At 39.1% G+C, this 144,179-nt stretch overlaps 1 protein-coding gene across 3 annotated transcripts; it reads right to left on the bottom strand.

Annotated features, from left to right (window-relative positions):
* Positions 1–34,697: 34,697 nt before the first annotated feature.
* Positions 34,698–82,345, bottom strand: LOC137283591 (allatostatin-A receptor-like). Of its 3 annotated transcripts, none has more exons than XM_067815176.1 (2): positions 82,151–82,345; positions 34,698–36,908 (listed from the first exon to the last, which is right to left on the bottom strand). In XM_067815176.1, the coding sequence occupies exon 2, from the start codon at positions 36,863–36,865 to the stop codon at positions 35,738–35,740; it is 1,128 nt and encodes a 375-aa protein (XP_067671277.1). In that variant the 5' UTR covers positions 36,866–36,908; positions 82,151–82,345; the 3' UTR covers positions 34,698–35,737. The 3 variants fall into 3 exon arrangements, with proteins under 3 accessions (XP_067671277.1, XP_067671278.1, XP_067671279.1); XM_067815177.1 differs by lacking the exon at positions 82,151–82,345 and adding an exon at positions 53,864–54,237; XM_067815178.1 differs by lacking the exon at positions 82,151–82,345 and adding an exon at positions 53,876–54,237.
* Between the last annotated feature and the right edge of the window lie 61,834 nt (positions 82,346–144,179).

Below are 144,179 nucleotides of genomic sequence, written 5' to 3'. Positions count from 1 at the left end.
ATTCTATATTTGAGATGACTTTGAAATATAAAGCACGCGTTTTCTCTGGATGTATCCACCCGGGGCAAGGAAACGCATGTTTCCACATATATATAACACGGATGCTATACTACATGACTTCTGAAAGCAACGGGGGAACCGTTTAGAGGTTACTACGACAACACTCTGACTGTTTCCAGATGGTACCTGGTGGCATGTTATAGGAAGTACAGGTTAGTATAGGCAAAAGGATCGTCATTAGTGACAGCCAAGGAACAGGTACAAAACATGTCATAAGGTAACTGATTCTTTTTTCTGTTTGCGTTTTATTATGAGTACATGTATGTTTCCTTGACAACGAAACAATATGTGTGTTTTGTTGAAAAGGTATTTACTGTCTCAGGATACGGTATACTAGGGCTATTAATGTTGAAATGTAAAGCCAGTGTTTTTGTTTATTATATTCCAGACATATTACTGAAACATGTGCATTCAGAACCGAGCCAAAGGTGACGGCAAATATTTGCAATTTGGTATTCTGAGTGTAGTGTTCTATTACAGTTATGATCCGCAATATTATGTACCCGCGATAGTGTGTAATGCACAACTGTGCCTGTCCAGTCTCATTGTTGTGTACATAATTATAGTATGCGCATCACGTTGATTTGCAAACACCTTTCTATTTCATCATAATTTGCGCGCAGAATAAAAATACGCGTTCCATATTTTATCAGGATGATTATGAATACAATAGCTTGTTGTGTTTTGCGTAAAGATTCTGTAAGCATTTTATATTCGATCCTTAATATGACATTTGGATTTCAGGAAAACAGAAAAAAAAAACTTTTTCGAGATCACATTGTAGAAAAATAAAAATAGGATATTGAGCTTACCTAAAACAAATGTTCCTGACTATCCCCATTTTGGTAACAGTGAAAATAAATGTAAAAGGTTATGGAAGATAAATATAGCATGTGACCTTTAGGAACGCTCCTGTAATAACCAGCTTCCGGCAAACAGATTCCGACCAAAGTCATTTGAACTAACTCTAAGGTTCCTGTCCTTATACGGCAGCTGAGGAGACAGAATTAAAAGACGCTGTGTTCACGTTTTTTTGGTAAATCTATTAAAGCCGCTTATACATCATCTATTAGGTCACGTTCTTTAGACATCCAATTCACTTCCCAATAGCAATCTTTTCTTTTTTTCATTGGGCTTCCCTTGATTGTTCCACTGACCGAAAAAAACATTTATTTGTTGTCCATCTTTGGAACGGCTGTTTAACTTGCATCTCTGAGGGGAGAGGCCGACCTTTGGGATTTTCTTCAATTATCTGTGTACATTTATAACCGAATAGCATGGCCAGCAGACATTCCAATTGATTGTAGAAGCCGGAAACTATACTTTTTTCATTAGTAAGAATCCTGAATGACAAGTTACGGTTACACTGTGTCGCTTTCACCGCAGTTCATCACATATCTCGAAAGAAAAGATCCAGCAGGTCTCTTAAACGTGTCTTGTCCGCATGTTATATGAAGACATGAAACAGCCATTAATCCAGATAGTCACTCTGGTCGTAGATGTCAGTGACGGTACTTGTCTCATCACTGCCACCACAAGACCACTGACAAGGCAGAAACCATTTAACCCCAAACCAGCTTTAGAGGATCTTTGATGCTGCTACATTATGTTGTTATTATTATGTATAAACGTATACCCTTTGTTCATAAATGTAAAGATTAAATCTACCAAGTACGTTGAGTAGTTGCGTTGATCCGCACCCACCAATATCCAAGCAAGATGTCGGCGGTCTGTATATAGTCGACTCCGGACGAGACAATCCGGTGATCAGCAGCATGAGCAATTGGGACACGATGACATGTGTCTACCAAATAAGCGAGCCTTGACCACCCGATCCTGTTAGTCGTCTGCTCCGACAAGCATGGGCTGCAGATGATCAATGCTAACTCGGCCAAATGGTGGTGCGACGGCTACTTCATTTAGTATTTCAAACCACGTAAATACTACAGGTTAAATGTAAATACGAAGTCGTGATTTTGGTAGGCCTTATGACCTGTTATTAACTTGTTGTTTCTACACTCAGCAACGCTCAAATCTTTTTTGCAAATCGGGACAATCCTGAAATTATCAACGATCTAAATATTTGTATTTATTTAGCTAATCCTGATCCTTGTCACCGTTTTCGACAACCATTCGTTTTTTGAAACTGATCCAACTCGGATCTTAACATGAAAACCAACAACCTAGAATTGATATGATTTGACAAATGAAGGGTCGTAAACCGTGGAAAAGCGTGAACCGTGTACATAAACCGTCGCTGCATTTGATTAAGGCAGAGTAATGTTTCCACTGGAATAAAGATAAATGTAACGTATAACATTGAAAAACATTACGTATCCATAAAAGTAAAGTTTCAAAAGCATTTTTACGATTATCGAAATAGCATTAATGGATGCGTGTATAGATTAAATGGGTATTTGAAATCGCAGTTTTCTTCTTAAAACAAGAACATGTACACATTAATCACATGTCATTAGTAATCAGTTGATCTGTGACATCATGCCAAGTTATTGTCAAGATACCAGCCACAATTACGGTGTTGTGTGTGATCGGATCACGTGCTTAAAGGTAGGCGACGAAATCCGGAAACTGTTAAGTATTTTCACTAAACATCACGTGTTTTTACAAAGATTTATTTGAGCTTCGCAAAAAAGATCCCTGCACGTAACTAGCAAATGCAAATATTTCAACACGCTCTCCAACTGAAGATCAAAGACAGGTAAATTTGCTCTGAAGCGAATAAGCATGTGGTTTGCAGAGACAATATTATACTTAACTAACCAATGTGAAAACCACAATTTGCGAGAGTCGTCCTTAATGGAATCAATGCTTTTTAAAATGTTCAAATATCTTAATGCGTTCCCAGGGTGAATAAAAGCACGTACGTAAACACTGTAGAGTTATCCAGAGACCCGATGCATTGGATTTAAGTATGGCGTAAATCATATATCTAGGTAAGTAGGGAGATAATTCTATAAATGCCCCCTTTTTCTATAATCATGTAAACCCCATCATCACTTCATCAGAATTATGAACTGAGAACAGTCATATAACTTCCCGTCCACAGTGACAGACGGGCTAGAAAGTTACTAATATCAGCGGTCGATTTCGCTTATTTGAGCTCAATATCCCTGCCTTGTCATACACATCAATGCAAATTCACTTGTGGCGTTCTCTCAAGTTCCCTAAATAGATTATTCTTTACCCGCACGGGGACAGAAATCACGAAGGGTCCATTATTTCTACCAAATAGAATTAGCAAAATAAGTGAGAGAAATTTAGAGCCCATATCACGTCCTCGTGCTATTTTGATTCGTGCGGCACGGGTGGCTTGTCGCCCCTGTTGTGAAAATTCTCATTCGTATTCGTGCAGGGAACAATAGTCTGGTTCGAATCCCAGAATTGCCTTCATTCTGTTTGTCTGTATGCAACGTACTCGCCATATACAGCAATAACATGGACCCGTGATGTAACTGAAATATGCCATGCTTGGGCTATTCGCTTGGAACTGCATACAATAACACGTGGCCAGTTCATTTAACCAGAATGCAGAATAACAATGAACCAAACGCAAATTGAATTATTCTATTATAAATGTATAGTTGCATTCGGTCACTAATTATATCGAAAGGATGACAAAAGCGTCATTCAAGACGTCAGACATTAAAATAAAAGCAACAGTGTTGTCACTTCGATCGATCTCGGGCCTCCCTTGTTTAATGATTATTGCTTTGGACTTAAGATTTGCCGTATTTTGTGTGCTATCTGGACTTCCACACCACGTTCGTATTTGGGATTCCACCACAGTGGTACTAAATATGTTTGTATTTTATACGCAGTCGAGACACGGTTAGCTCATGTCAACTCATGTTTAAAACATTGTATTTATGCCCTATACTGCGCAATATAACTTATACCAGCCTCTTCGCTAGATTAGTACTTTATTGCATATCTACCGTTGGGATGTCTGGTAAATTATTCAAACATGCGCCCGATCATTTTTCTTAAGAATACGAAGTGTGTAAATTATCACCTTTTACTGAAAAACATTATCCCTCGTCAGTATTAATCCAGCATCTGATGACTCCTTTGACGTTAGTGTTTCCTCGCTCCTGTTTCGCATTCTAATTCACTCAGATTCACTCAACGTGGATTTTGAGCAAAACCCATTGACATGCGTCATTGTCGCTTCCATTGCATTCGAATCCGTATGTCAGTGTGATATTCAGCAAGTGCTGAAATAATGGTCAGGAGGACCTGTCTCCTGGCATGACAGTGGTCACAGATAAATGCGCGTTGAAACGACAAATATGGTCACCCAATCACACTTGTGTTTAATGACAAGCAATCGGCTTGTATTTGATCAATGTGAACATTTCTGAACAAACTCCATTTTCAGTAGTAACAGTGAATGTCTGTCAAGATGTGGAAATATTGTTCGGTTGTCCCAAAGATACCGTTGGCAGCAATTTTAGTGATAAGCCCTGAAAGTGGTTGAACCATGTGAATACAGATCAGAGATTTAATGTCTTTACGGAGACGGTATTTGCCATGCCGAAAGCAGTAAAAAATTTGTATCGATATTACTAGAAACGGAAACATGAGTTTGCCATAAAACCATTTTGAAAGTGAATATAAAGACATTAGTTACCTACGAAAACATGTCCTCTTTATTAAGCCACGTCTAGCTAATTAGTCATTTAGCTTTGAACTTCTCTTTCTTCTGTTCTGGCACCGTCAGACTTACAGAATTCTTCGCTCTATTATTGTACACCCCAGCTTCTCAAATGTCGCTCAAGGATCTTGCCATTACAGTCCACTATTTTCTTAAAATTAGTAAAAATGTACGGATATAGATAGGGAATTATGTCGACAATGGGATACTTTTTAAGTGATGTGAATGGTTTCTATGTAAGGCTCAAGATTTAGCAATCTCATCTTTCATTCCCTCACAGTATCAATATTTTCACTGTATTGATCCAGAAATACTTGTACGGTCTGTTCTTTGTAATAACCAGAAATGTTTTTTGACCAAATACTTTCATCTCTGACTGCTCTTTATGACACCAGCTTTAGCTGTTGAGGTATAAAAGTTCATAAGTATATATAAGAACTGCATATAGCATTGATCAGTGCACCACCACTTTACAGACGCCTTTAGAGAATCGGAACGATCTCAGAACGCACGATCTCTTAGACGGTTGATTTCGGAGACAATGTCTCGTCTTCCCATCTATCTCTATCAACATTTGTGGAATCGATTTGCTTCCATTGTACTTGACCTCACAATATGGACCTTTGCTTGCGTCATTTTTATTTCTGGAGTGAACAATCAAAGTCAATGGCAGTATGTTTCATGATATGACAGGACTAACTCTTTGTGCAATACCGCCGTTATGCCTTGGTATTCAGGTCATATCTAGTTATAGGTTTGAACACGCGAGTTCTGGTTGTTTGTGTTTTCACAGTTAGCAATCGTGATGAACAAACATGATCACCAGATTATGAAACATGATCTCAAGAACATGAAAATGTTCTCGAAAAATGAGGATCACAAACAGGATCACAAAGACATGAAACATTATCTCAAGAATATGAAACATGATCTTAATAACATGAATCATAATCTCAAGAACACGAACCATGACCTCAAGAATAATTATGAAACATGGTCTCAAGAATAGGAAGCATTCTACCGCATGACAGGATCCTCCGAACTCTGCACTTTAATGCAACATTTACTCACTCACTCCTGCGAACCGCCCTGATAATGATCCTGCATCATGCTTCAGACATTGAAGCGCGGAAGAGCCTTTCGAGAAAATGTGCTGAAATTAAGAACGACAAAGCCGTTTTCTTAACATTTATACTAAAACCCGTTAGTCCTTAGTACGATTCCGACTGAGAGTATACCATAACCATGAATTTGTGAAACGGTATCAGTTAGTGATGATGCAAGGGTACCGTTTCACAAAGCGATCGTGGTGCTAAGAATGTCGAAAGTCTATGTTAAAGTATGGGAGTTACGATCATCTTCGCGCTACGACTGTCGTAAGTCTATGTTAAAGTATGGGAGTTACGATCATCTTCGCGCTACGACTGTCGTAGGTCTATGTAAAAGTATGGGAGTTACGACCATCTTAGCGCTACGACTGTCGAAAGTCTATGTTAAAGTATGGGAGTTACGATCATCTTCGCGCTACGACTGTCGTAAGTCTGTGTTAAAGTATGGCAGTTACCATCACCTTAGAGCTACGATCGCTTTGTGAAATGTCTCCAAGGTGTCTGTGAAAAGGCTAGGAGCTCACCTTACAATTACAAGGTGGCGCTCAGTCAGTCCCAATCCTGCTCAAACGGTTTGCATACTATTATCGATGTATATATTGATACCAGAAGTCATATGTGGACGTCCGTCTGTTTTCATTATGTGCTTTCCCCAATTATATTGTACCATATGGTGTGATATTGTATTATCCCATCAATCCATCACATGTTACGCATGCATGCATGCATGCGCAGCCATGCGACAGACCAGTGCTATCAGAATAATTCATTAATTCTTTTTTCGTATGTCATTAAAGTCATTACTGATGTCGGTGCTAAGTATCTTTTAAAAGGAAGTTTTCTGATTTTTTTTTTTGTAGTTAACGATCTGCAAGCAAACCACGCAAGCAGCTAAAACATGAATTATTAAGCACCGAGTATTCAATATTTCGATATTTCATGTTTAAAAATGTTTCAAGAAATAACCCCAGTAATGTTTTAAATAAGATCAGTTGTCAGACAATACAGATTGTTCAGAATAAACAACTGCTACCTTCACACAGCATGTGAACCAACCCCTTCCAGTGCACTCTAGAGTGATTCTGTTCTGAACAGAATCTCTCCGGAGTGATCTGATTCTAGAATTGACTCATACTGAAAGAAATAGTCTTTGCATGATATCAAACCACAGTGAAGATGCATGTTAAGGCAACCCAAAAGGCGACGAACTGGATCGGGTCCTCAGGTTCGCTGACTTGTTGACACATTGTCATCGCTTCCCAATTGCATAGTTCGATTGTTCTGCTTTTGATCACTGGATCCGTTGACAGGCTCGATTATTTACGGACCACCACTGGAACCCTGGAGTGCAGCATTAAACAGTAGACAATAAAGTCTAACTAAAACATCATTTAAAAGTCACCCCACAACGAAATACAAAACAGACACTGAATCATTCATTCACACATTCATTAATTCCAGGTACTTAAACTCCAAGCAAATACATAGCCTAGTGGTTACTGTGTTCACTCGTCACGCCGATGCTCCACGCGGGTACATCTGATATTGCTTGAATGTTGCTAAAAGGGACATGAAACTCACTCAAAGGGAGTACCGCAGTGCGCATCAGCAGGATTACAACTGCATTGATTGTGTGCACATTGTGTGGTTGTGAGTGTTATCACAATACAGTAAATGATAACTGTTATCAGAAAACCATAGTTCAAGGAGTAATGCACGCACCTGTAAATTACTATTAGAAGCCGGTCGGTGCCACTGATACATTCGTCACACTTTAGTCTTGTAAGACCACTCTCAAACTCAAAGTATGTGAAAAATACATGTCCATATATACCGGTATCATCCTATGGTTACAGGTATCCTTACCTTCGAATACCTTAAAACACCGAGTCGTTATTTGATACTATATTGAAGTATGTACTTTTATTATTTGCATAGTAATGTTACAAGAAAATGAAGCCCAACATGTTTCATGCCCAGAATAGCGCACAGGTAAAGTATTCTACCTAGATTATATGCATAATTTTGTATTGGTGCACAGATATGCTTGTACAGAAAGTAACATATTTTTCCATAAAATGATGTTCTTGGGCTGATATGCTTCTACTGCATTGGTAAAAAAACAGGGAAGGCATAACCCAGTCACATTTTCTCAGTTACCAGAAGCCTTAGAACAAAGTTTGAGACTAATGAATTAATATACATTTGCATTTAATTTAAATACGTTTAAACATTATCTTTGATAATCCTTTAAGGTATTCACAAGACAATACATGTAGTTTGGTTTCTTTTCCCATATCTACTTTGTTGTGTCATCAACAGTGATTACGTTATTCAAGTCATATTGTTACTTAAAGGTAGAATGACGTCACAAATTATGAACTCCAGAAGCTGCCAAATACTCAATAACATACGGAATTTGGCCAACACATGATGTGTATCTCCTAAATGACACTGTTTACATCAACGGCATGTTCTGGTGTTTGCGGGAATAATAGCTAGGAATAGAATGTATGAGACAACGTTTAATATGTTAGGCACAAGTGATGTGTTTATTTGTTGACCTGATTTTCAATATCTAAACGTCTGCCATTGTGACATTAATATTGCCATCTGCCATTGTATTCCCTTAAAAGAACTACCATCTACGTTCCGATTCTCTCGTGACTTGACTATTGCAACACCTTCAGGGTTACAGCTTCACAAGAGTCCATACAAAAGCTTCAACGATCCCAGAACAGCTTCTCTCCAACCCAAACACTTCCGCATCACTCCCGGCCTGGTGTCTCTTTACTGGTTGCCTATTGGAGATCGCATTGACTATAAGACCCTTACACTTACTTATCAGTCCATTCATAGACCTGTGTATCTTCAGGAACTCCTCTCGCCTTACATGCCACCAAGAACTCTCCGTTCATCCTCGTCGAATTTGTTATGTGTATCAATGTGGAACCTGAAATCATTTGGCTACAAGTCCCACCACAATATGGCATCTGTCAAGTAGGATTCCCTCCCCGATGAACTTAGGCTGTCTTCATCCCTTGAAAACTTCAAGCATCATCTCATAACCTTTCTCTTTAAAAAATTATATAAATGGACTTCAATGATGCCTTATTGTTAGGGCTGTGAGCATACCTGGTGTGGAGTTAAACCTTGCATAAATGGACACATTATTACATCTATTCGAAAGCAATAAAAAAGTCAGTTATTAGTTTGGCAAACTGTTCATTATATTAAAGGGAAGGGATGTGTTAAAAAAATATAGCAATTTGGTCATATTCTACGTAAAATAACTTTTCTGTGCACGCGACTTGGAGTGACATTTCATTTTACACTATGGAGCATAACTGTTAGAAACCATTTCTCATTTGTTAACTGTGTCATCAGCGGGTGTCTGAGAACGAAAACAAATGTGGAGAGTTACTTTATGTATACAGCTCAAAGTATTTCAACTATGCATTTAACATGCATGCTTCTGAAACTCGAAAATGCTTTGCCTTTGTTAACCGGTAACGCTCAATAGGTGTACAATACTTTCATAATAGCCGAAACGAGTGTGCTTCGACTGTCCACACCTGAGTAAGTTCATCAGAGGATTCTGCATATAATCTTCAAAACATGCAAATGCCATGAAAACAAATGCAATTGAAATATTCAGTGAATGTACGAATTTGCTCTAATTCAAACGTAGCATTCTACTAACCTCTGAATGCCGACAATTTTCAGAGATTGTTGAAGTTCACGAGTGTATAGAGTTACCATACACTACATACCATCTAGATATGTTGATATTGGGCCCACTGTACTAATGACAATCTGTAGAGAAAGGATGCTGATGAAGAATGTGACTTGGCTCACAAGCGATGAAAATTGCTGAATTGTGTACAAATGAATAGTTTATAAATTAATAGTTGCAGTGGATTTCTGTGTTGAGTGACACATTGCTCAAAGACACCATCTACAATATGAGTTGATAACCACTGGCATGTGTAGATCAATAGTGCGCTTTACTGACGTCAACGTGTTTAAGTCTGCGACTAGTAGCAAAGGGCCTCCATGCTGAAATATGGTTTCAGAGTTTAGTAACTTTGAACGATGGAGCTTGGTTCACGGATATTTTTAACAGTATTTCAGATCAATTCCAGCATGTCAGTTGAACGCTAGAATCAAATTTCAATGTGAGACGAGTTTTTGCTTCTTTTTTTTTTTGAGATGAGACAAACACGGCGTGTCATCTGCTAGCTCAAAACAGATACATCTTGTACTTTCAATGTATGATATTGCATCGGCCATCACTGATGCTTCGAAACTGTTGATGCTAAGGTTGTGTGTGGTCAAGTGCACAGACCTCAGGCCACTAATCATGTAAAGTTAGGCAACATGTGGCTCAGAGAGTTCTTGGATGGGTAACACTGTTTGCCGGCTTGACTCTTGAGAGTTTCTAGGACTTCAGTTCTGCCACACAGGTGAAGATGTGGTTTCATCGTGTACAAGTGAGTTTGTTCACAACTGCCTCTGTTTACCCAACAGAAAAAAGATATCCGTTGAGATAAAGTCATGTGTCTAAACCTCTCAACGCCACGGAGGCATATTGAGTTGTCAAGGGTAATAATTGTTAGCGCTATGAACATATCTGGTGTGGAGTTTGAAGCTATACGAATTGATAGATTATTATTACTGTAAGAACACGAATATACGTGTCATCACACCCAGGTATGGTAGGACAGACTGACCATCATTTCACAAACTGGTAGGTAATACCATATCACACCAGGCACACTAACACAAATATACATTCAAACACCATTAAGTGGACCTTTCAATGAACCATAGGTGTGTCTGACTTTCGTTTGCCTTGAAATAAAAGTTGATCCATGTTCATTCATCATTTAGTCGTTATTTTGCGGTTGGGCGAACCCCGGATAACCCGAAGGATCAATTTGGGGCCTTTCATCTTCAACACAACGCATCTTCTCTGCACTTGACTATTTGATATGTACCCTAATAAGAGATCTTCCGAGGAAGAGACAAATATGAGAAATGTATTCAGCGTCCGGTATCTGCTCGACTAAAGATAAGAAAGTATCGAAAGTTACAACGTCGGAATACTCATGTACACGCGAAACCACAATGGCTTCCAAATAACAGATCTGGAGTCTGATATCGGTTTTTTTTAACACTGGGCAATGTTCCAAACCGTCTGATCGTTGACAGTAAGTCATCTCGCCTGAACCCCCAGTTTAAATTAGCCGCCTCATTGGGAAATGCATAATAGGTCATGTGAGTTATTTTAACCCAGGTTTCCACAGGGCACAACCATGTTAGTATTGATGTTATAAATTCATTTAGCATGGTTCTTGTTAACCGCAGGTCGTGTCCACCATATGCAAGTGCAAGTTACAGTAAGGTAGCTATTAATTCGAAATGCATGTAAATCTCTTCCTGGTAAATAAACAGATGCAGGTTTAACATTTACTTCCACATCAGAGAACCAGTGCCGATTGTGATAACGTTCAGCACACATTTTTTCACAAACATATTGATTCTAAGCTGCAGATATATTTTTTAAGAATATGTAGTTTTAGCCCATCTCTGACAGTTCTACAGAAAATGTCATAAAGTATGACTTCAGAGTAATTACGTAACCTGGTCACATGTCGCCATAAGCGTTTGTTGCAGTTTCCTCCTCGAATGTGGTTGGAAGATGGTACAAATGTGAATTCTGTGATTTGTTTTCCTTCAGAGTGTATTAATTTTCCAATAATGCTGTCTGGATTATGTTACAGTTTGAAGCTATCATCTGTCAGCCTCGTGGAGATCTGTACTGCTGAGACTAGTGGAGATCCAAGTGGGAAGCCAATGGAAATGTGTGACCTGGAAAGCTCCAACTTTACAGGCGTCATTGTATGCTGCGACACAGTTTAACTGACTAGCAAATAAAACATTGATCCTCGTTAGATACTTTTTCACGCAGTGAGCGAACGTCCTTTGTTATCTAAGGAAAGTGAAAAAAGGTACATGCACCATCAAAGGTTCGCGAACGTGTATGTATGTATGTATGTATGTATGTATGTATGTATGTATGTATGTATGTATGTATGTATGTATGTATGTATGTATATGTGTGTGTGTGTGTGTGTGTGTGTGTGTGTGTGTGTGTGTTAAACATATTTGCATTTTCGAGAAGGGCAGAGGATGAATAACTCTGATACTTAGGACAAACAGATGATATATGATACTCGTCTTCAGTGTCATGCGCATAAAAGGGACATTTCCTATCAGCAAATGGTAGTTTGGGTACAATCTATCGACCTTTCTCAATCAGAAGCATGTGGGAACTGAAAGGAAATGGTGTCGTGGCAAATCTGTACTTTTTAACGTACATACATACATACATACATACATACATACACACACACACACACACACACACACACACACACACACACACACACACACACACACACACACACACACACACACACACACACATACATACATACATACATACATACATACATACATACATACATACATACATACATACATACATACATACATACATACATACATACATGCATGCATACATACATACATACCCTTGATGTCCATCACAACGGCACATCGTGTTTTCAATCTCAGCTCCCTGGGGATCATACAGCTCTTGCTGCCTACTATGGTATTACAAAACATGCGTGTTATAATTTATCAAACACCATATTAGCACATTTGGATGGAACGTGTTTGCAAGAAAAGACATCTTTAAGTTGGCGTTATAATTTAATTTCTTATCCTTTTCATGAACATTTGAATCTACCTCTTAACCTCTTAACTGACGTTACCTCGACCAGAAAATAAGTGGGCGCAAGGTATGCAGTACACAGGGACACGAAAAACACAATCCTAAAACAAAGCAAATCAGGATCTTTGACATAAAACAGCTTCTATTTTAATGATATTATTTTAACAATAAATGTAAATAGTTTTATTTAATAGCCATTTTGCAAGACTGTATAACTATTTTAAGATAAAGTGGGGAGTGCATAATTTTTTTAGTAAAATATTTCAAGTAAGATATGTACACTACTGATCACTGGTACTTAAACCGTCTTATTAGAATTTTCCGTGCCGCTATAGTGGCACCAATGGTAATTCTGCAAGCACATCCTGGTTAATCCAAATCTACCAATCCTCTGCGGATAATTCCATAATTAATGTGCAAAATCAAGTGAAGCGTTTCGGGAATACACCACTGCATTTCGGTCAGTAGTTGTTCGCATGTGGATAATGGTTTTCTTCAAGACGTTCTGAGATACACTTTCAAAGAGTAGCGTGTCATGAACAGGTATCGGATGTTTCTATAACAGTCGCTGAGTGTATATGTCACCCGGCGATATGTCTAGCAGCAATACAGACTCAAGTCAGTAAATCCTGGAAGGTCAAAACTCCCAATTTGATCATTGCAGGCGAAAGTTATGTATCTAACTAATACATAACATAGGTATCGTCTAATACTTGTCCTTGGCTCTGCAATCTGATTCCCCTACAGATACGCATACTCGAAGTTACTTTTATGTTTTGTTCTGCCTTGTGACTTACAATCTTTAGTGGAAGGTAATATATTTCATATTGTTAAGATAAGCAGACAGTGGCTCATAGCGATTTAGACCGCAAATTCACTTAAGAAGCAACTCCATTGCTAAAATGCCCAGAAAGCATGGATTCTGCTGCTTTAACTCATGTATGACACAACATGCCAGAGGTATCATATCTTCCCATGCTGTATTGATTTATCCCGAAGCTGTATCCATAAGTTAATATCAACCACCAATAATTAATCTATAAAAATATCATATCGGATCGAAAATAACAGAACTTATTACCACCCCGAAGCAAAGTCTATCAATGCGGATTCTCTAGGCATGATTAAATAAGGCTGTGCGCATTCAGTTCCTAAAAGCTTCCGGTTTGAGCCGTATTCTTTTCAAAACCTGAGAGGGGATACCGCCTGCCTAACGAGTGTCATATTTGGTTATCATAAGCGAAAGATGTTTTGCTGTAAACAGACCGATTGTGTTCCTTTCTAGCTGACTCTAAGCGCCATGTATAATTATCTGTGCATTGATGCGTCCGTCCTGCGGTGAGTGTTATAGATACGGGGAAGACCGAAACGACACACCCTCCGAGCGCTTTACTTTTGATCCAAATTAAGATGTTATTCAACGTTAGTTTGTTACGGGCTGGACACACCCTTATGTAATTTGGTATTTATTTAACTAATATTCCTTGTACATAAAAACGTTTCTAAAAAGGGAAAATGATATATTCAAAAGGCGATGTATAGAGGAAAAAGGACAAGAAAGTAGGGACTCGTGGTATTAAAATGGTGTGTTTATTTCTCATCAACAGGTACAGGTTTTTGCATGTATGCTTCAAAAATCTGAACATGTCGAGGAGACTCATGTTGGAATGTCACTTCTTTACAAATGTTGGAATGTCGCTGGTTCAAATCCACAGTGGACCGCCTCTACAAAATTGCACTCATTCGTATTATGTACGGGGTCAAGAATCACGCTCCCATCCAGAATTCGTTGGAAAGAGCAATTTTCCTTTGACATCCTGCCCAGGTGGTGCTGATTTTGTACTCTGAAAAAGTTGCTGCTGACAGTTGAAATAGATGCATGTTCCATAAGTTCATGGTTTCTATTTTCCATGACGGTTTTTGGTGGTTTCGACATTTGGTCATAGTTTTAATTTGTTCTTAACAAAGTGCTTCGTAAGGCCACACATTCAGCGCCCGTACAAAAGCGCCATGAAAGAAGTAACTTTAAAAGATAATGACGGTAAAAACGATAAATAGTTAGTTTCGTTGAATGAAAGGTCAAAGAGTTGTCTCTGTGGCCCAATCGATCCAATTCAAGCGTTTCACAAATTTGCCAGCGGACTCATCAATAATGAAAACCAGCTCTTGCCAATTATGCTGTATTGGGAGAAAACGATTCTAAAAAGTACGAATAATCAAGCAATGAATACGTAATCGGTTACATGTTGTGCATTAAGTAGGTTCCGTTTGATCTTTCAAAAAATATCTTGATCATAATTTACGTGTTGGTGGCCAGTACTATGATATATCATGCTGATCCCGCATTATCATGTATGCGCACACCTATATTGCATCATTTGAGCCTTTAACTTATCGAAGATTGTGCACGAACCTCAAAATGTTTTTTCAATTTATAATACTGATACATTCAGTTGGATATGTATGTAACACGTGGATTCTGACCTTGCTGAACGACCTTGACTTTGCCCCCTACGCTGCATTTCTCGAGTGTGAGGACGTTGCTATGCTGTCCACTTTAGGCGTTGAGTAGAATTTTCGTTATCTCTTGACATGGCAAAGGACTTGGACAGGTACCGATGGACAAGTGCATGGAGAAAAGCTGTAAGTTTTCCTGAGATAAGTCAGTGACGTTCTCTTTTGTGGAATGCTCATTCTTGAAAAGAAAAAAAAACTGTAATAATTTAAACACAAAGACTGTTGGACTGTCATTACAAAACAGGTTATATGTAGCCATAGATCCAGTATGCTATCTGTGGAATTGATCGCCAACATCCACGCCACAATCGCGCATTAATATTCTTATTTCTCTGTATTTGGGGGATTACAAAGCTTCTTAACCACCCGTTCAAAGCAACCACAGAATGTACCACCAAATCCCAGTCTCAAAGAGTATGTATGTTTCCTAAAGACATGACGGTCCTAACAGTCACAGACAGAATCAATAAAAGTCAATTCGGCAAACCCAGTTCCTTTTTGGACTTTGTACATCGATATCAGACACTATGAGCTGAAGTCATTACGCCATGGGAGGTCTGTGGCAGAAGTTTGAGAGTGAGTGAGTTTAGGTTTACGCTGCACTCAACAATATTCCAGTTACAAGGCGGCGGCTGTCTGTAAATAACCGAATCTGGACAAGAGAACCCAGTGGTCAACTGCATGAACATCGATCTGCGCAACTGGGACTCTATGACGTGCCAACCAAGTCAGCGAACCTGACCACCCGATCCCGTTAGTCGCCTTTTATGGCAAGCATGGGTTGCTGGAAGCCTATTCTACCCCGGATCCGGACATTCACGGTTGTGAAGGTTGTGACTACAGTTCGTCGGTATTTTGTAAGTTTCAGGATACTTTCGTATCAACAGAAATAGGTATCATCTAGAGAGCACTGAGGAAACAATATGTGATATACTCAACTCACTCATAACATCAATTCTGAGATATCAATGAGAAGAAATAGACTTGAGGCATTCCTCTGGACACCAAGTCTGATACTCTCACTCTTAGGTTCGACCCTTGAAGATCTGGGTTAGTATTGATCTTCAGCAAAGCATGACGGCATCGGGTAGTCGGGTTCGCTGACTTGGTTGACACATCGTATCCCATAGTTCATCACTGGATTGTCTGGTCCAGACTCGATTATGTACTGACCGCCTCCACATAGCTGGAACATTGCTGAGTGTGGCGTAATACTAACCTCACGCACTCGTATAGATTCTGTTGGCTTGACATTTACACATCCACAAGAGTTAATCACCCAAAGCATGACAAATGTTCCTATATCCAAGTTTATGAGAGCAATCGCCAATCCTTTGGTCTCTGTATCACACAACTGATCCGCTACAGTCAAGCAATGGTCGTCAAACAGTTAATACTGTAAGTTGTTTGATTAGTGTTTACAGCACTTAACACCCCAGTAAGACTTTCAGAATGTTAGATGACAGACATGTGGGCGACGTTTGTACATTTCATGCACCATGCAATTCCGTATCTTGACTCGTAACAATATATTTCCATGTTTATCCCATACAACATTTACCTTGTCTTTGTGAACGGTGTTTTCGGCAATGCAAGTCTATGATACACACTTTCAATGGAGGTTGCATAAATGGAGGTTGCAATTCCACGCAGCATTTGTATTCTGCACGAAACTAAGCAGTTTTTTATTTACTTTCTGGATGTCATTTCACAGACGCATCTCTTTTTTCATATTCTAGACGGCGCTCTCGTGGTTTTTTATTCGACAACAGAGTAGGCCGTTTGGATCCTATCATGTAAACTGTTAAATCTTATATAACCACGAATGGATATATTATTTCTTGAAAGGTTTTTGAATTGGTTTGGATATTTCAGCAACAGAGCATCATAAGGGAGGACCCGATACCAAATACTGTTCCAGTGTTGCAAGTAACTGCTTTGACATGGAGGCAAGTAGTTCTGAAAGGAAATCTAAGCTGGTATCAAAAGAATCGCAGGCAAATCAGGCAAATTAAAGATCTGTGGTGCTACTCCAAAGATTACAATGACATCACATGCACACGATATCGTTTTGTCTCGGATAATAAGATTCAGAGCAATCATAGCTAGTGGATTAAAATATAATACATACTAATGTTTAAACCATAAAAATGATAGATTCCTAATTCTGCATGATAATTGGTTCAACTAACAACGATAAATTTCACGGCGCGTAACATACCTTAGTCGCGATTAGAATCGCAAAGTTCTTTGTTCTAGAAACACATCAATTCTTCACGCCTCGTTGCAGTTGTTATTCTGTTTGAACAAACAGATGTGCCTGTTACAATCATCCCCAAAACCAAAACCGGAAACATGCAAATTCAATACTTCAAAGCTAATTTTCCAAGAGGAGATTTTTCCTATGGCGCCCGTAATATATATCACCAATTACAAATGGCAGCGCAGGCATGTGCATGACAAAGATTCTCCCCTCCAATTATTTCTGCATAAATACTACATACACAATTGACTTACCATTACTCCCGTGTGATCAAAGAAACAATCTAATATAATTAATTGCTACAAAGGCCTAACCTCGGCGAATTTATGAGCGGGTTCAGCATAGGGGATCAATTATTTCACCACAAAGGCACAAAGCATCAGCAGGTTTAGAATGGGGGCCGCTCAGTACTGCAATCAGAAGCGGGCATGACTCAATACCCACCCAATTCAAAGGTGAAGATGTAACCTCGTACCTTTTGGGTGTTTTTGTACAACAATGGATCGTTGGTTCGTTGTTTAACGCCCTACACAGCAATATATGGTGGCGATCAGGAAATAATCGAGTCTGGACAAGACAATCCAGTTATCAACATCATGAACATCGATCTACTCAATTGCGAGACCATGACATGAAGACCAGTTCTAACCCAGATCTTCACGGATTACAACTAAACAGCCACTGTAATGTATACCACCTATACCACGATTCCACTACAGGTACACGTCGTAAAGAAAACATCCGTGTTTACACTGAACAAAGGGCATAGATACATGCATATATTGCTCTAGTATGTACATATTGTGAAATATTCATTCCCTCCTAGCAATGACGCCTGATATATTATTGTTGAAGTTGCCATCGTGTAATTAATCAATTTTAACAATGTCATTCGACGAGGTGTATATAATAACACTGCAAACAAATCTGAGACGATATTTTATACACATCTGTTGTAAGAGCGTAGGCGAATTGCAGTGAAATGTATAAGAACAATTACCATTTTAAAGCCCTCAGCTCTTGTCTTCTTCAGAAGAAATATTGGTATACAATGTCTGGCAACAAAGTAACCGACCAGACCTTGACGGCACTGTCACCGACAGCGTTGTAGTGCATAGGCGATCTCTGAATTAGACCACTTGCCTAGTGGCCAATTGTGCGTTCACCTCCTGGAGGATGTAGGGGATTTATTTCATAGAACAGTATGTCTGCCAGCTGCATAAGATCACTCTTAACTATCAGCTCATCAATAGTCTCCTGAAGCATCGTTTATGCAATAACATTAATATTACAGAGAGATTTGAGTCCTAGTTTCTCAGCCCATCACTAGGCACGAATAACGGGTATGTATTGAACACATTAATGTTTAATGTCACATCGTCAATATCTCCGCAATATCCACATTAAGAACATGGCGGGGTATTAATTAATCACAATTACAATAATATAAATAATAAACTTGCATGGCCCTTAGTATCCATCTGTCTAGATGCTAACTGGATGCTGTAATCACAATCTGATTAAATTTCCCCGGATAACTCAAGCTGCCTCTGAGACACAAGAAGATTAACAGTCATATATGGCTTATCCCACCGGGTACCCATTTTCAGATGGGTGATGAGACGCAATCGTTAACTCTCTTTCTTAATCTAAGGCCATATGTATCGCATGTACCACGATTCCTGTTCATTTGTCCACTTTTAAACGTGTTGAACACCACCATGCCTTTCATGCAATATGTGCCAATTTTCAGTGTAGGTTTAGTTTACCGACCGGTAGAGTATTACTGTGCTGCGTCAGGCAATAGATTAGAGCGGGAAAGCTTTGGCACAGAAATATCTAAAGGCACAGAAGATTGTATGATTTCTAGTATAGTTTGAGAGAGTGTTTGAATCGCTATGAAATCGATATGATACCAGTAGGTTTCGAAGAAGTACCTGTGTCCTACGTAGTAGCAGCAATTACAAACGCACACAAGAGCCTTCCCACCTTAAGGTATTGCACAGGTAGAACTGGCGTGGGGAATGCTGTAGAAAATTTGTTTAAATCAAATTTGAGCAAGATGTGAAAACTAAGCGCCACATGCTGGTGGCGGTTCGACTGTTGCTCAGTATGAAAGGAAAGTTTTCAGTTTCTAGCATTGCTGCATAGATTCTCATGTGTTGCCTAAAGTGTAATAAGTAAGCGTCAGCGAGATATTCCCTTATTTGCATTTTGCATATCCGAGTAGAAATTCCTCTTCGTAAACAAAACCAAACTCATAAACGTTGTCCACAAGGACGCTAACGGTTTGTCTCGATATTTTTTCACTTATGTCCATCTCTTAACATCTCAGTAAAGTTCAGCTAGATCACATTTGCTTTCATTTTGCAAAAACAAAATGACAAAAGTAAGTGCGTGTAAAATCACAAATGCATCAGTAATCAAAGAATAAAGCTTGTTCCAACGTATGTCGCGTATGATAGTAGTTTTCTGCGAACACTCAAATGTGTGCCAGCTGCAAATCGAACTTCTCTCTTGTCACGAAGCTACATTTATTCAAGCTACTCCTATGAGATTTTCGAACTCGGATGGTATTAGTTCCACATGTCTGTATTAATTCGTTCTTTGAATATGTATCTTGTAATCGGGATGATCATTTTATGTCCAACGACTAACCTACACTCTGTAGTTTTCAACGTTGATGGTGTAGCACTATACATGCACTGAGTAATACTCACATGGAAACTGATTTCCTGTGTATATCATATATCACTGCTCAGTATGCGATGTAATGGCCCCTTCTTCAGTCTCAGTGTAATACGAGGGGGCTTTCAATTATTCAATAGTCACACGGGAGTGATTGAATGGCGGTTTCATGCCGTTTATAGCACTAGAGCAGCAATATTGTGACGGCGGACACAGACAATGGGCTTCACAAGCAGTGTTGTTACACCTGTTGTTGGGCTGCCGTCTATTTCAGTCCCAGTCACGCCCATCCTGACCTAGTCCCGACACTGTATTTTCAAATATCTCCGACAACCCGGGCTCAGTTGAACCACAAGAACTGGACACAGAGTGAGTGAGTTTATTTTCATGCCGCTAATGTCCAGATATATGACTGTAAATAATCGAGTCTGGACCAGATAATTCAATGATCAACAGCATGAGCATCGATCTATACAAATGGTATACGATACCATGTGGCAACTATGTCAGCGAGTCTGACCGTCCGGTCCTGATTGTCGCCTCTAACGACAAGCATGGGTTATTGAAGATCAGTTATAACCAGAGTCTTCACGGTCTCTGGACACAGAAACTAAGGTAGCTAAGACCTATAGTGCAAATGCACTAGATCGTATCTGTGATGCATTTATCGTTTATTGCAACCAGAGGTCCCGATGTTCATTATATCGTTCCTATGTCATTACTTAACGCGATCTATAAGACTATAATCTCAGCCTGTACGTGTTTAGGCCTTGTTCTTCGGAAGCAGTTGTTGATATCGATGTCATGAGCAATGTACGGTGACATAATAATTCTAAATTACTTAAAATGTTGGTGTTCAAACCGTACGTGTTGAAGTGAACAATGTCGTAAACGACGCAGTTTCAAATACATTTCACTCACTCACTTATTTACTCACTCACATAACCTAATTTCCTGTTCTTTTTACGCCTGTTCTAAGCTTTGTTAAAGTTTGCATTACAATTACCGAAGCGCCAAGTCTGCCCGCAGATAAGGGTCCTCGTGACTCATATTGGATACTGTGGCGTTATGTTCCCTGTGGTTCGATGTATTACAATAATAGAATAATAAAACCATTTGTAATACTGAGGCAAAATTCATGATCACACCGTGGAGACTACACAAGGCAAGATGCCATAACTTGCATCAGCAATTTCATTCACATAACGATCTCATCTTACTGCATACCAAGACACAGCGGAGTGAAGGGAACCATATTTTGGGCAAGGTCTCTCAGCGAACGTGACCCCCAAGGACCTATGGCCTTTGCGTTCAATGTGGGACAGAATAGAAGCCCCAGATACCCGAAAGGGTCATGATCGCCTTTCGAAACACTTTCATTGATGAATATTGGTTGCCTGATTTCAGACCTTTGAGCAGTGCACAGGAACAAATCAAATCAGTATACAATATATTGTAGTTTTCTGAACCTAATCTTGGCATCTTAGTTTTGGGTATCTAGCACCTGTATATATCGATATACCAGACCTAAATATACCAGTCCTAACTGATGTATGACGTCGACCTTTACTAAAGAACTGACGAATACACATTTGCATGAAACCTTTTTTGAAAATTCCCCATATGCGCGTGCTACTCAAAGTTTATTATGGATGAAACTTTGGCGGTTTACAAAAGTCATCCCACAATTAAGAAATAGTTTACCACTTTGGGACATCAACATTGCGGCCAGCGTAGAAGCCTCAAAGCATGTGCACTATGGCCTTAGGTTCTAAAATCTCTGTGTTTGGTTTTACCCTGACAGAATCGTTGCATTACCAGCGACCACGACAACATTTGCTAAGGAGGACTGTAAAAACTCGATGCGTTCGCATAGAGTCACATTGCATCAAGGAATTTTACACTTAACGGGGCACTACTCTTAAATGGCACTTATTAGAGCACGACGGACTCAGGCAATAATCACAGCTCGTGGATCACGTGCTACCGAAACATTTGTTTTTGACAAACAATTTTCTTTTGTCATTTGTTTTCGTTTCGTGTTCGGTTAAATGTGATCTGACATGTAGGTCGAATACTGTTTGTTGGCATTGACAACTGACCTTATTGTTTCCAGACGATATTGTCGTTCGATTATGCCAACAAATATACACAATTTCATCCTTTTTGCGAATACATTGTGTTACGACTGCGTTCCACTAGTCAATTGGTATGATATTCATCACAGTTTACCAATGGTATATGTTGCTATCAGACACTGGACATTCTTTGTTTGGTTTCGATAATCGTTGTCATTAGTGACTGAATTAATTATATATCAGGGCCATTCAATATTTAGTCTTTGTGGCTAGTTAAACAAGCTGATACTGTATGAACAATAATTATCAGTGGAATGCAGTTGCCATCATGTTGATATCTCATGTCATGGATGACTGTAAAGATTTCTAATTGCTTGATTGGCATTCTAGAAGTTGGTGAATAAATAAGGGAACATTCTATTTTTATTTGGTTTGATAACGGTGAAAGCATCTGCATCGAAATGGCGCTCTATCCAGTGAGAAGAAGTTGCTAATCCATAAAGTCGTTGTCTTCGTTATCTTAAGATTTCTACTGTAGCCGACAGCTCACAGTCATTAGATCATAAGGCAGTTTTACAATCAAAATTGACGGGTTGTTAATACCCCATCAATCGGTATTGGTAGGGATATGCAAACTTCAAACGCAAGCTATTGGTCTTGTAATCAGTACAAAACCAGAATGGAAATACTGATCGATACATGAACTCGCTCTAGTATTGTTTTAATTCGCCACCGAGAAGACGTTCCTTAAAGCATAACAGACAAATACTTACATTGGCTACTATATTATCTGACTGATATATCCCTACATATAGACATAGCTTCGTGTGAAATGGACACAGAGCGGGTTGTTCACCCTGAAGATATGACGGATTAAATAACAGTAATCAGCCGGTGACAATGGAACATTCGCTCAACGCCATGATCAAAGTCGTCATTGTGAGATTTCATGACAAAACCTTCGCTTTACAGTCGATGCTTGTAATTGGTATGCTGGCATCAAAGAAGGCTGTTGGAACAGCCAGTTACACAATGCTGGTTTCGGTCATCGGTTTCCATGTCAGCCAGAAGCCCTTTGTGTTCAATTATTTCTGATTTTTGCTGCGACACGTATAAGAATTGGCTTTATTGTACGGTTCTTTGTTTCTTCGCATTGGCGTCCGTTGCGACATATTTCTCATCATATAGATACATCCTGTCACTCACTTCTGTAAATCTAATCTGTATTTCCAATTAAAATGTTCTACTTGCAATTTCATTAGCGTTGTTTTCAGAACGGGATTTATAATTTTCATGTTACAACATATGATATCTTTTTGTGAATTATCTGACGATCTGGATAAAAAATGATCTTCAGCAACCAATGCTTGTTGGAGACGACTATCAGATGATCAGGCTGGCGGACTTGGCTTATGCAGTTCATCACATCCCATCTGCGTAGATCAAGGCTTCCGGTGACTTACTTATCGGCTGTAACATAGCGGCGTTTCACAGCAGAAGACAAACGCGTTAATGTAGTTACTATCACCCTAATGTAACTTTGTCAAACAGAATCCTCGGGATTAAAGTGAAAATTGAAGGTATTTAGATTCAAAACGACATGTGACATCAATCACAGACCTCAGTAGCGTAAACAGGGTTGGGCAGCTGACAGAACAATGAGAAATCTTCCCTCTCATAGGTTCGGAAAAATATATTCAACTAACTTGTCGCCACCATCAAAAGTAGACACCAATTTCCTCACATAGTTGCGCTCTGTGATTTCCAACCTCACACTTAATAATTACTCACGTAAAATATATTTCATTCAGCATTTTAAGCGCCACTCCTGGTATATCAAATTGTTGGACAAATAATGAATGAATCTGTGCAGTCTTAATTAAGGTGCCTAAGGCGATAGGGACCCCTAGTGCCCTTTCACTTCCTTTGAAACACATTTTGAAACTGATTTCTTTGATTGAATAAACTCAACATGTCTTTGAATTGGCAGTAACGTCATAAACCGGGCAGAAACTATTCCAACATTGTTGTATAAAACGGCTCGGCTGAGTCTCAACCTGCGGACAAGTCGGTACGCTTTTCCATTACCCACAAGACGTTAGAACCAACATGCTTTTGTGTACATGTCACCGCAAGGAAAGTAAAGGTCTCCAACATAGTACTGCCTGACGCAATAACTTCATTATTTGCTTGAATGTTTGCTGCTATTTATCACCGCAGACACCAATATCTAATCGAGCCTTTACCAGACAATACAGTGATCAACATCACAAGCATTGATCTATGCAGTTGGGAAACGACAACATGTAATGAGGTGGCGCTATTACCTGTCAGGATACATAAACATAATAAATACAACTGAACAAAATCATTTCAATCCACATACGCAGTATCTTAAGCGACAACCTTGTGTTTGGACAATTTTCAGACCTGCGACGGTCGGGAGAAACGTGTACACTGACCTTATGGAACATTTTGGATGACTTACTTGTATGGGTTTGTTTTCTTTTGAATTGCGGGAGTATTCTGGAACGTGGATAAGGTGCATTATGTCCAGAAAGACTGGCTGATGACGGTAACCAGGCCGTCCAACTAACCACCTTCAGCCAAACTGACATACTTCGAGCAGATACAATTGAAGTCATCTCTATAATAACAACACACATAATAACATTCGCCACCTGTGGTGTGTGTAGAGTAGGCAAGTGCCCTGAATTGATGATGAGCCTTACGGGTTTGACCCTTTCTGATCACATGGTCCCTCTCTGGTGGATTTTCATCTTAATCTGTAATTCCACATCTATTTTAAGCGTGCCAAGGTTGTAGGACACAATCTGAAATTTGAGGTTGATTTTGTCGATGGTGATGTACTGCTGGATGGTACAGCGATGGGAGTAAACAAGGTGAAGTCCTTCACCAAGTCTGCTGGGAGTCAGTCCTTTGTGGAGAAGCTGTCTGAGAAGCCATTGCATCGTGTATACATGCAGTGTGTGTAACAGAACAGTAATCCAACCGACTGTTTCTACTGGACGATGTTGGCTGGTCTCAAATGTGACCAGTCAAGGCTACTCACTTCCCAATCGGAATCGCCAGAATGTGATTTATAAGCAAAAGGCCCATCCATGGTACGACCCTGTCCAGAGCGTCATGGAAAATGATTCCTATTCTGGAATAGGCCAATATACAGCCTCAGAAGAATTCCAAACACCAACCCTGATCTTGTCCTTTTTATAAAGCCAAAGAATGTATTTATATCATTGAATTTTCTGTCTCTTTTGACAGTAACGAAATGGATTCAGGAAAGAGCACGCTAAATATGCGGACCACGTCTTTGAAATGTCTCGCTTACATCCCAAGTACACAGTCGTGAGACTCCCCATTCTTCTCGGTGTCCCTTGTTTGGTACCTTCTGAGCTTTTGTTGCAAATCAGGAGAGTGCCTTGAATCTCCACCTTGAGCACAGCCCTTCTGACAAACTGGGTAATGCAGAAGACTGCAGCGTTGGGGAGCCTTCGTACTCTTCGGAACGTTCTTGGTGGTTTCGACTAGGCAGTCTCAATCGCTTTCTGGGCTGCGAGTACAGGGGGCAAGGGCCCCGAGCCGATGTGAGCTTTACCAGTCTGACTGTTCCAGGACCTCCCGAACCCACTCTGCTGCACCTATATCTTAATCTGTAAAATAATAAGCTACATTTCCATCTTAATCTGTAAACATTATGACAAGCAATAACAGTGAATGAGACTACCCTACCATGTCAACAATTAGCTTTTATCTTATAGTAGGGCCGTCTTCCCGATTCATATAAATCGGTATTACATAGACATGATACAAGGTGTCCGGGGAAACTGGAGAGTATCCTGCACCACATAATACATCGCTCAACTGCGCTGACATAAAAGCAAACGTAATCTCGACTTCCTCCGGAACACCTGGCACGCCATGACGCGTATATACTTTAAAACCAGCATTGAATGTCAGTACCAACCCCTTCTTCCACATGACTGAGGTCTGAGATCAGCATACATTTGCCACAAATACAAGAGAACATAACCAGTGTTTATGTCATTCAAAAAATAAACTTAACCTGAAATTAATCTGACTGTTCAGCTGGAACACGTTACACTGGAAAAGACCCAAATGAAACGTAGTCTGTTTTCATGCTGGATTACCACTACAGTATTTGCTGTATATTAGGCGTACATTGGAAATTAATTGTCCACGTACCATTTCCATGTGATTTAATGCTAAAATCCTTCATGTTATTGTTAAATACAGAAGATATAGCGTTTATTGACGTATATCACAATTTTATCATGATTGATGACGTTTTCTGCTGTTATTGTCTGGGATTCCTGGAGCAAACTTAATGGTAATGATGTGAGCAGTAGATCCCTGCTCCCATTACCGCTATAAAACCAGCGTGTGTATAAATCGATGTGCGTGATGGTGTCACGGCGGCCTGAAATATTTCAACATGGATATGTTTAAATCACTTCTGAAATTGGAACTGGTGCTTGAGAAGTTAAGCTGCTGCCGTTCGCAATATGGGCAAGTGCTTGGAAACATAAGTAGCTGCTTTAAACGATAAGTTAACGCTCAGCAACATTGGTGTTCAAAGATGTTTGCTCATGGTGCCGAGTAAATGGTTATTACCTTAAGTAACGCTAAAAGCATCAACCAGGCAGCTGCATCATAACATGACATATGTCTCTAGAGATGTATGTTTAGGTTGTATTAGGTTGGCTCATACATTCATGCCAATGACACAGAAATAGCGATTGTATGGGTGGTCCAGATGCAACTGTTGGCACTCGTTGTGGGTTTGAATCCCAGCTTAGCCGTAGTTATGGTTCCAGACATGTTTCCTAAAGCTTACCAAAGAAAATTTTGAAACCCTGTATCACTTCTGCCCGTTCTTCCCACATCAGCGTTGACACTGCTTGCCCTATCGTCCCAGGCGCTACAATTCTTTGTCTAGAGCTGTGTCCCTTGAGTCTGTGTTTTTGAGGTTTGCCAGCAGTATTGGTGTTTATGGTTTTCCCAAAGTGTCACTCGTCTAGTGGCCTCACAACTTCAGGATATCTCCACATCAGCTTACATGAATGTGATACAAGAGGCGTTGAACATAACTCACCCAAAAATAACTTCGTTTTCGGACACCGGAAACCTAACAGAAACATCTGACTTGCACGTAGGGTTATTTTAAATAGTAAAATAATGGTACCATCAAAATACATGAGAATTCAAACATTTTGCATTCCGGCATGAATGTAAAGTCACTCAATGACTTACAAGGGTGCAGGTGACCCACCACCATTTTTGATTCATTGGATTCCTGCAATAATCACAATAGGCCCATTGATTTATTGTCGTTCGTGTGTTGACAGGGCGTCTATATTGTGTACGGGTTTGTTGTAAACTGATCATGTGAAAGGTAGTTATGTGTCTTATCGAAAACATGAATTTATGACACCAGAAAATTCTCGTCTTTTTATCTGTTCTGATTCGGCCTCAATCAAATGCCGGCCCCAAGTTCATCTTTGCTGACATAACCAAAAATAGGTCAGTGTCGCAAAATGAGAAACTGAATCACTGCGATACATAAGTAAATATACACTTTGTGTAATTACAAACGAATGGTTCCAATGTAAATAGAAGATGAGTGATATGAGTATGAATCATGATGTTGAACACTGATTAAATGTGAACATTTTCTAACGCCAACCTATTGGTCTTTGACTATAGCGTCATGGATATGCCGTGCTTCTGTATCGTTCCCAACACTGATGTTGTATGCCGTTCATTGCTTGAAATCAAGGTACAGTCCAAAAGTTCCATGTGAACAGTTTTTGTCCTGTATGAAGGGAAACATATCTGTTTGCACGATTTTAAAGGTGTAACAGTTACTATAATCGTCTTGCTGAAGATAAACTGTTCCGTAAATAACAACAGATCAAAATAGCATATGATACAAGATGATCGTTCCACCTCCTAAACCTGCCTTGTTGCTCACTCTTCACCAACACCAAGGCTGTGATTCATGAAGTTATGCTCATAACACAACCAGAAACCTGCAGTGGATTTTGCAGAATTGACGTTGCTTTTAGCAGAAACCTTCCCTGAGATATTGCTCGATGTTACCTTTTATATTATAATCTGGAATGTTTTGATCACTCTTGTGGATTGAGCGATATTATCAGCAACACCCTTGACTATGCGTTCATATACTGTCCCCAAAAAGAAACGGAGAGGTTGTATGTTGAAAAACACTGCCTCTTGTGTTGAAACAATAGTCACAATCTTTGATAAAAATGTTGATAGCATGATTTTACACAACAGCACAAGTATAAAAATCAGTTTTACCTGAACATGTTGATTTTCATGAGATATTCTCCTAGCTGAAACTGTGCAGAATAAAGCATGCTCTGCCTGGCAAATCCAGATTACTTTCGGATATTGGCATTATTTTTTATGGAGTTTCAAGGTCAAATTACTACACCGTCTTGACTCTGCTACACGGAACATCGTCATTGAAAGAACGCATGCTGGAGATTACCAATCCAGCGTCTGAATGTCTGAGCAAGATGACACTGCTTGCAGCTCGTTGCAACCAATCATTCATAAGAAATGACCGTTCCCGAGCATTGAGACCTCGAGTTACCACTGCAGCCCAAGATCGCTACAGCCGGGCACTACAGTTGCGTGATCGTACTGTCACGGTTGAGAGCACAGCAGCCAAGGTACCGTTACTTCAAAGGATATCCGTTCAAACTGTACGAAACAGGTTGAAAGGGATTAGTCTGAGAGCCCGGAGACCCGACGTTGGGGCCGTGCTACGTCGTCACCATCGCGCTCAACGTCGCCGTTTTCTATCAACTTGGTATCAACTTTCGTCTAAACTGATGTGAAAAAAAATCATTGCAATAAGCATCAAAACAAGCAAAACGAGACAAAATTAACCAAAGCGCGACACACGACAACGCGAAAATTCGCGCATTTGTCACATTGTCGCTATGTTGCATTGTCACGTTTTGGTTAATATTTTTCGATTCATCCAAAGGGCGACTATATTAATGATAAAGTTCGCTCTGGCGCCACGTCCAAGGTGCCAATAGAGCGCGACAAAGCGACAATGTCCATTTTAAGATTCCATATGATCTAGCATCTTAACTGGAAAAATACGAAAATGTGACCTTCCTTCCGTCTGTGTGTGGGTGTTTTCAACTCAAACATTTATCAGTTTTATATTGCACAAGTATTTCACCCTACTTGGTTGAGTTTGTAAGCATTTTAACCATCGATTCCCCAAGGTTATAACCTGCCTATTTTGAGATTGCTTGAAGAGCTACCATGCTTCTTAATGTCGTTATCAACAAATTACCATTTCCTTGGAGACTTCCCGTTTTTGATACGTGCACAGTATTTTCGATGGTTAACTGAACAGCGACTTTTAACTTTTTAAGCTGTCCATGCAATGTGGTCGTACTGTTGGCCACGGACATGCAGAATATGCCAGTTGTCAATGCGTGTTTTAAGTATATATCGTCGTTGTGTTTCTTTACAAGGCCAGGTTTCTGCGTGAGAGTGCTTGGTGTTGACTGTACGGAAATAATTGACGCCATTTCAGTTATGTCACGTCGTGTCAGGCTAAGGTAGTCTTGGGTTTGGATCTGTGCCATTTTGGAACGACCCCACAACCGGGCTGGTGATGATAATGGGAGAGAATCAATTATATGGACATACCACCGATACCAGAATGAATGAGTCTAGTAACTGAGTCAGCAATACTCAAACTATACCGTTGTGGCCTGTAAATAATCGAGACTAAACCAGACAATCCAATCATCAATAGCATGAACATCGATCTACGCAACTGCGATACGATGACATGTGTCCACATGAGTCAGCGAGAGTGAACACCAGATCCCGTTAGTCGCCTGTTATGACAATTCCAGAACAAACGCAATTATATTGCCACTGAAATTTGGACATCGCCTTCATCTGAAAGAATGAGATGTATCCCACACTGTCTTTAGATTGCCATGTGTATGGTATGAAATTTGGACATCGCCTTCATCTGAAAGAATGAGCTGTATCCCACACTGTCTTTAGATTGCCATGTGTATGGTATGAAATTTGGACATCGCCTTCATCTGAAAGAATGAGATGTATCCCACACTGTCTTTAGATTGCCATGTGTATGGTATGAAATTTGGACATCGCCTTCATCTGAAAGAATGAGCTGTATCCCACACTGTCTTTAGATTGCCATGTGTATGGTATGATTTCAGCCGATTCCCAGTAATGACTTAATTATAAAAGGCATCCCAGCCTTGTGACTGCTAGAGGTATTTTTAATCCAACAGTTACGTCTGTGCCTTTCGACTGGTTGTTAAGATCCATGACACGTGTGAGAAGCGTCAGTTTAAAAAACACACTCAGGAATCCTTATGTAATCATGCGCTAGCCTTGTGGTTGAAGCACGTGCTCGTCATGTGCATCGACTCGCTTTCGATTCCGCCGTGATATTTAAGAAATATTGCTAAAAGCGGCGTAAACCCAAAGTCACTCACTCACTTATTTAACCATGGGAATTAAATGGTTAGTTTTATACCTGAATGATGGACATAAGCCGCTTTGCCACAGCCACATTCTCAACACTTTTGAATTTTCGTCAGATACCGCCAAAGTCTAAGTAAATGAACGATACCAGCGCAAAGGTCCAAAGGTCCAAACTGTTCCATCGTCAGCTGTTATTTCTCAACAGTTTTGTATAACGTCTCCATACAAGTAACCTGTAATCAACAGTCAACAGTATAAAAATCAGGAATATTATACATGTAAACTAAAAGGTTCGTTTAGTGGTTTGTTTCATGGCAAAATTAAAGTGGGCAAATCAATGCTTTCAGCTCTCAGTGTTAAACACGTTGATCGAAATAGACCTATTATAAAGCACTGTTTAGACACACTTATTTTAAAATAAAAATGGAGTCGTTGGACATGTCTTCCAAAAAAATATGTCTGTTGGCAGCTACACTATTTAAGCAATGGCGACAAAAATTGTGTTCTATTTGTGATGTCGAACAATTATAGTTTTTTGCTGTGTAATATGGGTACAAATGAAATAGCGGGACATGCAAAAGCACTTTCGTCCAACCAATCCCTGTTTTTCAATAGGACAAGACATTTCAATAGGTCTTATTTTCAATGAAAGAGAACACGTCAGTCACAAAAGACCAGATGAATACTTTAAGCAAAAACAAACAACGCATCAGTAACTAATTTTATTTTAACGGAGATGTCGTGTACCTACTACGAAGATGTATTGCTTTTGTAATCAACCTGATCCCCGTATCGTTCAAATTAATTATTTGACAGCACATGGCAATCAGACTCCCGCTGTGGGACAACTGAATGTAAAGTTTACATTGACATGCTCCTGTTTCAGGGCGTAATCTCGTTTTAGAATTGGAATAAACTTAATAGAAGCTGTAACGTAGAAATCTTTACATAATTCCTGTCATGGAAATATAATTCAGTGCTGAAAAATGAATTATTCAAAATCCGTCCGTGAATAATGAAAATATCGTGAAATAAACACGTTTTTCGAACTGTCTGTAAAATAACCTCAACGGAATATTCCTGTTGTTGCAAGCCAAATTTTGGTATATATTAAATGTATTGGAGATGTTACTCCATGTGAAGTGGGGTACGATGCATCCTTGTGATTAACGCTTTGTCTCGTCTCATCGAAGGCCCGGCTCGATTCCCCAAACGAGTACTACGCTTAGAGTTAATGTGTCTTGAACTGTTTCTTAAAGCGTCGAAAATCCCTTGGGACTCATAATTCAATTACTTATAAGAATTCGCGTGCGATGTGATGACATCAGATAGGCAAAGAATGAAGAATTTGAACTATATGATATGTCTGATGAAGCGTGTATTGTAATATACGATTTTACCATCCAGTGATCAAAAGACTTTTCAGAGTCTGGTACAAATACATTTAGCAAAACATTTACAATTGGGAAAACGTTAACGTTTCCTCAATATCTATTAATCATAAATCAATATCTACTAATCATAGTCTAATATAGACATGCCTCAGTAGACAGTCGATATGTTCGTATGTCTTGCACAGTACATATGAACCGTATACACGAACCAGAGAGACATGAACGATGTATGCCAGACTAGATTGTGCAATACTTTCCGAGCGTTTAATCAATGTATATAAATACAAACTCCTCTCCAGACATACGCCAGATAAATAAGGACGCCGTGGCATTCGCATCGTATCAATTCTGTAAAGATTGCATGCAGGTGATTCAGGTTTGTTCTGAAAACAAAAAAAGGGAGACACAAGTAAGCAAAATACTAAGTGATCTTGAATCTTTAAACATGTCCTCCAATCAATACTGGAGACGCATGTTAAAGGGGCATGGACTATACATATATGCTAGTTTTCGACAAATACACGCTTTCTCGATAATTGTCTGTTAATTCGTATCCTTCTTTGACATCACAAAGACTTTCCCTTTGGTAATGCGACAGGAGAACACACTGTGGCATTATAGAATAGCCCCAAGATGGGAGCGGAATGGACTCTATGGGACAGTGCTGCTTCAAACACCCGTTGTGTCAATCTCTGTGTTTCAGGAAGTTGTAATGTATCCGAACGGGTAGCATTGGATCTTGCAATCTGACGTATCATTGTATTCACGGCATGTGCGTTAACATTTGACTCATCAGCGTCCAATGCTGTCTTATTCCCATTATTTTCTTCAAGTAAAGAATCGTATAGTTTTTATTGACCTACCACTGGATGTGCTTGAGATGATTGCCTCTAATGGGGTAGGATACGCCGTCCATTTGGCGAACATCTTGTATAATAGTGATGGCTAGTCACATAGCCTAGTTGTCTCTGCTATTGCACGCAGTTCACTTTGTCTGCAGACAGATGTTTTGTCGCTTTTCATTTACACGAATATGAGTGGGCGCTAAAATCGTGTTGACGCAATGTATGGAGCTTTTAGACTTGTGGCATTTTAGAAAACGACGTTAAACTAGGTAAAATGAATTGCATATCATGACAGTCTGGAACAGAATTACCGTTATACCATCTCATGCATATCAGATTAACTTAAAATCCAAGGCTGAATCAGCAATTCTATTATATGCTCAAAGTTTCCCTTATCTGTAACACTTAATCTATTTTTGACACATATCTTAGTCATTCTCTTGTTATTGTCTTGCAGAAGTGTCTGACAAATCGACATGGGCAATACCACTTACAGCGCCCCTGTTCTCTATCATTTAGACAAACGCTAATGCTACCTATTGTTTAGCAATTAATGACCAGCATGAACGTCGTCAGTCGACGAGATATCGAAAGATGGTAGGTGGATGAACAAAGAATAACTTTGGTGCCCAATTTACTTGTAAGACAAAGTTGCACTACAAGGCAGGTCGTATATCGACTCGATCTGATCAACGACTGATACCCTGATCACTTTATACTTACTTAACGACTGATGTCAGGGACCGGTGTATGGATAATATGCAGTCATAGAGAATCAAACCCTGCCTTTTCACACTCATTCAAAAATCTGCGTCCTAAACCCGGACTTGTATTGTCGATCTTGGTTGCCATGCATATCTGTCTTCATATAGATAGGTTCAACCTCTTCAATGTCACTGATAAGTCAGCATAATATCCCCTGTCCCCAAACACACAGTAACATCCTAATGTGATGGTTTTTCATGAACACATGCACACGGAGTCAGAATATACCTTGTCCATTATTATCTCGTGGTTGGTTAGGCTATTGTTGGTGGTTAATGACTACAGAACCTGAAACAACCGAAACTGGAAAGCACCTTCTTTATCGTAGGCTTCCAAGGTTTGACCGTCCTTCCAGTTTGTAATTGTTCGATCTAATGAGGCATGGAATGCGACAAACTATGACATGTTAGTCTCAGTACATTGATTGTTTGTTCAAAAGAAAATTAGTACAAGTGACTTATCACCTAATGCCATGAGGTCATTGTTAATTGATAAAGGATAAAGAAGTCTGCTAATTTGTGGCTCGCCTCCAAGACCAGTGTACCTGTTCCCAATATGATCCAAAAACCAAAACAAGATATGTTCCTTAGTCCAGCATAAGCACCATCATGTCCCATTCTCTGTAACATTGAATGCAAGCAAGGAAGAAGCCCCAAAACAGCATGTATCAAAAGAAGATTTGTCAATAGCGAAAGCGGATATTAAGTGTACTTTAATGAAAACATGTGAAGTGTATGACGCCCTCAGTTTTAGGAAAATCTGTTAAGTAAGAAGTAGGCATTACCAAGGTTACCACGTGTATGCGAGATAGCACAATGGAATATGCTTTTGGAGAAATCTCTAATAAGGAGGTGTATTTATTTACTAAAAGTTTCCACTCCACACACAAAATTCGGTTGGCTGGGCTGTAATAATCCTACATAATAACAACTCATCGTGAAAAATCTGTAGTTTTATTTCCAAACAACAATAAGCCCAAAGTTGCAACTTGAGAAGAACACAATTTTGTGATGAAAATATATTTCTACAATTTTTGGAATCAAAACAATAAGACGGCAGGTACGTCCGATCACTTAAAATATACAATCATTTACATATGTCCACGGAATATACCAAGGATGATGGTACAAATGTTAGTATGTGATTCTACTGACTATGAAAGCGAACGAGTATAACAAGACTGCTCTATAATGATGATCTGTTTACAAATAAATTGCAGATTTGGTTATGTGTACAATATAGGCGAAGAGCAAATACGACTTTACATAATTTACCGGGCACAGAACATTGTACGCAATAAACCACACACCCTTTTATTTTCATAATACATATTAATCGTCTACACTGCATAACGTCTCTGCTTAGTAACAAACTGATCAGAGATCACTGCACATCTGAATGCCACGAAGCGCTAAAAGGGGTCAGTTTGGGCGCTCAGTGTCAATCAGTTGTAGGAATGGTCCCAGAACAATAATAGTGTATGTACCCGAAACACACTGTGAAAAACAGTCCAGTGTTGACTCACCATTGCCACATGAATCACTAAACATTTAAATATCCCACTGCAAAAAAAAAAATGAAAGACATACCATAGTACAAGTACAATCATATGACCAGTCTTTAGAGGGATAGACAGAATGTGCAGTTGTCTCACTGAAGTTATCGTGTTCTGTCGACACTGATCTGTCCATCACGTGATTTAGTCACATGTTAATCACGTGAGTATGGTCACGTGTCAGTCGCACGGTACTTTAGGTGTATAACATCAACCAGCTGCATCAGCGATAAGCAGCTATGAATGGACGGCGAATCTTAAGTTTGACACTCGCAGCGTTCACGCGCGTGTCCGAAGCAGTTTTAGACACAAGATAATATTTTTATCCGGACTTTTGCATGAAATTTTACGGGTACACAAACCTACGTATGAAATCATACGTATGTCTGAGTTGCATATAGAAGTCACATCCAGCTATGTATTGTCACACGTTATTCAAAGTTGTCCTTGTGATGCAAGTGCTTTTGGAATCCTTTTCACTTCGGATGTTTGTCCTTTCGTAATCCATTAGCCGCGTTACCGAGAAACAACAGATAAACTTTCGAAAACTTCTTTTAAAGTTTTCAGACAAAAATGCGTAAAGAAATGGGTTTACACAGCTGTTCATGTAAGCCAGACAGTTGGCAGCCATTTGTAGTCCTACGAACCCCATGTCTCCTGGGTAATGGCCAAATGCACGGATATTAAGAATAATCTGAATTGGTAGCCAGCAGAGTGCGAAAGAGACAACAACGATAATAACCATTCTAGTAACTCGCTTCTTAGCCCGGATACTCTCCGCAGATTGGTTGCCGCCAGGAACAACCCCATACAGAAGTCGCTTTAGCATAAGGCCATACATGAGACAGACTGCGCCGAGAGGAATCACGTATCCGAAGGCAAGGAAACAGGAAAAGAAGATCTTGCCAACTTGAGGATCATCTACATTTGCCACGTTGATGCATGCGGATCTGTTTTCAAAATCGTGTCGGTAAGCATATTCACCAAACTGGAACAGGATTGGAATGTTGCCTAAGAGAATCCCTCCCCAGGTTAGTGCAACGGCGAGCCACGTGTTCCTCTCGGTCCTGTATCGCATTGACCTGATGGCATGGACTACTGCTAGGTACCTATCAAGAGACATGAGGACAAGAGTGTAGACGCTGGCGGTGGCACAAACGTAAGCCATGAACTGTGTCAGCTTGCACCACGCGTTTCCAAATGGCCAGACAGGCATGGCATATCCCGCTGCTGTAAATGGCACACAGAAGATGATGAAGAAGAGATCAGCAAAAGCCAAACTGAGGATGAGAATATTGGTTGTATTCCTCATTTTTTTGTCGGACACGACCACTAGGATGACCATGAGGTTTCCAATTAGTCCCAGGATGAATACTACCCCAAATATAGTTGGTACGATGATGCTAACCAGCCTTTCAAATTCGTACATATCTGGTAATCCGGTATTGTTGCAACCAACTCCCACACAGGAAGAATTCTGACTGACGTTGGACGGGGTGACTGTTGTCAGCTCCAAGAGTTCAATCTCTAGCTCAGCCTGACCTCTAGACATGATGTTTCTTGTTTGGTCCCAGCAGGTACACTACACAATCATTCTGAAATGAAACAGGAATAGTTTAGTGCACTATAAATATCGTTCATGACCAATTTACTGACGATATCAACATCACACATAGCAACCTAAAGCACACATGATGTTCTTTCGCAACACTCCTGACAAACGACACTATCGGGGAGACGGGAGCTTTTATTGGAAGCACCAACGTCAACGCAGTTAGGTTTATTGTAGCAGCCAACGGGTTAAATTACATCCGTATCTATTTCTTCATATTGCAAAGGTATCAAAGAATATTATATACTATTCGTTGACGAAGTCCGCACTGATATACAATAAACCAACGTTTTGTTACCATAAATCTGATTCAGTATCAAGGGTAATGTTTCTTATCATACATTTAGTCTGGATGTGACCAGTAGTAAGATCAAATAAATGCACAAGGGGATGGATGATACTGTTTTGTTACAATGGAATTTATTAGCCATATTTCCCAAATGACCGACACAGCTGTGTCCGACGTTGATTGTGTTTGTAATTAGTTGCGTGAAATATAGTTCGAACATATTTCACCAATTCAAGTCGATGCTTGTCCTGAGCACATACTGTCAGACATTTGTGGGTATCTCTTGTAAAGTCTGGCACATAACCTTTCCGGACATTGCACACCAGGAACTAGAATTATCACACAGTTAAACCGTTCATAATGCGATAACCAAAGGGAAGAAGATACCGTTCCATTTTTGTAGATCTAATTCATTCACACGCCGTTGCAAGATCGCGGAAATATATATCAAAACGCCAGTATAAAAGACACCGTTTGTTAAAAACCATCACCAGTCTATAACACCACCCCGAGGATATGGCTGAAAACCTGACAAAGATTGGCTTTTGTTATCGGCCTTCCTCCCATCCCAGCGTGCTCACTACATTCAATTAATGCGGGGAAAATAAGCGCAAAGTAAACATTTTATACAGAGGGTGCAAATACCGCTTTCAGGCCTCTTTTATGGGCAGGCAAGGACTGGACGCGTCAGTAAGTGACAAAATGAGAAAGGGGCTAAGTAAGTTAGGTCCGGTGTAAAAGCAGTGAAAATCATATTATTGTTTCAAATGGGTGTCCGGCCTTGTAGGGTGGTTCCTGGACAAGCAGTGGACCTGGATCGATGCGAAGCTGTCCGGCCACCTGATGGACACAATTAGGCACTGTTCATTGGTCAAGGCTTCGCGCTGAAACTAGTCTTTAATGTTACCCAGACTGTCCTTATCTGCTTTAGCTGTCGAGCACCAGTAATATCTTGGGGGTTAGTCAAAGGATTAGGTATTTAATGCGGAGCAGTACACTCGACACTAAGTGGAGCAGTGCTGTAGATGACACTATACAAGTGCCGGAGGTGAAACTAACATGGTAATAACAATTTGGGTGTAAAATGTTGGTTTCTTGATTCCCGGGGCAGAATCGTTGATTATGACTCGCGGACCAGATCATATTCCAGATGACATAATTGGAATTCAGGCAAAGAACAACCCAAATCCAATCCTTAAATATAAACTGTACCTGGATATTTAAAAAAAAGTAAGTAACAACATATGTGCCTTGTTAGTATATGTAAATGTAACGGTCGGTTTATTACCACAGAATACTACATAATTTTCATGAGAAATACCGGGTGTTCGATATTTCTATTGCATGTATAAACCAGTTCAGAGGACAATCAAAACTAATATTTTATCCTCTTAAGGTAGAAGTGGTATCTTCTTGAATTATTGTAATACATTAATAAGTGTATTATTTTATAAATTAAAGACCAATGAACTGTCATACATGACGACTATCATGTCATACAAATTCATTAACCATCATGGACGACATTAACAATCGTTTCCACGTGACTGAAAACAAAACATAATGCTCAGTCGGTTGAAAAATATAATTACAACTGGCGCGTTATCCCTTATTGTTGAATATTGTTAATGGCCTTTAGCAAACTGAAATGTACATTCGACGAGTGGCATGCTTCATCACACATTGCATGTATTAGTTAAACGTTTTATATTTGGCAATTTATCTGACAGCTACATGTTCGATTACCGATATCTATGTGGATGATGTCGAACAAACGCCTCCAGATGGGATTTCAGAGGAACTGGATCAGTGGTGACCGTATGACAAGGCGTTCCTTTGATGGCAGGATTCGGTGTGTGTGTGTGTGAGGATGCCCTCTGGTCATAACAGTTCTATCTGCTGTCGTGGGCTTAATTAAATAGTAAATTTTGAGTATGCACTTGTGAACATGGTTGCCGACACGAAAATATCAAATATCGGTGTATATTAACACGAGGACGAGATGATGGTTGTATTGTTGGTTGGTTGGCTGGTCAGTTCTTTAACGTCGCACTTAGCAACATTCCAGCTATATGGCAGGGTCTGTATATGATCGAGTTTAGGCTAGAAATACGGTGTGAGGATCCTTTTTCTGAATTAGGATAGGATGACATAAACATTTGAAGGTTTGCATGTTGTCTTGTTCACCTCGAAACTACATACTGTAAGTTCATATGTTCCATACACAGTATTCGCAAATACTTCCATGTATTGTTTCTTTCTCTTAACCCCGCCTGTTATCAGTACCTAAACTATACGTATATTTTGGCACCTCATAACTTAGTCATAGGAAACTTTAGGTATATACGGATAGCAGGATATGATATCTGACTTAGTTTTAATTCAAGTTCCTGATAAGTGAATTCAATAACATGTAAGTTCAAAGCAACCAACAATTTATCCGGTAAGTGATTTTCATCAGACATATCCATTTCTGTCTAATTCCCCGATTTGTTTTGTTAAAAGGTTTTCAATTTTCCATAACATACCTTTAATTCTTTTGAACCATAAAACATGCGCAGTGTTGAGGGAAACGTGATATTGCCCTGTGAGCAACGTCTTAGCAGAAGGGGTGAAAGCGCTTAAAGTTACATCAAATCCATAGCTAGCATTGGTGCCGACACTCTCAGTATAGTATTTGGATCTGGTCTATCGATGAGAGGTTCTTCTCACATTTACAGGACGCAGCAGATTGAAGTACTGTGAAATATGATAGTTTGCTCGCTCAGTGGATGTAATGATTCACACCAACTTGACATATTTGTGTGTCTCGTAAGGTATGTCTCATGGGACTTTGTTTAAATTTGTCTTCAATGATATCCGCTTGTCTTCAATGTTATCTCTGGCTTTGAATCCGAATGGGATGGTGCCGTCGGGCAAACACACACGCACATGCGCATGCTCACGCACACACACACCACCTTCCCGATTACGATGGTAGCAGTATCTGTGAGGCAATGGGAAAATATACTTCTAAAGTTGGATGTGACCAGAGAAGTACGAACCTTCTTAGGCTTAAAAGATACCATTAGACTATCCTTGATACGTTTTAATTTCATCTATGATATACGTATCGAACACATCAGCATTGCATAACCATTTCTGCCAGTTTCAGTTTCAACCATCTTCATACAAATAGTACATGCATTTATATAGCTCGCTAGTTTATCAGTCGGTTACATGTGCCAATGCACATGGCTCTCATGGATCTACATCATCTGTGTTAAATAAAATCTCTTGACAGGCTGTCTTATGATACTAAAACTACCCCTAATGGTAGAGCATAATATTATGAGTGGTTTGGATGTGGTGAAGTTTGGTGAAGTGTTGTTTCAAATAAATGCCAGCGTTGGTATGTAGGAAGGAAGTTAAACAGTTAGCGTCTCCAACAATCGAGACATCCCCGGCCAGTCAAACCTGGGATCAAGGATTCAAACCCAAAATCAGCAGATCATTCTAAATCTAGGGGACGTAACTATGCATGATTTCTTCCGACGTGCCTCCTTGATATACCCCATCTCAAAATCAGCAAAGGAGGTTACATTCCTAAAGTTCCCGGTGACCTCACCTCGTCTGAAATGACCTTCACAAACTCTATTGTGTTGATTTCACTGCCTCGGTTTGGCGGTTGTAGTAGCTTCTCAAGTGATCACACTGATTTCTCTTTTCCAAAACGCTAATGAAAGGAAATAAGCTCAGCTGATTCATCGAGAAAAATGAATGACATTCAGTCCTCAGCTGCGACATCAACGGCAGCGGCTGTTTTTTAAGGACTACAGCAGTCTCCAGCAGAAAAACAACTATGCTTGTTAATTACCAACAGTTAAAGGGATGCTCAAAGCTGTTCTGGGTTGATAGAGCCATGTTTACACACACCAACTAACAGGAAAACTTTAATTTATTGAAGCTAGGGTAGGGGATATAATGATTGATGGAACTACCGACGCATTGCAATTATCACTGGCTCAAGGGCAATGCGTTGAAGTATCAGTAATTACAGCCATGTAGCACTACATCATCGTGCATAAGATGTAAGTGAAACAAAACGTAAACGGACAGCCAGCAGTCCTTCATACAAACTAATGCTCCCTATTTCGATTTTGGGGATAGTAAGTTAGGTAAAATTTTAAAACACTAAAAGTCTTTTTTCGGAGTAAAAGGCCGATTCACGGAGTAAAGTAACTGTAGAATATTAGTCTCCTTCTTATATTGGATTCTTTGCAAATGATACTTGGGTTGAAGTAAATATAGATTAATAGTTATTAGGCACCATCTTGTTATACACGGAAACGAACGGTAATTGGCGTTGAGTAAACAGAATGTCAGACCTACTTTTGTTATATGCCACATCGTAGGCCAGTTGGCGTGACGTAATAAGGAACTATTGAACCCATTCTTTTTAACAAACGCCCCACACGGTACATGGTATAAAACTATTAGAAACTAAACAAACTCCACATGAGACGGTAGTTGGTATCAAGTGCAGGGTGAGTACTGCACGTCTTGTTGAATAATAACCAAACTGTACTTGACCTTGAAGTAAACGTGGCATGTTGACTTTGTTTATGATAGATACCATGCCCAAACACTTAGATGTTGCTGGTCTCGGCGTAAAGCTAAACTCACTAACACAGTAAACACTGAGCAAACACAACTCACTGCTTGTAGCTGGATGTCACACCAATACAGGTGTGTACGAATTGTATACAGTGTCCAACCCTTGAGATACCATCTGATGCAAATGTTTGTTTGTTTGTTTGTTTGTTTGTTTGTACCCACAATGTGCTCACGTTGATCCACTGCTAAAGGGATCTAAAGGAAACGCTACATCTCATTTGCGAAATTATTGGCTACTACACCTACTAGATCCAGTGAACATTAATTCCGCAGAGCAACTGTTACCTCATGTAGCGTGCACTGGTTCCTAACTTTGATCGCGTCACAGTACAAGAACATGTTTATCAGGTCTAAATATTTCCTCCGTGGTGTTACTAAATGTGTTATTTCCAATTTCCTTCACACGAATTCCTGTGTTATGGGATGGTTTTAATTATTCTGGAACAAGAATCAAACGACTTGTACCATATGGGCTGAAAGACGAGTGATGAACGGCCTACATGTTGAAATGTGTCTGCGTTAAGGCGAAAACAAGTTGTCATACGAAGGCAGCCGCGTGTGCCATAATCCTGTGTAAAATAATACCAAAAATAAACGAAGATTGAAAATATTGGCCAAAACAGCCGACTGACTATGACGTTAAGTAGGACACCTCAAAGACCCTCCAGAATGTATTTGGTTAAAATAAACGTCAAAGCAGTCTAGCTCCCGTGGGCACCATCTTAAATCAGTCTCATTACTGCGAGTTTATTTGCCAGAGAATATTTCAAAGGACCATATCACTCACATGGCCGAAGACATACATATATCTTGTCTCGGCTTCGGTCGAGCGAAATGATTTCATCTGGTGCCGTCGGAAAGTAGTCATCCCATGTGACTCATAAAAGAGGTAACCCAAGAGTTGGCAGAAAATAGATGCACTTCATAATATGAATCCACTACAACACAGCGGTGGACCCTGTGTTTAGAGACAACTCCAGTTTGAGATTATTATCAGTATATCATAAAATACGATGATATGGTGCAGGTATTCGGGAAAGGATGCAACGTGGTGTAAAATTGTCTGTGACTGAAATAACGAGATATGCTCAAATCAATAGCTGGTGAAAACAAAAGACATTTTAAGCCGTTCACCCGTTGTCTAATCTCAGTGTCATTTGACAACGTCTCCCAATGATGGAACTTTTGACTCTAAAAAACTCCTATGTCTTTGTGAGCTAAACAGTTACGAGATTGACTGAGGGACGAAATGGTCTACATAATCACGAACTGTTCTTGAGATATTCGCCATTGTTTCTCACAGTCAGTTCGGTCTGGAATCAGACATCATTGAAACATATTTCTCCAGCTATACAAATAGCACTTATCCCAAGATCATATTCAGGGAAAAGCCTTTTGAATCCGATACAAGCATGTAAGTGATAGATTTATTATGGTAGTCTGTTAATGAAAGGTACAGTAGTGGTATGAATTTATCCAATATTCACACAGTAAGGTGCAAATCTTCACCACGATATGAAAACAATATTCATTCATGCATGCAAGTTAGAGAAAAGGGTGAACTTGGTAGTGATCGTTCTCGACTCTATATCCACATAACAGCCACAGAAACATTATTATCTATGGCCATTAGAAATTTCTCTTGAAAGCAGAATCCAACATTCTTACTATATCGTGAGTTTATGACCCGTCATTAGATAATGCCGACAACACGTGTTACCATAAAGATGAATATATTCTCTCCCATTAATGACATCGTTATATACACAGATGTGGTTGTGCATATTTGACATGTTGAAATTACAAGTCGAAAAAGGTCCCCATTTTACCTTGCTTTTCTGCTTGGCCATGATATCGACAGCGTGAATCGCTACTGGCTCTATCAGCCGATGGATGGGCCAGATTCGATCATTCTGCGGTCACTTTTTGAGATAATCGTGGTATGTTGTGCCTTTGCCTTATACCGATCGCTGCCAATAAATCCACATGTGCCCTAGCCACCTAATAACATTTAATACAGGAACTTAGAGCCGCCGCACTGGAAATGCGCCTCCGTGAATTGAACGGGGTATACAGGGTTGGATTCTACATGATGAAAGACTACCAAGGCAAATGAACCATAAAATGAACATATGGCACATAGTAATACATTTATAGTTATTTCAGATATGCACTTACCGTAGTGTGACTGAGTGACCCAGTTTTCAAATCGCATTACCACTTTGAACTTCAACCTTCTGTTAGGCATATTAAAGACATTACATAGATTTATCTCATTTTAGGATATTTGACACTAAAATTATGCCTGTTTACTTTATGAGTAAGATGGTTAGATAGTGTAACAAATACAGAAACCATTCATGTTTTTAGATAAAACGGTGTACAGAGTGCGTGAAGAGGATACCTACTATTTTTAATCTGAAATATATATTCCTATATTCTTCACGAATATAGATCACTGCCAATCAGTCCTGACATGTCCTGGAGACCTAGTACTATTTAGTATTGGAACTTTCAACCTGTGTACTGGGAACACCTTTTGGTGTACTGAACAATTATACGTCATCTGTTTCCGCATGACGAACTACCTGCGGCATTGAAACACAAAAACGAATAAATTAAATGTAGTAAGTAATTTATTGTTATTTCAGTTCTGCACGTATCGCAGCGTGATTATGTGAAGCATGCTTCTCAAATCGCATTACCACCTCCAACTTCAGAAGGAGCAACAGATAACCAAATATGGCAGTAATTGTTATCAATTAACGTCCTGTAACCTGCCTTTGCTACAATCGGTGTTAATACCGTTTGTTTTGTATGCCCACCTTAGTGATACATGTTATTTATTGCTTCACGTGCCAAGTCGAATAGTGGATTTCACACTTTCTCCACATTCTGTAATCCAGTCGAGTACGGAGTGAATTAGACAGGTGAGTTTCATTATACTCTGAACGATGTGTCGAAAATATAAAAGATTCATGTGCTTAAAATCATAGACGACTTGGAAAGACGCATGATCATTGCACTACAAAACCTGAGTATAAATGTGTTATCATGATAGAATTCAAGAACAGAATAGTTTACCCCAGATACATGTACAAGAAGGAACATTGATGTTTCTTGTGTCCATTGAAGGCATAGCTCGTCGCTTTGCTAAACAAAATCAAGGTGGACAGCTACTGCAATGGTGACAGCCACTACAGGATTGTAGATTGCCCAGTAAATATCCACAAAGCATAACTTGTGGGAAATATAGACTAGTAATGTTTTGATATCTGGATCTATTGTACACTCGGTTCCTGACAATCATATCTGCGAAACCGACACCTCCAGTCTTGTGGTAATTACAACCAATGGTGTATTCAAGCATGTCCCAGATAAACGTGGAATTAGTATCATTGTACTGTAGTTTGAGATTTCATGTTTTTCTCATCAACCGAACTGTTCACAGAACTGTTTTGATACACTATGTGACATCTGGGATACACAGACATACGGGATAGGTCAGGGGAAGATTACAGTGTTACATGATGCCACGTGTTCCCGTGATAAAAGGAATCAATCCATTTCTAAAATCTAAACTTGGATATTCACGGCATCCGCATAGACCATGACGGCACAGCTTACACATTTGCATTGCAATGGGACAGCGTAGTGGTTGAAGTGTGCACTAATCACTCCGAAAAACCGGGTCCAGTGCCTACATGGGTGCAATACGTGAAGCCCATTCTTGATGTTCTCCACCGTATCGCTGGAATATTGCTAAATGCGACATAAAACCTTACGCGTTTGCGTAACAACATGGACCAGTAGCACGGTGTTCCATTTACTGAATTTAGTTTTAAAATAACATTTTTTAAATATGAAAGCACGTGAAAACGTTAACTATCATGTGCTTTTGGAATTGAGGCAGATTTAATCCCTGTGAATGTGTTTTTAGTTAACAAGCAGAAAAAACATAACGTCATGAAAACTGATCAGTTTCGAATATCTGCAGACACATATTCCATTCTGCTAGAGAAACTAGTACTGATATTTTATGACTGGGTTACTGAAAAAAGTCAGGACAAAGTGCAAACACATCCTGCTCTCGTGGAATCACTCATCAAGCATACAATTCTCATGCAAAATATATTAAAATATTATCCTTTATTACCTAGCAATGCCCTTCAGTAGCCCAGTCATATGACGTCGTTCAGTAAGCAATCGAGTTTGGACCGTCCCAGAGCCATGAAAGTCCTGTTATTTATTTTTTTATTCTGATATTCTGATGCTAACGAGTAAGGGAAACACTTAAGAAGCATGCGTTGACAAGAGAACTTCTTAAAATGTTCTTTGTTTTCGCAGAAATGCATTCAGCACATCATGATCTGTGTCTGTATTTCAGCCACAGACAATCAATCACAACATGTGTTTCCACTTGACTAGCCAACGTCAACTATACCAGCTTAACCATTGTATTTTACCGGGCGACCACGACAGACATTTGATTGAATAATGTGCCACTGCTGGCGTCATATCGAATGTCAAAGTTACTTCACAAACAGAAAATTTAATGCCAAACATATCTTTACGTTTCATTTTATACACGTTCTCACACACGTCTACTCAAAACGTGTTATAGAGGCCTGTCATGTTTACTTCCTTTGATATATTCAGTTCGTAAAATATATTCAACTGCAGAAATCTGTAGGAGTATGATACTTAACACATGCAATGCCACATGTAGTTTATGTTAGGTGTATTTGTAGCCATTGTGTTTCGAGCAGTGAATCACTTTTATTATCTGATTCAACATTTATCATCACTTTCTACAGCGATTCATATACCAACGGTCATGGTAAAGACGATACAGTACAATCGACGCTATTTTAGGCAAACATTTCGTGAGGATGTAGATTTTTTGTGTCTGAAAACGTCATTCACAGTAAAAACTTGATCATCCCGAAATTCTGTTCTTCCAAGCGAATTTGCTGAAAAGGTCTTCACAAAAGGCCCTTCGTTATGTTAAAAACATTTTGGAATATTTTAGAAGCACTTGAAATGGAATTCACCTATGAAGCTACCATTGATGTCTTTTGTTGATACATTAGGACTGGAAACATTTGCCTTGTCTGTGAAGTCTGCAACCCTGACCATTACCCTTTTGTATTGACTTTCATAGATCAAATATGGTGCAACGAGTTCCACTGAGAAGCACTTCTGTCCAAATGTATGTATTTGTACTTTACTGGCCCCTTGACAAAATGTAGACCTTAACACTTTGTTCCATGGGGCATTTGTCGCTAAACACGTGACAATAGATATATCTACCATAATCAAGTGTTCAGAGCAGTTTGTCAAACATTTAAGCACTGGCATCTGTGGTTTTCTGCGATTACATTTTGTGGAGCTTAGGTTTCTCACAGATAAGCTGGCATACCCATATGGTCCTGTTATTATGTTCAGACTACCTTGTTGGTCCAACGGAAGGTGCGTCTGCCCGGAAAACAGGCGGTACATACCTTGTCACGTGATACCAACGTGTTTTAGAAAATACTACTAACAAAATATACCATCAAATTTGATAGTCATGTATAAACTAAACCGTGGTGGGGTCATAAAACTCTAAGATAAATGCAACGTTTTGTGTGCTGAATGGGGACTTGTTAGAACATACAGCGATGCAACTGATTCAATATTCCTTGAGCTGAGTGCAATGAAACATTGTCAAAAACAGCGAAAAGCAAGGGTGCTGAAACATATCAGCACCATGCTTGATTCAAACGTCCAAACATAACAGTCTAGTGCATGATGAAGACAGACTTCCCCTGCAGCTTGTGGGTACGTTTCCCTTAAAAGAAGTTATTGACTATATTGGAGCCTCACAACTTCTTCACCATTCCACAACGCAGACCGTTAAGCGCCCACAAAAGAAGCAGAGCCATTGCATGGTTACAGGATGGTGGACCCGTGAAGATCCGGGGTAGACTAGAGCTTCAGCAAACCCATGCCTGCCATAAAAGGCGATTTTGCTTGTCGTAAGAGGCAACTAACGGGATCAGGTGGTTGATATATGTCATCAGTTCCCAACTGGACAGATCGATGCTCCTGCTGTTGATCTCTGGATTGTATCGTCCAGACTCGATTATGTACAGACCGTCGCCATATAGCTGGAATGTTGCTGAGTGCGGCGTAAAACTAAACTCAATTCACTCACAACAGGATGTTGAATCCGAAAACAAATGTTGCTCACCGTCTTCATGTGTCTCCCTCTGTCATTCACAGACTAAGGGACTCATTCCTGGCCACTGGTACAGCTGTATTTACCCCAGAAAATAAATGCCCTCAACACGTTTCAGTGTATATATGACTATCAACAATATTAGTGTGTTCCCATGCGTTTTGTTTGCAGTATATCATACCCCGCGTTGCAGTTTTTGCGCCATGCATTAACAAGAGGAGTGCTAGACATCATTAAAAATAATTGTCCTCGAGACAGATCAATATGACTTACCTCAGCATTTACTTGATGGTGCCATCGGTGGGACAATGAACCATTAATGGAAGACATCGTATATTTGCTACCTGTTAGCGGTTTATACACATTTGTGCTGAATTTTCAGAGCCGTGCTACGAACCGTGTATGATTTTGTTTTTGTTGAGAATTTCCAAACGACAACCTTGTACTCCATGATAGTAATTTGAGTGCATTCATATATATCAGTGCTTTGATACCAAGACCTTTCGTTACTGTGGAAAATAATAGTAAATTGCAATATTGTCGGTGGTACTCTTAGAGAACGTAGGCACTATTCCCGTTATACCATGCGTTCGTCAATGAACTGCCTATCTTAAAATATCATGGGCCTCCTTATATCGGTATATGGATATAACATCACCTGTTTTGAACAGTTATAATGGTAATTATGTGAACTGCATTGCTCGAAATAAATGAAAGAGTCTAGATCCGACATCATAGGAACAGCACAATAACATACTGAAAACAAATCCTAGTACAGAGTCTGCAATATACGGCAAGCTAACCCTTACTTCCAAGCATCTGTTTTCAGTGTAATCAACCCAGGACCATTGTGAAAAACACGTCTGATATATAAAGTATTATATATATAAAGACGTGATTGTGGTTTCCAAACTGTATTATTTCTATTACACACATTTGTACATCTTTAACCTTGTATGCATTTTAAACCGTTTGTTGAAATTGAAAAAAAAGATTAAATGTCCTATCGTCAGTCCAATAAACAGCAGATGCATGTGAAGTAGTTGGAGAAAACGATGTATGTTTAACTACGCCTTTCATGGCCTGCAAATATTATAGGTTGATCAGTGCCACACATATGCGTCATCAGTCCAATATACAGCAGATGCATGTGAAGCAGCTGTAGAAAACGATGTATGTTTAACTACGCCATTTCATGGCCTCCAAATATTATAGGTTGATCAGTGCCACACATAAGCGTCAGTCCAGTAATACAGCAGACGTATGTGAAGTAGTTGGAGAAAACGATGTATGTTTAACTACGCCATTTCATGGCCTGCAAATATTATAGGTTGATCAGTGTCACACATATGCGTCGTCAGTCCAATAATACAGCAGATGCATCTGAAGTAGTTGGAGAAAACGATGTATGTTTAACTACGCTATTTCATAGCCTGCAGTTGAGGTTGATCAGTGCCACGGTATGCCATATTACCATATCAATGTGACTTGTGCTAACGTATCATGCATTTAACCTGATCTGTGAAAACCCCTTGCTAAATAATGCATATAATGGGGAACCTAAATCTGCTTCAATGCCCCTTTTATGATCCATTCCCTCCAACATGGACACAAGCGTAACAGTATCAGATAAACAGTATTCAGATGTAAAGGCAGTAACGACAGGTGATGAAGCAAAGTAATGTTAGTTTCTCGGTATTCCAAGGAGCCCGTCGATCCCAACGAGTCCCTTTAATTACAGCGAAGGGACGAACATTGACCAGTAGTGTAATAAATGCTCGTCTTTCTTGCTTATCCGGGAACATTAAGGTGGGACACTTCCAGGCCCCCTTCGATGTTTGATATTAGCGTTTCCATAAAATCATGAATAAAATGCGTACGGATAATCAATATTAAGTGGTTAGCACCAGCTATTCTTCCGACCCATTAATGAGGCATAGGAACGTATATTTGTATGACGTTGTTTCATATATTTACACTAACTGTCGATGTACGCAACACTAAGTGTTGATTTTAAACGAAGGGGATATATGTGTGTTCATCTAAACACACCGTTTGTGTGTTTCTGTTCTATTCCCATGAGAGGGTGGAAGAGAGAATAGGAGAGAAAGCTATTGAGGGCTGAGAAAGGTTGGGAATTTAAGAGTGAGGTTGAGCGATTAGAGTGGGTGAACGAGTAAGCAAGAGAGGTTGAGCTGTTGTGAATGTGTGTGTGAGACAGGTTGAGGGGTTTTAAGCTGATGAGAGGGAGACGTTGGGGTTGAGAGTGGTTGAGAGTGACAGAGAGGGTGAGCCCTTAAGAGTGGATGAAAGAGCGAGGAAGAGACAGTATGAGAGGGAGGCATTGGGGCTGATAGTGGTTGAGGAGTGACAGAAAGGTTGGGCTTAAACATTGTCTACTGAGTGGTTGAAACAGCGAGGAAGAAATGCCGAGGAGCTGAGAGTGTGTGTGAGAGTAGATGGGGGCTGAAAGTGGTTCAGAGTGCCAGAGTGAGAAAGAAAAAGAGGTTGACAGAGTGAGAAAGGAAAAGAAGTTGAGAGAGTGAGAAAGGAAAAGAGGTTGAGCAAAAGAGGTTAGAGCTGAAGAGTGACAAGTGGAGGGGTTATATGCAGTTGAGAGTGAGAGGACAGAGGATGAATGGATGGTTGTGACTGAGGGTGAGAAAGAGAGAGGTTTGAGGGGAGTGGTTTAGGGAGAGGCTTGGGAAAAGACAGTTTGAGGGATTGTATTCGGTTGAGAGAGAAAGAGAGAGAGAGAGAGATTGAAAGGATGGGTTTAAAGTGGTTTAGTGAGAGAGAGAGAGGGGGGGGTTGTTGGGGGGATTGGGTGTGTCCCATAGAGCCTTCGTGGGTTTATAGCCTTTCGGGTTTAGGTTGTTTCGCGATGATATCAGTGTTTGGACAGACAGTCGCTTGTAAGCTCGGCGCTACTTTTCATGAGAACAAGGGCCTCACTAGTGTCGTTATACACTAAACCAAATGTACGATTTGGACACGTAGTCAGCACTGACCAAGACCGCTGAGAGAGAGAGAGAGAGAGAGAGAGAGAGAGAGAGAGTGAAGGAGACAATTCATTTTTTACCCTTCATTCCGAGCGCAAGGGAACAACAAATATTGTATTTTAACCCATATTGCTATGACGTGGCAGCGGCATCTCAAATCTGACATTCCACTAACTGGACGGGCGGGCTATCCACTAAACTACATTGTTCAAGTCCATTTTGCATTTTCGCGATACTGATTCATATTAATATGTTTCAATGCATATATTAAGTATCATATTTCTATGGATACACACATAATCACGTTACTGTAACCACAATTCAGGAACACGTGTTTCGTAACGATCTGTATGTCATGTGTTTGTGTTAAAACATGGTTAAAGAAACCCCCACTGTGACGCATGAAACCCAGTATAACCGATAAAGAAGTGAAATTAACATCCGATATCGGATACAGTTGTTGAGTTACATGTTGCATCAAAGCGTTAAGAGAACAACAGATGGCGTAGATAGTAACAATGCAAACTATTGTATTTTAAATATGTACGTAGATATTACACCTCGTTTAGATGTCACACAGCCATTCAGAACATTCATTCGGTACACTTACCGAAGACAAACTAGGAAGACCGACTTTTAATGACGATGATATAATTCGGTTTTTTTTTCAGGAATACTGCGTTTTTCTTGTAAATGTACGTTTTTGAAAAACATTGTCTATTGTTTATTTAACACTCTGCCAATACTCATGCCATGGAATGCGGTTGAGACATTAAAAGAAGACACGTATGTTTGTCATATTGTGATATATACTATATTCCATGTACTAGTATACTGGTTTACACCAATCCATCACTGACATGATGAACCGGTTCATCATATAAAGCGTATGTGCACATTGGTATTAGTACTGTTTTCAACTCTAATGAAATACTGTGGTGGTTTTATGAACACTTTCATTTTAGAGTATCGGGTTCAGCCTATGTGAAGTGAAATAGCGTACCGGTTATGAATAATGTGTGACTCTATTTATTGTTATTTCTGATCATGCACCTCACTAAAGGAGTGCAATAGATACATCCGAGACCTGTATCAATTCGGACTTTGTCCGTGATGAACTGAAATAGTGTTGAAAACCAACTGAATGACCTTACTCAGTCACATACTATCAAAAGATCAGACTATTTGGTTTTGTAAGATCATTCAAACTTTGGCAATTAGCTGTACCAATTTCCTTACAAATTTGGGAAGAATCGTTTTCGACAGAATCCGTATCAGAATCAGAGTATCCGTTATAATTATATGATCCTGCATTCCTAATACGTTCCACAGACAGGGAGGTAATATTACAAGTGGATTTACCACATACAGATAACTGAACCCAATCCTCCTACTCTCAACAACATATTACATTTTCTCACAATGCGGTATATTGATTTTGCACTTGTAGTTAAAAAGGCCGTTGTTGCAACTTTTGGATTAATGAAATGTGTAATTTGATATTACCATAACAATGGCATAGATCAATTATGTACTGCTTCCCGAATTTTTTCAAGGCAGCAGTAGGTAATAATATACATTATTGTCTGAACTACCTAGCAATGGATCTGCTGGAGCAAATTAAGACCAGACTGTTCCAGTGTCCTTAACTGAAACGATAGCATTAATGTCTGGATTTTTAACCAATGTCGCCTTGTTAGACTTCAGTGACATACGAGCAATGGGTAATGAAAAGGGGGTTTGGTAAAAGTGTGGCTGATCATTGTACACGCTGGTATCGCCCAGTTCCACCTATGCACTATGTTCTCTGACTATCGGCAGTATTTTGCCTTCTTCTCTGTATCTGGTAACACACTGTATAGATTCCATTGGCAATTTCCTGCAGCGTTACCGTCGGGTTCACATTTCTATTGCACTTCCAGTTTTGGAAGTTGACTGTAAGCCTTGGGTGAGAAACCTCAACTCGATACTAGACTTATTCCCAAGAAGGCTATCGGTCGAACTGAGGTCTGCACCGAGGATATTCCTCGGTGTCTTAGAGACACCCTGAGCTGTTAGTGTAACGCTTTCATAGCACAAAGTGCTTCACTTACAGAATAAACAATAAGGACATAAGTATGGAAATTAAATCTACATTTAATTGTACACAAGCATGGCTTGTTAAGATATTTTACTGTCTTTTTGTAATCAATTCTATCATGTAGAACAGCAGTTGGATAAAACCTTCACACAGCATCTTCTACGGAATTGTATGGCTGGATAAAGAGGTATTTCTCTGAAGGTTTCTGTGTTATATTCTACCACGAATATCAAGTATTGGTACACAGTGGAAACTACTGTAAGCAACACGATATGTCCACTGTTCCCGATACAACATAGCACGATACACAATGCTGAATTTAACGTTGGTAACTTCAGTACAAAAAAGCTATGCCTCCCATGTACATATGCTGCACTATTGCATTGCTTGCCATACAAGTACATGTCGATCTTTACATAGCTGATATTAAATCTTTGCTAGAAAACTGCTCGTATATAATTCTTTATATACGCGAGCCCCATAAAGAGACAATTCCTATAGTTTCCTTTCAAGCACAACTGAAACTCGAAGGTTTCGTTAAGCTCAATATAGCGGTACACATAAGGATGCTATAAGTTCAATAAGAACTGATTAACGTGAACAAGATAAATAAAATAAATCTGTGCTTACCGACAGCTCGGTACTGAGAGATACCAACTTAAATGAAAAATGTGAGAAACCTTCCTACCTGTCCACACACCTGTTTTAGGAAAGGTCCCAGTTCCTCAACAGATCGTGACTACTGCCACGAACAGCACTGAGAGATGGTCGTCTCCTCTCCCACCGCTGACAACCAATGAACGACAGCTAGTGTGTCGACGCTAATCCATATCCTCCGCACTCACGACAAATCAGCAAAATTATCATACAGAATGAGATTAGGAAAGCTCCCTTGGAAGATCTAGCCTCGGGCTCTTCCGAACCGCATAGGAACCAAACCTAATTCGAGGGTGAAAATTGGGCTGGTAAGAAATTACAGTACTACTTGAGCAGTCCGAACTAATATAAAGGTATTACTGGCGATCTCGAGCTCGACTGCATGGCTGGAACGCGTACTTCCTCAGTGTGCGTGAAAAAATCAATGACTTTTGTTAGCTGATCCTTCCTAAGAGCACTGATGACAGCTGAATGGTAACTTAAGTTTAAAATTTAGTTCTGACTGTTTGATTGGCCATAATGTCAAAATACTGCTGGGTGAAGAACCAGCCTGTTGCCTCTTAATAGATTGATACCTGACGGTTGGTCTAGGCGAGTGCTGCTGCATTGCTGTCAGTGGGAACGTTTCATTCCCAACCGCTGCAGCGCAGGGACACAGTACAGCCTGTGTATCGTTCTGAACTATTGAGCTACAGTACTGACGGATCGGTTGTGAGTGGGTGTTCCTGTGTGTGTTTGTGTATTTGTCTGTGTGTGTTCGCTTGTGTGTGAGAGTGTCTCCCTCTCTATGTACGTGCGTGTTTGAGTGTGTTTGTCTCTCTGTGTGTGACTGCCTCTGTGTGTGCAAAATGTGTATATCAATGTCTGTGTGTTGTCTGAGACATCTCGCACGTGTGTGTGTCCGACTCGTGTATGCACGTGTTCCTGAGTGTCTGTTCATGTTTGTGTGTGTCCGTCTCTGAGTGTATGATTGTCTGCCTGTGTATGTGTGTCCGTCTCTGTGTGTACGAGTGTTTGTCTCTGTGTGTTCACCTCTGTGTGTATGAGTGTTTGTCTCTGTGTTCTGACGCGCATGTGTTTGTTTGTTCACGCGTGTGTTCATGTCTGCATGTTCGTGTTTTTACGTGTGTGTGTGTCTGTGTGTATACCTGCGTGTGCCTTCGCATATGCTGTGCAAGGTGTGAGGGGGTTGAGGATGAGTAATGTGGGCGGAGTAATGTTTATTTGGTAGCGGAATAGATGTAAATGGATGTTTCTGAATGTGAAATAGGGGGTACATTCAGTCCTTTTGTGTTATGTTTGAACATTGGATCAAGGATGTACAGGAATCTGACACGTTATGACCATGTGATACGATGCATCTACCATTCTGCCAATGCTTGTTTACATACTCATGTGTTTGTTTGCTCTGAAACAACATATATTAAACTACGCAGTACATATGGTAGAAGTATAACACCAATAGTCAATAACAAAATTAAAAGAAGGCCTACGTTGATAAAAATATCTTTCTAAATATTCCCTTCTATCCTCACAAGTTAACTCAACCTGTTGCCTCTAGTCTTTCCTTCGTCCACTCCTGTACCATTCCATCGCCTCACATTCAAACGTGCTATGTGTTGTTCCCTAACTGGCGCTATGCCGAAAGGTACTGGGGTAGTGCTCCTTGTTAAGAGTTGATCACCGAGTTAGGGCATTCTACTAGTATCCTATGTGTATGCAAGTCAACCGTATTTCACCGCTAAAGCTTCCTGTCGAATTTGGTATTTGTAATACCGGCTGAAGGAAAGCTGTTCAGCGTATCAGTCAGCAGCGTGGGGACAAGCAAACCACTGCACGAAGATATCGGCACACGAAGGAGCAATGGGCAAAACAGAGACTCTCGCCATCGGATACGATTAGACATTAACCGATGAATGGAGTGCACTAAACTAATCCTACTACCTTATCATATGTAGAAACAAAACATAACAGATGGTATTGTTGGTATTGATGTCGGTTGATCCATTTAGCTTCCGCCTAACACTGCTAGTTTTCATTCTAGCCATACGACAACGTAACACCGATCAATACTCAAGCAATACTGGAGAAATATATTCTAAAGAATTTTAAGCAAGCCTCTCTTTTAGAAAATAGTGAGACCGAAAAATTTAGACTAACGAACATTTGCATAATATTTCAAGCCTTGGGCTCCAGGTTCACTTATTCTGACGCCAGTGAATTCAAATGTTAAGGTTAAATTCAAACTTTTATTCAAATCAGTGGCTGAGCCGATTCCTAAGGGAAAGAAAGGGTTATCAATCTGGTTGAGCCTTTGACATATCTCCTTATGCACGTCTCCGTTATGATAATCAGTATAACAAATACCGACAAACATTACTCATTCCATTTCCAATAGGAGCTCTTATTAAAGAGATATAACACTGTAACATTATTGCACATTCGGTGTACAAAAGCAACGATATTACTGTTGTTGACTGTATGACTGAGTGAGTGAGTTGACATTTACGCCGCTGTGAAACTGACTTTTTGACATTTGACAAGATCCACTCTAAGCATTTATAACAGACACGGTGAGCCATCAGTGGATCAGTTATAACGTGCCTGAACGGATAATATGAATAATCACCAAAGCAAATACAGTGATTAAGGAACGGAATAGTGTGAGAAGGGCCAGGAGAAGGACAACAGTCACATCTAACTGTTGACACAAATAAAGTCAAGCACGTGTAACTGTTCACACACACGTACGCTCAGAGAGAGCGAGAGAGAGAGAGAGAGAGACAGGGAGAAAGAAGACCAAAACAAACAAACACAAAGCCAAAACAAAAAACAAGAACAACACATTTAATCATTTGAATGGATATATTTGTACTGTAATTTGACACTGGATTGGCTAATTCTGCTGTACTCCAGTTCATTCACTTGTCTGGACTTTAATTTTCTGTGTAGGTCGTTAAACATTTTCTGCCTCGATTTCTTCCAATTTCCATTCATTGAAATAAGTTGAGGCGTTTCGCCTACTTGAACACCTTCAGAATGTTAGAGTCCGGCTAAATGCATCAAATTTGTCTGGAAAAGAAATCGAAAACTCTGTGTTTGCAACAGCTATCTTCTCTACACAACCAAATACCGATCACGTTGCTTTGAACCACTCACGGTTTAGATAATTCACACAAAACTCATGATCACTTTTCAAACTGAATATGCTTCAACCGAATGTGTTTGCCTTGATGAAATTGAAATCCCTTGTGGTAAGAAATACTTTCAAAACGTTTTCCACTCAATGAATCAAGCGGTTCTAGAAAAATATCTAAACTCGTGTTTTTGCAACAATGCTTACAAGACATCGGATGATTCAGGATTTGTCTTTCCCAATGTACAAGTTTGAAACTACCGACGGACATTAAGTATTGCAATACTAAGATGACAAATATAAAGATTTTCACTTCTTATAACTCTTATTTTTTCTCTCGAAAGAAATGACTGATGAGTTACTGGACAACACCCGAACACAAAGTCTGCTTGTTCCTGAGACTACAGATGAGGCAGATTACTCACAATAGCATAAAGCTCATGTGAGCTCAAACCAGCTTTATCTCCAACGAGCGACATGAATCACTCGACGCTTTATAGTGGTTCATGCCTGTGAACAGTCAGTTCACAATTACACCAATCGCAGACAGCCTTGACATGGTTCTGAAACAACTAAATACAGCGTAAATACCTTCTGTCACTTCATCACTCATTATGTTGTGAGCGAATGATCTTGTGACATCCCAGAAAAAGCGTATCAAATGTCAGATACACCGGCACTCAGCTAACACCACTCACGGGAAATAAAACATAATCAAATATGCATAAGCTTATTTTAACATTGACATAGATTAGTGTAGTGATTTCCTGTATGATTCTGTCGAATGAGTCGGATTAACTTAAGCTGAGATCGGTTTTAGTACGTTTTGGTGGCATACGGAGTTCACCAAAACGTGATGAAGTATGTAGCATTTACTGAAACTGTAACGCTTGAGAATATTCATTCTGGAATATCGAACGAAACAAATACTGTTAGTGATTCACCGCTTTGTACCGGTTCCGACCAAATCAGTGAAGGCAGGTGTTTGTATAATAGTTAAGAAAACCCTCCTTACATGCAGTTTTTAGCCTAACGTTTTCCTTCTCGGGGAACAGATATTAGAATATATGAAGGCAAGTGTTACTGCCATTGTCAAAAACATTCTAAGCGCTATCCTATTTCTATACGATACACGCTTGTACACAGATGACTAAAACAACTTAAGAAAATAGTTCAAAGATCCAATAAAGCTTATACAATACAAAGTCCATTTATTTCCGTAAATACTTATTGCAGTGAGCTGTGAGCCTTAGCTGGTGAGGTTCACCAGCAACTAGAAGTGATCCTGACACTAACGCATGCAAGATCTGCTCTGCAACCAATCAAAGGAATTGCGTTTACTTACAAATGTTGAGATTCAGCAATGCGCTTGAAAGTTACGATTCTCCGATGATATGTTTCTGCTAGTAAAACTTCATTTTCACCCATCTGTCGATGCTTCTATCATATCGACTCTTAAATCGCATGAAACCGTATTCCGCATTGCACCAGACGCTAAAAACACATTTTCCTGCTCGTGATCATATTTCCAAAGGTTCTGTTAAGGCAACGGAAAGGTGTTACAGTAACACTGTATTTTTTTTTCAAAAAAAAAAGAAAAGAAAAAAATCTTATTGTCATACTGTAATGGTGTTTGGTATGACTTTTACGCTTAAGTGGATGATTAATCTCCATCAACACCAATGATAATTGTTATAATGTTCAAATTGTTATTTTGAACACGCTCGGAGGTTTCTTTAACTTACACGCCAATGACGTTCGTGATCCCCTAGGGCCTTGCACGTGATGAAAAACAGATGCATTGATGTGTTCAGTGACAATTTGAAAGGACGTAGCGGGAACGCAAATTCAAACACTTGATGTAATCGATATTTTCTTGAGAAGAATAAGCACAAGCGAAACCTCTTCAAGTGATTGGTATGAAACATAACTGTTTAGTCAGTTGGGACTGGGTGTTCGTAAACCTTGGTGAAGATATCATCTAGAGCACACTGTACGTGCCAATAGCAATTTAGAACCTAATGGTGTATGGTGTATTCCTGAAAAAGCGAGCTCATCGACACTTACAGTTATACCAAGCTAAAACCTTTATAAAACCATTTCAAGATAAGTGAGCACATATTCCTCTCTGTCCGCTTTACGTCACTCTGAAAAAACACTTTGCCGAGTTTGAGAGATTTGGTTGTGTCACTTGTCTTGGTATATCATTGACAGAGCTTTATGGATTCGTCTTTCAGATCCCCTTAATCTACAGCTTCATCTGCTGTTTCCATTTAGAATTCGGTAAAATATTAGTGAATTTACAATAAATATTCTAAAAAACCCCATTAAAAACACTTTTTCAAAAAGACATAAACTAAACCCCTTTAGCAATACAATATTCTTATGAACACTTGCCAGCGACCTAGAGTGTCCATGATATTAAATTCCTCTAAAAAGTAACAACTTAGTGAAGCTTCGTACACCGAAAGAACGGTAAGTATTAAAAATTGTGACGCCGTAATACCGAATGAGTGCATCTGCTAGAATGATGCATACACGTACGTGATCATATTGTAATCTTGTCATGAGCAAATGGAACCGCTGTCACGAGCTGATGGATGAAATTCAAGCATGATAATACCTGAGTATAAAGGTGAAATTACCGGAACTGATAGAAGTAATTATAAGGTTCACTCCTCTGGTTTAGACTTCATGTCTGAAAATCGGACACAACTTCCGCCTTAATCTATCACGTCATTGAATCATTAGGAAGACACGGAGTTTTTTCGTGGATGGAACAATATGAAATGAAAGGATGTTATATTTTGAAAGTAGCTGTCTTCCTACGACACCTTAAAATTATGAACGTCGTAAATTATCCTTGCAGTTACGATGCCCATAATGTAATATTCTCTTATTTCTGAAAAAAGTGTCACTTATGTCGCTATGAACTGCGCAAGTTATGTTCAGCTGAAGGCGGGCCCTTCAATACTTTTTCATTTATTTTTGTCGGTTAATAATATTTTGTCAAAAAGTGAACACCAGGGATATGTTTTACCGAAAATTGATCAGAATTCTGCTGTCGATGGCGCTAACGGTGTTTAGAGCTAGAGCAATTTGGTGAACATGTAAGTCACAACGATGACTAGCTGCGTCCAATAACCATCACGACATGCGATCCTGTTACTTTCTCCTTTGTCTTTTTCTCGGAGTATAAACTGTTGTGTTTTCACTAGACTTGTCTCATTAACAGATATTTATGCAGCCTAGGTGTACGTGAAACGCGTAATGGCTTCATGAACGATTACATGAGGGATTGGTTTTGTGATTCCATGATCGACGTTATGGTTGAGGAAGGATTCAAAAATATTATTCTGCTGAAATCTCATTCCGCAGGTATAAACCTAGGACGCTTTCCTCTAATGGAACAGCCCAAGAGAAGGGATTAGGGAGTGGATAGGGTTTAACGCCTCTTTAAACAGGTTTCCAGATATATCAGTGCGTTGGATAGGAGAGCCCGAACCTCAGACGCTGACCACTTCGTGAGCTTCACACACTGTATCCATGTGTGGAATCGAACAAGGGTCTTCAGCGTTACAAACGAACCTGTAAGCACCATGTACATCAACACCCTTACCACTTGGTGAAACCTACCAGTAGGACTACTGTGTTGACGAACTTCGAAACAGTTTCAAGGTGAACCAGGAAACGAACCCAAATTCGTGGGTTTTTACAGGGCAAGGGGACACAACTCGACAGACTGATTGAACATAAGGTAAGTATTAAAATGAGGAGGATGCTCACATGGTCAGAAATGGGTACCAAGGTAATACGTGTTTATTTATATCCTCTGACAATACACCATAAGAATTGTCTTTTAGGAACAACAAATTATGTGTTTATTCATATCCTCTGACAATACACCATAAGAATTGTCTTTTAGGAACAACAAATTACGTGCATGTGCATATTATTTACACCAATAAATTAAACAATGAAATTCAACTATACGAGTATTTAAGAACAATCTCAGAACAATGTCAGCTTAAAATTCGGGGGCATGGTGGGCGAGCTGGCTAAGGCGCCAGGTTAGTGATCCAGCGAGGTTGAGGTTTCGAGATCCAGCCCACCTGTGACCGGGTGTAAAAACCTTGGAGTCAATTTTGTGTGCAGACTCTTTTAGTGTTGTCACAACGCCTAGTGTGCAGTACACAACCATGTGCACTTAAAAGTACCCATGAATCCGTTGGTATGTGAGCAGATGGTGGCCACATGAACACGTGCATACACCTAGTTGCGGGTACAGCAACGTGTAGTAAACTTGGACAAAGTGCTGTGACTATGTGTCCCAGTCCACCCAGCTGTGAATTGGGTACCTCGTTAGGATGAGAGAGCCACAATAAACTCGGTGCGCCTACTTGCAGCAAGAGTAATATACTCCCCAGGGAGTTGAGATTGAAATATGATTTGCTGTTGAGACTGACATCCAGTGATCGATGGAAAAATACCAGTACCTTGAGCATGCAATATTGCGTGGATATGTGCGCTATATAAATATCCTATCTATCTATCTATCTATCTATCTATCTATCTGTCTGCTATTGTCAGCTTTAAGTCAGGGTGCATACAGAACTCGGATCGGATTGAATCGTAAACCTCTACAAGTTTCAATTGCATCAAATGTACAGATGATTGACAGAAGATATCAAAGAGTGAATCGACTAAAAGTAGTGTTATCTGGCTAAGCTTTTCGCGAACACCTGCTGAAAGAGGTATGTTCTTTAACTGAGACTTGAAAAGTGTTTCGAGTTCTTTGAGTTTAGGAATTTATTCCATAGAACTGCAGCATTATAACTGAAAGATCTTTGGCTAATTTGTTAGCCTTGGGAATGTGGAAGAGATGCTGGTCGGAAGAATGAAGAACTCTGGATTGTTCATACAATTGCAAGAGATCGACGAGATATGATGGAGCTGATCCATCGTAGCATTAATTAGTAAGTAGTCAGAATCACACGATGTACTGTTAAGGCTGTGATTTGGGTTCTGTCGCCTTTGATGACAACAAGAAAACAAGACAGGAAATAACGAACTGATACAAGGTTGAAACAAACTTTCGGATCTCTGTTCTTACGTTTACGGTACATGCACAATGTCAATCCACAATTCTGACAGACGGAATATCCGAATTAGCTGTAATCGATACAGTTACGATCACCATCACGGTACAGGTATACAAATAAAAGTTCCCGTCAACTACAGCATCACCAACAAGTGTTAAGTTCGAGTTGTTTAACTTAATGCTGGAATAGCATGTTAGCAAGAACTACATCAAGTTCAGTTCTTCTATTGATCTCCCTGCCAATAAATGAAATTTCTCGAACAGCATTATCCTCCGCACAAATCTTGTAATTTCGCTTCAGCATATGCTTGCATGTTCTGATCAAATGAAGCTAGCGTATCTGGTTTTATATGAAAATATTACCCTCATTCAGCAGTTCGTTAGCTCAGTATTCCTTAATTTAGGTTAACGATACTCCTCTGTTCTGTTGTACGCCGGTATTTCACTTGGGCACATGGATGTGCGTACAATGAGCAAATCAATAGTAAGTCTGGCTTTTGAAACTGTAAGGAAAGGTTAATGGTACCTGTCTTTGCAGTCGGAAGAACGAGGTTACAAATAGGATGTTCCTAGAAGGTGAGCTCTAGTTACAGTAGAAAGTCTATGATCATTTTCAGATGTGTAGATGGCAGTAGAGATACTAAGCGATGTCTTCGAGTCTAATGGACTACCACTAAACGGTCGCATTAACATGGGACACCCACAACGTTACCCCCACATGTGTAATGACTGACTACAGACGCGTTCAATTTCCCGCTACATTATATGTATTTAAAGGAATGCAATATCGACCGCAGCAAATGACTAAAGTAGCAATCCTAACGATCTCTGAGACTAACGGCATGAACGTTACAAGAAGATTTCCCTAAAAATACATGGTTAACCTATGTTCTGTTGATGAAGTATACAATGTGTGTTAGCATTGATCCCTTTCATCGATTCGCCAACGGAACATGGCGCACAGCCAAGGCGGTATCGTGACTAAACGGTACAATAATCAGTACAATATGGTTCCACGGACCAGCCACAACAGCTGCAAGTGAGGTTAAGAGAGAATAGCTGCTTATTAACCAATATAGCAATTGACCGAAATAGACAAACACACGGTGTTATCGACTGTGGGATTGTGCCTTTGCATGCTAACTGGACTACTCCATCTGTGTTTACGTAATAGTATTTTGGTTGTCGGTTTAAGGTTTTCACTGGGGTTACAACTCAAGTGTAGATGCGTAAACCAAGCAAATGAAGTGATACATTCCACTAATGAACTCTTCATAACCTAAATGCCATACCACAGAAGGGGGATCCGGCGAGTACTTGAACGAATACCTCTTACAGACTTTCCGCTGAATTACAAGACCCCCATCAGCTAACAACCGCAACACAAAGAGACTTCCACGGATAGAGTGCTTCATATCTCTTCACGCCGTCGAGGCATCTCTATTGCATGTAGTAATGGAGAAGAAGAACCCCGGTTCACCGGAACTATGTTATTGTGTTTCACTTGGTGTAGGCCAGTTCAAAATGCCTTGACAGGATTCATTGACCCTATAGACCTGATTCATGGGGCGGTGATGCTATATGGCTTAACAAGACAAGTAATACGTCTGTCCTCCAGGCAGTACAACGACATCAATGGGAAGGGTTATCCCCCTATGCCAAGGCTACACGAATTGTCAATGAATACACATATTCACGACAATTGCAGCCCTTGAGATTTGTCTCTTTCTTGCCATGATGTGACACAATTCAGACGTGTTGTTCTGCAAGTACGGTTTGGATATGGAAAGACGTTGCATACAAAGGAATGTTCATAGCGTTCAAATTTCATACAGCTGCATGTATCGTAGTTTCGGAGATTTGTTAAGTGAAGCATGCTTGTTTCGATTTATAGATGTCGGGTAACCGGACATTATGAGCCAATCTTTTAAAATTGAAATGTGAAAATGCTGATATGTTCGCAGAAATGTTATAATCATAGTGTTACTGCCATTTTGAAAGGTTATGGAAATAGAAATAGAAGTCGTTGACCATTTGACCGTTGAGAGCAACACACCATGGGCAGATTTAATCCGCCAGTCTTTTATTTCATGAAGTTTTACCTACCATGTGTGATGTACTCAGGTACAACAGAGTACGTTTCCATAGTAATATTATTGCGTGAGTAGTGTTTCATGCCGCTTTTAGCAATATTACAGCAATATCATCGGCAAGGGAAACCAGAAATGAGCTTGACACATTGTACCCTTGTGGGCATTGGGCCTGACCGAAGAATGCCTTAATCACTGGGCTACGCCACACCTCAGTGAAACCATATGAACCATTTGAACTGATGACGCGTCACACACCAACACACACGCACAAGAAAATATATCCTAAGCCACAGATGTTCATCTGTGATGTTCACGGAGTCTTTATCAAATACCACATCGTACGTTTGATGTGATCTACTTTCTCTTTGACACTACTGTACACAATGATACAACCTTCATGAATTCCAATTGCTTTAATAGACTGCAACGAGAGTCAGTAATACATATCACAGACAATTCGTGTTGGCAGTGCCCATTACACGACGAAACACCCATCAAGCAGACTCCTCTGCAGAAGATTCTCGAGAAGGGTTTATATAACAGATATGCCTGACTGAGACTCCATGTAGACACATCGTTATCGCACACGGCTACCGTAAAGAAATACTGTATCAAAAGCTTTGGCAAGTCCCAAGAGGGAGCATTCTGTAACATGATTGCTGATCGGTTACACACGTTGTCCAGGGATTGTATACTCCTGTTATTCTTCAGAGATTTGTTCTAAAATCGGGTCCTGCTATTTCGAGGGAATCCTGTGTTGCAATCTGAACAGTCGCCAGTCGTATTTCACCAGCGTCCTAAGTCTTCAACAAACTCTGTTCTCCACTTTCCTTGCAATCAATGTCGTAATCTCCACTCACTTTCGCTAATATAACTTGAACTATGTAAGTGAACGTTTCAGCGATTAAGTGTTGATAATCTGGCCATATAACATCTTCCAAACTAATGGTAAGTGCAGATAGTTTGGACATGAAGCAGGTTTTCATTCCTAATGGGTAGGTAATTCATATTTAACACTAAATTCATCTTCAGTTCCGTTCATTTTCTTCTAAATGTCATTTCTTAAAGACTAGAAGAATATTATCCACATTTCTCATGTATTTTTGATCAAATTGTGTGTAGATATGGTTAAACAGATTTACAAATTTACACAAACACTATGTACTTTGAACTTTGAGCGAGTGAGTTTAGTTTTTCGCCGCACTCAGCAATATTCCAGCTTTATGGCGGCGATCTGTAAATAATCGAGTCTGGACCAGACAATCCAGTGATCAACAACATGAGCATCGATCTGCACAACCGGGAACCGGTGACATGTGTCAACCAAGTCAGCGAGCCTAACCACCCGATCCCGTTAGTCGCCTCTTACGACAAGCATAGTCGCCTTTTATTTCAAGCATGGGTTGCTGAAGGTCTATTCTAACCCGGCACCTTCACGTGTCTTTGAACGGGATGAGAGAAGATATATTCAGTGACATGCACAGTTTACCAACTCACTCAAGAAATTCTAGGAAATAGCTTCCCTATTTATTTATCGCATGGAGAATTTATCAGTCGATCGGTGGAAGAATTCTGACTCTCAGCACAAATGTCCTCAAGGTAATTGTTACTCACCAGAAAGTATTGCACACGCATTTGGCTGACGTCTGTGACAGGGAAGACTGGTAGCCATTTGTATCTGTATACTAGCGGCAATATCACAGCGTCAGATATGATATTTATCGTGATGGAAACAGGTCCGTAGGTTATGTTTATCCTAATGAATATTAAACAGACCCAACCTATCCGAATGATAAAAGGACGAAGCGTGTGCACACAGTTAATTCAAGCACAGACTACAGACGCCAATGTAACAAAATTTGGCAATCCTTCATTCTTGAAACATTCACGCAGGCACTATAATCACGTTGACATTACATACAATTGCATGCGTGAAGAACTGTATGTCTCTTATGTTTGTCTTTATAAACCGATAAATGAAAGAGTGTCCGCTAAAAGGCAAAACAAGACAAAATGGGATCTGTATGGAGATGGGTCGTCATGTCATTAGAATAGAAAATACGTTTGGGACATCAATAGCAGTCTCTTTTTTTCTATTGTTCTGGTAATTGCATTGTATTTCAGGTGATACGAATATCGCAGACAGTGGTGTGTGGAGTTTTCAGGATAATATTGTGATGTATCACGTACTTACGTTCTGTTTAAATGTTACATATTGTTGAAATTACCAATAACAAAAGAAATGTACCTTTTGCTTGGATGTAAAACTATCTCGACAATAACAACACGTATGTGTGTAAAACGTAAGGGGTAAATACATCACGTAGCCAGTGTTACAGACCAATATTGCTCGTACCTTGTAGGTATCAAAGCTACAGCTGGGGACAGGAGTTAACATCTTTCAAAATAAATCGTACATGTCTTATATCGCAATATGGCAATATTCGGTTATTTGTGTTCAAATTAGCGCAGTCATATTCCGGCGTGACAGCTGCATGCTGAGTAAAGCATGAAATTTTAAACAAACTTGAATGTTTCAAAAGACAGTGTGAATAAGTGCACAAGTGCACCACATATTGTCGCCTTCTATCGTTTTTTGAATGATGGCTATGAGAAAGGGTATATTGACAAACCTAGAAACATAATCACTGAAACTGGGATTCGAACATATAATTAGAGGTGTCAGGCAATTGGACAAACCGAACAGCCAACAAAGGAAACACATTTGTGTCCGGCGTTTACTGATCTGTTATCAGCTTCATTCATGTCATCAGAGACCCACTTGATACATTTACAGTGGGATTGTAAGGCAATGGGTACTTGATAACGTTTACCGTGATTTAATAATTAAATATGGTGCCGAGAGTCAACTTCCATCTGAGTTTGACCACATACTATTACGAAATGTAATGAGCAAACTGGTGAATCTGTATAAGCTTGCAAGAGCGATATCCTTATACAATTGCTGTGAAAGATAAAATGGTTATGAAACATTTTCATAATCCGAGTGGAGCAAATTCGCTGTTATCGAAGTTCAGCTACGAGCGAGATGTTAATCTTTTCAATTAAAAATGCAATCTTCTACTATCAATTTGATAAATATTGAAGTATACTTTATCAACACTTATTTGAGTCGTTGTTTACATGGTTCTATTATCAGTATATGGGAAAGCATCTTTTCAACTTATGGCAACATATTTACACAGGATAAGCATGGTCAAGAGTTACCTATATGTTCGTGTATTCTAACAATCACTAGACGTACACAACTTGATTAAAAATGAATACAATGACATCATGACGGATTACGTCCCTCTGAGGCGTCCATAACAACTTACCTTAGAGAAATTTAGTTAAATCGCATTGGCTAAAATGCAATGTATTCAATGTACACGTCACATAATGTCATGGTGACAAGAAATACATTTGGCTACGATAATTTGCCATACTGAAAAGAACAACTTTTTTGCACCGACCAGCTTACGGCATACTTTGGCGATATGAATTTAATGCATTACAACTTTATATCTACTGGACACATGAATAACTCCAGTGTCAAATATGCCTCGCTGGAAGAGGACATTCACTTGGGTTTAGATTGATTATCAGATTGTCAGTTGTTCGAATGATAGATACTTAAATCTGCCAAAGCCTGCTATATTTCAGTCTACGATTTGACTGTAGTGGAAACGGTACGACGGATACTTTGACATGAGTGATCTATGCTTCACGACTTATAACACACGAGTTTGGCGTTTCAGGCATCTCAATCATTGAGACAGTAGATGGTAGGTACATGTTGGTTATTGATTTAGGAATTTCTTATGTGTCGTGACCAATGTTTCTTCATACCTACTAACAGACGCTAATAAGTTGTAAGTGATTGGGAGATATATCTGACTAACGATAGGATCGGTAATGTGTGTTATCGTCTTGGAATAATGTTCTTTGGGGCATGCTAACAGCTCATTCAGACAATGAAATGAAATGACACCTTATGGTCATGTATTCACGACTTGTATATTATTGTACACAAAGTGAGATGGTTTTTTTATATCATAAAGGTTGGCATTAGGACTGGTAATAGTTTTATGTCGCTCTCTATCTAAACGATCATTATGTACCATGTATATGTACCTGCACACTGATACTAAATCTCACAGCAGCTCGACCGAGATGGTATCGAACCAGCTCAATATAAATTAAAACCTCTATGTTTCGGATTTACATTTCAGTGCATGCCCCTCGAAATAAACTGACAAGACCTTTTTCTCAGTCATACAAAAAAAAGCTAAAATAGTCAACTGTCCTCGTTGAAAATACATACAGACATGTGTTTACGGTTTCACCAGGAAATAGTAATGAGTTCACGTGTTCGCAGGAGCATGAACTCAATCCCACCGCCGCGCCCACCACCAAAACAAACACGATACATATAGTACGAGTCAGAATAGGGAAGTGTATTACTTGTGCCACTGATGTGTCAAATTTCGAAATCTTCTTTCACTGCATGTCGGGAATAAAGAAGGCTTTTGGGTTGCCCTGAATAATGTTTTTTTGGTCAGCAACATTTGACTTTATAACTTCGTCGTACAAATAACATGTTCGATTGTACCTCAAACGCTGTGAAATGTAGACGCAAAAAGGCTTGACTCCCTCCTCCAACCATGTCGTCTTGTGTATAGTTGCCAGTCTGAACTTTTGTTCAAACGGATAATCTTGTTACAAAAGTACTCTATTTCGTGTTACGTTTGTTAAATCATTTGATCAGAATGTAACTTCTTTTCTGACGTTACAACATTCAAACAGAAGATAATCAAAGTTTAAATGTAACCTCTAGTGGTCTCTGATACGTGGTAGCGGGCGTGCTGAGCTGAGCATAGTATCAATGGGTATGGGATTTGTGAAACTCTGGAATCCATCCCACACTTAGGATGGTCATATTCATTTTTCGTCATACAAGTTCAAGGTCAATAAAAACAGAAGCATGTTGAGAAAAGAATTAATGTAACGTTGCTGAAGAAGAACACTTGTGTTATTTGAAAACGTGACTGTAGGAACAGCTCAAACCTTTCGATGACTGCTGCGTTGGATAGGATGGGCTGGCTATTGTCTCTTTTCAACACCACGTACTGACGTAGCCCACTCCGAAAGCCATTCAACAGGCCCATCTTCCGTTTTGACGTATTTCCCTGTTTGCCACGGTTGCTCTTTGTCACTTGAATGAATCAGGTGTGGCCTTTGAAGATCGTCGAATGCTGTTTGCAAGCCCCTGACATATCTCCTGATCATACCGATATCATTTGACGAAGGTTTTCACTACTACTGAACTGTAGTCATTCATGTACTTCATCTGGGAAACTGTCCACATTTTGAACCAATGATCCATCTTGTATTTTATGCGTCACCTGCGTAACCCAACCAGGTTGGTTCTAATTAGGCTTCCACTTTTTTCTGCATTACATTATGAGCCAACAAGACATTGAAATCATGACCCAGCTCTCCTTGAAACACCTGCAATTTTGCTTTGCGCAATCGTTATAATTGGCCGGGCCTTCGACAGGATCCAAAAGGATTTTAAGGTTGCGATGTTGAACCCAAATAACTGGCGAATAGCTGTGGTTATCTGACAAGCTTAGATGTGGCTACATGTCGAGCTTTGCATGAATTGCTGTGGTTACATGACTAGCTTTGCGTGAATAGGTGTGGTTACATGACTAGCTCTGTGGGAATATCTCTATTCACGAGGACTGGTAGAAACACGATGAATCACGATTTGTGGGATTTGTATTGTAGCTGGATATACAACCAACAGAAAGGAAATGGTAAAGAGATGGACAAGGCATCTATGTTATAACAGCGTCTTTATTGACTTTAACTACAGTCCTTCCTATCTAAGAGTGGATGCCGCCATCTAAAGAATAACAGGTTTTGTCATACAGCATCTGCTAATGCTTTAGTCACGATTATAGAAAGGTTGTGGATGTCTGGCTATGGCAACAGACAGTTGTCTCTAATAATATCGTGTGATAATTACATTACATATCTACGGTACTTTATCTTTATATAACATAGGGGCTGTTAATGTCAGACGGTCAAACGTACTGTTTGTTTCCCGTTACTAAATCATATTATTTAGCAGATGATTGAAATTAACTGGAGTTCATGTCTGAAGGCACTATTTACGTTATTGTGTCTGAGAGGATATATCACACACTGCTGGAACTATGCTTAACAATGAGATGCCAATGTACGGTATAACACTGGAAGTCGGTTACATAAACATCACCACAGTGGGCACCTTCAAATGTTTATATTCATGACTGGTATTCTTCTGATATGGTCGTAAGGGTAAAATAGGATCTGTGCTATCAGATATTTGTTATAATGGAGAGGTTTACTCAGTTACACATATTTGCCCCAAAACCCTGAACGATATGTGTAACTGTACTCATGTTACATCTAAGTAAATACAATCAGGGTAACGAATCACTCGCACGCACGTAATTGACCTTTGTCACAAACAAGATTCTTTGTTAGTGTCTAGCAACTCATCACAGAATTCTCATTTTTTCATTCCAGGTTGATAATTTCTTTTCTCTCCTGTCTCATCCTTTTCAAAAGTTTCTCGAACCTTTGGGAACGTATTTCTTGGCATACCTTCCTTTGTCAATATTGCATAACTGCAGGAAGAGACGGTACATTCTGAATTGCTCATTTCCCACGACATCAGTGACAGGGCAAGATTAAAGAAAGTCGCTGAGAACGTAATTGGCAGATAAGCCTACAGCATTGAAGGGAGCTCATTTCCCTAGGAATAAGTAGCATACACCTAAAACATCCCCGGGACGTATTCTCGTAATGTCGTCTGTAGGATTGGGCAGCTTTAACATCTCCGTTTGTGTCTGCTTGGAAGTAACAAAGGCCAAATGCTGCGTTTTCCTCAATATTCCCATGATCGTAATTCACTCGCGCGATCGATCGAACAAAACCATTCATGCCCTTGTGACCCGGCGCTGTGATTGTCTTATTTTCAAAATAAGTCAATGGGAATTTAAATAATATACAATGAGTTCCCGATACTGGCACATAGTGTAGGTATAATGTTTTCAATCATGAGCATAATAGGTGTTCGTGTTTAAATCCTTCTCGAAATACCTCGAGTCGAACTCGAAATGTGGGCCGGATACTTTTTTTTCATTTCAATATCAACAAAGAAATATTTTTAAAGGTAAAAAACATCGAATGTGCACATTCAGAACGTTTCTGTATACACTATTCTATGGTTATGCAAATGTGATAGGTAATTCAGAATCATTAGAAATAAATCAACATATGTAAATTATGTGAAACAACACGTTAACGTAATCTAATAACGGATGTAACATTCCTTCATTTAGCGGATGTGTGGTACGTTGCATTTGAGTGTTGCAAGTCTTCAAATTGGCAACTCGCGGCCCCTTTCGCCTGATTAATGACTATAGACTAGTGCTTGCCAAAAATATGACCAAATAATTAACGCCAGCCTGAGCATTAAATATGTAACATAACGGATTGAAAATGATAATGCGTAGCTGTGCCCTTCATCGCAGCAATGAAATCAACAAAATCTGTTTTTAACCTAAAAAATATGTTCAGCTGATGAAGTCTCTGGAATGCCTTTTCTCACATGGATCAGCTTTTAATTAAAAGCAGATTTTACTTCTCAGGAAAGTGACTAAAATGTCGAAATTGGACGTAAGGATTTGACATGAATATCCCACCGATTACAAACAAACACAGCCATAAAAACACCACACCTAAGAGATCAATATCCCTAAGGGCATAGAGGCTACGGAACGCAATGATGTGGTCTGATGTGGAATTTCCGCTAAATTTCTCATAAAACGAAACTAGAACTTCTTTCCCAGAAGATCATATTTCCCTGGTTTTTAATGTCACCTATTTTTATGGAGATATTCAGTGAACGAAACCTCAAATTGAATCACTTTAATGACTAGAACATGCTTTTTGATAACTTTCTCATGAGCAAATTCTTCGCGAACATATAATCTGAAATGGATTTGCGTCGTATCAAATTCCTCTTTCCTTCGTTGTGGAAATGTTTGGTGTATTCCTCAGTATAGCAGGGAACAAAACAATGCAACCAATAAAATGGTTTTTGTCTTCTTCATTAAATGATATATTTATACATTTTGTATTAATCAAAATCTTGTGACGAATACAATATTACACACATGTGTACAACATAAATCAAGCAACTGGCAACAGTAACAACAGAATTTTCAAAGTGTGTCCAACGGTTGTGCTAGTGGGTACATTGGAGTTAAATATTGATTTAGGCGACCTTATTAATATGATTTTTTTCTGCAGTGTTATAACTGTATGTATTTACCATGAAACATAAGGATTCATACACTATGAAGGTAAATACACTTTAGATTTAATAATAGGTTAGGATCAATTGTATACGATGCACCAATCTGGAATGTTTTCTCAATATCCGCAACTGCCGTAGTGGGCAATTCTTCGGGGATGAAGCTGCCAGTACAACATGTGCTTTAGTAACCGATCATACTGCCATCTGTTAACCCATTATTGGGTGAATATCTCTCTAGCAAATCAAATATTTGATTCTGCCTGTTTGCATAGTAGGGCTAATGGTGCCTAAAATTGGTCGTATGCACAGACATCAAAGGATCTTGACGCCATTCCTCCAGGATCCTTTACCCAAACTGTTTAATTTTACTTGTATTAGCTCAAGATCACGCGTGCAAGCATTTCTCCATTTCCTTCTTTATTCTGTCAGAACGCCATAAGCGGCCCACTTAGGGAAGCGAACAATTCATATTTGAACTGGTTCGTTTCACGGAATCGAAAAAAAAACATAAACCGTTAGTACATATACCTTTTGCATCGGGATCTTGAATGTTCCCAAGCATGCTTTTTAGCTTTGCAAACAGCTGTGAAGCTTTTGAGAAAACATGACGTTGAACCTCGCGATGTAAGATAGTGTAATGGATTATTCCCAATTTAGGTCTAGGTTGGACGAATAAGACTGATTCAATTACAGTGGTAGGAGCATTATTCATTATGTATTTTAAAACCAAAGCTTCCCTGGTGAGTTGCATTGTTACTATGCGACTATGTGATCGTTCGTGATAATGGATTGGTTTTATAAGGGCAGCTTTGACACATATTCTGACTTTGAAGCTTCATATTCTAAAGAAATGTAACAATACATCATCTGTCGTGTACACGTTTCAGCAATTAAGCTGTCACAAAATGGCAGTTTAGTCAAGTTTTGCTATAAGTTTATACACAGCGATCTTCATTTACAAAGTTATAGACAGGGCGAAATGAAGTTATGGATACTTCAAGGTAATACCAAATCGAAAATATAGTTTTAGTGCACAATGGGATTTCACCATCAGCGTGGCTTTCGGAATGGCTAGGCATTATTCCCTGACAAACAAAAGCCATTGTCACATCCAAACTCAGTTGCAGTACGAAGTGTTCTTGGTATTAACGAATCCGAGCGAAGAGGAGATTTTTATCTAACGCTTTCAATTAGACCTCCTAGTGTTCCATTTGAAGATGTGTAAAATTTAAAAAACAGGTGAATGTAAGTACCATTTGAGTAGTTTCTTACCTTGTCAGTTGCGTTAAACCTACATTTCAGTGCAGTAAGTCTAGGACACCACGATGCACTGGACATCATACTTTCTTTGCGAGCCGTGGATGACATACTATATAGAAGGGAGAGTGATCTGTCTGACTAAAAAGTTATTAATCCTCTGTGAGTTCACATTTATTATATTCATGTCAGTTAAAACAACATTAACCGTCTGAAGTGTCAACGCGTTCTGCATACAGACATTCCACAATCAATGACGACACTTCAAAACTTTGTGGATGAACAAATGATCCCTTTATGCAATTTTGTCACTGTGGTGTCACCTTGCTGATAGAAGAATAATATATTTGCACTGATTAATGGTACATATCCAGATGGCTTGCTTTACAGTCCTTCTAGCCTAGAGATTAAGTCGTGTTGTTGTGAATTACGTATGGTACCCCAAATAGGCGTTGGTTTACAAATCTCCTGAGGTATTTTTTGAAATGACGTGAATGCGCGTTTTGTGCTTTCTTTTGCGGATTCTGTAATGCTGCTGTCCAAACCATCTAGCTACACTTATAATAACAAAATAGGAAACCATAGGTTCGAAATGTATACTTTATGCCATTTATTGTGAACTCGGTAGTAGTTCAACAGTTATTAGTACATCGTGTTATTATTTCCTGAATTAATATGTTCAGATGACATTATAATTCAGCCTCTGCAACATATGAAGACGGAGGTATGATAAGTGATCATTAGGTTTAGTATTAGTTTCACGTCCACAATTCCAAGTCAGCATGTACATTTAATATCATACTGGACAAAAAAAGTTATATATGCGAAGTTTGAATTTTGAATAATTTGGTTATGCATTGACACACTGATAAAACATCAGTCACAAACATACCAATATCCCTAATTTATTTTGCCCAGTATAGTGTCATGGAAAGACCAACCAAATCCCAGCACTAAATGTCTTTCTATAAAAGTCACAGTTGTGTAGGTATTGAAGGAAATGTTCTGACAGACTCGTCAATGCAGCTTAGTCAATACATAGTGTAGGTCGTAAGCCACAGAGAAATAGAGATTATACATGCCCCAGTGTTTGGCAAGCGATGGGTAATATCCCTCATCCCTTAACGCCTCCTGCACTCATTGGCCCCTATCTAAATGGATTGGTTGACAGTTTGAGGTCGACCCTGATTACGATGGATCACTGGATCATCTGGTTCCTTACAGATCCCCGTGGGAGTCAGCTGTATACAACAAAGTGATCTTTCCAATGATCTGCGGGATTCCAATTGTTCGCGAACACCGGTCGTCAGTACTAATATCCAGTGATCCATATGACTATCACTATTGAGAGTTTTACGACGGAAATTGATTTTGCAACGGAAACTGTTTTCGTAGATCATCGAAACGAACTGTTCCTTGGTGTTAACGATAGAATTTACAATTTGTACCAGGCAGACAATTTTGTTAATGTATATATGGCAATGCTGTTTTCTATGTAGGTATTCTTGCAATACTTCGATAGGGTAATGCTATATCCAGTCCACAAAATGTTTGTTGTTAGACAATATCCTCAATATTCGAGGGAGGTGGCGGTGGTCTGTAAATACTCCAATTTGGACCACATAGTCCAGTGATCATCGTCATAAACATACATCGATTGCGTCGGCCATGACAGCGAGCCTTACCACCCCATCCCGTCAAGCGTCTCTCAAGAAAAGCCGGATTGCTGGAAGTCATTTCAAACCTGGGTCTTTAAGGGTTCCATGACCGCCAATCCATGTAAAGCCGTATGCAAAGTTCAAAGTTCCAGATCTAAAACTTCTACTACAAAAATGCCCATATTTCGCTCACTGACACATATTGATGACTCTCCGGTATCCTTTTAAAGATAAAGATTTTCCTTCCGTATGTAGGGCTACATTTCAATTAATGGCCTTACAGCGACCTGTATCAATGCTCTGTCATTAATAATTGAAAATGCCATCGATTGTTCATGACATCGATGTTGTGCGAGTCGTTCGGCGCAAAGGTTGCATTGGACGATGCTTAGTAACGTCACCGCCAAATAAACAGGGATTATCTTTTAGGCATTCTTACAAAAAGTGAACATTGATTATATATAATTATAAAAGCCTTATCTCAAATTACATGTAAGATCCAAATGTTAACATGGTCAACCGTTGCTAAGGAAAGTTTCCTAGTGTTGCACACTTCTCCTTGAAGCGTCCAAATCGCAAAGATATTCTGCCATTACAAACAGGGAGAACACTTTGATCTGCAATACAGTAGCTTGATTACGTAAAGATGCTTAATGTAAAAACGCTTGAAAACTTGCATTTTATATTTACATAAACCGATGATTCATTTAGAAATTATTTGATTTGCAATTACAGTATTTTAGCTTCCATTCCATCTATACCAGTATAAATACTATGTGTTTATTCTGATTTGCTGGTGCGTGTTTATCAAAATAAGAATCGCCTTGACCGCTTTCTATCGGAAATGCACAGAACAAAATGTGAAGATCGAAAACATCTCTGAAGTGCGAGACACAACATAAAATAGCTTTTAGACTTATGTTAATGTAGTTTTGAAACCCGACACAACACATTACAACGATCAATAAGAACTGCTTTTAACATTTATAACTTGCTTGATACACTTGAACCTATGTCACTTGTTACTTGCTCATCATTATATTACAGGCCTTTTCATATGTGCATGTATGCGTTCTTAGATCTCTTAAATCACTCTCTACAGACAGAGTCTCATGTATAGTCACGTCAAGATAAATAGCATCGTTCTGACATCAAGTTCCGTTCTCATGAAGGATGTTGGTCTTGAAAACTTTGCACGAACTAACTATTTGTCCAAACAGGTTTTTAAAAATTTATCAATTGAAGAAGATTTTAACATTATATTTAACAAGCCAACATACAGCGAAAACATCATATTGTTTGCAGTCGCTATTTCTTTGTTCCAGCGACCCGTGAAGATCTGGGTTTTGAACTGGGGATATAAGCTTGCTTGAGTGATTAGGCTCGCAGACTTGGTTGACACATGTCATCCTATCCCAGTTGCGTAGATTGATGCTCATGTTGTCGATCACGGAGTTACCTGGTTAAAACTATATTATTTACAGTCTGACTATGTAGCTTGAAACAATATATGTTTGAGTTTTATTTTGAAATAAATACATGATATTCAAAGGTATAAAAAATATTCTGATATGTATTATCCCTGAACACGGAATGATAATTCCTTTTGATCTCCCTGAAGTAAAACGTCTTACATAAATATTAATTGTACTACCTTTAGCCATCCCATATTGGCCGAAACACACTAATGCCCTACTATCATTTCATAGCCACATTCATTATGTCTCGTAATAGAGTTGACAACTGACACATTATTGCTGAAAATGTGTTATTAAATGCTTGACGATGAATACTTTTACCGTTAGTTGCAGAGCAAATTACATTATCAGTGTAATGGAAATGATTAACTACCAGGAGGATTTGCAAGATCTAAAAGCAACTTCAGAGACTTGTTTGGGAACCTGTGTGGTCTATGGGGTTCTTTCCATTTTCCAGACAGTGGGAAACAACCTCAAACAGGACCTTTGTGAAAAATCAGTTTGTGTGTAATTAACTTGACTAAGTTTGCATACAAGCGGTTACAAATAGGGTGAAATAAATTGGTTCCTACGATGATGTCGTCAAACTGTCGGGGATTTCCGACAAGATGTCGGAAACAGGTTTCACTCAACGCATCTTGGCTCTCATGAGTTTAATTGTAGCGAACTGGAAGAACATGCGCTATTCGAAATGGCTATTGTCACACTTCAGTGTTCCTGAATAGCACATGGTGCTCGTGGATGTTGGGCAAAGATTAAGCCATATTGCAATATGTTGACACCCTGTAAAGGTGTAATGACCAGGTAACTTAGGTATTTAATTCTAAGTGTATCTTGTCTTGTCTAAATAACGTTTTCGAAATATTCCAACATCTAATATCCGTTGAGATTTCTACTTGTTGTTGCTATTTTGTCCTAAAAGCGTTTAAAAAAACATAGTGCCCCTATTAAACTTGAAATATCTCGGTGAACACCTTTTGTTATCATATCAGTCATATTCCCTTTGAGGAAATTGAAACATGGCTTATTATTCGAAGGGTGCTTACATGAAGTATTCAGATTCGTTTTCATCAAAACCTGTCAGAATGACAAAAGACCTGCTGTTTATGATTTTGCTGGCACACTTGAGATGAAGCCTGAACCACAGAAACTGTCAGCAAGGTGTTAGACGATAAAATAATTTCATAACAGACATGGTCTTCAAAGAGCATAAAATGCTGAGGTAACAGACTATGAGATAAGTCTGGCGTGATACACAGCTAGCACTTTTTACAATTTTAAGTTATACCATACTTGTTTTCAGGTGGACAATTAACTGGCATGTGTTTGTGAGAGGTTTCATAAATGAAACAGGGTACGCCCTTCTTAGAACGAACACCTGGTATCATCACCATTCGAAGAGTAAAGATTAAAGGTTGACCAGTCATTAAAGACGCCCTAGTTCGCTTACAGAGATGCGTCCCCATGGGACCTACGATCCTGGTCCCTAATCACAAAAGCTAATTATGTTTCTAGGTTTGCCAGCACCATAGCCATGCCCGATGGTTCCAACAAAATGGTTAGCACCTGAGACTTGCATCACCTCGGTCTGACGCTTACACGCCATGATATAATAAGAACACTGTTCAGGCTTAAAACCCAGTTTACTTACATTTTGAAGTAATAAATGATATAGTCAAATCGTTCTTAGATGTATATCGCGATATTTTGTATTTGGAAGTTTTCAGTAAGAAAATAGTAAGAGCTGTTTGACGTTTCTTCGATGTAAATGTAGAAGGCAACAGGGCATTGTAATACACTCTCCAACGTGGCATATGATTCAGATATGCACGTCCTCGTTTCTTTTACTTTCATTTAAGCAAACAAATATAGCGTACAACACTTCTTGTAAGAAAGACATCGGTGCATGACGATCTTCGTATAATTACAAAACAAGCACTTCTGATCAGACAATATAAGAATGATACAGGGCTGTTCTAGTTGTTTTACCAGTTTCACTTCAGATTTTGTAAGGTTTTGTTACTGCTAACATGAAAACGCACAATAGGAACACTAGGGTTTTCTTGAACAGCTGCTGCACATGTCTAGTATCATGTAATGACAATCCTGTTAGATATAAGACTGTACAGAGAAAGCATATGACAATTGTTCTTGTAATAATCGCTAACAGATGTTGTCTTTTAGGAAAGGTAACATTACACGTTCTTAAACAGAATGCTTCCTTTCCAAATCATGATTACAAGACAATGGCCATGTGTGTTTTCTCCGTGTTAGAGAGAAACACGCAACATAATTACAAAGTGGATAGATGAAATATTCGATAACCAACCAAACAGACTCCTTGCCAATCAGAAAACTGAATCAATGTTTTTTGTATGATTCCTAACAGATCCTGAGAGCCTGCAACCTCTAATCAGATTAGTGAGAATCAATTCCCATCACGCATATAGCTGTTTGTGGTGATGATGATTATGCAAAAGTTGTGATCTGTCGGCTCCTTAACTACTGATAAAAGAAAAACCAACCCGTAATTACATTGCTGGATCAAACGAAGGAACACTATGCTTGTCAAACAGAGTAAATGCAATCCGGATTTGATACAACCATTGGCATGGTCGTCTCACAGCAGCCTGATTGCCATCATATCCTTCTGTGCACTGTCGCTACAAAATGTCTTTTATGGATGTATGTAGAACATCACGTGTATATTCTTTTGAATTACAAATTTCTAATTAAACTGGTGTAGGCTGTACACATCGATTACATGAACGATGACATCAACCTGTTCTACTTTGTGGTGCGTGTTTCTATGTCCCATCGATATTTTTTCTCCTTTCTAAAAACACGTTTGCTTTTAGTATTCGTCATACCACACTGAATGACTACAACTTTAAGACGCTACTTATGCACATAGCTTTTAGAGCAATCGTTTCAATGTTTCCCCCTTGGTTTAGTCGATGGTTCGAGTTGTTCCAAGGTATACTCAGCTTAGCCCAAGTGTATGAGAGACACAAACACATTGACTAGAATAATACATGCTGTTTGCAATGATTTTGATAAGGTTGGTTTTACACAGTTGCCACGCTGACAATTAGTATACTACTGAGGCTAATTGTACTTTTTGTAACCTCGATATCGAACTCGCCTCTGTGAACTAATGATCATGCCATTATATGGAGGTAGGCACGTTTGTCGGTGATGGTGCCAATTAGGAATGCTATTCAGATCTATACTGTGTAACCCAATAGAATATCCACAACAGGGAAAGTTGATGGATGCTCGCAGTGTTAGATGGGAACGCCATGGCGATGAATCTAACAACTGTCCTCAATTAAGAACATACAGGTTGAACATGACAGCAGTCTCTAATTAATTATCGATCAAGTATAGAGACTGATATGACTTAGGTTCTCTTTGAAGCTCTCGTTGATTGATATCTTACGTAAAACATTGTCTCTTTAAAACTATGTCATATCGTGGCTGTGTTGTTAATGCAATGTCCTAATTGCCCTGAAGCTTTTAACATTCTTTCTCTAACACATGGGACGTACTAGTAAACAAGGGCATCGGCAAACATATGGGTGAACAATGAACGTGGAGGTATTCTTGAAAATACGTACCTACACTGAGAGCTTTTCTGGGGTTATATGATCATGACATATTCGCTCACTGATTCACTTTGTAGAATGATTTGCTAATACATCCAAGGATAAAGTCATGCCTATCTAGACTGTATCATGCATTTTCACTCACATTACGGCAGAAAGGTGAGGCATTGATTTCAATATGGGGAAACACTTCCGGTTACATCTAAATATTTGACACATTTATACTAAGAGATGTATTAACGTTAGTACTAACGACTGGTCAGAAAATGAGTTTCTTTTATTAAACCTAACTATAATATCTAAATCTTAGAATAACCGGATCTATTTCCAGTTCTCTTCATTATCACCTCTGCAAACATCACTGAAATATCTGCAAATGTCTGTAAATATTAGAAGTTAGGATTTGTCGACATAACTCGTAACGCCACTCACTTTGAGATCAAATATTCACCCAGTTAACAATATTCACTCCTAAGACAGTCTTTACCTCTGGTCCTGTATTGACTCAAGAGAATTGCATTAAGGTTGACTTTGATTTCGTGCAATACGTCATCTAACAATCCTGACCAGGACAGATATTCATTCGCACGGCTTTTAGTCGTCAGGGTCCAGAGAGATACATTCCTTATTGGAATCTGAGTGATCTTTGGCCGCACCAATATCGAACCACTACACATGGGAAATAGCCGATGAAGTAATAAGACGTCAGGGTCTCTTGGTATAGTGCTTCATTTCGTTATTGAAAGACGGGTGAGAGGCAAGTAAATGTTGTTCTGTTATTAAAGCAGCGTTTTAAGTAAGAGCTGGAAGGCCTTTGTGATTAGGTCGTAATTATCCCTGGTCGAAATTATAATGATTGATACAGTTACAATGCATTGTTTGAGTGTTATATTTTTAACAGGGTTGAACATTTGAGTTAGCAATCGGCGTATTTCATGGAAGTCTTTGAAGCAATTAAAGGTTAACATCTCGGTGTGATAGGAAATGAATGACAGGCATCCTTGTTATCCTACGTATAATGCCTCATGTCAACACTAATTTACGGATGAAGAGTTAATTAATTAACTACTGGTGGTATGATTAGATTACATCATTTAATATTGATGGTTAGTCATCTCACACACACTGATTGTCTGGAGTTTAATGGTTGTATATCAATATAGTAACACTGTATTCTGTGGAGTAAGCTGGTGCACAACAGGTCTGCTGTATACAGTATACCAGTCATGAAGGTACGTGTCATAGGGTCTTAGCATGAAGCACCAGAAACTGCCACATGTCACAGTATGTAAACTTGCAGTTCGGGCATAATGCGTCGTATAGTAAGAATTACACTACCTTCTGGACGGAAGGTATTCGTAAATTTTCCCATCTCTTAAATGACTTCCACATACTACGATTGTGCCTTTCAACAACAATACGCACATTCGTTTTACTAACCTGTACCTCGGTTAATTGCCGTAGAATATTTTGGACGACGAATAGCAACTATCACCACGATCTAGAAGAGCTTTTCACCGCATATTCATCCCAATGCATAATATACTATCATTACAAATTGTTTTAGGTGATTATACAAGAGGAAAAAAGGAAAAAGAGACCCTTACCTTTAACTCTTTCAGATTCGATCCCAGACGGTTATCAAACACCCAAACTTGCTGCCCGCCTCTCCAGCGTCGATATGGGGCTATGAGAGCTCCTCCTCATCAATATGTAAGTTCGATAGCATGTAGATATTCGTGATCATCACAAACGCCGCAAGAGCTTTGACGACAAACGTGCCTCAATCTTCTATACTAATCAATATCTATTACACCGGACCAATCAGATTTGCTGTTACAATAGCTGTGGGTAATACAGTCAGCGTCAAATCAATGCCTATTTGTCAGCACCACATTGATTGGCTGCGTGAGTTCCAGCCGCTTTCTCCTCGTGCTGTTGTGGTTCTCGAGGGATGCATCTCCATTGAATAGTGTTGCTCTGTCTTACTCAACTTGTCTCCTTTCCATCTCTGAATATAATCAACACCGAAAAACACGCTTTACCTAATCAGTTCTGAACTAAAAGCTTAATATCTATCAAACGTAATTAATCACAATTCATAATTCAGATCATATTCTACGCCTAATGACGTCTTTGTGATCATGTAAATTATATGGTTGCCGTCATAATTAGCCAAACATACACATACAAGTGATATTTAGAGTCCCTTTGAGAACATAATGTTTGGTTACCTGCTACAAAGACAAAACCAAACATCTTTTACCATCCGCGTACATCATAAGCATTGCGTTTTCTTTTCGAATCCATAGCGTTTATGCCGTCCATAAGCGTTGCTTTGTAATTCTTCCACGATCTAACGTTCTATTTGAAAAGAGAGCCTTAGCAATGCAAAATGAATCTAATATATCTGTATTGTATTTCCGTCCAAAATTCCTTTGGAATTTATGCAAACTGAAAGCTGACTATCTCGAACTGCCAGTTCACGATATGATTGTGTATGTCCTCATGTGTATATGTGTATGTGGATTTCATCATGAACAGTGAGAATATCCATATGGGTGTTGAAAGTTTTTTTCCCCTTTTATTTAAAAGGCATGATCAACAATAGTATGACTAACAGTAATATAGAGTTGTGTCGCTAACACACCACACCGTACAAATCAATGCCATCGTTAATGGGTTTCAAAATTTTATTCGATAGTGACCCATGAATAGTCATCTATTTGTGACAGTAGATATCACAAAATTGGAAAGAGTGTACTTGTTCTGCCTCACATTTCCATGCCTTATTAAGGTAGCACATTAGTAAAATAAAGTGTAAGACAGAATTAGTCCCCAACCCACCACTAAACCACCATAATAGGTGTGAGAGTAAAAAGGAACGAAAGAAGTATATATCAGTATTGTCGAAGTATGAAACAAACAGTGCGGTCAAGAATATCTATAGAAACGCTACTGAATATGAAACAGTATCAACATGTACGTGAGAAACATGACTAAAATGCATATATATAGTAGCCATGGTAAGTGAGAGGAAGACATACTTTATGTCCCATTATAAGTCACAGGTAGACATACTTTAGGCACCATGTGGCCTTCAATAATTGAATATCAACTGTATTCGTATCAAATTAATCCAATCTTACTCTTCGTTTGGTGAATAGAGCGTGAACGTATTACGTACTTTTAGTAAATCTATGATACTTAAGTTTATTCTGCACGACATCGTCCTTGAAGGATATACGTTCGTGATGCTTATGGCCATCTCTTCAGATCTTAATGGACACCGTGAATATGTTACCCAGGACTAAAAAAAAAAGTTCAGTGAAGATACACACAGTGTAAACATGCTCTTGTACGGTGATAAAGTAGTGTAAATCACGATGACTCTTCACATCAAAGGACTATAAAACAATCGATTAATACTCACTCAGCTAGCAGTGCAGCCAGTGTGCTCTGGCGAATTCTCAAGTCGGACTAGAAGTTACACGCAAAACAAAAATAGCCCATGTGCTTGTACTTTAAACAGCAAAAATACCAGAAGATGAGTTGACCACTGCGAGCATCCCATCGATGTATTTTTCTCTCAGTAAGTGTCGCTGTGGTATGGCTGCAATGTTTAGGCTGCTGCCAAAGATATGAATATTTTGTGAAAGAATTTGGCGCCAGGTGCTTGACCATTGTGTGCGCCATGTTGAGAGTAAACAACAAAATGGACAAGATAAGATGAAAACAATTTGTTTTTAATTGCATGGGAAGACTGACGGTTCCGTGTGTATTTTCACAATAAACACAGGTCAAGCAGCAAAACACAGGGTAAGTCACAAGTGTACGTGTTTACTGATGTGATGCTTTCATTGCTTCTTTGCTGCCAGTAATATAGCTGTGCGACATATGTGATTTATGTAACAGGGAATTCCACTTGAAGATGTTCCCACTGATGCAGAAACATGCACGATGTTCATTTACCACTGACTGACATGTAAATCATGTTCTAACACCCAATTTCTACAAGGAAACGGATTCTTAAGTGTTTGTTTTCAAATGTGTCATAGGGTATAGGCACCTGTTGCTAATACCAGGAATTAGTTCGGGTGGTCAAGAATGTCATTCCAAATCAGAGCCGACCTACTACAAATTAATCCTCTAAGCCAAGGTACAAATGCAATTTTACGCAAAGGTCGAGGTACGGACACAGCGTAAAATATGTCATCGTCCTTCGGTATAAAAATTAACATTTCCTTTAACACTGTCTTTGGTTAGGCCGCGCTTGGCTCCCCTTACGCAAAGGTCGAGCTACGGACACAGGGTAAAATATATCATCGTACTGCGGTAAATAAAAGCCTAACATTTCCTTTATCAAAGTTTTTAAATTTGGTTAGGCCGCATGGCTCCCCTTACAAACGTCCTTGCTTCATATAAATGAAGTGGCAAGATCCTCAAAGAATGTCTGCACATAACACTTCACGAATTAATGCATTCATTCAGACAAACGATGCGAGCTTGTAATGGCGACACGGCAACACAATCATGAGACAGTCAGGAATGACTAACTTCTAGGTCGGATACCAAAGAGAATTAACAAAACCTTTCTCCGAACACATAATTGCCTTAGAAACCATTCACGCAGCAGGTGTCCTGGAGTGGTATTTAGCTATTGCCCAGATGATCAATTCTATATTTTACTTTGGTCATAAGATAATTGAGCAAGCACTTGCTTCCACATATCCGATGCTGCATTGATACTGGATACATTATGTTATAATATACTATCAGATATGTCCCACTGTCGCTTTGATGTTATATATGGTACCGTACGGTGTGTACACAAATTGTTCTGTTTGAATGATTAAATTGGATTGAACCTGAGTGAATATCAGTTTTATGACTGTAATATATCTATGGTCGTGTAACAGCATGTGAGTGAGTGAGTTTAGTTTTACGCCGTACTCAGCACATGGCGATACAGTTATCAACAGCATGAGCATCAATCAGGGGGAACTGCTGGCATGTTTCAACCATGTCATTACTAGCCCGGATCTTCACGGGTCTAACCGTATGTGAGCCCGAACGGAGAGGACATCTCGACGACGACACATTACTGTAATAGTATGACAGCACATTAGATCACAACCTGCCATTGTTCACTTTCTGAAATACGAATTTTCTTTTATTCGAACCACATAACTTTCGTACCAAAGGAAATGTAAAACCTTTTGTTATCGACTGTTGTGTAGATGTTGCTTACTTCTATTGGTCAAGCATATTAAGTACCAAATCCCTATTCAACACATTATCTCCTTACAATCTGTGAATGACTTGCTTTATCCTTAGAAAGTATCTGTCACAAGTGAAATTGATTCCCCCAAACCACACTCCAATCTTTGAATTGAACCTGACTCAATTGCACAACCTTGACTTTCAAAACTGCACAGCACCATGCGAAATTGACACTGCATTAGTCCATGTTTGTTTGGGTACAGTTGGTGTTGACTGTGAGTGAGTTATCCTCAGCGAATTGGAAAAAAAGAAAAACAATCAAACAATTAAAGTAAATGCAGCCTAGTGTTTACTGAGAGAACTTTACAAGTAAAATGCTCTACATTCTCACTGATACCATCTTTGTATGCCTTTTAAGTAAGACATAAATTTAGGCAAGACTTAGTCATCCTCACTGACACCATCTATGCTTCCCCTAATGCGGTTTCTTTTTGGATATAAATCTGAATATTGGCTCGGAGTGGCAAATTCAGAAGCTGTACCTGAAGCTCCAGGTTTGTTGGTTATACCATCCATCAAATAGGCAATTCACTTTGATGGATTTAACCACCTGGGCTAGAAATTTAAGAGGAAGGATGCACTCTTGCGTTGTCATTAAAAAGTTCTATATACATTTTCATAATATGGTCGGAATCGTAAATTCGAGATTTCACAATATGATGGGAAATGTTTTCGTCGGTTTTTGTGTGATGCTGAGTTCATTATAGTCTTGCCATAATTCATGGGTTTTTCAGTTTGACGCTGCAACAAAGTAGCATACATACTGCTGTAGCGTTGTGACGTCCCGCAGCGCTATGAAACATCAACACCAAGGGCCTCAGAAAATACGCATGACTCTAAACTAAGATAGATACATAATATTTTGCCCGAAAGACGTTGTACCAAAGGATTCAAGCACGATTTTGTCATCCTGTCAGATTGTTGAATAATATGAGTTTCACGGTCCTCCAAGCAGCTGTCTGTGTTAAGTAGTTGTCCTTTGTGTCCCTTGTAAGAGAGATTACATCATGTATGTATACCTGAATACAATCATCAACGAATATTGTGTCATCATGTCTGCTATTAATGATACAATATATATTAAACTAAACTGATTACAATTCATTATTCATATCATACGCCGCTACCTTTGATGGTCTCCGGCCATCTCAGATAATGAACACAAATACATTGTAGGGTCTTTGAATAGCATTTAGAACTGATATATGCAGGCAAGACTTTCATGGATGTCAACTTCGTATACGTATACGCCATAACGTCGTGTCCATCACAATATAGAAGTTGACATCCATTAACGATTTGCCTTTAAATACACAGAAGCTGCGCATATACCTTCAAGATACAATATGCAGCTCTTTGACGGTATCATAGTCTTCTCAATCGAAGACAATATAAATATTGCTGAAACATTTTCTATTCTATATTATCAATAAGTACAGGTGAATGTAAATGTCGAATTTCGATATTGCTTTATTTTCTCGTCGCCAGAAAATATGCAGCTTACACAACAAGCCACATATATATTCCCCGCAGTCCATGACTGTTAACACAATGCATTATTCACCACTGAAATATATGAACCTAGTGTTATTGTGAGGTATCCGGTAACATCTATGCTATTCTATGCATTCAGTTGTTATCTTGTCGTAGTAATTCTGCCATCAATATGCATATGGAGCGATGGTACATGAATCCATTCATTTTTATTCTGAATATCATGTAGCTTATTGAAGCTTTTGTCATGTATAACAGGCCGTTTATTTGTGACAGTCTAGACTCGACTATAAAGTGTTTTGTACCAAACACATAGGCTGCCAGGCCATTCAGACCCAACCTATGTTTTATCGTGATAAGAGTATCTTCCCGGTAATCGGAACTTTAGATCCCCAAGTCTTGTCAAAACGGATTCGTTAAAAGATTGTACACTACTTGGTATCCTGTTTTGGGCCCACATGTGTAGTCGAGCTGTGTCCATGTCAAATTGTGGGATGGTATCTTAGTTGCTTGCGGGCATTGGTACCGACTGGTAGAAGGTTCCACACAGGCATGCACATCGCCACATGTGTAATATAATCTTAAACACAATTTTGCCGCTAACCAAAACATTCAGCTTTTTAATTAGCAAGGGCACACTTGCCGAAGACATTGTGTGTTTACATATGTTGGTGAGACTATTTTGTCCAATTCTTTCAGGGTTCATACACGTTGAATCCTCATTATGTCTAAGTGGAAGTACACCATATGTTTGCACTTTCTTTGTGTTTACGGTAAATACACAATATTTGCAAGAAGGAAAATAACGGCTGCTGATAAGAAACACTGATGACGATAGCATAATCGTGTCTGCAGACCTGGACGATCCGGTTAGAAGTCACCCAGCAGTATTGAGGTGTGTTATAGGCTATTATATCAGACTTCAAGAATGAATACATGTCTGTGAAGGTTTGCCTTTGACCCTTGAACTGGGGTCTGTTCGTGACCTTGGAATTAACAAAACTGGTCTTTATCTGCACACAGAAATAATCCCTTCAGCTGGCGCTCCTCTATATCACTGAAACTAAATAGTAACACAGATTGGCGATGCAATTGTGCTTGCGTGGCGACAATGTTTAAATCACAATGACTCTTTGCATCAAAGAATAAAAAACTGTCCATTTCGGACTCACTGAACTAACAATACGACCACTGTGTAGCAGCAAGTATTGAATTTGGACTAACAGTTTCACCAGTAACAACACTCTCATATACAATAATCTCGTACTTTAAGCAACGCAAATGGAGATGAGCTGACTCCTTCGAGCATGCAGTGATCAACAATCAATGCATTTTCCTCTCAGTAAGTGTCACCGTTGTGTGAGTGCAATGTTTAGGCTCTAGTTTAAAGATATGAATATTTTGTGGAACACTTTGGCGCCAGGTGCTTGACCATAGCGTGAGAGTAAACCGCAAAATGGACGGGTTAGGGTGGAAACGATTTCTTTTAATTACATCGCAAGGCTGAGGTTCCTGAGTGTATTTTCACTATGGACGCTGAAGGCACGTTAGAGAAAAACACGTTTAAGCAGGTCTATATATCCAACTGAATAATGTTGCTGTTTTATACGTGCGTGATAATATTTCAGTCACTGCGTGATCAGGGTCTTTATTCCAAGTCCATATAGTATCACAGTTTACAGATAATAATTTGATAATGTTTATCAGGCATTCTTAAAAATGACAATATGTGCATACTCAAATGAATGTCTTCGTCTCATTTCACAACTGATCGTAGCCTGTCATGCTGTAACAATAATTACATTCTGTGGCCTAGTAAACGAACCCATCGCACGTAGCATGTCAGTTTCCTGAATGCTCCATTCACCCAGCAAATTCAACAGTTTCTACTCCAACAGCTTTCATATTTATGAAAAGGTCATTTTGCACAGTAAGCGCTTTACACATACTAATCCTGTTTGTTAAACATATTTGGTCGTCCGAACGTTCAACTACATTATATCAAAGCATAGTCAAGTGACATTAAGCGTTTGTTTGTTAGGTGTTTATACGTCGTCTTGTGGGCATAATGATATACAAGTCACAAAACACTGAGACAAGCAATTCGAGCTTGTTATGGTGACATGGCTCTGTCTTCAGACAAACATTAACAATTAAAACTTTCTGGGTCGGATACCAAAGCAATGAACGAAACCTAACACATAATTGTCTGGAGGCCATCCACACAGCAGGTGCCCGAGCGTGGTACTTAACTACACCGTGTTATTAGTGTCGTATATCACCTGAGTAACTAGCGCCAGCCTTGGTAGCCGCACGCCGCTAAGTGTATGTTTAATTGGACATTGCACCTCGACCATCCGATGATTAGCAAGAGTGACATCACACCTCATTATACATACATGCATCGGTCATGAGATACATGTAGAGATGACTGCTTGTAAAAATGGAACATGCTCCACATCTGCAGTGTTGTTATATGGCCATTTATTAAATGAATCCATTTGCTCGTAGTTGAGTTCCTGTCAACGCCCTTTTTTCAATGCATTTCACCTGTGGCGTAGAGCTGGGATTCAATGCATCAAGTGATATTGTCAGGAATATGACAAAAAACGCGTAAAGATCTACGTTAAAATTGCTCACAGAACATGATGGTGGCAAGAGGCGGGATGGGGTGGAGAGACTGATGACCCAGATGATATGTGTCATCGTACTCTACTTGAGTCGATAGATACTCTTCATGTCAGTCGTTGGATTATCTGGTTCAGAACTGATTATTGTCAAATCGCCTTCATATATCTTGAATATTCCCGATTGCGGAACAACAGTAAATTAAGACACAAACTGAATTGATTATGTGGACAGGAACAGGAAGTACTCATGGTTAGTATCACGTCTTAACACATTAGGTGAATACTGGCGGAGGACATAATAAGTGCAGTGTCCATTGTATGGAATCATATTCGCCTTCAGTACAGAGCACGAGTTATTCAATAATCAGCGGGTTAGCAGAAGTAATGCAAGTCCCCATGGTCCCTAGTATGGTGATCTACCTTCAGCTGTTGGCGATCTATTGCCGGTCTTTTATATTGTATTGTCTTCTCTGGTTACAGTGTTTTAGTTTTACAGGCTAGTTTTATGTTCATATCTGTGATAGTCTAGTATTTTCACCGCAGTTTTACTCTTCCAGATGTTTACATTTGTGAATTGTTCTCGTCACGATATGCCTGCAATATTACTGATGGTGACGGTAAATATTAACTGACCCACGCACTCAGTCATCATTGGAAGCTCATCGCAGTGTGGAGTTATGTCCCTTAGTGTTGCCAGGCACCTGACACATAAGATCCTAAAATGTCGCCTGCCGGTTCGGCTTGATTACATGTGATGGCTTGATTACGAGTCCGGAGCATGGCCATCCTGGTCGTTTATCACATAAATACCTGATGGTAACACATGGTTCTATTTGAGTGTTTATGTGGTGCTTAAGTCTTTACATTCTTGTTAGAATTCCTGAAATAAAATATGCCATAAAACAAGTATTTTACTGGAGTTTGACACCGCTGTGTTCAGTACAGATCATTCTGGACCAACATATTCCAGATGATCTGTGCTGTAAAGTATATGTTTAACGATACATTTTCTTAAAGTGCTTTCAGGTTAAAAGTCCTCAACCAACTGAATCATAAGATCCCCGGAAAAAAAAACATTTCGAGAGCTTTCGGATCCATTAAAGTGTCCCCTCTGTGGAGGAAATGCCTGCGTGCGTCTGATGAAAGACATATTATTCTCCAAATCCGCTTGCTACATTCAGAGTGCCTCCATAGTAATACCAACAGTCCGTATCATCTCCGTTTGAAAGGGGAAAGACATTGGGAAAATCACGCATGAATGGAAGAATGTTGCATTTACTTTTTTGTGTTCTTTTTAAAGTTTGAATTGCACTGAAGCCAGGTTTTGTCATATAAGAGAGCTAATGGATGTTATGAACGGAAGAATAAACGCAGCAACTGGCAGTAGGGTTCAAATCGAATGTATGTGGTAAATAGTTTCAGTGCAGTTTTCATACATGTATAGCTTTATTGTTAGGTCTCATTAAATAACCATTCGGGCTTGCTCATATGCATGAAGGGAAATACGCGACACAAAACGACAAATATGTCTGTTGCACAAACGTTGTGTGTGTACTTGACAATTGTGTTACAGGTTCATGTCATTTTTCATATGAAACCGATTGCTCTTGGTTGAGTAATTGTATTAGGTGAACAGATTCAATACAACTGCAATAATCATTTGAAGTGGTCTAAATTACAGGAACAATTCAAATGTAAGGGCTTTCTGCTTTACAGTTTGTTTGAATGGTATGTTTAACAGCAATACCATTTACATGTGACAAATGCCTTGAAAATAGTATTTGGAGGCTTGGTAATAATTATAAATAAGAACAACAGCTATAATAACAGTGTATAGAGAACCAGACAATGTCCGGACGTTACAGAAGAGCATGTCTGCAAAATGGATGAGTATGGTTTGTCACGAAAATGCGTCTGTGCGAGTAAAACTAAAGCGTTATATTGGCCTCCATAATAGAGGGCACATGAATATTATATACTGCCACATTGCTAGGTTACTCTGACAAAACTAACTTTAGTACAGTGGAAGTACACTGGTTGAACTGTTGCAAATATCACAGTAGCACAACTGTGTACACATACTGAAGCGCAAAAGAAACGTAACTGGCGTTTTTTTCAAAATTTTTCAAAAGAAGACATATATATCAAGGCTTACTTTTGTGACATTTCATTTTTTCGAGAATTGTCTTTCTTTTACCGTTCAGTATATATGCACTGAGAATCGGGATTCATAAACCTTGCATATACTCGAAGTAAAACATATATTAGATTACGTCACAATATGTCAGCTGGATTTGGAATGAAGACCTGGGGTAACACAACCCTTAGAATTATATTACTATCGTCAGACCCATTTGTATGGACATGGTGCTGACAAACCTGGAACATCATCTTCAGTTTACGATTGAAAACACTGGGATATACATCGGAGTCAATGAATGTTGATTTAGATTGCTTCGAGTGTGCATGACCACTTGCCCTTCCTTATGACCTTAGGTGTTTGTACAGTTCGTATGACGTGAAATGTGCATGAGTACGATTTTTATTTTTAAAAAAACACCACCCACTGTGCAATGAATTGGTTTGCAGTGATTAATCGACCTTCTTGAAAACCGTCAAAATGTAGAATGCTACCCCATGCACGCGTTTGGGACTACTGCGTTGTGTTTAGACATGGGGAATAGGTGTTGTGTTCATAAGATGTCTGTCTTTGTAAAGTTTGTTGACGATTATACATTTAATTTACAATGGGTATTTGAGGGTTTCTGTTTTTATTTCTCTATTGTTGCTGGGTTTGTTTCCATTTTGTTTTATTTTATTTTCTCAGAACAGTGTTTTGCCCCGAAATGATTCCAACCTGTTCAAGACAACATTTAAACAACAAGTTGTACTCGAAGTTCACGGTATTCAATCCACCCCCTGTTTGCACTGAGAGTTAGAAGCATAAGAACATTTCTCGCTAGAATCCAAACAAATATATAAACCAAATACCCATTGTGTAAGCACGTGAATAGAATTGCTTTGTTGCATCGTCGCGTGTCACCCTAAACCTGACAGTTTGTCGGATAGTCCTGTTCCCGCTTTGTTTACGTTTGAATTAACTCAGGTCACTCAAAAAACGACGTCTCAGAGTTCAAATCATCGCATTGTTACTGCTTGGTTATGTCTACCTAGTTATGCAATGTTCCTTTGAGAAGGTGCTTTAGTCTCATGACACAAATTCCAACTCGAATTTTAGCTATGTAGTGGTACACCTTTCAATGTATACGATTAAAGTACTATTCTATACATGGTGGATTTAGAAATAGCCCTAAGTGTTCAAGGATATCTGTATTAACATCATTGTAAGATGTGGCAAACATCACAAAACCTATTGTGCAATGATAATTCTTCAATTTGAAAAAAAAAATGCTGGAGGCTATTGATCAATAATCTCCTTTCCTATGAAGCAAATGTCAAGAAATGTTGGAAATCCGCAATAATTGCACATAATCAATGCCATGAAATCGGACTGTTTCTTCAAAAACAATGCTCATCAAGCATCGAATATTGCAAGTCTGAGGAAGTTCTTATAATAGGTTGGCCAAATTCCAGCTGGGTTTTATAACCCTATTAATCTCGTACACACGGATCGCTGCAGCAGACAACAGTCTCACTGTTAGGATATGAGATACGACCTTGAGATAATGTAAATAATGGAACGCGCTCACGTGCTAGAGTCTTATATGGTTGTAGGAACGGAAAACCTACATGTTTTTGACATGTTTGGGTTCACCTGAATCCCCATAAGGCTAAGAGCGAAAGCGATTCAAACTGTGGTTTGGTATGCAACCGTGGAAACCGTCGAGATGTTTAACCACATTTTGATCATTCAATATTTTAATCAATTATCTTCAATGAAAACAACAACAAAAAAACATGACGCCAGTGGATGGTGAAGACTACCGATATGGCGAGACCCAAGAGCACGTCTATTCATGAAGAATGTTGAACTCTAATGTTTAAGCATCCAGTGTCTACGAAGGATACGCATTGCACGTTTTCTTTCGTATGTAAGTAACCAGAATAGAACTTGAACTGAATAGTCAAAATACAATAGTACCGATACGCGCAGCATTTGACCAATACCCGTCGACACTGGACATGGCCTTTCTCATATTACTTTCAAGTGTTAAATCGAAGTCATGCCTTCAGCATGAGCAGGCAACTACCCAATTTCCAATCCGCCTCCAGTCTATGAACAGTCTAAAGTACGCTAAATATACATATATGTTCTACACAGACTGTTGTCTGAACTAAAGCGCGTTACATGTAACACATGAGGTCTGGATATACCTCCCAATCTTCATCTTCGTCTACGCCTGTTTTCAAAAACTTCCATAGGTAAAAGTGCCAAGGGCTGTTTTCGTTTTAACATCCTACTTCTAGTCTAATGGACTCTTGGGATTGACAAATAGCTTCCAGTGCCATGTCTGTGAACACACGGAGTTCTGTCTTTACCCTGGTGGCCTACTTGCCTAAGTTCGTGAGAGACGGTAACAATGTTACTGAGAATCCATTTGTCTCACAGGATTGAGTTAATTATCAATATGAAACATTAAACTTGAGATTATATCTGGTACCTCCGAGGTTTTAATTATTTTTAAGTCATAATGATGACACACAAAATGTTTGATAACAGACATTTCCAATATCAATGTGTAGCGACATGTGTACTGCTATAAAAATGCGTATAGGTATAACAGATGGCACTGTTCATACAGTCTGATCTAATAGCACTGGGTATAATGTTACGAACCAGTTAATGTTAATTCATAGTCCATGACTAATATCCTATATGTACTTTCGAAATAAGCATCTCTCTTAAAACATATCGTATGACGTAGTCTGTATTTACAATGAAAACACATTACACTAGACATGCTCTGTTACATTAGTATCAGACAACAGGGTTATGACAGGTAATATATGCATACATAGTTGCATACAACTAAGTTGGGATACTGCCGCCGACATAGACATTATGATGCATTGTTTTGATAAGCTGAAGTTGGGACCTTTCGTATCGGTGATTTACAAAATATTCATGTACAAATGAAACAGGACATGCAAAATCTCGTGTTAAAGACAATAGAGTATGGTAATAAGTCATTGGTTTGTTCATTGTGGTAGTGATATGAAACAAATATATTGAGATATGAAATCTGTTGTAGTGCCAAAACCGCTAATTCCATGGAGCAACCATAAGGCAAATAGCAAAGTGCGTCTGGGAGACTATTGAGTTTCATCTTTACTCATAACGGTGCGGTATCAGAAAACGATGTGGCAACAAATTGTTGACAGTCGAGACCGACAGGGAAACTAAGGATATCATAGTTTCTGGTTTGCCTGGCTCAGGCTGAGCATGCATGACCATTCTTGACTACAACAGGCTGCGAGAGTAGCGGGAAGTTGAATTAAACGACTTCTTCATGTCATAATCAATATTACAAAGAGGCCAGGGGGAAGCAAACCTCGCAAAACTGTTATCGAGGATGTCGAGATTAGGAAGTTAATAGCCCGTGTTACCTAGTCCCATCAGTTACAGTTAAGGTTCAAGTAAAACAGGAAGAACGTGTTTCGAGGTAAACACGCACTCCGGGAGCTTACCTGCGGGGGTTGTGTGTTGTATTAGCCCCTAGTAGCCGGCCTGCAGCTCGTTACAATATGAAGCACTGCGTTCTTGTATCGCTATCAATCCTGGCAACAAAGAAAACGATTGATCATTGACAATTCCAGCACAAAATATTTGCCCATTAACTTTAATTCATATACAAACAGTACCATAGGGAATTCGGGTTGAATTAGTCCCCCAAAGTCTGTGTTTGCTGCAAAAATAGCTTTGATTGTCAGGATGCTTGACGTACATGAAATGGTGTTGTCGCATCCTGAAGGCGTGGATGGTGGTCCTCCATCTATCATCATTTGCACGATCAAGACACAATTTCATGTTGTCGCCTGTGATATAACTGGGGTATCGATGGCATTGTAGACGAATCATTTATGCGATCTCCCATCATGGCGAAACGCTTGGCTCGATTTTCTCATGGGAAGCCAATTCGGGTACCCTGTTGTTGTTGGAATACTGCTAAAAGTGACTTAATATCCTACTCAAATACACTCCCTTGGACACCAAATGTCTGTAACGATCAGCAAACGAAAATGTTAGCCACTGCCAGCACAGCTGTAAAACACTCAAATTTATTTCGGCATATTGGTTTGACAAGCGACAAAGGAGGTTAAACTGTTACTTTTAAAATAGAACAGTTTCGTAAGGGCTATGTATAACCATTACAACCACGAATACCAGCAGATTCAACTGGGCACAAAGTCAACTCAGGTCTTTGATGCAATGTCAGCAGTCAGGAAAGGATTTCTGAATCTGCTTTACGTGACTGGGAAAGTTGCGGATCAGGCCCTAGATTTTCGACGCTCTTTGCTCTAAGATCGTCACAAGTTAATGCTAATGGCATTTACGAATACGTTAGCGTTAAGTGAGCTTCGAAAACCTTGGCCCAGGGCTTTATTACGGCCCATGTGATAACCAGTCCAATGTAAACATAGAGAAGTTAATATCAACATAAAATTACCAAACAATAAAGACATACTACAGGATGGTATAGTACTTCACATTGTGAAGTGGAAGATTGTGAGAAGGTCGAGTCTGTGAGCAAAGATGACGTTTCAAATACATTTTAATTCAGATTTAATGAGAGACATCAGAAGTGTAAATTCTCTACGATGAGACTTTTTACGTATTTTATGGTACGTATTTTTTTTTTCAAAATTCCAACACACGTAGTTGTTGAAATGAATAACGCGTTACTTCCGACCCTCCTATTTATACAACACATCTTATAATTTAAAAATAAACGTATTCTGTTTCAATCATAAAATTCTTAAAATACGCAAATCTTAAGGGCTGGTTTTCTAAATTGTCATTTGAAATGTGTCCTCTTTACTGACATCACAAATGACATCATATTTACACTGAAGCGCAGGAGAAACATTTCCATTCATAATTTAGATTGAATAAAATTACATGAATAGCTTTTAATGCATGAACATTGGATATATTGAGTAGACACCTTGTTGAGTAATAGCTCGCTGCATATATCTGGTATTGCATGCAAGAACTATGAGCTACAGCATTCGATACTGACAATATCACAGATGATGCATACGCTTGTACAATGGAAGCTGTCATAACCGGCATCTGTCCAGTCCGGCAAGTTGTCAACACCGGTATAAAATCTCAGTCTCCACCATGGCCTGTACATTTATCATCAGCTCTACAATCCGACACGTTGTCTAAACTGGATTATTCATCGCCAGTTACACTGGCTAATTACTCCAGTTAAATCATCGAAAAGTTTCTGTACGTACATGAAAATATACGGTGCGTACATACAGCTATGTAACCACATGGAAAAGCCTTTCCAAGAAAATGTCGTTTAGGAATCTGTTCTTTAAACGAATCACGTAAGGGCGTTGAATGTAATGACTGAGGCATTCAACAATATTTACTGACTATCATTATCAAGCAATGCCTGAGCTGGCATATCAGTAGATTATAATCTATACTTCGTGGACAATGCTTTGACTATTCATATGGAGATTTTGCCCAAATCACTGTATTGAAACAGCTGTTACTGGCGTGAAAAATCGTATTTGGACATTTAGTTTTCCGGAATATATTTCCACATTCTGCCGCTTTAAGTCAAACATTGCTAGAAGAGGCTGGCAGGTGCTGGAGAGAGCTCTGTCCATTAGCTTCATTTTAAAACCAGCTTCCGTTAACACCAGCAGCGACAACGTATAGTACGTTTTGGCAATGTCCTAGCCGTTTTTAACTACACCGGTATATTCAGCCTCTGACTTTATGGGGAGCATTGTGATTTTCCTTTTATCTCATTGATAACTGTTAAAAAGTTCCTGTTGTGGTTTTGCGTAGAAGACATTAGATCAGACAGTAGTGCCTCACGGACGAATTGTGACTGTAGAAATGGAACATTCGAGCGAACACTTCTCATGTCTTAATGATGAGATCGATAGTGGCTTTACAAAGTAAAGGGTACTTGTGAGAACACGAGGCTTCAACTTTCGAAAACATCGCTTGACTGAAACACGCACTTTGGAAAAAAAAGTTATTGGCCTTGTAAGCAATACTGCTACAAAACAACGTAGTCTTAAGCATGAATACATATTACACTGGTGTATCGATCATTGTAAAAATGGTTCCATATAGATATACCTGAATATAAAACAGGGCAATCTATTTTCATGTAATCGGGTTATCATCACTTTGCATTGCATACTTGTTTTATGATCAATTCACCTTGTTCTGATGCGCGATTACTACGCCACATCATGAATGGGTAAGTGACATGATTTGTGCTTCACGTACACTGACACTGGTTCATGGTGACGAGCAGCAATAATGGGCTTCAGCATCATCCGTGTATTCGGAATATATACTGGTTCATCGGTACCAAGATTCAGTAAACGACAAAAACAATTCCCGTATCTTCTTGGACACATTCGACACAAAAGAAAACCCATGTGTGGAAGGAATTCTAGTTTTCTATGTCAGTAGTGTGTATACTATTCTGTATTATATCTAGTCCATCTTGTATCTTTATAGGTCGACAGTGAGCATATCATTACAAATCCCATTGTGTGCACCGATAAAACTTCACAAGTCGATACACATGCACCACTCAGGATCAGATAATGTGAGAAGAGAAATGTGATATCTTCATACAAGTGCCATACAACTTTCAGTATCACATAGTGTGAACGGAGAAATGCCATGACTTCTTAGGTCAGTAGCAATACACTATTCAGTGTCAGATGCTGTGCACAAAGATATCTTATATGTTCATAAGTCAATAGTCAAGACATCATTCAGTGTCAGATATTGTTCTTGAAGTATCTGCTATATCCGTAAGGCAATAGTGTTTACGCAATTCAGTATCATATCTTGTATACGGGGATTACAAAGCACTTAATGTGCTCTCTGAAATCTTCATATGTCAATAGTCATACACTATTCAATATTAGATAGTGTGCGAAATCTCAGATCTTCATAAGCGAAAAGTCATGCATCAATAAACATCACACAGCGCAGAAACATCGCAACTTCATAAGGCAATAGCCATACACCATTCAGTATCAAATAGTGTGAGCAGATAAATCTGATATCTTCATTAGGCAATACCCAGACATGATTCAGTATCAAATAGTGTGAGCAGATAAATCTGGTATCTTCATTAGGCAATAGCCAGATACCATTCAGTATTAAACAGTGTGAGCAGATAAATCTGATATCTTCCCTTAGGCAACAATCATACACCATATGCAATATCAAAAAGTGTGGGCAGCGAAGTAGGATTTCTTCATAAGTCAATAGCCATAAACCAGTCAGTATCCGACATTAAGACATTCAGTAGCTAACAACGTTTATAGCCTAAATACCTTTTCTCTGTTGAATAGTAACATCATTGCATAAGAAACAACACCCATGTTACACGGGACGTGACTTTGTGTTCTCCAGACACATATTTGCGGTTCATTTGGTGAAAATACGGTTGAACATTCTGCAATATGAAATGGTAGTGTGAACGCGTTTGTAAGCGGGAACATGTTTCAGCTTATAAAACTTCTTCTTTCCCCCAATTACGCTTCATAATGTCAACGACGAGGGCACGGGAGCGCGGAGAGCGTGCTCAAATATGATTTGTTCTCCGTGATGGAACCAGATATTCCTGAGATGCCGCAGGCATCTTCCGAATAACATGTTCAGTTGCTGTTCGAGATTTCCCGTAAGAAATATGTCTAGACATTACTTCACATACAATTTTATATCATTTTGCCATTTTCTATGATGTCTTGACCATAATCACTGCACAAGTATGCAATGATGAGAAACGCTGGAAATAATAAAAACATAAAAACTACATTTGTTCAAGAACCCCTCCATTCATACATCAATAATGTCATACAGATGATTGCCTGTTTGATCTTTTATCGTTCAGTCGTGGATTATGGTTCAATCCACCAATGTTTGAATGGAATTATTTTTAAATTCACAAATGCCTTTAACATATAACTTCACAAGATGAGGGGTCACTTTTCTCCTTCATCCTAAATATAAGCCACCAAACTTTCCACAATTATAAGACACCCCATCTTCTTTATGTGTTCGTTAAGGTCTCAATATATAACTTTCAGGATAATAAACTTTACATTGACAAGCTGTAATGATTTTCTGCCATTTCAGAAAATGTCAACCGAAAGTAGATTACATTGTATGTTTATGACTTCATCATCGGTGTTCGTTAGTTGCTCAATATCAAATGGTGATGGTCTGTTAGCTTTGCAACATGTCATTTTGACGGAAAGTCAACCTCTATAGATGGGAAACGTCAGTGTATTATACTGAACAATCTTTATGGAAAACAAGTTCTTATATTTCATAAGTTTCGATACAGTTTCCAGTACCGTTCTCAAACAGAGTTGTTACCCTTAAACCGTTGTAAATAATGTAAGATGTATACCAGTCAGTTATTAGTGACATTTTACACGTCTCCTTCAAAGTCTATGGTAAACGTGCTTGAACGAATAACATTGAGCGCCTTTAGGATGATGTCCTGAGTATTTGGGTCAAACATTAATAAATTTGAGCAGATTCAGATACTTCCCGAAACCTGCAATCAATTATTCGTACTGTTGACAGGTGCTGTGGGAATACTGACAAATAATGCGCATAGATCTGCAAATTTGATTCATTGATGACATTTTGGACATATGTCACATGCAGGTCAGTAGAACTCTATAATCACCTTTCATCCAGAGATGGGGTCCACGTTCTCATTCACTTAGGGCTAAGCTCCAGAAATCACACGTACTTTGAAGCACTAATTTGAGGCAATCAGACTTTGTGTCTCTGGACACTGACACATGAGATACATCCTATATTTCTTTTTAAATCAGTTCGTTCTAATGGTTACTTTTTCTGTAAGTTGGTTTAGACCAATCAATAAACTAAAGTAATTATGGCTGGAAGTAAATTAACCCAAATGTCAATGACATATGAGAAATGGTCTTGGAAAGATCATTGACAGATTAATAAATATACAAACCACATTACTCTGCATCAGTTCGTAAATGCGTACGTTTGGTAAATCAGAAATGCCGTAGAGAGCCGCACTGTGTGGATTAAGAAGGTTTCCCTGTGCAACATGCACATCAGGTAAGAATACGAATTATGCATTGTGAAAATATATTCAACCACGATGATTAAGACATGTACACTGGTAAATATCCAGAAAAAACATGAGTTCTCCCGCATATGTTCATTGACTTGATATTGTTTGCTTCACTAAAGATTGGGGCGGCCTGAAGGCCTTCAGCACACAACGGAGACGACTGTTCCTGGAAAGATATCTTTGATCTTTTGTTTCTTTAGCTCCTCTATTTATCATCATACTCACACCCTTTGGGAAATAGTACTTTTATCGACTAATTCTAAAATAAAATGTGTCGACTTCAAATCTCGAAAAGACACGAAACTGACCCAATCGTTTTCATCTTTTAAAGGCCTCTGTCAATTATGTGTTGAGCAATCACATTTGGACGTCTTTCTACCGCAATTAAATCTCAGAAGAAAGACATATTAACACATTTCTCAAATCTAGAAATAAATTACACGGTCGCGTCAGCAATATTAGACATTCATGGCAGAGGAACACCCCACTGTCAAGCAAGCTTCTAGAAAGAGGCAGCAATTATTTTGTACTGCCGCTCACTGGCAATAAGTGTCAAAAGAATCAACATTTCTTTCCTTGCATGTATCCAATATCATTCTCTGCGTATCAATTTATAAATATGCACAATAGGATGGAGACACAAAGTTTTATGCACTATGAGACAATGGAGGGGATATATTGATAGTAATGATAGTGAATAAGGGCAACGGTTACGTAAATAGTCCATGGTGTATAAGGATGCAACGGTTCAACATCCACGGCAAGCGATATCAGATGACGCCATTATGAATATTTGTCTACTATCTCTCAGTGTTTGTCCTTTGGGACATACAACATACTGTTCTGGTTCAGACACATTCAGAATCGTGCAAACACAAATTCAGGTAAGAGTGTTCAACAATTCGTAATTTCACATCAGCTAATGTCCATTGTAATGACTCTGACATCTTTTGTAATGACTCTTTGTGCTACTATGGGAAGCAACAAAGGATGTAGACCCTTTCTGATGATGGAACTACACTATGCGTTGGGTATAATCTTAGGGGAAGCACTGGCAACATATTACTACCGCCTCAGATGCATGAGACGACTGGGATTCAAGCTTCAGTAAGTCAGGTTAAGCAACTCGAAGCACAGCGTATTCTTGCAGAGAATGGAACCAGGCAACAAGAGACCTAATATGTGGAACTAATTGTAAAACAAAGCTCTTCGCTAGGCCGCAACAAATTAATCATTTCTTCTTCAGAAATTCTCCAGCCATACTACTTTCAAAACGTTCGTTTCCTGTTGTCAAAATCCCAGCTATATTTTTTTTCTCTTGGCGAACAGACACCGCCAACAGCTTACGTGAACGATCCCAAATAGTTTGATCGTTTCTATGATTAAGGATCGACTTGAAAAATGCATATGTGACGTTTCAAAGTTGCAGTGCACATAAATTAAAGTTGTCATGTAGCGATGTGTGAAATATCAATCAGTTTGAATAAACAAAGCGCCTTTGAGCAGCTGAGTTCGATGATATCGGCGCCAATCATGTAATGGTGATTATGATGATGATGATAATAAAAAGTATACAATTTATACATACGCTTTAATGTGGGTATATGACATATAATGCATCAGTTTGGAATATCAAAGAACTGTCAAAATAGTGCCAACAGCTTACGTGGATCGTGCGAAAAGAGAGAGTGTATATTCATAAGTCACTAATTCTTCATTATGTGCACACCTGTTGCATCGTCATGCATCGTTGACGCATCGCCTTTAAATATCATTAGGCATCAGTCATGTGCCAGCTTCAGGGATCCTTGGGTAAAACAGCTAAAACAGTGACAAAGAATACATTGTCATGTGTTTGTAACGGCAGACATACAGTACGTGACATGATATTTCAAACAGAGGGGTATCCAAGTTCCATACATTTGTAACCATTGATGTGCCATTGAATTGTAGTAGACACAAAACAACATTTAAAGGAGGTGCTACATCTATATCAATATGTTAGCAATTACATGCTGCTGACACAAACAGATTGATTGTGTGTACTTTTTAACCTGACCTTTACCTCAAAGTAATATCGAAAAATGATATTGACAGTGATATCGCTGAAACATTGCTAAAAGCGGCGTAAAACAACACTCTCTCACTCATCAGTACGGGTGATAACCGTGCTCAAAACTGCGTGTTCACAACTGAATCATGTCGAACTTTCCGAGGAGACGTTTTCTTTATTCCGTGACCATCCTACTTCCCCAAATGCGCCATTTAAATCACGTTATTTGCCTAGTAATGTATCTATGGCGTACTAGTATTTCATTTGTTAGTGGCATAGACAACAGTTCACATTTCGGCCACAGAAATGTACGGTGAATTGAAGCTCTATGATTTCCCCTATTATATATACAATATTTCAACATTTCATAATTGAAATGTGATTTGGGGAACAAATATAAGACTTCAAACTGATGTTTCCATCAGCGCTTTTTCCTGAGTTTACACCTGTTTGAACACATTCTGAGCAATGCATTTTATATTAATTATTTTTCACTTGCCTGGGTGACTTGTTTTGGCTTGATAAGGCTGGCAACGAGGCTGTTACAGTCAATTAACTCCCTTGAGTCAGATTTATTATTGGATTGACTACGTACATGCACGTGCAACATTTACACGTGAGACGTAAAGAAAACGGAAATAGTTTCTACTTGTGACTTTTCTTTTGTCTGCTGGAAAACTTTCCATATTTTCAGACAAAACAAATAATAATCAACTATTTCAATCCGCATGAAACCTATTAGCCTACATCTCGTGACATCACAACTATTGCGTGTGGTTGTTAATGAAACTCGTTTTCATTTTCTGGGACTTGCCATTTGTATGACAAAGTGTTATCAGTGACGCCTTTTTCAGACGGTGAATGATGACTGTAGCTTTACTGCGCTGTCAACCAAACTTACGAAATATCACGGTTAATACTGGATCGCTAAACCTGTGGTTGACAGCAACGGCAACGATTCAGACGTCCATCCCGGACAGCGACCAGTGTGATCATAATCCAAAATACTGGATCCGCCCTGACCTCTATCAGTGACATGTCCAATGTATCATTTTGTGGCAGAGGAGAAGAGGAATGACGGAATACGGTGTATATCCACAAACGTGTAGCACTGGGTGTCACACAACTTCACAGTGACTGTAACGACGTTATGACTTTTCGTCTTCATATGATGGCATTTAATTGGGGAAAATGTCTCTATTTGTTTTTCGTTTACATAATCCCATCGAACACTCGCAGGATAAATGTTTATCAAGAATTAGATACTTTTGGACTTTTGGACATGTTGTGGAATAAAGACAGTGTAGTGACATTGCGATTCTGGGTGATCCCAACTCGAGTACCGGTCCAAAATCTGACCATACTGAGATTTGGAGCATATACCACTTCCTGAGGACTATGGGGTTGATGATATACAATCAGAAGATGGTGTGTGCTTAAACTTGCTGATGGATTATGTCCCTTTTGTACTAACGCAATAGAAGATGAGCACCACGTACTCTTGATTGTTCAAAATATCGAGAAATACGTAGACAACAATTAAGGAATATTTTATTGGAAAACAGAAGTTTAAGTTTGTCAAATTGTTAGAATGTGAAAACAGTGTTGTAATACTGTGTATTTATGACAGAAATGCAGTTGAATTTTTGTAAATCGTTTACAAATATCCTCACACTTGGTCAGTAATGATAATCACTATATGATTGATGTTTATTTGTTACAGTCAGATTGCAAAATCTGACATTTCAAGAGATGCCGAAGAGGGTCAGCCATTTCGCGTCATTTTGTGCAACAACAGTTAAAATACTTAAGTGAGTTAGTGGGTTAGTGAGGTATGGCTGCTCTGGGCACAAGTGTCACACAAACAGGTGTAGTGACAATAAGTGATGTTGAAATTATGACTCACTTTAGTACAATTACTTATTAAGTAATTATATATATATATATATATATATACACACACACACACACACACACATACACATACACACACACATATATATATATGTATGTATATGTATATAGTAACAATAAGTGATGTTGTTAGTCATTACACCTGCTTGTGTGACACTGTGTGAATGTCGTCATCACAAATTAACATTCAACCTTTTTCCACATACAGAAACTTTGCGTTCTACATCCAGGCACGTGCTAGGAATTAATGCTCTGATCCTTTGATGTTCTGGACTTTCATTTATTTGTTTAATCTTTGCTGTGCCAAGTCAACACGTTCAAATTTAGGTATTTTTTCAACGACCAAACCTTTAATCATTTCTACATGGAACGTTCCCAATTAGGCCAGTTAGGAGTGATGCCCATCGCCGTCACAGACAAAATCATTCATTTATAACTGTAAGCCTGCACGGATGGCCAAGATCATGTATGCAGGTTTTTTTCTGTTTCAATTTACATCGTGGAGCTTAAGTTTTTGTAAATGGAACTATTGTACACAAAGATTGTTTGAAGTTTGAATATGCTTCACTTTTGAGAATGGAAATAAACACAAAATGCATCATATCTAGAATATGCTTTGAAGGAATTTTGCGGACATATTTGCTGTGATGACATCCTCCCCTTAGACGTTTTAAGAAAGGACACCTGGAGGCGTTTCGGGCCAAACGAGTTCTATGTCTTGCCGTTTAAATTTAAGATGACGATCAGAATATTTTAAGGATGAAAAAAATACGTGCACTTTGAGTAAATCCCGTAATAGGTTATTACATCGTCACGTTATTCGTACACGTGTCAGCAAACAATATCAAAAGAGAGAGAATACCTAATCACATGGTTGAAAATAGAACTATTTTGGAAATACAAATATCAAATAAATGAATGACATTTTCCGACAATCATTCAGCCAGTTACCGGCTACAGAGAGTACATTATTCATCGTTGAATGTCGCAGCGTGGGGTACCGTTTGATGATGGTAACAGGGCTGGCGATTTAAATCCAATAAGGGTTCCGAGTCACGTTCGTCTCAAGCGAATGTTGAGAACGTGATACAATGAAACATGAAGGAATAAACACAGAGTGGGAGGATATCGCGCTAAATGTGGCACCACAGAGTCTCTGAAAGAGTGGTAACCAACAACTCTAGATAATTATTTGGCCATACAGTTTTCAGTGAGTGATGAAGTAAATTAGAACATATTCGGATGATAAAAGTATTGATGTATCTGAACGACGCACATGCTCTTTGAGAGGCATCATAATCCATTGAAATCACTGGCTTCTTATCTTAATGTATATGTTTCGATACCAGGCTTCCACATTGAGAAATATAATCAACCATAAAACGGCAGATGAAGATGAAATATAAACATGTGGGCGTGGGTCTATAGGACCGGACACAATGTCAGTCGAAAGCTATGTTGAAACCACCATTTAAGTTACTCTTCACAGGCTCCCAAATGTTTCGTGTTTTGGTACCATTTTGTCCAGAAGCTGGTTAACAACATTATGACAGAGTCATACGAGGCGCACTGAAGTAATGGGGGATACTGAGTATCAGGGTTGATCTACCCCCGCCACATTGGGCGTTGCTTATATCATCCACCACTTGATCGTTCAGTCCAGTTTGAATGATATTTCGTACAGGTTCTATATAGTGATTCCAAAAATGTAAACAGTACAAATCTTAGAAATATGAGGCTTCATGGATAATACTTGAGTTGTCAATCCTATAAATCAATATCTATATGTAACATTTTAGGACAAGACAAATCCTTCGCCAAAATTTTGGTCATGATCACATTCAGTGTGAAGGGTGACTAAGTGAGTGACTTTTGTTTTAAGACAATCATGGGTTACTGAAGATCAATTCTAAACCGGAACTGCACGAGTCAGCATGAAGGGAAATTGTTATCGTAAATACGTTGTGAACGACCGACATAGATATATTGAGGCATACATATTGAACGCCAGTTCGAAGGAATATCCAGCGTGAACTATCCTTACGAACAAATATCTCGGCCAAAAGGAAACAGCTGTGAAAAGTGTATTAATGGATGATCATATTTACATATTTATAACATAAAAAAGTAGGGGATAATCTAATTAGCATGTCTACCACTAGCAATGCAAATAAAAAAGGTAATATACTCATCGAAACAAATAAGGGAACACATGAAAGTACAAGTGTTCCTGTATTCATTTTCAGGTTTCTTCACAAGCAAGGTACCGTGAGTGAAATTTTGAAAATAGAATTCACTTCCTTCCATTACTTGCACTTCCATGTGTACAATTATCCGTCTCTGTGAATACACACACACACACACAAACACACACACACACACACACACACAGATATATATATATATATATATATATCCAAATTCCAAAATTTCACTCACGGTGCCTTGCTTGTGAAGAACCCTGGCAATATATGTAACATTTCCAAAGTAACGGATTAAATGGCCGAATTTTCCCTTATTTTCTTTTCATCGTCTGTTTCCTACTTGGTTTCATCATTTGCAATCAATCTTTATCTTGTAAATCTAAAATTCCCGACATTTTTGAATGGTATACACACACACCATGTGGCCTTACACTTACACATACACATACACCGTGTGGCCATACACATCAAAACAACTCACTGTGTTCCATTTAAGTTTTCTCGTTATTATGTGGATCAAGGCGCATATGAGGACGTTAATGGCAGCCTCGTCAAATAATCTAATAAATATATGCTAAAAACGCTGCTTACTCGCCAAATGAAAATATCCAGTACAGTAACAACAGATGTGGTAATGAGTAATGGACGGATGAAATACCCCACATAACATCGGGTTCAGCCTTCAAATGTAATATTCGTAGTTGATTTTTTTGGTCTTCTCGTCCTCTCTTATTTGATGATGCTTAAGTTGACAATTCCTTCTAGTGATTTTACATACCTTAGATCACCATACCAATTAGGATTTGGAACATTATCTATGCTATGACTCGGTTAAACTTAGAACATGACAGGTGTGAATTGGTGGAAATGCTTTCAGTTGTTACCCAAGATGGTGTAGTGTCATTGACACAACGCCATTTTCTGGTGGTTTCATGCTCAGACTCAATTTATTACAGACCGTCGCCATTTGCTGGGAATGGCGTTAAATAACAATGCATAAATCACAATACTATATAGTATTAGTACTCAGACGTAGACAAATGATACACACATCCTCTTAAAGGGTGTACTTTTGAATGCACATGGTCACACAAAAACGAGTTCTCATGACACCTTCTGACTGGTAGACAATAGAAAAACTATTGTCTAATGGGGTGATATTACTTCTCGGAGCGTTTTGAAGCCAACATTGTCTCATGTTGTATGTGGTCATTAGTATCGAACGAACCCCATGTGCATAAAATACAGATGGGGTAGCCTAGCGGTTAAACGTCCGCTAGTCATGCCTAACTTTCAGGTCAGATTCCCCACATGGTTACAATATGCGAAACCCATTTCTGGTGTCCCCCGACGTGATATTATAACCACTCACTCTCTGTAGTGGAAGTCGCGGTGGCTGAGTGGGCTAGGCGGCTGACTTAGTGTGCTGGCGATTAGGTGCTTGGCTCTGAGGGTGCGGGTTCGAATCCCGGATGGGACTCAACCAAAAAAGTACCATAATTTGTACTTTACTAAGAAATTGAAATCCCAAATATGATATATGTTGCACTCACACTCACTTATTAAAGTACAAGCCTCTTTTAGGACGTATTTTAAAAGTGATACAAATAAATGCCAGACCTGTCCGTCAATTCGGACGTCATAACTCAAATACATATCGTTAGGTCATATTCACATTGACATTTGTGGAAGTAAAAAAGACACGCCTTGACCTTTGCAGGAAATGTGTTCTTCATAATCAAATCTTTCTAATGACGCTGTCCTCCGAATGTTATTGCGAAATCGACGCGTATTATGTTACAGCACAAGGCATATATAATACTGGGCCTTCTTTTACAAGGCGTTAAGTTGTTCGTAAGGCACTAATGTAACTTCAGTATACTGTTAAAGAATTGGAGTTGAGGTTAAGCTACGTCGGGATCGGAGCTCCTGGTAATGGTGGCTTGGAATTTTATTAATTTTCTTCTGAGACGGAAGCACGAATCTAAAATAAACTGCTTATTCGTTCCCATCAATACATTTTTCAAGACTATTAAGACATATTTTGTCACATACCAGAAGGTACCGATTTGGGCTCGAACAAGCTAAAGATTAAGATTTTCACAGATAATTAGCACTTAGCTGTTGTGTTATATCTTCCCTCACACAACAACACAGGTATGTATTGTCTCACGGCACCCTCATACCAACAAAGCTGTCAGTCCCTTGTGAGTATAGCTTTATAATTACTTACTGCATATGAATGTCACACAACACAAGAGTATTATGTTATGATATGATGTCAGCTTGATGCTGTTCTGGAACTTCATAGTATAGTTTATCAAACTAATACTCCAAAATGGCATGTTATTTTACATCAAACTAGCACAAGTACATGTGATGGAAACTACAGACAATACATTGTGTTACATCAATCCTACACATGACTAAATACTACCTATATCAGCCTCAAACAAGGACAGGAATGAATGTAAAGTCACCTCCTTACAATGGCAGAATTACGTGTTAATTCAACCTTGAGCAATTATTGATCTCAGTAAACCATCCGTGGCACGACTGGTTTGGATGCTAAAAAAGATTTTTCAATTGGGACGATAACATGCAATCAAGTCTCGTTATTCCGATCGTTTATTCGATAATCGACTTTATCCGACGCTTTTGTCAATAGCAAATTCAATAAACACATGTTAGTCTCATTTATTTAGTCCGACATCTTCGTTAATCGGACAATTTCATGCGCAACGGACGATGTCGGTTTTGACGAGACTCCAGAAGTATATGTGACATACATGTGCAGGTGCAGTATCGGTTCATTTTATGATTGTTATACCCACACATCAAACACACAGACAGAGATTTACGAGGTTCTCAAAAAGGTAATACATCACATTTACAATTATAAGCCATGTATCATTTTGCTTACATGAAGTTCATGGTTCCATGAACAGCGTAAACACGCATATGTAAACTCAGTCATTTAATACGGTGTTCGGATCATTATCTTGAATCTTCGATTAATACATCGCCTTGTGAACATTCTATGCGTACCTCATTATCCATATTTCTGCCGTGAAATCATGAAATATTTAAACCTCTGGACTAAATATTTCAAAGCAGTTTCGTACGATATGTTAGTCATAGTCGCACTCTCTTCGCGGCTATTTCATGAAGTAAACTTAAAACTTTAATTATCTTTTGGTTTGCGATACTTGACTTACAAAATATGGCATAGCCAGTGAACGAGTAGTAAGCGACGTTGCAACGTGCGGTATGGGTTTGCAGCATATTTTTCATTTACAGAAATAGGTTTCTGAGCTATCTCTAGCCTTTTCAATAGTAGGTACTTAGATAAATAAAAACATATTTTCGTGAATACTCAATATGCACCAGTGAAAACCAGGCCTGGAATATTTATAACCCTAAATGAGCAGTGATCATGTCGCTGTTTGTAACTAACATTCTTTGGTCCATCATTTAAAAGTCCAGGAATCCTTATCCAACTGATGGAACATATCACACCATGCTTGCCTCAGGGAATATTATAAATAATTCGTAATAGTGATAGTACATACTTTATTCCTATTCAGGTCAAGAACTGCCCGTATTCTGTAACATGTTCAAGACACAAATAGAAATTGAACATATGGCAGATGTCTAGGAAAGGACAAACATCTTATATTATAATACGTTTTAACGCCCCATGCAATCTTGCCATAGATAAGAAAGAAGAGCTACCAAAGAAACTCTTCGAATAAACGATGAGTCAGCAGACTTTGTAATTTAATTTCACATTACACTTCTTTCTACGTTCATACTATTCACATGACAATTTCCATTTTTTCAACAAAAAGACAAACAAAACAATTTAACACTTGGTTCAGGATAAATGTTTCTGCTCGTACAAACACCCTTCTAAGGTAGTGCTTCTAAATTATATCGTCTGGTCCTTCCACAACATTTACACAAACAGTAGTTAAAAAAACGTAATCCATTCAACCATGATGGTTTACAGACATATATTTTTTATTTGTAACGGTGTGAACGTATCCTTTTGGTTTCTCAAAGAGATTTTCAACATGTCTTTAAGCCCTTAATGCAACTGCTTTTTCTTATCACGGAACTAAAAACTTCGTTGTGACAGCGATCACAAATCGAATTGGGATCTATATAAATATCACCGTTGATAAGCCGTAATCTCTGTTTCTCATGACAAGCACTCATGATGGATCTAGTGAACAGCTGTCTTCATCAGCCTGCAACCATGAACACTGTAGATACACTTGGAGTTTTTGTGTTGCTTCCAGATCTCTAGTTATACAATGCTACATTCACGCGTATGGCAATATCAATGTTGCCTAGAAGGTTCTTCAGGCATAGTCCGACATTAAGCAAGGTTAGATCGCCTTCAAGACATAAGAGAACTGCCATTTGGTATTCTTCAAGGGCGTTATGAAAAGATGTGGTGAGATAAAAACAAATAAACCACCTAGCAAAGGACGCAGTCGTCCAAGTCTGAGGGTAGCTATGAAGCACAGACAACAAATGGTTATGGTTATTCCACCTCAGCAATATCCCAGCATAAGAGGGTTCGTAATTATACCAATGCATGGCATCAAAACCTTACTTAGTGACGAGCGAAGACTCTTATCCTCCCACCTCCCACCTCCCACCTCCCAACAGTCCCAGCTCCTATGGAACCTTCCTGGCTTCGACTCTAGTAACGTTTTGGCAAAGTTGTGACCTTTCCGTCAAAGACAATTTTCCAAGTGAGGAGTTCGTCTTGGCAGCATAGGGCGGTGGGATAGCCTAGTGGTTAAAGCATCCGCTCGTCATGCTGAAGGCCCTGGTTGGATTCACCACATGGGTCTAATATGTGAAGCCCATTTCTGCTGTCCCTCGCGGCGATATTTTTAGAATATTGCTAAAAGCGGCGTAAAACCTTACTCACCAGCACTTGCAAGCATATTTACTTAGGCCCCATGCAGATATCTTTCTATATTGACATTGATGCTATTGACCATATTCACAAAGACAAAGCATTACAATCTCATTCAGATTGCGAAATCAGAAATTAGTACATATCTACTAGGAATGTGAGGTGGCAGATCTTGTACACAGAATCTAGAGTGTGAACACGTAACGACAAGAAAAGATCATTTGAAGGTTGGTTCCTGAGTGCCCAATGCCAATTGTCCTCTAATGTTTCTGAGTAGCAATAACACTTTCTGCTGAGGTTGGTCTGATTTTAAAGTCTGAACATGTGGAATCATGTTGATTTCAGCTGTCTACAAAATTGTTCATATACTTCAAACCTTCACCCAAGTGTGATATTTAAATCATGTTGTTATTTCAATACTGACGCCATGACTGATTTTTGCAATTGTATTTTGACATTTAGTCTTCCTTTTGGCAATGTCCTTGGCGTTCCTAACCGATACATTTATTCTGACTCAGCTTTTGGGAGGCCTATCGTGATATTTCCTTTATCTTATCTAAACATTTTGAAAACTGTTAAAACGTGCTTGCGGTGGTTTTGCATAGAAGACATTAAATCAGACAATAGTGTCTCACGGACGAATTGTTTCTGTAAAGGTGGACTGTTCGAGCGAACACTTCTTGAGTCCTTATGACGAGATCAATAGTGACTCAACAAAATTAAGGGTACTTGTGAGAACACGAGGCTTCAACTTTCGAAAACAGTGCTTGACTGAAACACAGAGATTGCACTTTGGAAGAAAGTTATTGTAAAAATGTTTCCATATAGGTGTACCTGAATATAAAATGGGGCAATCTATTTTCAAGTAACCGGGTTATCAACATTTTGCGTTGCATATCTCTTTTATGATCAATTCACCTCTTTCTGATACGCGATTACTACATAACATTATGAATGATTAAGTCACATGAGTTGTGCTACACGAGTACTGGCTTTGGATCACGGTGACGAACAGGTGTAATGGGCTTTCAGCATTATCCCTTGTATTCAAAATATATACTCGTTCATCGGTACCAAAATTCAGTCAAGGACAAACAGAATTGAACATACTATTACAAATCACATTGTGTGCACTGATAACGCTCTTTTTGTGAGCAATATCTTCGTAGTCCATAGAGTGTGAGTATCAGATAGTGTGAGAATAGAAACGTGATATCTTCATAAGACAAGTGTCATACAACATTCAGTATCACATGGTGTGAACAGAGATATGCCATGCCTTCTTAAGTCAATAATCATACACTATTCAGTATAAGATTTTGTGCATATAGAGATATCTGATATGTTCATGAGTCAACAGTCATACATCATTCAATATTAGATATTGTTCATGAAATATCTGATATATCCGTAAGGCAATAGTGTGTATACAATTCAGTATCATATCTTGCATACGGGGACATCCGGTATGTTACTGGGGCGATAGTGAAGATAACATTGCAAAACACTTAATGTGCAGTGAGAAACCTGAAATCTTCATACGTCAATAGTCATACAGTATTCAATATCAGATAACTTGGATTGAGTAATCTCAGATCTTCATAAGTGAAAAGTCATGCACCACTAAATATACGATAGCGTGCGCGGCCATTCACCATTCAGTATCAGACAGTGTGAGCAGATAAATCTGGTATCTTCATTAGGCAATCGTCATACACCATATAGTCATAGACCAAGTCAACAGTCATACACCATTCAGTACCAAATAGTGTGGGCAAGGAATAAATATTTGTTCATAAGCCAATAGCCAAACATCAAATATCATTTCTCTATGGAATAGCAACAACATTGTCGGGGAAACAACACCCATGGTAGAAGGGACATGTGTGCTCCAGACACATATTTGCGGTTCATTTGATGAAAATACGGTTGAACATTCTGCATTATGAAATGGTAGTGTGAACGCGTTTGTAAGCGGGAACATGTTTCAGCTTATAAAACTTCTTCTTTCCCCCAATTACGCTTCATAATGTGAACGACGAGGGCACGGGAGCGCGGAGAGTGTGCTCAAATATGATTTGTTCTCCGTGATGGAACCAGATATTCCTGTGTTGCCTCGGGCATCTTCCGAATAACATTTTCAGTTGCTGTTCGCGTAAGAAAAATGTCTAGAAATTTCCTCATATACCATTTTATGTCAGTTTAGCATTTTCTATGATGTCTTGACCACAAATCAAACCGTGCAATGATGAGAGACCCTGGGAATATTAAAATCATAAATCATAAAAAGGACTTTGTATGTGTATGACTCCATCACTGGTACTCGTTAGTTACTCGATATCAAATGGTGATGACATATTAGCTTTGCACCATGTTGTCATTTTGAGAGAAAGTCAATCTCTATACTAGGGGAACGTTTTATAAATCCATCAGTGTATTACACTGAACACACTTTATGGAAAACAACTTCTTTTATTTCACAAGTGCAACATTGCGATACAGTTTCCAGTACCGTCGCCGTACAGAGTTGTTAGTTTTATAAATAAGTTGTAAATAATACAAAATTTATGCCAGTCAATTATTAGTGATATTTTACATTTCTCCTTCAACATCTATGGTAAACATGCTTGATCGAATGACAGGAAGTACCTCAGTTGATGTCCTGAGTATTTGGGTCAAACATTTGAGCAGATTCAGAAACGTCCTGAAACCCGTAATCAATTATTCATACTGTTGACAGGTGTTGTGGGAATACTGACTAATAATGTGCATAGATCTGCAAATTTGATCCATTGATGATATTTTGGAGATGTGTAACATGCAGGTCAGTAGAACTCTAAAATCATCCTTCATCCAGAGATGGGGGTCAACGTTCTTATTCACTTAGGTCTAAGCTCCAAACGTTAATCGTATGTTGAATAATTTGAAGCAATCAGACTTTGTGTCTCTGGACATTGACATATGAGATATATCGTATGTTTTTTTCTGAAGTCTGTTCGTTTTAATGGTTCTTTTTTTCTTTAAGTTGGTTTAGACCAGTCATTAAACTTAAGCAGTTATGGCTGGAAGTAAATTAACCCATATGTCGGTGGTCTATGAGAAATGGTCTTGGAAAGATAATTGACAGATTAATGAAATGTACAAAACACATTACTCTGCATCAGTTCGTAAATGCTTACAAATATTTATGCATAAATTGGAAATGTAGTAGAGAGCCGCACTGTGTGGATTAACAAGGTTTCCTTGTGCAACATGCACATCAGGTAAGAAAACGGATTATGCATTGTGAAAATGTATTCAACCACGATGATTAAGATATGTACACTGGTAAATATCCAGAAAAACATGAGTTCTCCCGCATGTGTTCACTGACTTAACTGACCTGATATTGTTTTGTTCACTAAAGACTGGGGCGGCCTGAAGGCCTTCAGCACACAACGGAGACGACTGTTCCTGGAAAGATATCGTTGATCTTATGTTTCTTTAGCTCCTCTATTTATCATCATACCGGGCTCCTTTTGATCACACCCTTTGGGAAATAGGAATTTAATCGACTAATTCTAAAATAAAATGTGTCGACTTCAAATCTCGAAAAGACACACAACTGACCCAATCGTTTTCATCTTTTAAAGGCCTCTGTCAATTATGTGTTGAGCATTTACATTTGGACGTCTTTCTACCACAATTAAACCTCAGAAGAAAGACATATTAACACATTTCTCAAATCTAGAAATAAATTACACGATCGCGTCATCAATATTAGGCATTCGTGGCAGAGGAACACTCCATTGTCAAGCAAGCTTCTAGAAAGAGACAGCAATTATTTTGTACTGCCGCTCACTGGCAATAAGTGTCAAAAGAATCAACATTTCTTTCCTTGCATGTATCCAATATCAGTCTCTGTGCATCAATTTATAAATATGCACAATAGGGTGGAAACGCAGGGTTTTATGAAATATGAGATGATGGATTAAATATATCGACAGTAATGATAATGAATGAGGGCTACGGTGACGCAAATAGCCCATGGAGTGTGTGGATAGCACGGTCCAACATCCACGGCAAGCGATATTAGATAATGCCATTATGAATATTTGTCTACTGTGTCTCAGTGTTTGTACTTTGGGATATACAACATACTGTTCTGGTTCAGACACATTCAGAATCGTGCAAACACAAATTCAGGTGAGTGTGTTCAATCATTCGTAATTTCGCACCAGCTAATGTTCATAGTAATGACTCTGACATCTCTTATAATGACGTTGATATCCTTTGTGCTACTATAGGAAGCATCAAAGGCGGTTGTAGACCCTTTTTGATGACGGAACTATATCATGCAATGGATATATTCTTAGTGGAAGAACTGGCAACTTATTACTACCGCCTCAGATGCATGAGACGACTGGGATTCAAGCTTCAGTAAGTCAGGTTAAGCAACTCGAAGCACAGCGTATTCTTGCAGAGAATGGAACCAGGCAACAAGAGACCTAATATGTGGAACTAATTGTAAAACAAAGCTCTTCGCTAGGCCGCAACAAATTAATCATTTCTTCTTCAGAATTTCTCCAGCCATACTACTTTCAAAACGTTCGTTTCGTGCAATGAAAATCCCGGCTATAATTAACTAATTAATTTATCCTTTTGGCAAAGAGACACCGGAAACAAGATTTATCGATGCATTCCTCATTTATTCATGCTTATCAACCTCTGGCTGAAAGGCGAACGATTCAGTTCGCATTTACTTACGTGAGCGATCCCAAATAGTTTGATCGGTTGTATGATTAATGAGTAACTTGTAAATTTGCATATGTGACATTACCTCACGTTTGTTTTAAAATTCAAATGTACATAAATCAAGATTGACATGTGTCCATGCGTGAAATAGAATTTGGTGTAGTGTTGATGGAACAGGGTAATAAATTAAGCGATGAAAATAATATATTGATTTATGAAAATGAATTTATTAGTCAATTAATCATCTGTTTGGCATCAGTTTGAATAAACAAAGCGCCTTAGAGCAGATGAGTTATATATCTGAGTTATAATGTATTATATGATGACGATGATGATGATGAGGAGGAGGAGGAAGAGGATAGTGTTGAAGATAAATTAAATACTCAAAATGATATATAATATTACAAATTTTATACATAAGCTCTTAAGATAATATCACACAAAATGTAGGAGATGCATATAGCAACTTTTACCTTTATGTGTTTAAATCATATAAATACATTACATGTATACACTGGACATATATGTGGATAAAAGATTTTAAGGATTAATACTAAACGATTCGAGTAATAACGAGGGAGTGTGACATGTAATACATCTCTATGTCGTATCACAGAACTGTAAAAATAGTGTCGATAGCTCTCTTAGAGAGTGTGGTCATAGGTCGTTAACTCTTCATTATGTGCACACCTGCTGCATCGTCATGCATCGGTGACGTATCACCTTCAAACATCATTAGGCATCAATCACGTGCCAACTTCAGGTATCTCGGGGTAAAATAGCTAAAGCAATCACAAAGAATACATCGTCATGTTTTTGTAACTGCAAACAAATGGTATGTGACATGATAGTTTATACAGAGGCGTGTCCAAGTTTCATACATTTGTAACCATTGATGTGCCATAGAACTGTACGAGACACAAAATAATATTTAAACGAGATGCAACATCTATACCAATATTGAAACAGTTAACAATTACATGCCGTTGACCCAAACAGATTGATTGAGTGCACTTATCCATCTGACCTTTACCTGACCTTTACCTCAAAGTAATATCGAAAAATAATATCGGACTGTGATTTTGCTGAAATATTGCCAAAACAGGCATGACATCATGCTCACTTACTTATCAGTACGGGTGACAACCGTGCTCAAAACTGCGTGTCCACGAGTGAAGCATGTCGAATATTCCGAGAAGATGTTTTGGTCATTACGCAACAATCCTACTTACCTAAATGCGCCATGTAGCTCATGGTAATATCCTAAAGCATTCATCTGATGTCGCTTACTTTGTTTGTTAGTGACATAGATAACAGTTTAGAGAAATGAACAGTGAATTGACGATTGTATGAGTGCCTATTGTATACACAATATTTAAACATTTCAAAATCAAAATGTGATTTTGAAAACAATAATAAGTCTCCAAAGTAGTGTTTCCGTCGGCGCGTGTTCATGTGTTTGCACCTGTTCGTACACATTCTGAGAAATAAGTTAAACATTTATATTACTAACAGGCATCTGATACCTACCTGAGTGATCAGTTTTGTCTTGCTAAAGTTTAGATACTCCGCATTGGTATCAACTAGACTGTTACAGTCAATTAACTCGCCTGCCTCAGATTTATTAATCAACTGACTGCATGGACGATCAACTTTTCTTTTCCGTAAAGGAAATGGAAATATTTGCTACCCATGTTTGTGTTTGTTTCTGACGAATAATCAAGTATTTCAATCAGCATGGAACATATTAGACTTCATCTCTTGAATCACAGCTATTGCGTGTGATTGTAAATTGTCTAGGACATGCCATTTTTTGTTATGAGAAAGTGTTGTCAGAGACGGTGAATGATGACTGTAGCTTCACTGCGCTGTCGACCAAACTTACGAAATATCACGGTAAATACTGGATCGCTAAACCTGTGGTTGACAACAACGGCAACTATTCAGATGGCCATTCCTGACAGCGACCAGTGTGATCATAATCCCAAGGAAAGGGCGATAAGGTGAGAGATATAAAGACAGAGGAGAAATTGCAGGTTGCAGCGTAGAGTAACTCACTATGGCAATTTATTGGTTTAGTCATTTTGAAAAAGACATCACCATTTTCTTTTGAAATATGAATGATCTTCAATAAAATAATTTTTTCCAAATGATAGTAATATTTTATGAAACATAGTTGATCGAAATTTAAATCCGCAGCGGTGCATTTTGTTTCGTTCACGTAATGCTTGGTGATGATAAAAATATGGTTTACTAATACCACATGTTTAGTTTTTTTCACCTTAGAAGAATAAATGAAATACTGTTTTTTTCAGGGACCAAATCTTTAAACATTAAGTTTTTAAATGGAAACTGTTGTACATATACATTTTTTAAGTGTGAACCTGTTTCACTTTTTGAGAGTGCAAATGAAAAAGAAAGGTTCATCATATCTAGAACATATATTTTAAGGGATTTTTCGGACATATTTGCTGTAATGGCATGTTCAGCTTAGACGTTTTAAGAAAGGACACCTGGAGGCGTTTTGTGCCAAACGAGTTCTATGTCTTGCCATTTAAATTTAAGCTGACGATCAGAATTACTTTAAGGATGTAAAAAATAAGTGCACTTTGAGTAAATCCCGTATTAGGCCATTATACCATCACGTTATTCATACACGTGTCAGCAAACAATATCAAAAGAGGGAGAATACGCAACCTAATCACATGGTTGAAAATAGAACCATTTTGGAAATACAAATATCAAATAAATGAATGACATTTTCCGACAATCATTCAGACAGTTACCGGCTACAGAGAGTACATTATTCATCGTTGAATGTCGCAGCGTGGGGTACCGTTTGATGATGGTAACAGGGCTGGCGATTTAAATCCAATAAGGGTTCCGAGTCACGTTCGTCTCCCCATCGAGAGCTGAGGACGTGATACAATGAAACATGAAGGAATAAACACAGAGTTGGAGGATATCGCGCTAAATGTGGCACCACAGAGTCTCTGAAAGAGTGGTAACCAACAACTCTAGATAATTATTTGGCCATACAGTTTTCAGTGAGTGATGAAGTAAATTAGAACATATTCGGATGATAAAAGCATTGATGTATCTGAACGACGCACATGCTCTTTGAGAGGTATCATAGTCCATTGGAATCACTGGCTTCTTATCTTAATGCATATGTTTCGATACCAGGCTTCCACATTGAGAAATATAATCAACCTTAAAACGGCAGATGAAGATGAAATATAAACATGTGGGCGTGGGTCTATAGGACCGGACACAATGTCAGTCGAAAGCTATATTTAAACCACCTTTTACGTTATTCCTCAAAAGATCCCAAATGTTTTGTGTATTGCTAACATTTTTTCCAGAAACTTTCAGAACCTTTTCACAACAGCTGACAGCGTCAGCATACAGGACGACTGAAGTAATGGGGGATACTGAGTATTAGGGTTGATCTACCCCCGCAACATGGGGAGTTGCTCATATTATCAACCACTTGATCGTCTAGTCCAGTTTGTACGATATCTCTGTACTGGTTCTGTCGAGTGATTCCCCAAATGAAACGAACACTATCAACACTACGAATCTTAAAAATATGAGGCGCAATGGAAAGTGTTTGAAGCAAACTTGTGAATCCTATGCATGATTATCTAGCCTTGAAACACTGGTAAATATGCAACATTTTAGACGAGGGAAAAATAACACAAATCCTTCCCCAAAATGTTGGTAATGATCACATTCAGTGTGAAGGGTGACTAAGAGAGTGATTTTTGTTTTACGATAATAATGGGTTAATGACGATCAATTCTTACCCAGATCTGTGCGAGTCGGTATGAAGGGGACGTTGTTATCGTAAATACGATGTGAATGAACGAAATAGATACATTTACATAAATATAGAAAGTTAGTTCGAAAGAATATCCAGTGTGAACTATCCTCATGAACAAATACATCTCGGGCTATAGAAAACAGATAAGAAAGTGTGTAAATGGATGATCATATTTATATACTTCTAACATGAAAAAAGTAGCGGATAATCTAATTAGCATGCCAAAGCAAATGGAAAAAGGTAATATACTCATCGAAACAAATAAGGGAACACATGAAAGTACGTTTCTGTCTATCTATCTATCTATCTATCTGTCTGTCTGTCTATATGTGTGTACATATTATATATAAATACAGAAATATTTGTTCTTCCATGTGTACAGTTATCTGTTGCTATGACTATACACACACACACGCGCGCGCACACGCGCACACACGCACACACACACGCGCACACACACACACATCAATCAGTTCACATCACAAGGCACATATAATTCCTGGCCCTCCTTTCACAAAGCACTAAGGTGGTTATGAGGCACTAAAGTTACCTCAGTGCAATGTTAAACAATGGAAGTTGAGGTTAACTTAAATCGTGAGTCTAAAACAAACTGCTTTTTTAGTTCCCATCTATACAGTTTACAAGACTATCAAGACAGATTATGTCACATACCAGAATGTGTCGATTCGTGCTGGAACAAGCTAAAGATTAAGATTTCCATATATAATTAGCACTTAGCTGTTGTGTTATATCTTCCCTTAAACAACAACACAGGTATGTATTGTCTCGCGCCAAATTCATACCACCAAAGCTATCAGTCCATTGTGAATGTAGCTTCATAACTACTTATATGAATATCACACAATACAAGAGTGTCATGTTATGATATGTCAGCTTGATGCTGTTCCGGAACTTTCTAGTATATTTTATCAAGCTAATACGACTCCAGAATTGCATGCTATTCTACGTCAAATTAGCACAAGCACATGTGGTGCAAACTACAGACAACACATTGCGTTACATCAATCCTACACAGAAATACATATTTCCTATGTCAGCCTCATACAAGGACAGGAATCCATGTTAAGTAAGCTCCACACAGCTACAGACTTACGGGTTATGCCAACCTCGCGCAGTTATGGAACTATGAAATCCATTCGTGGCACTGCTTTAGTCGTATGCCCAGTTACGATGGTTTGTTGACATTATTAAAAAATTTTTTGGTCGGGACGATAACATAGTCAAGTCTCGTTATTCTGACCGTTTATCCGACGCTTCTGTCAGTAACAGATTCAATAAATATAATTTAGTCTTATTTATTTAGTCCGGCGTCCTCGATAATCTGTCAATATACTGCGCAACGAACGATGACAGATTAACGAGACTTGACTGTATATGTGACTCGATACCATCACCTTGCAGATCCAGAAGTATATATATATACATGTGCTGTTCATCTTGTGCTTGTTATACTCATACACAAAGGAAAAAGACAGAGATTTACATGGATCTCTGAAAGGTAATACATGACATTTACACTTATAAGCCATGTATGATTTTGCTTACAAGAAATTCATGGTTCCATGAGCAGACGTATACACTCATATGTAAGCTCAATCATTTATATACGGCGTTCGAATATTTATCATGAATCAATGATTAATACGAATCCTTGTGAAGATGTTACGCGTACCGCAATATACATACGTCTGTCGTGAAATCACGAAGAAACCTCTTGAGTTAATACTTCAGAGCAGTTACGTAGGATATGTCAGTCATAATCGTGCGTGGCTATTTCAAGAAGTAAACTTAACACTTTGATTATCATGCAATTTGCGATACTTGACTAACGAAATATGGGCTAGCCAGTGATAATGAACGAGGAGCATGTGACATAGCAAGGTAACAAAAATACGTTTCAGAACTACTTCTCCCTGTTCGTCAGTAGTAGGTGTTTTAGCATGTTGTTTCGATAAATGCAAAAAACGTGAATGCTCAACATGCACCAGTAAATACCAGACCTGACACAGTGGAATATTTATAAATACCAACACGTAGGCTGTTATAATCAGAATTAAAGACAGGTAAAATATATGCCTGTATACACTGATGTAAGCCTAACATGCGAAAGTGAGTCAACAACATGGTTGCGCGGGGTGTCTGAAAAGCCTAAATGGGCAATGGATCTGCATCAGAATGACACGATGATGAACATTGAGCGTGTCTGATTAAGAGTCAGAAAGCGTTGGAAGCGATCCTTAGTAACGTCCAGTTCATTCTTCAGAGTGTTTTCAACTCTTTCATAAAAGTTGCCTACTGCATTAACCATACGTTGTATTGTGAGTCATCACTCATGCATATTCACATCATGAATATTACGAATATTTCGTAATAATGATAGTTGCATGAATGCCTCCCAGATCTTGGACCAGCAGTCAACTTCTTATGATTTCAAAACGGACCATAGCCATAAAGCTTAAGCAATGGACGTAAGGATTACTGGTTGCGTTAACTGCTTTCAGTCTCGAGCAAAATTCCTACACGGGGAACAGAGAATTAGTTGTTATTTTGATGACTGCATGAATATGGTGTTTGGATAGAAGCTTGTAAACATGAAATGTATTGATATTAACACAAAGTGTTAATGGTGTACACATTTCATTCCCATTCAGGTCATGAACTGCCCGTGTGCTGTAACACGTTCAAGACATAAATAAAAATCGGACATATGACACATATCTAGGAAAGGACATACACCTTATATAAGTATTAACGCACCACGCAATCTTGGCATTGCTGAGAAAGAAGAGCTACCAAAGAAACTCTTAGAATTAACGATGAGTCGGTAGACTTTGTAATTTAATTTCACATTACGCGTCTGCCTGCGTTCATACTATTCACATGGCAATTTCCACTTCTTTATCAAAAACCAATTTAACATTTGCTTCAAGACAAATGTTTATGCGCTTACAAACACCCTTCTAAGGTACTGCTTCTATATTTTAGAGTCTAGTCCGTTTACACAACCCAACAGTAGTTCAGAATAACTTAATCCATTCAACCTTGAAGGATTACAGATATGTTTTTGAATCATTGAGGGTGTGAATCTTTCGCACGTCATCACAAGAGATTTTCAGGTGGTCTTTAAGCCATATCTTAACGCAACTGCTTTTTCTTATCACGGAACTAAAAAGAATCGTCGTGACAGTGATGGCAAATCGGATTGGGATCTATCCAAACATCACCGTTGATAAGCCCCAAGCTTTGTTCCTCATGACGAGCACTCACGATAGATTTAGTGAACAGCAGTCTTCATCAGTCTGGAATTATGAACTCTGTAGATACACTTCGGGTTTTTGTCATGCTTTCAGACCACTCGTTACATAGTGCTACATTCACACACATGGCAATGTTGATGTTGTCTAGAGGCTTCTTCAGGCATAGTCCGATGTTAGGCAAGTTGAGATCGACTTCACGGCGTAGGAGAACGACCATTTGGTATTCTTCACTGACGTCATGAAAAAAATGTGGCGAGATAAAAACAAGTAAACCACCTAGCAAAAGATACAATCGCGAAAGTCTGAGTGTAGCAACAAAGCACAGACAAGTAATGAGTATTCAGTGATGATTCTATTGACATAGGTATAAGCGAAATGTTTTGGACTTCATGTTTGTAGTGTTTTTAGCTCACTGGGCGAGTGAGTGAGCATGGTCACGTCGATTGCACCTAAGCAATATTCCAGCATAAGAGGGTTTCGTAATTATACCAATTCAAGGCAGCAACCCCTTACCCACCGAGCCGAGTGAGGAGCGAAGGCTTTAAAACTTACGACGCTCTTCACGGCTTCGAGTCTAGTAACGTTTGACAAAGATGTGATTTCCGCCAAAGGCAATATCCCAAGTGAATAGTTCTTCTTGCCAATCTCGGGATGGCCACGTGAAGACCCGGGTTGGACTCCCCACAGAGGCCCAGTGTGTGCAGCCTTGTGTCCCTCGCTGTGATATTGTTGGAATATTGCTAAAAGCGGCGTAAAACCATACTCGATCGCTTGTGTGCAGCCTTGTGTCAATCGCTGTGATATTGTTGCAATATTGCTAAAAGCGGCGTAAAAGTATACTCGATCGCTTGTTCAAGGAATTTACGCAGGGCCCTTACAGAGACCATTCTATTCTATTAACATAGCGGATTTCAACATAGCGCATTGAAATGTCATTGAGACTGCGAAATCAGAAATTAGTTCATTCCTACAAGAATGTGAAATGGATCTTGTAAACAGAATCTAGTGTGTGAACTCGTTACTACAAGAATGAATCACATGAGTTTGGTTCCTGCTTATCCAATGCCAGTTGTGCTCTAAAGTTTCTCAGTCGCAATAACACTTTCTGCTGAGGTTGGTCTGAACCAATACTGACTTTAAATCCTGTAAATGTAGAATCGTGTTGATTTCAGCTGTCTACAAGAATAGTTCATATACTTCAAACCTTCACCAAAGGGTGAAATTTAAATCATGTTGTTATTTCAATACTGACATCATGTTGATTCCTCGGGCATCCCATGTATTACATTTCGGATGTCTATGGCTATATAAGTCGTCGTTTATACTACGCTTACAGGATTGGATCAGATCACAATCAAGTAAGTAACGTATAGCATGGTACAACCACTAATTACACCTTTGAAACCGGAAGAATGTATACTTGCGATACGACACTGTCGAGACGAAATCACTGTACACTTCCTACTCTTCATTAAATTCTATTTTAGTGTGCCAGTAAGATATATAACACGTTATAGAATGATGAAGTTTAAGTTCAAACTTTTCAGTGTACATCCCAATCTATCCTTGTATCCCACTAGCCAATACAATATACATCCCTCCCCAGTTTACTCGCATAGGTGACAATCTGACATTTAAGCCTACCGTATTTTCTCAAATAAGTGCTAGGGTGCTTAGTAATTTAGGAACTCTCAGACCAGATGCAGTTTATTAGAGGCCCGGCTCTTATTGCTTGAACAGTTACTTTAAGCCCAGCGCCTGTTTGAGACCTGGCACTTTTAGAGGAAATACGGTAATTTATTTTAAATAATTATGGTAACTAGTTTAGGGTGCGAGTAAAAGTATCGTAGGTTAGCAAAATAACTAAATGCATGTATATCTATGAACACTGATGGATTAGTTTATATCATTCTGAATGTTTGTTCGACACGGTACTGTATACCTTTCAGATATCATTGTTCGTATCCACTCCATTCTTAATAATATTTATGACAATAAGGAGAAGAGATGGAGATTCGTATCTTCTACCTTACTGGACATCTATTCACTCTATTCGTAATAATGAACGTGCCATTTTTCATGCTGAATACGGGAACGTCCGTCACTGATGTTGAGAGGGTTATGGGATGCATTCGACAGACCATTAAATAATCTCCAGACACGTGTCCATCAAACTGGCACCACAGCTGACCGCCCCCGTCCCGGTCGACTAAGTGTGACGTCACACGCAGAAAACCGACAGATTGTCTTACGGCATTTGCGCAATCGGTTTGTCACTGCCTCATCCACTGGGAATGTGTTGTTTGGAGGTCGAGTGACTGCCCAAACTATTCGAAATCGCCTGCGCTCTACTCGTCTTCACGCTCGACGACCATATCATGGACCAATTCTAACCCGTTTCCATCCACGCCAACGTCTTCTCTGGGCAGGACGGCACCTGAGTTGGACCCAGCGAGATTGGAATAGGGTTGCGTTTAGTGATGAATCAAGGTTCACATTAATCTTTGCTGATGGAAGGGTTAGAGTTTGGAGAAGACGAGGAGAACGCAATGCCCAGTGTTGCGAACAGGAAGTGGATCGATTTGAGGGCGATAGCGTTATGGTTCGGGGTGATATCGACGGTCATGCTCGATCCCGACTCATTGTCATCCCGGGAAATCTTAATGCGGCAGCATACAGGGATCAGGTGCTCGTGCCAGAGCTTTTTCCATTTATGGCAGCTCATGGCCCAGGTCTGATTTTCCAAAAGGATAACGCCAGACCCCATACGGCCAATTTCAGAACGAATTTCCTCAGGAACGCTGACATCAATATCATGGAGTGGGCCTCAAGATCTCTCGACCTCAACCTCATAGAGCATGTGTGGGATGTGTTAGGCAGCCAGCTCCGTCAAGCAAGGAACCCTCCACAGAACTTGCAGGAACTTGGTGCCACGTTGGTACAAATATGGCGGCGCATTCCCGAATCTGTGTTCAGACGCATCATCCAATCCACGATCTGACATTGTATCGCTGTTGTGAACTCCCATGGAGGACACACCCGATATTGACATGATTTCAGATTCCATTAAGTTCTGACTCACAGTTTTTTGAATTCGTAACGCTGAAGACCTGGGCTTAGATGTTCGAAGCTCTCTTAGCGCTAAGGTAGTCGTAAGTGCCATACATTTACATTAACTTACTATTGTCTTAGCGCTATGAGCGCTTCGAAACTCTAGGCCCTGGCTTCCAATCTCCCAATGGATACAATGTCTGAAGCAATTTAGGATGTCCCCCGCCTTGATATTGCTAGAATATTGCCAAACGCGGCTTAAAACTCGACCACTCTCTCATTGTAATACATGTGCCGTGCAAAGATGAGGAAGACTGGTTAACATGTGTACATTTAACGGAGGTGTTAAGATTTCCAACAAAGCAAGACTGCAAGAGGAAATTGCTTCGTGTATTACACGACTCAGCCCGGATTAATCCCGGCACATTCAGCAGTACTTAGTTGTCAGTTCAGATGCCAGAGACCTCAAATGTGATACTCGTTTCCCATCTTAATTGCAGCTCGAGATACCGGAGAAGCTGAAACACATAGGAACAGGCATAGGAAGCAAGTACGAATTCGAACCAATGATCACCTGTTTCTAGCACACATGATGCCCTGCTACATACACATTCTCATATTAGTTCTAGGTTAACCAGTATCATCTACTCCACTTACCTAGTGGTTAACGTGTTCGCTCGTCACGTCGAACACCCAGATTCGATTCCCTGGGCATAATGTGTGTCCCCCGTCGTGATATTGCAGGAGCATTGCTACAAATGGCATAAAACCACACTCACTCTCTCACTCAGTTTAAAAATATAGACAGGCATGACATATGTGTGAAGCAGCAGCAGTGTGTGGAGTCATACCATAGACGACATCCTCACCTTGTCACCTCTTCCTTTCAGAAGTTCCCAAGTAATCTAAGCATTTTAAAAAGGTTTTCGACTATTGTAATTAAATGTGTGAAAAATCTATGTTGTCGTAAGACAATTATGTTCACAGAGGACTGGATGTCAATTTGAAGTCTCCCAGTAATACTCACGGACAGAGTGCATTCAGTATCTGTTAAAGGGCGTTGCCGACGGCATATACCCATGGGAACGTTGCACTAATATGTGACGACAAGGGTAGAACGGTTTGAGGAACAGGACATTTTTATATGCTCGGAATTGATTGACAATTGTTTTCATCACATATAGGAACGGGAACAGCACTCAAATTAAACTGCTAACTTTCAAAGCAGCTTTTTGACAATTTATGAATTACAGTTTGAAGCTTTGTCAGACTGTGAATGTTTAACTGTTCAGGAGCCTCTGATTTTGTGATTGTCGTCATTATAATCTAAAGCCGTTTATGTGTTCTGGTATGATCTTAGCTGAAATAAAATAGTATAAATAGTATTGCACGGTTTCGCGTTTGACAGATGTGATGAAGTTGACAGTTTGATATTTCATCAGGGAATATTGATAAATTGCTTTATACCCATTTCAGGAGCATCAATCACACGTAATCTGATTTTACTGATTAGAATATCGTTGAATAAAAACCCAGGACTGGTCTGAATTATCCGATGGGTTTCCGATCAGTAATTTAGTTTTTTGTACGGCAATGAAATATAAAGGTATCTGTGCGCCAGCAGTTAACATTTTCGGAGTCCTTTTTTCAATCAATTTGGCCGAAGCCGGCTCGGCAATAAGTTCTGAAGCCAACCCAGTTCAGATATCTGTAAATGTTTTTCCTTCTCATCATTCACAGTGGATCTGTGTCATTCCCCCTGAGGACACACAAAATGCCGATATTTTTTTCTGCACCTCTAGTAATTAGGTATTAATGGCACATAATATTTTCCTAGTGGTCTTCTGATGCACTATAATCTGGTATGCACGCAGCCGAAAGATGCTTAAAAAGATAAACCCGGCCGGAAGATCTCAGAGTATCCCATGTGGAATTTGTTTATTTTTGTCTAAGGCTACAGTCTGCAATATAGAATCTCTATAAAGACTTGCAGGAATAATCAGGTCTATGTCAGATAATGCAGTGATGAAAATTGGCATATGATGATGTACAACTTCCCCATCGAGCCAGACAGCCCGGTCATGACAAACAAAATCGCTCTTTATGTTGCAGAACATCAATTTGAACCCACTGACATCTTCACAGTGTTTGTTACAGAAGCAATGGTTACAATGTCTAGACTGACATTTGTGAAACTGGCCAACACCATTCCTGTGATTACACGTGTAGTACTTGCGTCTCTTTGGTGATAAACTTGGTTCACTCTTGACATTCCTCCACCTTTCAGTCGACATTACTTGATGTACATGAAACAGTATCATGAAAATGCAATGGTGGGCTATCGCAACAGGTACAATGCTTACTGTCATATCATGACATGATTTTGACAAGTGACGATTTCCTCTGTTTAAAGAAAATGGTTTCCAGAAGACAAAAGTCCACTTGCTCCTGAACTCAGCTGCCCGATACCATGTTTGTAAGTGCTAAAAGATAGACCATGGGTAAAATGCTTCAATTTAAATTCCCGTTACCACATCTTTCTAAACAATAATACATCGTGGTGCTGCTGCCACCTGTTGTTATTTTCAGTCAGAATATTACCAAGATAATTACATACACATCTTCAGTATTATCGTGTATCTGCACTTCCCATGAAGGTCAAAATGATACCTAAAACTGTTCAAACATTTTGTGTCCACTTATTTGTTTATTTCGTGATACGATCCGAATGCTATATCACTGTTTCCATCACAACCATCCATTTGAAGTCAATTATAAGGTCATTAATATTCCAAAATCGATTTTGTTTGAACACAACCTTCTCCAATGCATAACAGTAAACACTTGTTCCATATATGGTCGCATCCCAAGCCCCGATGGAGTTTTCTGTTTGGACAAGTTCTTCGGGGAGATACAGTGCAGTTGCATGCATTCAGAGCTTCCACTGAATCTTTCCGCTTCAATAATCGCAATCGTTACAATTGCATTTATCCATATGGAATTACTCACATTTAGCTATCGTCGCACATCGCTTGATTACACACACAAACATTAATACCCTCATCAAGTTCCTGTTGATTAAATTGTCATTATGGAACCTCAGTCAAATGACCGTACTAAGTAATGGTGAAAGGGTTTAGTCAGATACTAAATAACCACTAACACAGTTCATTTGTACTGTTGGAACAGCAGCTTATTGGAAGCTGTTAAAGTGACGCCAGAGTTGGTCGATTTGTCATCCCTCTGTGAGACGAAGTGATGCTGGGCAATATTCTCCGGTTAATGATGCTTTTCTATAAAATAACATCCGCCTTTCGAGGTAATTGAACCCCGATGCCTCGGCTCCTCATCTGTCCAGATACGCCAATAGCTTTTCCTAAACCGGTAATATTTCATGAAAAGACTCTACCCGCAAGTTTTCATGTCACTCACTGATGTATGGGGATCAACATATTGTTCGAACTAGAGGAAACCCACATTTGCTAACGAGTCAGACTTAAAAGTCAATTTTCTGATGATTTCCTCAATGCTCACCATTGTAAAGTACGTTATGTCTTTAAGGTCACGCAAGACGATGGGTTTTGCCCATCAGCCATGACAATGATTTAAACTGATTGCAGAAGACTCGCTGGATTTTTTCTCTATAGATTCTCCAAATTGAATATGTTACATAAGCAATTGCTTCCGCGGCCCCTAAAGTAACTATTTTGGCAGGTGCCATCCATCAAGTTAAAATTAGAAGCAAAAATATATTCTCAAGCCACCCAAAATCTGAAATCGTTTCTCAACATGTTTACATGAGCTTCATTGCTTTAAAGGGCTAGGGCAAAAACGACCAAGCGCATGACTAGTATGAGCAAAACTATACGTCATCTATCAGCCACAGGCAGTGTTTCAATATTGGTTGAATTGAACGCAACGTTCTTTTGCTTATGTGTGCATGAAACATAATGAATGTAATGAAACATGCATTTATATCTCTTCTCTCACAAACGCACATGAAAAATTCAGCTGCTTTAGAATATTTTTGGAGGGGTACACAATTGAGAATACGTAAGCACTTTCCTGAATACAGAATATTGTAATGCAACTCAGTATATCGTTTGACTTACATCATATCATATTTAAGTGTGAAACGCGGGATCATTATCAAATCAACTGTAGAATTACTCAAACCAATGTGTGCATTACAAAAATGATAATAACGAGAGCGAGTGAGCGGGTGAGTGTAGTTTTACGCCACACTCAACAGTAGTTCAGCTATATGGCGACAGTCAGGAAACAGTCGAGTCTGGACCAAACGACAGAGTGATCAACAGCATAACTGGGAAGCGATGACATGTGTCATCGAAGTCAGCGAGCTTAACCACCCGATCCCGTTACGACACGAATGGGTTACTGAAGATCAGTTCTAATCAGGATCTCTATATACAATTATGCTTATTTGCTTGATGATATGACTGCCAACACGTCGCTCTTATCTCTGTACATGCAACTTTAAATGACATAAAAAAGGATAAAAAAAAAGTTGTAGGATCGAGTCACGTTAGTGTAAGTGCGTCAGTTTCCCGTCGTGATATGTCATATGACATATGGAGCTTGTAATAGAAGAATATACGTTTATGTGTCCCAGTTTATGTGTCCCAGCAACCATCAGCTGAGTATTTAAACATTTTACACTAGACAAGAGCAATGTTGCTAAAGAACATGTATGTGTGTGTGAAATCCTGGCCCAGATTCTTGGTACATTCTTTCGGCATTAGAACATGTAACAGGTGGACATAGTATGTGATTGTTCAGGTCAGTTATTGTCTTCATATGGTGTAATTTAGATCAACACTAAACCTGTTTGATATTTAGTGGGTCAAAGTGCCATGAGCTATTAGGGTTAGCCTACATGACATGTGTCAGGGCATGTTAACTTAATGCTATTAGTCTTTGCGATATCAAATGGAAATGAGGTCAGTGGAGAGTCTGTCACTCTGATGTGTCATTATATGTCCACACATCTCAGCATCATGTACATTAAGTACGAAATCTTGCTTGTCGTAAGGGGTTACGAACGGGTTGGGATGGTCAGGCTTGGTTTGTCAGATACCTTTGATGTCAATCACACAGGTTGATTGACACAGGATGAACGCAGTGTCTAACAGAGATTTGTCCCGTTTATGACACATTAGCTAAAAAAGGACGATTTTTTTGCAGAGAGTATAAATCATGTACTTTGAATAGTGATTAGTGACTAGAGATGCAAAGTTGCTAAAACGTTTATATTCTTAGCATTCTGTATTATAACAATGTCCACTGATATAATTTAAACCAGTGAGAATAGAAAGGATAGGGTTATACTTGTAATGATAGTTCAGTGCCGCAGTGAGCGTTTTTGAAACAACCTTTAGTAGAAACACTTTGTTCACTTGAAGACATTTACTCGAATTGCACCATTTGAACGCCATTTGGAGCGTACAGGTAGCCCTTGAGGTCAGAAGTGGATGGATATAGAAAGATCAACAGCATGTATATTCTTTATGTAAATCACTTAGTCCAATTATCTAATGACACCTGACACCTTCTCCTACAAATAAGGCTCCTCTCAGATCTTATTGAGCCTGGTAATGGTAGTGGTAATAGTCAAAGAACGTGAACGCTGTGTCATGAGGATACATTCGTTACACCTATCAAAAGAAATCTTTCATGCCAGACATGTTCTTGCAGACGCGTCTTTTATCACACATCGTAAAAATGTACGTGGGTTTCGCTAAAACTCATCTGACTTGAAGGAGGGTCCAGCGCATGACCGTGCATGACGACACTTGATCGCAACGTCTGGAACAAGGAGCATCTTCAAATGAAGCCTGACACCGCCAATTCTTTATATTGTATACATGTAACACATTATTGCACTCAGACGCCGGCCCCTTCTTAAAGATCTTATTCATCCCCTGGTACTGTTCCTGAGTGGTCTTTCCTCTTGCTGAAGGTTAATCTCACTCGATCGCTTGTCCCTCACGAACATTTACATTGACCACGGCAACGTGCAAATATTTGCGCATTTCGACCCTCAGCGTAAACGGATTTGGATTTTGCTCTCAATCCAGAAGGGTATTTGGATGTGTGGACGTAGCGGATAATGGAACTGGAATGTCAAAATGGCATGCCGAGGCACCAGAGGCTAATGTGGAGTGCACAACTAATGCATCAGAAATTGAAAATTGACACTACTGGACGGAACTGGGAGCAAATAGGCGTTATTTTAATGGGTTGTGATTTTCATGAGGGAATTATTATGAAACTTCAGCAATGCTGGACCAGTGCAAGAACATATCACGCTTGTGGTACATGTGGGATTACGAATCATACAGTGAGAGATTTAGGCGAGTCGACTTTCAACTCCAGAGACCAACTATCTCTTTCTTAAATGAGTGTCAACATGAATTGTGTTTACATCTAAGTAAGTATTGATTTAAATTTATTACCTAGGTCTCTTGTTACTCGAGTCTGAAGACACAAAGTGGTGATTGATATCATGAACAGCGTCTCAGACCGTCAGAACGAAGACACACATTCAGCCAAGTCACGAGGCTGGACTGCCCGCTGAGAAGCCCTTCCAAGAATAATAGATTACAGGAGACACATTCTTCCTCTGTGTCCCCACAGGGTCTTTTTCAGAAAGCTAGTAATTGGCAACATAATGTTTTCTGTGGCGTCCTAAATTTAGGATGATTACAAGGAATACAATATTCGTGTCATGTTGCAAAATCCCACGATTTAACAGGAAACGCTTTCATCAGCCGTGAACATTTCACGTCAAATTCTACTAAATCATATTCTTCCGTGTCAACGTTACTCAGTGGTGTGGAAAGCTCCTCATATCCTCTGCTGGTTAGACTGGCACAGATTCCATTCATTCACGCCCTGTAATATATAATCTATACTGACGACAATGGAGACCAAGTGTAACAAACACAAAATCTTTGTATGTTCGTATTTGTGAGCGATATAAACAATATACACAGGGGGGCCGTCAAGACAGCAAACATCATTCAACCGATGGAGCTTCCACGCAGAGAACCAAATGAACAGCTCCTACCAAACAAGCAACCACCCAAGAGGACAGTGATAAACAAAACGCAGCCAGTTCACCAAGGAATATACCACAGTGAACAAGCTCTATGTATATTAGTTCAGCACGCCATCTATCGTTTTTGTTCACACTTTTATTGAACTCTCTGTTGAATAGAGAAAGCTATTTAGTATTTTAAATGAGCAAATGTCGATATTTGCTGACTTTTTGTGACGCTTTTTACATCAATGGTCATATTTATGAATACATATAAACCAAAAAAGCTACTATGTTTTGTAGCATATACTGACATAAAAACATCGTCATTTCCATTCACCAAGGAAATTATTCCGATTCTTCAAATATCCATAATGACTGGCAACGTGTCGTACACATATACGATTTTCAAAGCTGGATAAATGCATATCATTCACTCGCCGACTCTTCATACCTTTCCGACTCTTAAAGATCCGGTTTAAAACTGGTCTTCAGTAACCCATTATGACAATTTTAGCACATGCCGCATTGATGTGAACATGTTTAATTACTAAACACGTTTTAATTTGAACATTTGATTCGATTTCTCGGTCGTATGTACGTTCAAAACTGGGCTTATAATTTCAAACCGGACATGGATGAACAAGTATTGAGGAAATACCTCATGAAGCATCGGCATTCGTGTTTGGATAATCAAGAAGATATACAATAGCTCGTACACACATTAGAGTAGAGTCAGATACCGCTGCTCCATCGAATATAAATCAGTAAAGGGTTGCGCAATTGATTACATGGCTACACATAATGTACATCCGCAGACTTAAATGTTTCATGATAACACGGTTACCATCACGAGTACGTGTCATTAGTAATGTAAAAGAAATACATTAACAAAAAACTGTATAAATATGTCATTCCCATGGTCTTTGTTTTAAAACTGGAAGCGAAACATTACTACGTCGGGACTTCCCCCGGGACTTAGAAGGGTTTATATGTGAGTAATTATGTGTGTCTAGAGTCGATTTTGGTTGGCTACAAATGTATTATTTCGACTGATTCCCAGCTGGTAATATATTTCGAATGTAATATAATATGTTCATGTCCTGCATGAGACTAAACTAGTATGTTATTTAGTTGATATTGGTTAGGAAACCAAATGTAGGGCACCGAGGAAAGAGCAAATATTCTGTATGTCTTGGTCCATTGGTGACTGATGTTCTATATCCACAAAATTGTCTGGCATATACATTAAAGATATGTAGCATTGTACAACTTGCATTGCGAAAATACAGGAGACAAGGATTTCACGGAACTGGGAGTGTCCAAGTTTGGACAATCTCGGCAACGAATGTCCTTCAAAAAGACAAGATACCAGTCGTCGTTGTGCTCGCGAAGATAATATTTTGCTATTGTCTCTGATTTCTGCGTTATTAAATGTAACTAGTAAGAACGAAACAACGTCATGTGGACGGCACCTGCTTCCATTTGGTACGTCCGTGTTCATACCCTAAAACTCCCCTTTAGCCTTACATAGGTGTTCGGAACCAAAGATGCCAGAAACGACTTTCCGGACACTGATAAAAACCAATGGCATTTCATTGTTCGTCTATAGTGAATGTGTAAGCATCACCAATCAATACACAGTTCGTTCTTGGATGAAAGGACACCCTTCTTCGTCATTAATACTCCTTTCTTTGAACAATGTTTTCTCAAAGTAACCCTGATCAGACAAAATAGCAAACTCCCTTTTGAACACCGTCTGCTGAAAATATTATACGAGATTAAAGACATACTGTCTGAACGATCAACTCGACCCTCAAATCGTGGAACCTGATGCAGTATCGTAGGCCACTGAGGATCCGAACTGTCTGGTAATAACACATTGAAATGTTGTCCAAGAAGAAGGACGCACCGTCAAATGTGAGTCCTCATCTATTGTAAGATACTAGACAGCCAAACGCCAGAGAGTCCCTTGGCTGTTATATTATGACATAATCTGCCTGGGTCATAAGTGTTAATACCACAGTCATACTCGTGACTGCCTGGAAATATCAAAGACCTAATCGAGGACTATCGAGACACGTTCTGAACCACTCATTCAGTATTCACTTTCAGCCAAGCAATCGCAACACTTACTATAGGGCACTGTTTGAAATAGTTTCGCGAAAGACACTAAATGTGTCCCATATTTCCTTCTAGTCTATCGATGCTAACAGACACGAAGCTTTGATCCAAGATGTTTCAAAAGTTAATCAGGCACACAGGCTAGACGCGATCGATCTTCTATTACATAAAGGTCTGTGTGGCCGTTCATGATCACTCCCCAAGTACTAACTGCTATGAAAGCAACAATCAAGTAGGTATTTTAGTGTGCCCTCTGGACTCATGTAAGATGTGTCTATGCCGAGGCTTAAGTGAACAAATGATAAATCCTACGAGCGTTACTTCACAGGAGACTTGTTTCCAAAGAACAAACGTCAAAACATATTTTCCGCAAACACAAGACATTTACGTTATAGCAAACTGGAATTAGACCCCGGAAAATTGAATACTTGTTCGTCGGAACGGTGTTGTTCAAATACAATTAGTTTGACTTGTGTGAACTTGCTGGCACTATCGCAAAATGCGATATGGAATGATATATTATCGAACAGCCCAAGGTGTGAGGAAAGCACACACTGAGAAAGTTAAGAAACCCAGTGCGAACGACCAGCTACTCTACAGAGGGCACAAACTGCTGCTAACTCAGTTGCGGCCCTTGTGTCTGTTGGTGGAACAGTATGATGGAATTAATTTTTCTCTGAAAACAAAATGCTTTGATATTAAAATAATCTTAGATTTCCATTTCGACACAGATTGCAAAAATACAGGTATTAACATTGGGAATATCATAACATCACAATTAATCAAATGTAATAAACCTTCTTACCCTTGATTTCGTACCGAAAACTGCCATCGTAGACAAAACGAGGTTTAATGTACTAAAGGCGTGTACTGGTACCACGATGACCATTTAGAGTGCATGCATTGGTGATATAGACATTCTGTCTCCTTAAGAAGCAGATCATATGCGTGACAAATCGTCGGCACAAGCATCGTACGTCAGACGCTGTCGTCAACAGCCCATACTGGAGGTACGATAGGTGTTTCACCAGTGATGATGAACATGCCTGAATAGCCAGATCTATAACACACTTTATCTGCATATACAAATTAACCATGGTTTTCTTGTTTACTTTGAACATTTATTAGTATAGTATGCGTAACATTTTAACCAAATCCAGCGAGATGGCTCAGTATGTGAATCAGGTAAATCCTTGTAATATCAGTGCGTGTTATATATGGGAAACCATATACATGTATAAACGTCGACACCTACTAGGTTATACAACGAATATTCATCAGGGGAACAAATCCCATCATTATCCCAGAATTGCCCCGGGGACTTTGCTATTGCATGCATGTGTATTGATTTGGAGTCCTGTCAGTTCTGTAATATACAATGTGCTCATCCAGAATATGCTCTTTGATGTTATGCATCAGGCATGTGACTATAGACTCGCTTACACGCATACATGTACACTTCCACCTCTTGAGCAGCGCAAATCCGATGCAATATTCATAATATCCGTATGTATTAAATGGGTGAGTGAGTGTGGTTTTATGTCGCTTTTAGCAATATTCCCGCAATATCTAGAAGGGGACACCAGAAATGGGATTCACGCATTATACCCATGTGGGGAGTATGTATTGAATGAAGTCATGTCATACCCATAGTAGAAATTATAAAATTATGTATTTGGATTGGAACCACATATTACCTCCCCTCTGCAGGCCTATATGTCGCACTCAAAGGAACCACGAATTATTCATTGTCACAGTAGTTCGTGATACTCATTTCGACTGAATTTAGTAACGGAAAATTGCCAGAGTCAAAACAACAGTTTGTTTTAAACCTGGTCCATATACACGTGGTACAGTGCACTCACAAGATATGCACACGTGTAAGTGGAAGTAGTTAAACAATGGTGTGCTAGCAACAAATTATAAAAGACATTGCTTAGTTCCATACAAATAGCTACTAACTGTCGAGTACGAAGACGGCGCAAACGTGCCACGAGAAACGACCTACGGCCTTGTTTGTTGCCGACGATCAAACGTTATCACAAAAGCAACATAATGTTACTCTCACGTTTGCAGTGAATAGCTAAAACGCTCCATACATTGAATGCACGTGCATCATGAAATGTGTATTACCCTGAGCTGAAGCCTGTTTCTCTAGGCTTTAAAACGTCACATCAATGGTACTCACATTTTATTTGGTTTCCCGTGATTACCTCTTGCACAGTAACCTAGCGTTAATGTTAGGAATTTTATGTTACTTTAATGTAATTAGATTTCTTTCTAAACCAAATGTCTTTCGTCGTCCTTTCTGACTGAATAGCCAGGCGGTTTAGTCTCGAGAAAGATAATGCGTTACAAACACACGTAACAAACAATGTTTCTAAATCATCCTTGATTATGTTGATTGCACATGTTGCTTGATTGATGTATGCACAAGAACAATAAAATGTTGCACTTTACAAATCACTATTCTGACAACATGACGCGAATAACGTCTCGATAACTTGAATAACTTCAATGACATTAATAACATACATTCGTCACTAGCTCTCGACATATTATGTTTCAAGCAGATAGGGTGCGATAGCACCTCTCACAGATGTGGCCTTTGTACTGCATGCGTATAATGTTTGCATATCATTACTCATGACATATGCAATTATTCCATCTAGCAGGTCAACGTTTCTGGTCCGTGCCCCTTTGGCATCCTGAAAGCAACCTGCTGAGAATATGTGAATGAAAACGAAATAAAAGGTAGTTCATACTTAATGGAACGTGAGTAGTCAAGGAACATCGACACCTGCCAAAACTGGATTTCTCCAGGAATAACATAGCTACATATTAATGGAAATGGGGTAATTAATATAAGGTGCATTCATGAACACAATGTGACATTTATATTGTGTTACTATAGTCATATTTGCACTGATACCATATGAGAAGACCCATGAAGGCCCGGGCTAGAACAGACCTTCAGCAACCCATGCTTGCCATAAAAAGGCGACTGTGCTTGTCCTAAGAGGCGACTAACGGGATCGGGTGGTAAGGCTCGCTGACTTGGTTGGCACATACAGCTGGAATATTGCTGGGTGTGGCGTAAAACTAAACTCACTCACTCACTAAATAAGATACAAAGATGATCTGGGGAGTTGTTAGGTATGTATGAAAAGAGACCTGAATAAACTTTGGTACTTCATCCACTTATGCAGTGTTGGTATGTCGTCTCATGCAAGCCACAAATGTATTTACATCACGGCAACCATAAACCAACGTAAAATGTCTATCGAGACAATACTTATCTGAAGGCGGGTTGAGACTACTGCCAGTCGTATGCATATACAGATTCACCCCAACACTAAGCACGACCAGAAACTTTCAACATAACGACCAAAAATGTTTCCAATGTACGTGTCTTTATGTATCAAATGCCGAACATAAATAGGAATATTCACAATGCACAAACACAAAAACATGTTCGGAATATCAGACATCGACGCCTTCCATGGAAGTCTGAAGTATTCTATATACCAGACACATCACTTATGAAATGCCTGAGGGATTTTCTTTTACGCTTCTCCCTACATATTGTTTGCATATACGTGCGAAAGTAAACCAGCAGAATCGCTTTCATACAATAAGACGTGTCTCCTTGGAGCAAAACAAAGTCCTAAACATGTATCATATGGACCATGAGAGGAAACAACATCTGTCAAAGACTGTTGTTTATGAAAGTATGAAATCTGCAAAGATAGGCTTTGGTTCATCGCTTTATAAAACTTCCAATGATGTACAACTACTAACAATATTTTAAATTTCATTTTCATTGTTCATGTGTTGTCCATTCTATTCAATTTGGTTGCACAATTATACTACCACTAACTTCGAGGTCATTCAATCACAAATGTGTGTTATTGACAACTACAACCGTCGTCATGCATTGTAATAGAGACTCAACATCTGTGAGTACCAATTGCAACAATTTAGATGACAATTGTGGGAACATGTGACGCCTGATGTGGGTAAAAATAGACGCAGAACCTGGCGGTTCACCACCGAGGGTACGTCAACGATAGAGGTGTTATACATAGGACTGAATACTTAGGGTGAAAAAGAAGAAACAGAACTGAGATAAATCCATTCAGCCAGGCTTGCCATCTCTCGTTCTAAGTATTGTGTCGGAAATGAAAATTGAAGAGTTCCTTACTGACTCTTACGGGCTCAGAAAAACATCTTAATTACATATAAGCATACCCGCAATTGTCTGATCAAAGATCCAGGGACAAGAGACATGTCACACAAGGTCACCCACAAGGAGGGAATGAAAATTGAAAAAGCCATCTGACAAAACCAGGTACCGAAACATGAAAACATGCCCATATCCTGTTCGTACTGGATTCCATAAACAACTGGACAAATACAGATTTAATGGGATCCAGCAGATTTATATCCAAAAAGCTATCTATTTATTTGTAAAAGTGATAGAGGCATTGTTTCCTAGAATGTATATGAGACCATCAGATGTACTGTAATGTACATTCTCAATAGGCAGTAATGATCGCATTTCAAGAGCAAAACCATTTTTACCTCTGGCAAAACTTTTGAGTGCCTATTGTGAACCCTTTTATATGAAGCTGTTTCTTTTCTTGGTGCATACTAATGTATGCTGTGATATGCAAATACCAAAGGTCGAACTTTAACTGTAGGTCATTACACATCGCGTATTACCGTTAATCAATATCACATAGGAGACACAAGATAAAACTGTGACAATTAATGAGTTAAGAATGAAGTCCTGTGAAAGTAACGTTCATAAACAATGTGTTCATTCAAATTGCATTGTTTGCCCCTTGTACGTACATGCTCAAAGACACAGCAAATCATGCCATAACATGTAAACAGCCTGACTCCTTTAAAAACAAAATGATGAACCCCTTTCCACACATCCAAAGAACTCTCTACCAAGGAATGCCCCGTTCAGTTAAACTCACATATGTGTAAAATATAGAATGATTGATTATGTTAATGTTCGTATACGTAGACATTAAAAACGTTCACAGAAGAGGTTCAAGAATATCCATACGAGCAACACACTCACTGCAGTCAAGTTTATGGGCAAATTGATGTTTCTTCAGTGACGGTTAATGCGATACTTCGCTTTTATGTTCATGGAAGGTTTCTCTTAGTGTATAACTACGAGCAACATAACACATCAACAGACAGATTTCTGTGAATAAACACGCGTCGGATACTTCTGTAGATAGCATCCACAAGCTGATCACCATTTAATGTGCCGGTGTCATGATGCTAAAACAAGCGTAATGTCTGCAGTCATGCCTGGCTCTTTGCTCCTGAACATATATTATACAGAGATTGCCTATTTAACACTGAACCTTTGAGAGTGTTGAGAATCATATGGTAATCACGAGAAATTACAGACTCGGATAAATGGATGTAGATTTTGTATCTACAGATATACATCCGACTAACATCGGTACTACAGACATTTCGGTTGTAATTAATAGCTCTTGGAAATAAAAGTAAGGGGGCACAAGTAAGGTCTTGTAACGTAAGAATAATAAATTAGAATAATTAATCTGTGTGTGTGCCCGCCAGACTGATTACATGATATATTTAAGAATGTCAGGATTCCATTCAACCCATGGACGAGATCGCATTAGTGGCAATCACTCTGAGAGTCTGGGTTTGAGTATCATATGGGACTAACATTGAAATTCCGCCACAATAACTGCGGTAAATGACGTGGTGTGAACAAAAGCTGTAACTATAAAATCATGTTCGATTTTTGTATGTTATATGTTTCGGTCAGTTACGGTGACAGTTAAAGTAATCTATGTACGTTTTGTGCTGTCATCAAACATTTTACTCTGCTGTATATTATTACACATGACATGCTGTCTTTAGTTTCTTTTGCCAGATGTTTCACGTTGTTTCTCGATATATAGATATAATAGCAACTGAATATGTTGTTTCACCTCTTTTATCAATCGTCCAGTATCACGAAAATGTGTGGAATAGCACCTGTCCCGTGACGGCCGACGCACCGCACCGCACCGCACCGCACCGCACCGCACCGCACCGCACCGCACCGCACCGCACCGCACCGCACCGCACCGCACCAAATAAGAGAAGAAGTCATACATCTGAAATTGTCTGAATGTTTAAATACAATTCCTCATACAAATGATTACATGCAAATAATGTATATAATTAAAACTATGGTGACTCCACTTAATAAGAGAATACTCCGTTCTAGAACTGATGTCTTTATGTGGGGTTGAATGGTGTACATATGATGTTCTTTCTAGTTTTCGTAAAAATATACTTTACACAAGGCGTAAATACCACTTCCACACATGGCTGACAGAGTGCCACATTCGTGCAAGATCACGAATATGAAGATAGTTCAGAGAAATGGATACCAGTTCCACAGTACGTATTTGCGACATATTGGTTGATCAGAAAGGAACCCAAACAATTGATTACAACCCTAGTTATGTAATGTCAGGTGTAATCCCGTATATGTACGTGGGCCTTTTGGAAAAGATTTATCAATGAATCATGATTCCACCCTGAACTAATGGACAAATTGTCTCCGTCGGAGGTGTCTACGTGTTTGTTCGAGTCAGTTCCAGCGATGTGGATCCAGTCGTCTGGACTGCACTATTTTGCCGTGGACATAACGCAGAAATATTCCGGTTACCCCTTATTCTGTTTCTAGGTCGGTCATCACAATAGTAGCGATGGTGAGGTTGCAAAAAGGGGAAAACGTGTAACCGCAAGATACCTAGAGTACAGAAATGAACGGCGCTAAATCCCATCTACAAATGCTTTTTACTCACTCCTCTAATGTATCACGATCAGTCGTTATCGGCCAAGTTCTCAGAGCATTTCAGTTGCTATATTCTGCATTTAAGTATTATAATTAATAATTTATGGGCATCACAGTACATGTGACCATATATATATATATGGTCACATGTACTGTAATATATATTATAATATGTACGGTCATATGTACTGTAATATATATATTGCCTGTCCGTATTTATAAGAAATCCCACTTAAAGCAGAGTGTACAATTATTATTACATCTTGAGCATATGTTTGTTACAGCAGTGTTGCATTTGCATGGTGTAAACAAATCGGGGATGAACCAGACAATCCTACGAATGTCACCATGAGCTACGACGACAGAGCATGTGGTTCTAAATCATTTTGAAATAGTGATGATACCAGGTGTTCTGCCAACTGTGACACCCATCATAGCTATATGCAAATGTGTGCTTGGACGTATAGTATGTGTCAATATATCGACTTGCACAGATACTTTTGTCACTGATTCAATTTTGGAAAAGTATGAATGTTATCAACGAGAAAGTCCAGCATTTTACATTTTGTTTTCTCAGTAAACTTCAACAGAATTTGCTTTCATTTTTGACAAATTGTCCTGCACCTGTGAAGACACACATGTATGTACATTTGTTACACGTTTTCAAGAATGAGCAACGAGTTAGTCAAAAATACTATGGTATCACAAACTCACAAATCATTGCTGCGTTCCATATAAATAGGAACTAAATGTGAATTATTAACACGACGTCATCGTAAATGAAATGGACGACGCGTTCCCGATGTCTTTCCTCTGATGTATTTCCTTAAGATAATTTATAACACGGCTGTCACGTCGCATTAATCTGAACCACATCTCTACAGTGGGTA

Source organism: Haliotis asinina, chromosome 5 (assembly GCF_037392515.1).
Source record: "Haliotis asinina isolate JCU_RB_2024 chromosome 5, JCU_Hal_asi_v2, whole genome shotgun sequence".
Classification (NCBI taxonomy): Eukaryota; Metazoa; Mollusca; class Gastropoda; order Lepetellida; family Haliotidae; genus Haliotis; species Haliotis asinina.
This window is presented reverse-complemented; position numbering and strand designations above follow the sequence as displayed.

Bases quoted from the DNA above. Each gene is read 5' to 3' on its own strand.
- LOC137283591 (XM_067815176.1), bottom strand. From the start codon at position 36,865: ATGTCTAGAGGTCAGGCTGAGCTAGAGATTGAACTCTTGGAGCTGACA.